This window comes from Bufo gargarizans, chromosome 3 (genome assembly GCF_014858855.1).
Source record: "Bufo gargarizans isolate SCDJY-AF-19 chromosome 3, ASM1485885v1, whole genome shotgun sequence".
In the NCBI taxonomy this organism is placed as follows: Eukaryota; Metazoa; Chordata; class Amphibia; order Anura; family Bufonidae; genus Bufo; species Bufo gargarizans.
The window spans coordinates 547,917,776-548,061,954 of NC_058082.1; the positions used below are offsets into that span (position 1 = coordinate 547,917,776).

The window sequence follows — 144,179 nt, forward strand, 5'->3', positions numbered from 1 at the left end:
TTGAGTGTGCAGTTTAATTGATTGGAACATATTCAATGATGTACCACATTTTATGTATGTTTTAGGGGCGTAATCTTAATTTAAATTTTATTAAACTGTATTATTATCATCCCTCAGAGTGTTGTCATTTGAAGTGTGCCCCCCCACACCTGGTTTTTTCTAGACAATTCTTTAAATCTCGTTTATACAATCTTTCCCAACCTGAGAGGATCGCTATGCGTGCTTATATCTCTGAGAGTCTGAGAAAGGGACACATACGACCCTCGAAGTCACCTGTTGCCGCTGGTTTTTTCTTTGTTAAGAAAAAAGATGGTTCTTTAAGACCTTGTCTGGATTTCAGGGAGCTGAACAATATCACAATTCGTGACCCTTATCCGCTTCCTCTGATCCCGGACCTATTTAACCAGGTTGTTGGGGCTAAAGTCTTTTCCAAATTAGATTTAAGAGGGGCATACAACCTGGTCAGGGTCAGAGAAGGGGACGAATGGAAGACGGCCTTCAATACCCCTGAGGGCCATTTTGAAAATTTGGTTATGCCTTTTCGTTTGATGAATGCCCCAGCCGTTTTTCAGCATTTCGTGAACAGCATTTTTTATCATTTGATGGGAAAATTTGTATTGGTGTATTTGGATGACATTTTGATTTTTTCTCCCGATTTCAAAACTCATAAGGAACATTTACGTCAGCTCTTGCTCATCCTGCGGGAGAATAAATTATATGCGAAACTGGAAAAATGTGTGTTTGCGGTTTCAGAAATTCAATTTCTGGGGTTTCTTCTCTCCGCTTCTGGTTTTCGCATGGACCCCGAGAAGGTCCGCGCTGTGCTTGAGTGGGAGCTTCCTGAGAATCAGAAGGCGCTGATGCGTTTTTTGGGCTTTGCCAATTATTACAGGAAGTTCATTTTGAATTATTCTTCTATTGTTAAACCACTCACTGATATGACCAGAAAGGGGGTAGATTTTTCTTCTTGGTCAGTAGAGGCGCGTAAGGCTTTTTCTGATATCAAGGAGAGTTTTGCTTCCGCTCCCATCTTGGTGCAACCTGATGTTTCTTTACCCTTCATAGTTGAGGTTGATGCTTCTGAGGTCGGTGTGGGGGCGGTCTTGTCTCAGGGTTCCTCTCCTGCCAATTGGCGACCGTGTGCCTTTTTCTCAAGAAAACTCTCCTCTGCAGAGAGAAATTACGATGTGGGAGATAGGGAATTGTTGGCCATCAAGTTGGCTTTTTAGGAATGGCGCCATTGGCTAGAGGGAGCCAGACACCCTATTACCGTATTTACTGACCATAAAAATCTGGCCTACTTGGAGTCAGCCAAGCGTCTGAACCCGAGACAGGCCAGATGGTCGTTGTTCTTTTCTAGGTTTAATTTTGTTGTCACGTTCCGCCCTGGAGTTAAGAATGTGAAGGCAGATGCCCTGTCACGTTGTTTTCCGGGAGTCGGGAATTTTGAAGACCCGGGTCCCATTTTGGCTGAAGGTGTGGTGGTCTCTGCTCTTTTTCCTGAATTGGAGGCAGAGGTGCAGGCAGCCCAGTCAGAGGCTCCTGACCTTTGTCCTCCTGGGAGGTTGTTTGTGCCTCTCGCTTTAAGACACAAGATTTTTAAAGAACACCACGATACGGTCCTTGCTGGGCACCCGGGGGTAAGAGCCACACTGGATCTCATCGCTCAGAGATTCTGGTGGCCTGCGCTTCGTAAGTCGGTTGAGGGTTTTGTGGCAGCCTGCGAGACTTGCGCTCGTGCCAAAGTCCCTCATTCACGGCCATCAGGTCCTCTCCTTCCCTTACCCATTCCTTCCCGTCCTTGGACACATCTGTCCATGGACTTCATAACGGACCTGCCTCGTTCCTCGGGGAAGACTGTGATTCTGGTGGTGGTGGACCGTTTTAGCAAAATGGTGCATTTCATCCCTTTTCCTGGTTTGCCCAATGCTAAGACGCTGGCGCAGGCATTTGTTGATCACATTGTCAAATTGCACGGTATTCCTTCAGACATAGTCTCTGATAGGGGCACGCAGTTTGTTTCCAGATTCTGGAAGGCTTTCTGTTCTCGCTTGGGGGTTCGGTTGTCATTCTCTTCTGCTTTCCACCCGCAGTCGAATGGCCAGACAGAGCGCGTCAATCAGAATCTGGAGACATATCTGCGCTGTTTTGTGGCGGAGAATCAAGAGGATTGGTGTTCTTTTTTTGTCCCTTGCTGAGTTTGCTTTAAATAACCGTCGTCAGGAGTCCTCTGATAAGTCACCATTTTTTGGTGCATATGGGTTTCATCCACAGTTTGGGACTTTCTCGGGAGAGGGGTCTTCTGGTTTACCTGATGAGGACAGATTCTCCTCGTCTTTGTCATCTATTTGGCAAAAGATTCAGGATAATCTAAAGAGCATGAGTGAGAGATATAAGCGTGTGGCAGATAAGAGACGTGTGCTTGGTCCGGACCTGAATGTTGGTTATCTGGTGTGGTTGTCTACCAAGAATATCAAATTGAAGGTTCCCTCCTGGAAGTTGGGTCCTAGGTTTATTGGGCCTTACAAAATCCTGTCTGTCATCAATCCTGTTGCATACCGTCTTGATCTTCCTCAGACTTGGAAGATCCATAATGTTTTTCATAAGTCCTTATTGAAACCTTATGTTCAACCCATTGTACCCTCGCCTTTGCCTCCTCCTCCGATTATGGTTGATGGGAATCTTGAATTTCAGGTCTCTAGGATTGTGGATTCTCGTCTTGTCCGCGGTTCTCTTCAGTACCTTGTTCATTGGGAGGGGTATGGTCCTGAGGAGAGGATGTGGGTCCCAGTGACGGACATTAAGGCCTCTCGTCTCATCAGGGCTTTCCATAGGTCCCATCCTGAGAAGGTGGGTTCTGAGTGTCCGGAGTCCACTCGTAGAGGGAGGGGTACTGTCACAACCAGACAGCTGAGAAGCTCTGACAGAGGCCTTTCAGAACCTCCTCCTTGAGTTTCTGTGTTGTGGTATTCAGCTCCTCCTCTCGTTAGCCTCTCTCAGCTGTCATGTGTTGGACTAATTGCTTCCCTTTAAATTCCTCCCCAGAAGGCTTTTCTGGGCAGATTATACTACTTCCTGGAGTGTGTGTGCATGCTGACTCTGTTCTCCTGTTTGCTTCAAAGCTAAGTGTTGTACCTTTATCTGTTATTTTCTGTTTGCTGGATCCCAGGTGACCCTGACTCCCTCCGTATCTTGCGTAGGGAGCCGGTGGTCGTGTCCCCTCACTATTGTAGGGTGCTCAGGGCTTTATAGTCAAGGTTCGTGGATATGCAAACCTCCACCATTAGGATCTTTGCATAGGCTGAGCAGCCAGGGAAAGTGCCAGGTCTTCTGCAGGGGTCTCCCTTGGTTCCTTAGCTTTTGGATCCAGCGAGTCATTTATACATGTTGCTTTGCCTTGTTTCCTGTACACCGTCCGTGACAAGCAGTATGAGAAGGCCACAGAGTGGCACAATGACAGAGTCTGGAGGTGGTGACAACATCAGGAGGCTACAGAGCGGCTCAATGACAGATTCTGGAGGTGGCGGCAGCATGAGGAGGCCACATAGTGGCACAATGACAGAGTCTGGACAAAAGACTGAGGGAACAGATTGTTGAGAAAGATGCAGATGGAAAGTTATCAGTACAGCTGTACTCTAGTAACCTGCAGATTAATGAAGCCCTCAAAAGTAATTTGGGTTTGTCGGTTCCAAAACCTAAATTTCATCGTGGGGTGGGTGATAGTCCAAGACCTTCAAGCAGCTGTAGCATGATGATAAAAATGAGTGGCAAGGTGACTTAGTGTTGAAATGGCAGCAACAGCAGCAGCATGATACCACAGAGTGGCAAGGTGACATAGTGCTGAGATGACAGCATGAGGAGGTCACAGAGTGGCATGGTGACATAGTGTTGAGATGGCAGCAACAGCAGCAGCATGATACCACAGAGTGGCAAGATGCCATAGTGCTGAGATGGCATCATAAGGAGGCCACAGAGTGGCACAATGACAGAGTCTTGTTAAAAGACTGAGGGCACAGGTTGTTGAGAAAGATGCAGATGGAAAGTTATTTAACACTCTCTGAACTTGCTAGCCCTTACAGAAACCTGGCTTCAACCCTCTGACACTGCTTCCCCTGCTGCCCTATCCTATGGTGGACTTCACTTCTCCAATACCCCCAGACCTGATCACAGGCACGGTGGAGGAGTAGGCATACTACTTTCTCCACAGTGCACATTTCAGGTCATTCTCCCTGTACCCTCTCTCACATTCCCCTCTTTTGAGGTTCACACCATTACGTTTCCATCCATTCCCACTGAGAGTTGCAGTTGTCTATCGTCCCCCAGGCTCCCCCCACCAATTTCTGGATCACTTTGCAGCTTGGCTTCCTCACTTCCTCTCTTCTGAATCACCAACTCTTATTATGGGTGATTTTAATATCCCGATTGATGAACCTATCTCCCCATCAGCTGCTCACTTTATCTCTTTAACCTCCTCTGTTGGCCTATCACAACTTACTTCCTCTGCCACGCATGAACAGGGCAATATACTTGATCTAGTCTTCTTCCGTCACTGCTCAGTCTCAAACTTTAGTAACTTATCCTTCCCACCTTCTGACCACAATCTTCTTTCATTTACCATAAAGACCTCTCATTTTTCTCATGACAATCCTACTTTTCACACTTACAAAAACCTACACATCATTAACTGCCAGCAACTTATTAACACCCTACAACTAGCTCTTACCCCAATCACTTCCCTCCCCTGTTCAGACTTGACTGCCAATCATTACAACCAGACCCTCAAAACCAACCCTCTCGACACAGAACACGGCAACCTTGGCACACAACTGAAACACGTTTTCTCAAGCCCTGCTCCAGATGCGCAGAACGCTTATGGAGAAAATCGCAAATACCAGCAGTCTTCCTCCATTATAAATTTATGCTCAAAACATATAATTCGGCTCTCAACATTGGCAAACAAAAGTACTTCACCTCTCTCATCTGCTCACTCTCAAAAAAAACAAAATGACTTTTTGACACTTTTCACTCCAATCTAAGCTCTAAAGTTCCAGAACCTGTCACTGACCTCTGCACTGATGGCATGGCCACTTACTTCAGAGACAAGATTGGCAGTATCCGGCAGGAAATAATCTCCCAGTCCCCAAATAATTTCAATCCATTTCCCTCCAATTCCTCCACATGCTCTCTCTCCTTTTTTGACCCTATAACAGAGGAAGAAGTTTCCAGGCTACACTCTTCTTCTCGACCTATGACCTTTAGCAGTGATCCTATTGCATCACACCTTCTCCAGTCCCTCTCCCCGGCTGTCATCACTCACCTTTTAACCTCTCTCTCTCTTCTGGTATATTTCCCTCCTCTTTCAAACACTCTATTATAACTAGTGATTAGCGGCAGGGGTCATATTCGAATTTGCGATATTTTGCGAATATTTTGCAGAATATTTGTTGAATATTCGCAAATTTGAATATTCGTTATATTCTAAAAAATTTTTACTCGAAAAATCGGCAAGGTAATGATCGTGTAATATACAAATTTTCCGTAATGCAAATTTTTATTGCAAATTTTTCAACTTACAACTATTAGACTATATTAGCTAAATTGCTCTTTATTAGTTTTTTTTCGAATATTCGCTATATTGCTACAACTTCGTTTTGCGAATATTCAGAATATTCTAAAACAAGAATATATAGCAATATAACAAATATTCGAAAAAAAAAAAAACGAATATAGAGCAATTTAGCTAATATAGTGCTATAATCTTCTTTGTCTAATAGTTGTAATTTTTTTCTCATCTGAAGTTCAGATTGGAAAAAAATGACAACTATAAAAAAAAAGATTATAGCAGTATATTAGCTAAATTGCTCTATATTAGTTTTTTTTTTTCGAATATTCGCTATATTGCTATAACTTCGTTGTTTTTAATATTCGCAATATTCTAAAACAAGAATATATAGCAATATAGCAAATATTCGAAAATAAATGATAGAGCAATTTAGCTAATATAGTGCTATAATCTTTTTTTTTTATAGTTGTAATTTTTTTCCAATCTGAACTTCAGATGAGAAAAAAATTACAACTATTAGACAAAGAAGATCATAGCACTATATTAGCTAAATTTATCTATATTTGTTTTTTTAGAATATTCGCTATATTGCTATATATTCTTGTTTTAGAATATTACGAATATTCGAAAAAACTAAATTATAGCAATATAGCGAATATTTGAAAAAAAAAACGAATATAGAGCAATTTAGCTAATATAGTGCTATAATCTTCTTTGTCTAATAGTTGTTAGTTGAAAAATTCGCAATAAAAGTTTGCATTACAAAAATTTGCATTACGAAAATTCGCAAACAACACTACTCCTAAAGTCAAATATACTGCAGCCTTCTCATTGGCCCACAAGCTAGAAGCAGGGAGGAATCATGTGTACTGATTAAAAAAAAATTGGAATATTCGAAATTACAAATATATATCACTATATTCAAAATATTCGCAAATTGTAAAAGTACCTATATTCGCGATAAAAATTTGGAATTCGAATATTCGTGATCAACACTAATTATAACCCCGCTACTAAAGAAACCATCTCTTGACCTGACCTGTGCTGCTAACTACCGACCTGTTTCTAACCTCCCCTTCATCTCTAAACTCCTTGAACGTCTTGTCTACTCTAGTTTAATAAGATATCTCTCTGCAAACTCTCTTCTTGACCCCTTACAATCTGCCTTCCGCCCTCTTCACTCTACAGAAACTGCCATTGCTAAAGTGTCTAACGATCTCCTAACAGCAAAAAGAAATGGTGACTATTCTCTACTGATTCTGTTGGATCTCTGCAGCGTTCGATACTGTAGACCATAAACGCCTCCTCACCATGCTCCACTCAATTGGCCTTAAGGACACTTTAGTGTATCATTTGCTTGCTATTCTTCTTCTCCTCTTCCTCTTGATGTTGAAGTTCCTTAGGACTCAGCACTAGGTTCTCCACTTTTCTCCCTCTATACAGCCCCCATCGGGGGCAGAGTATCAGTAGATTTGGCTTTCAATACCATCTCTATGCTGACGACACCCAACTATACACTACGTCCCCTGACATCACCCCTGCTTTATTCCAAAACACCAGTAATTGGCTGGCAGCTGTCTCTAACATCATGTCCTCTCTGTATCTAAAACTGAACCTCTCAAAAACTGAACTTCTTGTCTTTCCCCCATCTATTAACTTAAATTTTGGTCTGCAGCACTATCATAACTCCTTTGCAACATGCCCGCTGTCTTGGGGCCACATTTGACTCCAATCTCTCCTTTGTTCCCCATATTCAATCACTTACATGCTCTTGTCGTCTGCACCTCAAGAATATCGCCAGAATATGCCCTTTTCTTACCGTGGAAACGACAAAAACTCTTGTTGTTGCCTTGACTACTGCAACGCATTACTAATCGGTCTCCCTCTCACTAAATTCTCCCCCCCCTTCAGTCTGTTCTAAATGCTGCAGCCAGGCTCATCTATCCATCCAACCGCTACACTGATGCTACTAGCCTGTGCCAGTCACTTCACTAGTTGCCCATCCACCACAGAAAACAGTTCAAACTTCTCACCCTCACCCACAAAGCTCTCCACAGTGCTGCACCTCCATACATATCCTCCCTCATCTCCATCTACCACACTACTTGTGCTCTCCATTCTGTTAGCGACCTAAGATTAATAACCTCCATAATTCGTACCTCTCACTCTCGTTTTCAAGACTTTTCTCGAGCTGCACCTACTCTCTGGAATACTCTGCCCCGGAATACTAGGTCAATCCACAACTTCTCGACCTTCAAACGTGCCTTAAAAACACATCTTTTCAGGCAGGCTTATCATGCTACCTAAACTGACTATTCCCAGACTAAACCTGCCCCCACTAACTCCTCTGGCCTAAACTCGATCCTCTAGTAGTCTCAAACCCGAATCAGATCGTCCGGCACCACTCCTGTCAGTTCAATAATGGCTCAAATCCTACTTATCACAATCAACTACCTTATGTGTCACCCCCAATTCCTCATAGCTTGTAAGCTCTTGCGAGCAGGGCCCTGACTCCTAGTGTTTCAGTTGCATATTATCCAGTTATTTTTGTTTTGTATATGAACCCTATGAACTTGTAAAGCACTGCAGAATATTGTGGCGCTATATAAATAGATTTTATTTTTATTATTATTATTATCTGTAGAGCTGTACGAAGGTAACATGCAGATTAGTGATGATCGAGCACCAAAGTATTCGGGTGTTCGGGTGTTTGGCCCAAACACATAGCTATGTTTGTGTGCTCGACCGAGCACCCGAATATAATGGAAGTCAATGGGAGACAACCAGGCACCCCCTGCTCTGAAGAGGGGAGGGTGCCTGGTCCTTAGGAAAAGGTCAGAAAGTAACACAAACACCACTAAAATGGATTGGGAATAGCATGGGGACGATGTCTGGATGCATCTTGGACTCCAAGGTCGCTGCTGGGAACCATATTGTCCGAGTTGAACGTAACTTTTACAGACTGACAAAAATACTCACAACCCCCCCCCCCCCAAAAAAAAAAATCTATTTCACAGGAAAAATTGTTCGAAAACATTCTATCCTGTATATTCAATTGGATATAAACTGCAAGTGCTGCCAAAAATTACAAGCACTCTGAAACAGCCTGTATTTCACATAAAGGACGGCCTCATTCACATTGTAGTACAATTGTTCAGGTAGTTACACTCATAAAGCCTATGCACTAAGTGAAAGGGCTGCCAAAAATTACAAGGAACCGACACTCAAAAACAACCTTTGTTACACATAAAGTAGGGCATCATACACACCCTTGAAAAATTATGATTGGTGGCCTGCTGGTGACCCTAAAAAACATTTGGAGCAAGGACTTGCTGATCTGACCATCCAAAACATGAGGGGCGAGGGCCAGCTGATGAGCTGACCCTCTAAAACATTAAATGCGAGTGCCAGCTGGAGAGCTGACGCTCTAAAACTTTATATGTGAGTGTATGCTGTTCAAATGATGCTCTAAAACATTATATGCGAGTGCATTCTCTTCAGCTAAAGCTCTAAAACATTATATGCGAGCCTGCAGGTGAGCTGACACTCTAAAACATTATATGATAGTACCTGCAGGTGAGCTGGCGCTCTAAAACATTATATGCGAGTGCCTGCAGATGAGCTGATGCTCTAAAACATTATTTTCAAATGCATGTTGTTTTCCTGATGCTCTAAAACATTATATACGAGTGCATGCTGTCCAGCTGATGCTCTAAAACATTATATGTAAGTGTTTGCCGGTGAGCTGGCGCTCTAAAACATTATATGCGAGTGCCTGCAGATGAGCTGATGCTCTAAAACATTATTTTCAAATGCATGTTGTTTTCCTGATGCTCTAAAACATTATATGCGAGTGCATGCTGTCCAGCTGATGCTCTAAAACATTATATGTAAGTGTTTGCCGGTGAGCTGATTCTCTAAAACATTATATGCGAGTGCAGCTGTTCAGCTGACCCTCTAAAAAATATTAAGGTAAGGGCCTGCAGTTGAGCTGACCCTCTTAAAAAAATTTGAGTGGAGGGAATATATACAATCTGGAAGAGCAGGAGGAGGAGAAAACAAGATTCATCCATACACACTCTTGTTGTGGTGGAAAAGGTGCATGAGAATACACTACAGTAGATTGAGTACATTATAAATGATAGATTGAAATTGCCTTTATGTTCATCTTCAGCTCAGCCTTCCTCTGGTGGAGTTGAGAAGTCAGGGGCAATCCAGGCCTTGTTCATTTTTATCTGAGTCAACCTGTCAGCATTGCCAGTGGACAAGCGGATATGCTTATCTGTTATAATGCCACCAGCAGCACTAAATACACGCTCAGACAAAACGCTGGAGGCGGGGCAGGCCAGCACCTCTAAGGCGTAGAGTGCAAGTGCGTGCCACATGTCCAGCTTGGCCACCCAGTAGTTGTAAGGCACTGAGGGATCATTTTGGACACTGACACGGTCTGCTATGTATTCCTTCACCATCTTTCAAAATGTTTCCCTCCTTGTGCCACTAGGCCGCACTTCAGGGTGATGTTGCTGGCTGGGTGTCATGAAAGTGTCCCATGCATTGGAGAGTGTTGCACTGTCTTTGGTAGAACTGCTGTGTGTTCCCATTGTTTCCCTTCCTCGGTTGCCTATGGAAGTACGGACTCTGCCGGCAGCGTTGTCAGATGGAAAATTTTGGAGCAATCTCTCAACAAGTACCTTCTGGTATTGCACTGTTTTACTCGTCCTCTCCACCACAGAAATGTCAGATAAAAAGTTCTCTTTATAGCGGGGGTCGAGAAGGGTGAACACCCAGTAATCCGTATTATCTAAAATGCGTATAACGCGAGGGTCACGGGAAAGGCAGCCTAACATGAAGTCGGACATGTGTGCCAGAGTACCAACAGGCAAGACGTCGATGTCGACATCAGGATGACTCTCCATGTCCTCATCCTCCTCCTCTTCGCCCACCCACGCTGAACAGATGCAATTAAAGTTCCATGGGTACTACCCTCTGTAGCAGAGGCAACTGTCTCCAGCTCCAATTGTCTCCAATTTGCGCTGAGAAGACGAACTGTGGGTGGTCTGGCTATCACCCTGTGTAATGTCCTCCCCCATTTCCTCGTAGAGTAGAGTAGACACAACAGTGGGATGGTTATGCTGATAATAGCGTTATAGCCATAACCATCTGTGTGGATTAATCAAAGTTTTTGTAAATAGTGGCAGTTAATTCGAAAGGCGATGACCATGTTGCAGCTGATATTCCACAACTGCCCTCTGCTGCTCACAAAGCCGGGCCAACATGTAGAACGTAGTTCCAGCTCACGTCGCGCAACAGTCGGCTAGCTGAAAGCCGCAAGGCTGTGGACTTGGGGAAATGGGCACACACGCGGCACACCTATACTAGTAGCTCTGGCAAATTGGGGTAGGTTTTGATAAACCGCTGAACCACTAAGTTTAAGACGTGGGCTATGCATTGAATGTGTGTCAGGTTGCCGAGCTCCAATGCCGCCACCAAGTTACGGCCATTGTCAGACATAACCATGCCTGGTTGTAGGTTGAGTGGCGATAACCACAGCTCGGTCTGGTCCCTTATACCCTGCCACAGCTCTGCGGTGTTGTGCTGTTTGTCCCCTAAGCATATCAGCTTCAGCACGGCCTGTTGACGCTTCCCCACAGCATTGCTACACTGCTTCCAGCTACCGAATGATGGCAGACTGGTGCTGGATGTGGAAGTGGAGGAGGAGGCGGCAGAGGAGGAGAAGTGGGGGTTGGAGCCAGTAACATAGCTGCTGGCGGAGACCCTGATGGACGTAGGACCTGCAATCTGGGGCGTGGGTAGCACCTGTGCCATCCCAGGGTACGACTCCCTCCCGGCCTCTACAACATTCACCCAGTGTGCGGTCAGGGAAATGTAGTGTCCCTGGCCAAATGCACTTGTCCATGTGTCCGTGGTTAAGTGGACCTTCCCAGTAAGTGCGTTGTTAGGGGCATGGGTGATGTTCTGGGACACATGCTGGTGTAAGGCGGGCACGGCACACACTGTGAAAAATAGTGGCGGCTGGGGACTGCGTACTGAGGGCCGGCCGCCAACATCAGGCTGCGGAAGGCCTCAGTGTCCACTAGCCTAAATGGCAACATTTCAAGGGCCTTTAGTTTTAAAAGTTGCGCATTCAATGCTATGGCCTGTTGGTGGGTGGGTATTTGCATTTGCGTTCAAATGCCTATGTTATGGACATTTGGACGCTGCGCTGGGACAGGGAAGTGGATGTTGTTGCTGATGGTTCATGTAAAGGTCCAGGTGCAGGGCGAGGGGCATCCAGGGCTGCGCCTTCGACAGGGGATTGGCCAGCAGTGCGTAACACAGGGAAGAGGAGGCAGTGGTGTGACCCGCAGACCCAAATTGTGGACCCAGGCGTTCGGCCAACTTATTAGGGTGCTTGGATGCAATGTGGAAGATCATGCTGGTGGTAGTGAGGTTGCTAGTGTTTAAGCCCTTTCTCATTTTGGTATAGCATAGGTTGCAAACTACCACTCTTTTGTCATCTGCAATTTCCTCAATAAAGCGCCCTACTGCGGAAGATCTACCCCTTGGCAAGGTAGATTTATGCATGGAGGTGCTCGGTGTGACGGTTGGGAGCCTGTTTGGTGTGGGCCGACTTCTCCCTTTTGCAACCCCACTGCCTCTTCCAGCCTATTGCGGTGCTGTGGATCCCTCCCCCTCTGTACTGCTGTCCTCACTTGGCTTTTCACCTTCCCATGTTGGGTCAGTGACCCCATCGTCCACCACCTCCTCTTCCACTACCTCACTCTGCTTATCCTCCTGTCTTGACCTAACCACAACCTCAGTGATTGACAACTGTGTCTCATCATCATCCACCTTGTGAGTGAATGATTGCTGTTCACCACCATCATCTTCTTGAGACTGTGAAGGCTCAAGAGGTTGGGAATCAGGGCACAATATCTTCAATCGTGCTGGGCACGAGGGCCAAATGTAATAATGGTGCTGGAAAGAGCTCCTCGGAATATTCGAGTGTGGGATCACTCATTTGGTAAGCCTCTCCATTGTGGGAGGAAGGATGATCTGAGTGAGGATCGGTTGACCAGACTTTTGGCTACAGAAACTGGACTTGATGGAAGAGAGGGTGGTGCTTAACTGACTGGAAGCATTATCTTCTGCAATCCAACCGACCAATTGTTCGCACTGGTCCGATTGGACAGTGTTGCCATGTGCCGCTCATCTAAGTTGGACATGCAGCTGGGTACAGTTTTCTTAATATTTTTTTGTAGTGCATTGGCAGCAGGCACAGTTTCATTACGCCCAGGGCCACGGCCTCTGAGTGAACCATCAGCATCACGCCCTCTTCCCCATCCCTTAGTGCTCGCCTTCATATTTATGGATTTGTTACTTGTTGTGACGCAGTTTTTTTCACTGCCCACAAAAGACACAGTTTTCAGATGCAGTATAGTATATAACAAGATATAGAAGCGAGCACTCAGTTCTATGGCACCACTCAGATTTTATTTGTTAAAAATCACTAGTTAATAATAACATTAATAAAATGACATGCAATCAATAATGGTTAAAACAATTGTATAATATAAAACAATTACAACGGTCGACCGTGTGGACACTGAAACAATAAGAATAAAAAGCTCTTACAGCATAAATTAGGGATTCCAATGGTGATAAGTGAAAAATAATGGTGAATAAATAAATAAATACAATGAATTAATTAAATATTGTTAAAATATAATACATAAGCTTGAACGTGATGAATTCGTGAAAAAATGGTGAATTGAATAGGTGAACACTAGTTGGAGTCCAGCGCGGTATAGCGCAGTATGCTGAGTTAGTTCCTATGGAGAAAATAAGTGGGTCCGAGTCTATGGTGTTGTACACCGCAACACAGAGAGCTTGGCTGTTTAATAGTGCAGTCCCATGGCACGATGGTTATCTCGGCTATAATCTTACCTCTATCTGGAAGGAGCCGTCAGAAGTCTGGTCTCCTATGATAAGGTAAAGTTTCTTTAGGACGCTGAACGATCTGCTCGGAACGCTGCTCCGTCTCCGCGGCTCACAAACTCTGACGATCTCGCCCAAATCTCGTGATACTTCAAGCGGGACTTTCGTCCAGTGACAGCGCTTGCTCAGATCTCCCGGGCAATAGAATCGTCACGAAAAAACAGTTGTTCAATAATTAATCTTTAAAGCATGGCCATGCAATAAGTCCTTGTTACGGAGGTAAGTGCGGAGTATCTGTTACCCAGACGCGTTTCGGGATATTCCAATCCCTTCTTCAGTGGTACCTCCTGCAGTTCTAACCTCCTCTTTTATAGGCGTCCATAGGGTCCTACACAAACTCCGGTTGTCATAGTCCAGAATGGGAGTATCCACAGCCAATTTCCGCCATAATGCGGTTTTGATGCGTTTGTGTTGCGGTTTTTAATGCATAGATGCGTTTTTTTCTGATTTGTGTTCTAAATCATATCTTCAATTAATGGACCCCAGTTTGGATCATAAAAAATGCATACAGATCAGTATACAGCTTAATAAACAAAAATAATATAAAAAAATGCATACAAATCAGTATACAAATTAATATACATAAAATAATTCCAGATAAAATGTTAAAAAGCAGCATAAAATGTAAATGACAAAGGATGAATGTAATAGATGAATAGGTCAGGCAGAAATGTTTGGTTGGCATGGAGATGGTCGGATGTGGCTAGGGTCCCAAACCAGAGGGGGGGTCCCAGCGCCGCTAAACGGCCAAGCATGGGATCCACCGTCGGGGATGGGGCCAAAGCCTTATAAAAATCCGAACAGTTCCATGTCAGAATTCAGTCCAAACGGTAGTAAGGAACCGAATTCGTAGATCTGCCTGGATTCTGCTCTGGACATCTTCTGGATATAGTCTCCACCTCTCCAGTGTTGATTAATCCTCTCCAGTCCTACAAACTTCAGGTTCCCTGGGTTACTATTATGTGTGTCTTTGTAATGTTTTGACAATGAGTGCTTCTCATACCCTTTTTTTATATTCGAGATGTGTTCTCTGATTCTTGTCTTTAAGGGGCGTTTGGTACACCCTATATATTGACGATTGCAGGGGCATTGTATTAAATAAATAACCCCTGTCGTGTTGCAAGAAATACAATCGTCAATCTTCCATTTATAATTATTTTGGGTAGAACAGATCTCGAGGGTCTTGCATGGCAGATTATTAAATTTGCAACCTATGCACCTTCCACATTTGTAGAAACCCTTCATCTTCATGAAAGAACCCAGTGTGTTGTCTTTATGCATTTTATTCGGGACTGATGGGGCTACTTTCAAACCCAAATTTGGGGCTTTGGTGAAAGTGATCTTGGGTGCATGTGGCAGGAGGTGACCTATTGTTTTATCACCCAGTAGGTATGGCCAGTTGGACCTAATCATTTTTTGGATCCTTTTGTAATTACTATTAAAAGGAAGTATCAACCTGATATCCATTATGGATGAGTCATCTAACTGCAGTTTTTGTTTCTCCTTAAAAAATTATTCTCTCTCCAATTGTCTTACAGTATTAAGGGCCTCATCTATTATTCCCACAGGATACTGTTTGTCTTTAAAATAGGATTTCATTTTCGTCGCCTCTTCCTCAAATTTTGCGTCCTCCGTACAATTCCGTCTAATACGTCTGAACTGTCCGGTGGGAACATTAATCAACCACCTTGGAAGATGACAGCTAGAAAATGGAATAAAGCTATTTGTAGCTGTGGGTTTTTGGAACATGCTGCATTTATAATTTCCTTCTGATGCTTCAATTAGTAAGTCTAGATACTCCGTTTTATTTTGAATGTTTGAGGTGAAGATGAGACCTTTATTATTTTCATTTAAACTCCTCAAAAATGCTTGCAACTTAATTTCGTCCTCTTTCCAGATGAAAATGACGTCATCTATATAGCGCCGCCATAGGACCAGGTCCCCCCCCAGCATGGGATCTATGGTACAAATTAATCAGTATACAAATTAATATACATAAAATAATTCCAGATAAAATGTTAAAAAGCAGCATAAAATGTAAATGACAAAGGATGAATGTAATAGATGAATAGGTCAGGCAGAAATGTTTGGTTAGATGTGGCTAGGGTCCTAAAGAAACTTTACCTTATCATAGGAGACCAGACTTCTGACGGCTCCTTCCAGATAGAGGTAAGATTATAGCCGAGATAACCATCGTGCCATGGGACTGCACTATTAAACAGCCAAGCTCTCTGTGTTGCGGTGTATAACACCATAGACTCGGACCCACTTATTTTCTCCATAGGAACTAACTCAGCATACTGCGCTATACCGCGCTGGACTCCAACTAGTGTTCACCTATTCAATTCACCATTTTTTCATGAATTCATCACGTTCAAGCTTATGTATTATATTTTAACAATATTTAATTAATTCATTGTATTTATTTATTTATTCACCATTATTTTTCACTTATCACCATTGGAATCCCTAATTTATGCTGTAGGAGCTTTTTATTCTTATTGTTTCAGTGTCCACACGGTCGACCGTTGTAATTGTTTTATATTATACAATTGTTTTAACCATTATTGATTGCATGTCATTTTATTAATGTTATTATTAACTAGTGATTTTTAACAAATAAAATCTGAGTGGTGCCATAGAACTGAGTGCTCGCTTCTATATCTTGTTAAGTACTCTTCTAATTGAGGTGTGGCGTCCTCAACCTTTAGTTTGTAGCACCATACCATCCATTGTCAGCAGTGAGCCACTTCATCTAATTAACCAATTTGCAGTACAGTATATGACACAAAACAGCACAGATTTTGGACATTATTTAAGCCACAGATTATTGGAATATGCAGTACAGACACTGTTTTATGATGTTGTTTATATTTATACCTATATTATTCCCAATATATGGCCCTAACAACCAATGACGGTGTTCAAATGCAGAGCACTGAGATTAACGGATTAAACCACAGACAGCAAAAATGTTGTTGGATACTGGGAAATATGTATATATTTTTCTTTCACTTTTCCCAATATATGGCCCTGAAAACCACAGATGGTGTTCAAATGCAGAGCACTGAGATTAATGGATTGAACTGCAGACAGCAAAAATGTGGTCAGATTCTGGGAAATAAGTGTATATATTTTTTAAACTTTTTCCCAATATATGGCCCTAACAACCACTGACGGTATTCAAATGCAGAGCACTGAGATTAACGGATTAAACCGCAGACAGCAAAAATATGTTCAGATTCTGGGAAATATGTATTATTTGTTTTTCACTTTTTCCCAATATATGGCCCTGAAAACCACAGGCGGTGTTCAAATGCAGAGCACTGAGATTAACGGATTAAACTGCAGACAGCAAAAATGTGATCAGATTCTAAGAAATATGCACAGGATGGGCCATTTATATAGATACACCTTAATAAAATGGGAATGCTTGGTGATATTAACTTCCTGTTTGTGGCACATTAGTATATGTGAAGGGGGAAACTTTTCAAGACGGGTGGTGACCACCAGTGTTCCCTCTAAGCTGCGCGGGTGGGCGGCCGCGCAGCAATTATTGTGGCCCCGCTCACAATTTTATAATGCCCGCTCACTCAGCCTAGTTCACTAACGCTGCTGGCAAAATGCCAGCTCTTGTCGTCACTCGTCAGACTTATGTGCGTGACGGCGCCGACGTCCTCCTCGTAGTCTTGTGCGGCTCAGCACAGCGGGGCGCCGCCTACATAACGTCAGACGTCACACACACACCGCTGTTCGCGCACTTATTGGCGCTGCAGGATTCGTGGGAGAAGGAAAGGAACTCTGAGGAGCGTGGGCACAGAGTTCGCTGAGGTAGTGGCCGTGTCTGGTCTGAAAGAAATTGAAAGACTGTGCTGGGCTGGCGGCGCTGCTGTTGCTGTGGGCTGTGGCAGGGCCGGGGGTGAAAAGGGGAGAAAAATAAGTTATAAAAAAGTCTGATAAATACCAGTGTGAATGAAGGACTGTTAAAAGGGGTTAATAACTACTGAAGGCCCTTCACAGTAGTTATTAACCCCTTTAAGCAGTCCCCCAGTCACAGTATTTATTAACCACTTCAGCAGTCCCCCATTCACAGTATTTATTAACCACTTCAGCAGTCCCCCATTCACAGTATTTATTAACCCCTTTCACTAGTCCCCTCTTCAGTGAAGGGGGGACTGCTGAAGGGGTTAATAAATACTGTGAATGGGGGACTGCTGAAGTGGTTAATAAATACTGTGAATGGGGGACTGCTGAAGTGGTTAATAAATACTGTGAATGGGGGACTGCTGAAGTGGTTAATAAATACTGTGACTGGGGGACTGCTTAAAGGGGTTAATAACTACTGTGAAGGGCCTTCAGTAGTTATTAACCCCTTTTAACAGTCCTTCATTCACACTGGTATTTATCAGACTTTTTTATAACGTATTTTTCTCCCCTTTTCACCCCCGGCCCTGCCACAGCCCACAGCAACAGCAGCGCCGCCAGCCCAGCACAGTCTTTCTTTTTTCCCCCTTTAGGTGTTTAGGTGTTAGAGCAATCTAATTAAAGTTCTATTTTAACACCTAAAGAGAAAGGAAAAAAATAAAACCTACTGTTTCTCTAGATGACCTTATGTTGATAGTAGTGTTAATAGAGTCTCAATGATTTGTAAAAATAGTGTAGATGCTTTTATAGACCCTTGAGACTCTATTACCACTACTATCAACATAAGGTCATCTAGATCTAGAGAAACAGCAGCTTTTTTAAATTATTTTTTTTCCTTTAGGTGTTTAGGTATTAGAGCAATAAAATGAAAGTTATGTTTTAACATAAGGGTCAGAAACTGGGTTTTGTTTAGCCTCTTGGTTATTAGTTTTTCTATGTAAGTTCTCTGGATCAAAGATTTTTTTTTCCCTGTATGGTTTTTATATGGAGAGCAATGTCCAGTGATCACAGAGAGGACTATATATTGTACGGGATGGTGCAGGGGTTATACTGTATTGTATGGGATGGCGCTAAGGTTTGTATGCTCTTTGAAGTGACAATTATCTTAGGTTTTCCTATCGCCCACCTTTGATGGCGCTGCGCCCAGCTCTGAGCCGACCCCGCTCAGCAGCTGCCAAGGCTTAGAGGGAACACTGGTGACCACTGCGGCCATTTTGAAGTCGGCCATTTTGAATCCAACTTTAGTTTTTTCAATAGGAAGAGGGTCATGTAAAACATCAAACTTATTGGGAATTTCACAAAAAAAACAATGGTGTGCTTGGTTTTAACGTAACTTTATTCTTTCATGAGTTATTTACAAGTTTCTGACCACTAATAAAATATGTTCAATGTGCTGCCCATTGTGTTGGATTGTCAATGCAACCCTCTTCTCCCACTCTTCACACACTGATAGCAACACCGCAGGAGAAATGCTAGCACAGGCTTCCAGTATCCGTAGTTTCAGGTGCTGCACATCTCGTATCTTCACAGAATATGCTGTGAAAAGAGGGTTGCATTGACAATCCAACACAATGGGCAGCACTTGAACACATTTTATAAGTGGTCAGAAACTTGTAAATAACTCATGAAAGAATAAAGTTACGTTAAAACCAAGAAGTTCTTTTATGCGCCTACCATGGTGATCAAGGGTGGCGGGGAATGAGGGTTCCAGGCCAGAGAGTGAGCATGAGAAAGAGAGACCACATCCAAGGGAGGATTCATTTTTTCAAATTGAAAATTATAGAATTGAAATATGGGAGAAATTATTAAAGTGTAAAAGTGTGAAATCTTTTCAAAGTTTAAGCATTGTATGTGGCGCACAATAATTACTGAATAATATATTACATTTTATTCCCTGTCACCTATGCATAGTAGGTGTTTATTCACGTCTAAAATTGCATAATGTCAACCCAAGAATGTAACAGAAAAATTATAGAAATTTATTAAGCTCTCAACTAAGTAGAGGAGGGGTATATTACACCCCAAAATTTGTTAATTTCACCAAAAAATGGAACTGACAATTTTTTTAAATAAAACCTGTCTACTAGGTATAGCAGTGGTTAATCACACTCAAAAATTGGTGAATTTCACTGAAAAATGTAACTGACTACTATTATTATTTTTAACCTGTCTACTAGGTATAACAATGGTACTATACACTCAAAAATCTGTGAATTTTACCAGAAAATGTAACTGACAAATTTATTTATTTTCGGTCAACTAGGTATAGAAGTGGTACATTACACCCAAAAATTGTTCAATTTCACCAGAATATATAACTGACAATTTTTTTGTTTAGCCTGTCTTCTAGGTATAGCAGTGGTAATATACACCCAAAAATTTGTTAATTTCCCCCAAAAATGTTAATAGCAATTTATTAATTTTTTTAACCGGCCTACTAGGTATAGCAGTGGTACTATACACCGAAAAATTGGTGAATTTCAGCCTAAAATTTTAATGACAATTTTTTTTATTTTTAACCAGCCTACTAGGTATAGCAGTGGTACTATACACCCCAAAATTAGTGAATTTCACTCGAAAATGTTAATGAAAATTTATTTAATTTTTTAACCGGCCTACTAGGTATAGCAGTAGGACTATAAACCCAAAAATTGGTGAATTTCACCCTAAAATGTTAATGACAATTTTTTTTTTAACCGGCCTACTAGGTATAGAGTGGTTTTATACACCCAAAAATTGGTGAATTTCACCCGAAAATGTAAATGACAAAGTAGGGAAATGATATAAAATAAAACACGTACAAAAAAAAAAAAATTGATTTATGAGGTGGAGTTCCATATGGAGTAGGAGTTTAAGGAGGAGGTGGACTTGGCGGTGTAGGTGGACACGGCGGTGGAGGAGGAAATGGTAGCCAACACAGGTTTTTGGTTTTAATTTAATTTTTTAAAATTAGGGTACACACCAAAAGAGTGTGAAATATCCAAGACAGCACGGTTACAAAAATACCACACTTATAAAAATTTTCTTCCGTTTTAATACAGAAAAATTAAAAGCCTTGAGGAAAAAAACATTTATAACCATATTCTAACCCCTATAATTTTTTTGTTCTTATGTGTACGGGGATGTGTGAGGGCTCACTTTTTGCTGGACAATCTGTCCATTAAGAGTTACCAATTTTCAGTGTATGCAACTTTTTGATCACTTTTAATAAAAAAATGATTGGGTAGTTGAAGTGACAAAAAATGGCAAATTGCCATTATAGCCTCCATAAATTTCAGGGAGTGCAGGTTCCAATATGCTTTTTACCATTTGTGGTGCCATAATGGCCTCTATTAAATCCAGGGATGCAGGTACCAACATGCATGCTGAGCCCACTTTATGCCTCTCCTGGTGCCAGACCAGTTGCAATGAATGCAATGAGAGCAGGCTATAGCTTTATACTTACACTGATTAAAGTCAGCCTATGGGGCAGACAAGCTGGTCAGGGGTGCAAGAATAACTGGAGTCAGCCGCACCTCCAGCTCAGTACAACTGCAAAAAAGGGGCTCATGTATTTTAATATATCATGCTCAAGATTAGAGCGCCAGCTCCCCAAAAAAAACCTTCTGATTCAGATGAAACCAAAGTCTTTCTGATTTGTTTTGGGCAAAGTGAGGGAGAGGGAGAGAGGGTCAAATTTTGATAAATTTCTGTGCAGACTTTGAACTGTTTTCACTGAAACAAACAAAATTTCTTTTTATGGTTAAAATTCTTGTGACTGTGTTTAAATCAAGTGTGGAACAGTCTAAAGTCCAAGCTAGGGACAAAGCATAGCCCTTTTACCAAGATCCTTATCTGCTCCACAATTAGAACTGTAGATGTTAATACAAGAACACTATCCATCATTTCTTGCAGATCTACTGCTTCTTCTTCTGGGATGGATATCTTCTTTTTCTCCTCTTTCCTCTTGATAATTTCCTTTATGTTCAGTTTCTTGAGAGGACTCAATCAGTCTTATATTGTCAGACAGACTCTATATGATAGATTTTTACAGGTGTCTTAAAATGAAGTGGAAGTATACAAATTTGGTATCTCTGTAACCATGCTCACCTATAGAATAAGGAGAACAGGTTAATTTCACCATATAGTCAAACAGATATTTTTTCCAGCTTCCCACTTTGTGTGAAGTAATAAATGGTACCAAGAGACTGGCACACTAAACATATGGAGAAAGATGGCTACATTCAAAACGGCTGAATTTATTTTACATACAAATAAAATTGAACAGATAAAATCTTACTGCAATAATAAAATATGTTCAGTGTGGTATAGTGAACATTCAATGGATATCTAAAACATCAATAAATTCGCATAATATATCATCGATGATTATAACAAAATTTTTTACATTAAATACACCTTTGGAGATTCATGGAGTGACTAATACGAAAAGTCATTTATATCTATTTGCAGAAAAATTCCTAGGTAATAGGTGATATAAAAGTCACTTCAATAATTTTTGTCCCTTATAGAAGAAAGCGGGAAGATTGTTGTCCACCGCTACACTGGTATCAGTGGTTTTGGAGACATGGAAAATGATCAGTTTTACTTTCCAATATAATCAAATTCTTTTTTTCGATGTTATTGTTCGGTCCTCAAAATATTAGAGCCAGTAATGATAACCCACAGTTTGTGGACTTACCTTCAGGGACGGCTCTCCCCTTCTTCTTCACCACTGAAGAAGGGGAGAGCCGTCCCTGAAACGCGTATGGCATTGGAATATGACCCTTTTCTATGAAGAACGGACTTTATCATATAAACTAACAGTGCACTGTAAGATTTTCATATTACCTTCGTGAGTATGGATTGTTGAACGAAGATACTTACCCAGAAAAATCGAACTCTATTTCGCTGGCTGATCACGTCACTTCCGGAATTTCGAACTATTCTCCGGCTGCAATCTTCGAATACAAGTGGGACGACGACTGTGAGACAGCCGGGACGCCGGCACCCAGTGGATCCCGACAAACCAGACGGACCAGCCAGAAAAAGTGAAGGTAAGCCCACAAACTGTGGGTTATCATTACTGGCTCAAATATTTAGAGGACCGAACAATAACATTGAAAAAATAAAAATAAAAATAAAAATTGATTATATTGAAAAGTAAAACTGATCATTTTCCATTACTCCAATACCACTGATACCAGTGTAGCGGTGGAAAACAATCTTCCCGCTTTTTTCTATAAGGGACAAAAATTATTGAAGTAACTTTTATATCACCTATTACCTAGGAATTTTTATGCAAATAGATATGAATGACTTTTCGCATTAGGCACTCCATGAATCTCCAAAGGTGTATTTAATTTTAAAAAATGTGTTATAATCATCGATGACATATTATGCAAATGTATTGATGTTTTAGATATCTATTGAATGTTCACTATATCACACTGAACATATTTTATTATTGCAGTAAGATTTTATCTGTTCAATTTTATTTGTATGTAAAATAAATTCTGCCATTTTGAACCTACCCATCTTTCTCCATATGTGTAGTGTGCCAGTCTCTTGGTACCAGATATTATATGTATTTTGAAGGGTGAGTCAATTCCGACTTGAGCACCTTTCTGTGGCTGTGAGAGGGTGAGCTATTTCCCATATACCTCGATTCTAAGTAATAAATGGTGCCATTAGAAAGTACAACTTGTCCTGTAGAAAACAAGCCCTCATATGATCATGTGAATGGAAAAATAAAAATATCATGGCTGTGTTAAAGCAGAAAGCAAAAAACAAAAATATAAACATGGAAAATTACCCAGTACTAAAAGAGTTAAAATTACAATGAAAATGATGAGAATAATCTCTTATTACATTGTCTTGTAAACGCCTTACTATTGTTTTACTATAAGTAAATCAGTTAAAGAGAGTTTCCCATAGAGCTCTTTTGAAATGTAGTCATTGGTTTGTATCGCTCTCTGTGGACATCACAGCCAAGGGAAGACTCTCTGAGTGTAAAGAGACATTACTCGGTCAGTATTCACTCATTGTAAAATTTATCATAAAACAAGTTGTCAGAAAAAATTAAGAACACATCATACGGTAGCAAGTACTACAGTGGAGCGCCACACCTTCCACATTTCATACAGTCTAAAAATTACAGTGGCTTCTACCTTGTCAGCTTTTTCATTTGCCACAAGACCTGAGTTAATACTACTGTTTCCTCATACTATACATGGTTACTTCTTCGTGTGAATTTTTAAATGTTTTAAAATGCTTGATTTTCTTCTAAATCCTTTCCCAAATTCTGTACATGTAAATGGCTTCTCTCCTGTGTGAATTCTCTGATGTTCAGCAAGAATTGACTTCTGACTAAAACACTTCTCACATTCAGTACATGAATATGGCTTCTCTTCTGTGTGAGTTTTATGATGTTGAACAAGATTTGATTTCTGACTAAAACATTTCATACATTCAGTACAAGAATATGGCTTCTCTCCTGTGTGAATTCTCTGATGTGTATCAAAATATGATTTTTGACTAAAGCACTGCTCACATTCAGGACAAGAAAATGGCTTCTCTCCTGTGTAAATTCTTTGATGTCCATCAAGTTGTGATTTATGACTAAAGCACTTCTCACATTCAGGACAAGAAAATGACTTCTCTCCTATGTGAATTTTCTGATGTTGAACAAGATGTGATTTCTCACAAAAACACTTATCACATTCTAGGCAAGAAAATGGCTTCTCTCCAGTGTGAATTCTTTGATGTCCATCAAATTGTAATTTATGACTAAAGCACTTCTCACATTCAGGACAAGAAAATGGCTTCTCTCCTGTGTGAATTCTTAGATGTTCAACAAGATTTTCTTTTCTAATAAATTATTTCTCACATTCTGAACATTTAAGCAACCTTTACTTTGATAAATTTTCTTAGATCTCTTTTCAAAAAGTTTACTATATTCAGATCTTGTCGACATTTTACGCAGTCTATGTTCAGTACTATTACTGACAAGTTGTACTTGATTATCTTCTACTTTATAAGAGGAAGAGAAAAGATAAGTCCAGTAGCCTCATATCCTATCCTCACCTGGAGAAAGAAGAACATATTTATAAGATAAAAGGTCCTTATTTTCTTTGCAAATCAAAATATTAATGCTACCAATACATAAATATATGTAACCTGCTTCCCCATACTTATAACTGCTGACATCCCCTGACAAGGCTCCACATTTTATCAGTGATACACATGGATAAGAGCTCCATGCTACACTGGGTTCTTTATGAACTTTACACTTTGGTCCATGTGCTATGTAGCTAAACTATTTTTTACTTATTAAATAAATTAAAAACATGACAATCATGTCTCTCTGTCTATTAGAGAGGTGCTGGTAGTTCATAAACTGGCAACACGATGTTGATAATTGAAACTTCTGCACACTCTAAACTCATGTTTAATACATTTCTATTGTTTTTTTATGATTTGAGAGGCTAATCAGTTTATAGATGGCAAACATTTTCAGTCGACAGTAGTGATGAGAGAAAACAGAAAGAGTGTTGGCTTCTTCCTCCACCTCTTCTGCCTCTTCCACCTATACCACCACATCCACAGCTCCTCAAGTTCCTATTGCACCCCCTGGTTCAAGATTCTAATTTTAAATTGTTATGTTATTTCAAGTCATTTCTCTATCCACATTTGTTTGCAGGACAATTGTACTGCTCTTACACCCATTTTGGATCCTTTTGCAACCCTTTTGCCCTTTCGATTGCTTTTTTACAGCCATTTTTCAGCCCCAAATTTCGAGTCCCCATTAACTTCAATGGAATTTGTTGTTCGGAGTCAAGTTTGGAACCCGTACCAAACTTTGAATCAAATTTCGGTCGAACCATTTGAACTCAAACATCCACCGGTCCGCTCATCACTAGTCAACAGACCTTTTTCATGTCACCTGATAATAAGATTTTAGGAAAGCATGGAGAGTGAATTGTGGTCTACTTAATTTATCTATTGATATTAACTGCATATAGGAAATACATGGATAGCATGGGTACACTAGAGCGGGAGCGGCATTGGCTGCCGCCTCCTGGTATTGATCACTAATGATAAATGTACTGTCCACGAACATATCCAAGTTCATTTCAGTGACAATCTTATAATGTATTTGCTATATAATATATAATATAATAATTTGTTTCCTTGACCCAATTGTTAATCTTTTCATTTATGTGCATAAAACTTTACTTTAAATTTCTAATCCCAAGAGTCCAAATCACCCTGTCATAATAAATTACCCTCCACTGTATTAATTACCTTATAGAGAACAGTATTGTCTGCAAATTTTAAAATTCTTAGAAAATTCTTAAAAGTCAGTACTTATAATGTATAAACAAATATAACTTAAACCTGACCTTTATAGCATCCTACATGTACCTAAGACACAATCAGTCACCATGTGCTTTCAAGATTATGATGATGTGCTGTGGTGTGTTTTGAATTTACATCATATGGACAAGGCAAAAATCCTTTAAAAAAACTGGCAAATGGACCCCAAATCCCATTAAAGTTTTGAATAATCCCTATAAGGAGGCAAACTTTTACCTCCATATTATATAAGTACACATTAGAAGACTGCACACAAGTAGGACATGACATTAAGAAAACATTTATGAAAGTCATGACGGCACAAAATAACATGAAAAGGAACTGTTTTGTGATCCACCATCCTCTACACTATGTACTGTCTACAATATGTGTTATGTGTTAGAGGTGTATATAACAGTATCTATAGAGAAAATTATGTGTGAGTTAATTACAGATTTGTCCTATGAGTAAAACTCTTTCACAAACTCATTGGTACGGTACAGTGATGGCAGTCAGGATCGGTGATTGTCCTTGTTCCCTGCACATTTAGAGGTATGTACTATGACATGTATGAACACTTCGTGTATAATTACATTACAGACAAAGACACATGGTCCTTATACACATCACAGATTACAATATCTTCTAATTCCTTTCACTTACAGTCAGTACTTACCAGACATGGACCCTCTACACACTCAGGACTTGATCTCCAGTAGGTGTCTTCTCCTCAGCAAGTCAGTGATCCAAGTGAATTCCCTTGGTGAATTCTGGCTTTCTTAGCCATGCTTGGGTCTTTTATACCTCTTTGGTGGCTATAGCTATCTGCTCCTCCTCTTCCCCCCAGGAGGCGCCCAGTCCCACCTTCATAATCATGAAACTTTGTTCATCAGATCTGGCTTCCCTCATTACAATATACAATGGAAGAATAATGGCCCCACCTTCTCATCAATAAGTTTAGCATTTTCTGGCCTCCTGAGATGGCTTTTCATTTACACATTGTATTTGTAGGATAGAGACCTATTGTTCACACTCCTATTTAGCATCTGTAAGAGATCCCTGGGATAATCCAAGACCATTTCATATGAGAATCACTGTAAACAATGAGCATTTTACATCCTGATGAGATACATTCCATCCAGACCTACAACCACATGACTCTCCATTTTTAATTCACATATATGAAATACTCCATATTATATTCAGTAGAACAGATTATAAGACTTTCATTATAAACCCTCTATGACAACTTGTTATAGGATTATTTTTTATTTTCAGATATCAGGCCGATACGATTCAGTTATTAATTATGCATTACTTGGTCAGCTTCAATCAACCACACATATTTCATGATCAGATACATCAGTTTTTTATATATATGACGCAATCTCTACATCATCTGCTCTGTAGTTTACTTGTGGCCATCACCATGATACAAGTTCAGACTGTCCTCATTGGGCTCCCAGATATCTGTGTCTTCATTTCCAGTTCTGAGAATGTAGACCTCTTCTGGTCATCTGTTTGGATTTCCCCTGACTATGATTGTTCCTTCATTAGATATCACTTATACCATTGAGTCCATTTCACAATCTTTAGTCCATAGAAGATATGAGGTTTAATAACAAATGATCAGCTAAGAGAAGAATGTTACAGACGTGGACAAAATTGTTGGTACCCTTTGGTCAATGAAAGAAAAAGTCACAATGGTCACAGAAATAACTTTAATCTGACAAAAGTAATAATAAATTAAAATTCTATAAATGTTAACCAATGAAAGTCAGACATTGTTTTTCAACCATGCTTCAACAGAATTATGTAAAAAAATAAACTCATGAAACAGGCATGGACAAAAATGATGGTACCCCTAACTTAATATTTTGTTGCGCAACCTTTTGAGGCAATCACTGCAATCAAACGCTTCCTGTAACTGTCAATGAGACATCTGCACCTCTCAGCAGGTATTTTGGCCCACTCCTCATGAGCAAACTGCTCCAGTTGTGTCCGGTTTGAAGGGTGCCTTTTCCAGACTGCATGTTTCAGCTCCTTCCAAAGATGCTCAATAGGATTGAGGTCAGGGCTCATAGAAGGCCACTTTAGAATAGTCCAATTTTTTCCTCTTAGCCATTCTTGGGTGTTTTTAGCGGTGTGTTTTGGGTCATTGTCCTGTTGCAAGACCCATGACCTGCGACTGAGACCAAGCTTTCTGACACTGGCTAGTACATTTCTCTCTAGAATTCCTTGATAGTCTTGAGATTTCATTGTACCCTGCACAGATTCAAGACACCCTGTGCCAGACGCAGCAAAGCAGCCCCAGAACATAACAGAGCCTCCTCCATGTTTCACAGTAGGGACAGTGTTCTTTTCTTGATATGCTTCATTTTTTCGTCTGTGAACATACAGCTGATGTGCCTTGGCAAAAACTTCGATTTTTGTCTCATCTGTCCACAGGACATTCTCCCAGAAGCTTTGTGGCTTGTCAACATGTAGTTTGGCATATTCCAGTCTTGCTTTTTTATGATTCGTTTTCAACAATGGTGTCCTCCTTGGTCGTCTCCCATGTAGTCCACTTTGGCTCAAACAACGACGGATGGTGCGATCTGACACTGATGTTCCTTGAGCATGAAGTTCACCTTGAATCTCTTTAGAAGTCTTTCTAGGCTCTTTTGTTACCATTCGGATTATCCGTCTCTTAGATTTGTCATCAATTTTCCTCCTGCGGCCACGTCCAGGGAGGTTGGCTACAGTCCCATGGATCTTAAACTTATGAATAATATGTGCAACTGTACTCACAGGAACATCTAGTTGCTTGGAGATGGTCTTATAGCCTTTACCTTTAACATGCTTGTCTATAATTTTCTTTCTGATCTCTTGAGACAGCTCTTTCCTTTGCTTCCTCTGGTCCATGTCGAGTGTGGTACACACCATATCACCAAACAACACAGTGATTACCTGGAGCCATATATATAGGCCCAATGGCTGATTACAAGGTTGTAGACACCTGTGATGCTAATTAGTGGACACACCTTGAATTAACATGTCCCTTTGGTCACATTATGTTCTGTGTTTTCTAGGGGTACCATCATTTTTGTCCATGCCTGTTTCATGAGTTTATTTTTTTACATAATTCTGTTGAAGCATGGTTGAAAAACAATGTCTGACTTTCATTGGTTAACATTTATAGAATTTTAATTTATTATTACTTTTGTCAGATTAAAGTTATTTCTGTGACCATTGTGACTTTTTCTTTCATTGACCAAAGGGTACCAACAATTTTGTCCACGTCTGTAATTGCTGTTTTTTAAACTCTGGATTTATTGAGATTAAATATCGAAGAAGGAAAAAACATGACAATCTAAAATAGAAATCCAAACTGGATGCTGCTTGTTACACCATTACTTCATCAAAGATATTTCTGCTACTTACTATAAGCAATCTGATAAATCAAAAATTAAAGGTGTTATTCAGGTAAATGTAATGATGACTTGTCCTAAAGTCATCATTTAGTCAAAACTACCTTTTTTAAACAGACAGGACAGCACATATTAAACTGATTATCTTGCCTCAATTTGTGGACATTTTGAAAGTCAGTCCAGTATGAATCGATGATAAGCATTTCCATTTTAAGCATTACCTTAATGTTGTTATGTAAATCATTTTCGGGGGGGGGGGGGGATCACTCCCATATTTCAAAGGTTATTTTCACGCATCCTGTCTTTGGACAGTTATGGAGAAGACATCCTGCTTTGGTACAAATGGTAAATAGACCATCGTTTAATAATATATTTTCTTTTTTAGAATCAGAGGATTTGAGGTGAGGTATTTATAGGAATAGAGCCATAAATGTCCTGCTTAGTAGAGTTGAGCGGACACCTGGATGTTCGGGTTCGACTGGTTCGGCTGAACTTCAGAAATTTTTTTGATTTCGGAACCCGAACTTGACCCCGAACCCCATTGAAGTCAATGGGGACCCGAAATTTTGAGCACTAAAATGGCTGTAAAAATGTCATGAAAAGGGCTAGAGGGCTGCAAATGTCGTCAAAATGTGGTTAAGAGCATGGCTAGTGCTCTGCAAACAAATGTGGATAGAGAACTGACTTAAAATAACATGAAATATGTAAAAAAAAAAAATAATCTTGCTCTAGGAGGACCAGGTCCATATGGAGTAGGAGGTTGAGGAGGCGGTGGATGTGGCGGTGTAGTTGGAAGTTGCGGTGGTGGTAGCCTACACTTCTTTTTGGTTTTAAATGTATTTGTATTTTTTTTAATTAGGGTACACCCCAAAATATTGGGAAATATAACCTGTGATAACCCCCTCCAGTCGTGCTAAACACAACTTCAGACAATACACTGGCTGCAGGGCAGGCCAGCACCTCCAAGGGGTAAAGGGCAAGCTCAGGCCATGTGCCCAATTTGGAGACCCAGAAGTTGCAGGGGCTGACCACTGTCAGTCAGTTCGTGTAGGCGTGTGCACACTTACTGCCCCACCATGTCGCACGTCCCCTTGATGTTCACGATCCAATTTGATATCTGCTCTATCAACTTTCGATGTTCTTTTATGCGCCTACCATGGTGATCACGGGTGGCGGGGAATCAGGGTTCCAGGCCAGAGAGTGAGCGTGAGAAAGAGAGACCACATCCAGGGGAGGATACATTTTTTCAAATTTAAAATTATAGAGTTGAAATATGGGAGAAATCATTAAAGCATAAATGTGTGAAATCTTTTCAAAGTTTAAGCATTGAATAAAAGTATGTAGTGAACAATAATTACTGAATAATATATTACATTTTATTCCCAGTCACCTATGCATAGAAGATGATTATTCAAGTCTACAATTGTATAATGTCAACCCAAGAATGTAACAGAAAAATTATTGAAATTTATTAAGCTGTCAACTAGGTAGAGGAGAGGTATATTACACCCTAAAATTTGTGAATTTCACCAAAAATATTTAACTGACAATTAAAAAAAAGAAAACCTGTCTACTAGGTATAGCAGTGATAAATCACACCCAAAAATAGGTGAATTTCACCGAAAAATTTAACTGACTATTATTATTTTTTTTAACCTGTCTACTACGTATAGCAGTGGTACTATACACCCAAAAATTGGTGAATTTCACTCGAAAATGTTAATGACAATTTTTTATTTTATTTTTTTAACCGGCCTACTAGGTATAGCAGTGGTACTATACACCCAAAAATTGGTGAATTTCACCCGAAAATGTAAATTACAAAGTAGTGAAATGATATAAAATAAAACACGTACAAAAAAAATAATTGATTTATGAGGTGGAGTTCCATATGGAGTAGGATTTGAGGAGGCGGTGGACGTAGCGGTGTAGGTGGACGCAGCGGTGGAGAAGGAAATGGTAGAGTGTGAAATATCCAGTGTGAGTCTATTCTGGACAAGGTACGGACAAGTCCTGAGGGATCCATGCCGGGTTCATTTTAATGAACATGAGCTTGTCCATATTGGCTGTGTACAGGCGGCTGCGCTTGTCTGTGATGATGCCCCCTGCCGTGCTAAACACACATTCAGATAATACACTGGCTGCAGGGCAGGCCAGCACCTTCAAGGCGTAAAGGGAAAGCTCAGGCTATGTGCCCAATTTGGAGACCCAGAAGTTAAAGGGGGCAGACCCGTCATTCAGTACGTGTAGGCGTGTGCACACATACTGCTCCACCATGTTGGTGAAATGCTGCCTCCTTCCTACTAAGACGTTCCATATCAGCTGGTGGTGCTGGTTGTTGTTGCGTGCTGACAAAGCTTTTCCACATTTCGGCCATGCTAACCCCGCCTTCTGAGGTGCTGGCGGTGCCCCAGCTGCATTGCTGACCTCTTCCTCGTCCTCTGCCTTCGCCTTGTGCTTCCACTATGCCCCCGCTGTCAGGTGGGAATGCCATCAGCAGCGCATCTACCAGTGTGCGCTGGTACTCGCGCATCTTACGATCACACTCCAGTGAGGGAATTAAGTGTTGTCCTTGTAACGGGGATCCAACATATAGTTGGAAGCGGAAATTTTCTTCCAAATAGTGTCAAATTTGGAAAATAAACAATTGTATTAAAGGCTTTTTTTTTTATTAATTTTTTTACACTGTACACTATGTGGTAAATATGATCTGTTACATTCATTCTCCAGGTCAGTACGGTTACAAAAATACCACACTTATATTATTTTTCTTCCGTTTTAATACAGACAAATTAAAACCTTTGAGGAAAAAAACATTTATAACCATATTCTAACCCCTATAATTTTTTTGTTCTTATGTGTACGGGGATGTGTGAGGGCTCACTTTTTGCTGGACAATCTGTCCTTTTCAGTGTTACCAATTTGCAGTGTATGCGACTTTTTGATCACTTTTAATAAAAAAATGATTGGGTAGTTGAAGTGACAAAAAATGGCAAATTGCCATTATGGCCTCCATAAATTTCAGGGAGTGCAGGTTCCAATATGCTTTTTACCATTTTTGGTGCCATAATGGCCTCTATTAAATCCGGGGATGCAGGTACCAACATGCATGCTGAGCCCACTTTATGCCTCTCCTGGTGCCAGACCTCTTGCAATGAATGCAATGAGAGCAGGCTATAGCTTTATACTTACACTGATTAAAGTCAGCCTATGGGGCAGACAAGCTGGTCAGGGGTGCAAGAATAACTGGAGTCAGCCGCACCTCCAGCTGAGTACAACTGCAAAAAAAGGGGCTCATGTCTTTTAATATATCATGCTCAAGATTAGAGCGCCAGCTCCAAAAAAAGTTCTGATTCAGATGAAACCGAAGTCTTTCTTATTATTTTTGGGCAAAGAGATGGAGAGGGAGAGAGGGTCAAATTGTGATAAATTTCTGTGCAGACTTTAAACTGTTTTCACTGAAACAAACGAAATGTCTCTTTTTATGGTTAAAATTCTTGTGACTGTGTTTAAATCAAGCAATTAAGTGTGGAACAGTCTAAAGTCCAAGCTGGGGACAAAGCATAGCCCTTTTACCAAGATCCTTATCTGCTCCACAATTAGAACTGTAGATGTTAATACAAGAATACTATCCATCATTTCTTGCAGATTTCTACAGCTTTTTCTTCTGGGATGGATATCTTCTTTTCTCCTCTTTCCTCTTGATAATTTCCTTTATGTTCAGTTTCAATATTGTCAACAGCTTATAGCAAATGAAATGAACTTAAGAACATTTTTCCAAATATATTACCAATATTATATCAGGGTGTCATCATACGGAAAATTGTTGAAAAGGGAGTTAAATATGTAGATAGAAAAGAGACGACTTTGGAAGATTTGTTAAAACCAAATTTCTTCAGGCAGCCAAGAACTCAAAAAACCTGGCTAACCATAGAGGTTCAAGTTGCAATGTGAGCACCTATACTCAGACAATGCTTCTTATAATAAAGAAGGTGTATGACATTAAAGAATTTATCCGTTGTGTCAACAATCCAGCAGTTTATAAAATTCATTGTACTGATTGCAATAAATTATATGTAGGGTGTAGAATCAGGAAACTAAAAACTAGAATTTCATAACGTACATCAGATATCAGTAAGAAACACAGAGCTACATCTGGCATAATAAACATTTCATTTAAAAAAATTCAAAAATTCCCTTAAAACTATTTTGCTTCTATGGAATTGAGTACAAAAACCAATGAGAGAAGATTAAATCTATTGAATCAGGAAGCATATTAGATCCATTGTTTGGATACAATTTTTTTTCACTGATTTAAATTACAAAACTGCTTTATTGTATATTATATTTAGTAATCTTACTTATATAAGTAATGGTTTATCTAATTTAGGACCCAAATCATATTATAGTATCACTCACTTCGAATTCCACCAAACTTTTGAATATGTCTCTGATGCAAGATGGGGATGTGGGCAGTAAGGCTGGTATGGTGATAGGTCTAAGTTGGTTTCAAAAGTGAAATGTAATCTCTGCATGATCTTAAAACTCGCAATTGGGAAAGAATGCCTTATATTATTTTTATGAATGTAACTAATAAGTAATTTTCTTTTAACTATTTTTATGGCTGGTCAACAGACTCTATATGATAGATTTTTACAGGTGTCTTAAAATGAAGTGGAAGTATACAAATTTGGTATCTATGTAACCATGTTCACCTATAGAATAAGGAGAACATGTTAATTTCACCATATAGTCAAACATATAGTTTTTCCAGCTTGCCACTTTGTGTGAAGTAATAAATGGTGCCATTAGAAAGAACAACTTGTCCTGTAGAAAACAAGCCCTCATATGATCATGTGAATGGAAAAATAAAAATATCATGGCTGTGTTAAAGCAGAAAGCAAAAAACAAAAATATAAACATGGAAAATTACCCAGTACTAAAAGAGTTAAACTTACAATGAAAATGATGAGAATAATCTCTTATTACATTGTCTTGTAAACGCCTTACTATTGTTTCACTATAAGTAAATCAGTTAAAGGGAGTTTCCCATAGAGCTCTTTTGAAATGTAGTCGTTGGTTTGTATCGCTCTCTGTGGACATCACAGCCAAGGGAAGACTCTCTGAGTGTAAAGAGACATTACTCGGTCAGTATTCACTCATTGTAAAATTTATCATAAAACATCATAAAACAAGTTGGCAGAAAAAATAAAGAACACATTATACGGTAGGTAGCAAGTACTACAGTGGAGATCCACACCTTCCACATTTCATACAGTCTAAAAATTACAGTGGCTTCTAACTTGTCCGCTTATTCATTTGCCTCAAGACCTGATTTTATACTACTGTTTCCTCATACTATACATGGTTACTTCTTCGTGTGAATTTTTAAATGTTTTAAAATATTTGATTTTTTTCTAAATCCTTTCCCACAATCTGTACATGTAAATGGCTTCTCTCCTGTGTGAATTCTGTGATGTTCAGCAAGAACTGACTTCTGACTAAAACACTTTTCACATTCAGTACATGAATATGGCTTCTCTCCTGTGTGAATTCTTTGATGTCCATCAAGTTGTGATTTATGACTAAAGCACTTCTCACATTCAGGACAAGAAAAAGGCTTCTCTCCTGTGTGAATTTTTTGATGTTGAACAAGACCTGATTTATGACTAAAACTCTTCTCGCATTCAGGACATAAAAAAGGCTTCTCTCCAGTGTGAATTTTCTGATGTTGAACAAGATGTGATTTCTGACGAAACAACTTATCACATTCTAGGCATGAAAATGGTTTCTCTCCTGTGTGATTTCTCTGATGATTTACAAGATATGCTTTCAGACTAAAACTCTTCTCACATTCAGGACATGAGTATGGCTTCTCTCCTATGTGAATTCTCTGATGTCGAACAAGATGTGACTTCTTACTAAAACAATTATCACATTCTGTACATATAAATGGCTTCTCTCCTGTGTGAATTCTTTGATGTTTAACAAGATCTGATTTATGACTAAAACACTTGTCACATTCAGGACAAGAAAATGGCTTCTCTCCTGTGTGAATTTTCTGATGTTGAACAAGACCTGTTTTATGACTAAAACACTTCTCACATTCAGGACATGAAAATGGCTTCTCTCCAGTGTGAATTTTCTGATGTCGAACAAGATGTGACTTCTTACTAAAACAATTATCACATTCTGTACATATAAATGGCTTCTCTCCTGTGTGAATTCTTAGATGTTCAACAAGATTTTTTTTTCTAATAAATGATTTCTCACATTCTGGACATTTAAGCAACCTTTCACCTTGATGAATTTTCTTAGATCTCCTTTCAAAAAGTTTACTATATTCAGATCTTGTCGACATTTCACCCAGTCTATGTTCAGTACTATTACTGACAAGTTGTAGTTTATTATCTTCTACTTTATAAGAGGAAGAGAAAAGATAAGTCCAGTAGCCTCATATCCCGTCCTCACCTGGAGAAAGAAGAACATATTTATAAGATAAAAGGTCCTTATTTTCTTTGCAAATAAAAAAATGTATGCTACCAATACATAAATATATGTAATCTGCTTCCCCATACTTATCACTGCTGACATTCCCTGACAAGGCTCCACATTTTATCAGTGATACACATGAATAAGAGCTCCATGCTACACTGGGTTATTACACACTTATGTTTGAATGGTCTTGTATGGAGATTTTCTCTCCTTGGATGTCATATTCAGAGACTTATGTTCCTCTACTTAGTTTTGCATTTTACCTTTTTAGCACTTTAGTTGATTATTAATCCTACAGACTAGTCTATACCAATGTGTTCACATAAAGGTTAGGTTTTTTTTGCACTTTAATATTATTTATTTATGAACTTTACACTTCGGTCCATGTGCTATGTAGCTAAACAATTTTTTACTTATTAAATAAATTAAAAACATGACAATCATGTCTCTCTGTCTATTAGAGAGGTGCTGGTAGTTCATAAACTGGCAACACGATTGATAATTGAAACTTCTGCACACTCTAAACTCATGTTTAATAAATTTCTATTGTTTTTTCATGATTTAAGAGGCTAATCAGTTTATAGATGGCAAACATTTTCAGTCGACAGTAATGATGAGAGAAAACAGAAAGAGTATTGGCTTCTTCCTCCACCTCTTCTGCTTCTTCCACCTATACCACCACATACGCAGCTCCTCAAGTTCCTATTGCACCCCCTGGTTCTAGATTTTAATTTAAAATTTTTATGTTATTTCAAGTCATTTCTCTATCCACATTTGTTTGCAGGACAATTGTACTGCTCTTACACCCATTTTGGATCCTTTTGCAACCCTTTTGCCCTTTCAATGACTTTTTTACAGCCATTTTTCAGCCCCAAATTTCGAGTCCCCATTGACTTCAGAGGAATTTGTTGTTCGGAGTCAAGTTTGGAACCCGTACTAAACTTTGAATCAAAGTTCAGTCGAACCATTTGAACTCAAACATCCACCGGTCCGCTCATCACTAGTCAACAGACCTTTTTCATGTCACCTGATAGTAAGATTTTAGGAAAGCATGGAGAGTGAATTGTGGTCTACTTGATTTATCTATTGATATTAACTGCATATAGGAAATACATGGATAGCATGGGAACACTAGAGCGTGAGCAGCAATGGCAGCCGCCTCTTGGTATTATCAGTAATGATAAATTTACTATCCACAAACATATCCAAGTTCATTTCAGTGACAATCTTATAATGTATTTGCTATATAATATTTAATAGAAGAATTTGTTTCCTTGACCCAATTGTTAATCTTTTCATTTATGTGCATAAAACTTTACGTTAAATTTCTAATCCCAAGAGTCCAAATCACCCTGTCATAATAAATTACCCTCCACTGTATTAATTACCTTATAGAGAACAGTATTGTCTGCAAATTTTAAAATTCTCGGCTATAAGCTCCCTGTAAAGTCAGTACTTATAATGTATAAACAAATATAACTTAAACCTGACCTTTATAGCATCCTACATGTACCTAAGACACAGTCACCATGTGCTTTCAAGATTATTGTGATACGCTGTGGTGTGTTTTGAATTTACATCATATGGACAATCCTTTAAAAAAAACTGGCAAATGGACCCCAAATCCCATTAAAGTTTTAAATAATCCCTATAAGGGGGCAACCTTTTACTTCCATATTATATAAGTACACATTAGAATACTGCACACAAGTAGGAGATGACATTAAGAAAACATTTATGGAAGTCATGACGGCACAAAATAATATGAAAAGGAAATGTTTTGTGATCCACCATCCTCTACACTATGTACTGTCTACAATATGTGTTATGTGTACAGACCTTTATTATATAACTGTAGATACAAAGATATCTCTAGTTAGAGGAGCATATAACGGTATCTGTAGAGAAAATGATGTGTGAGTTAATTACAGATTTGTCCTGTGAGTAAAACTCTTTCAAAAACTTATTGGTACAGTCCAGTGATAGCAGTCAGTATCAGTGATTGTCCGTGTTCCCTGCACATTTAGAGGTATGTACTATGACATGTATGGACACTGCGTGTATAATTACATTACAGACAAAGATACATTGTCCTTATACACATCACAGATTACAATATCTTCTAATTCCTTCCACTGACAGTCAATACTTACCAGACATGGACCCTCTACACACTTAGGACTTGATCTCCAGTCAGTGTCTTCTCCTCAGCAAGTCAGTGATCCAAGTGAATTCCCTTGGTGAATTCTGGCTTTCTTAGCAATGCTTGGGTCTTTTATATCTTTGGTCTTTGCTATCTGCTCCTCCTCTTCCCCCCCAGGTGGCGCTCAGTCCCACCTTCATAATCATGGAACTTTGTTCATCAGATCTGGCTTCCCTCATTACAATATACAATGGAAGAATAATGGCCCCACCTACTCGTCAATAAGTTTAGCATTTTCTGGCCTCCTGAGTTGGCTCTTCATTTACACATTGTATTTGCAGGATAGAGACCTATTGTTCACACTCCTATTTATCATCTATAAGAGATCCCTGGGATACTCCAAGACCTTTCCATATGAGAATCAGTGTAAACAATGAGCATTTTACATCCTGATGAGATACATTCCATCCAGACCTACAACCACATAACTCTCAATTTTTAATTCACATATGTGAAATACTCCATTTTATATTCAGTAGAACAGATTATAAGACTTTCATTATAAACCCTCTATGACAACTTGTTATATGATATTTTTTTTATTTTACAGCTGATACATCAGGCTGATACGATTCAGTTATGAATTATGCATTACTGGGTCAGCTTTAATCAACCACACACATTTCATGATCAGATACATCATTTTTTTTTATATATGTCATAATCTCTACATCATCTGCTCTGTAGTTTACTTGTGGCCATCACCATGATACAAGTTCAGACTGTCCTCACTGGGTTCCCAGATATCTGTGTCTTTATTTCCAGTTCTGAGAATGTAGACCTCTTCTGGTCATCTGTTTGGATTTCTCATGACTATGATTATTCCTTCATTAGATACCACTTATACCATTGAGTCCATTTCACAATCTTTAGTCCATAGAACATATGAGGTTTCATAACAAATGATCAGCTAAGAGAAGAATGTTAATTGCTGTTTTTAAAACTCTGGATTTATTGAGATTAAATATAGAAGAAGGAAAAAACATGACAATCTGAAATAGAAATCCAAACTGGATGCTGCTTGTTACACCATGACTTCATCAGAGATATTTCTGCTACCTATTTGATAAGAAGCAATCTGATAAATCAAAAATTAAAGGGGTTATTTAGGTAAATTTAATCATGACTTCTCTGATCAGATCTGATATTGATGACCTAGCCCGAGGATGGGTCGTCAATACAAATAATCAGATAACTGGATTTCTAGAAGTTTAAATGATTATGATACTCTTAATGTAATGCTTTTAATTTCTAACATTCCAGCTAAAATTATCATTTAGTCAAAACTACCTTTTTTAAAACAGACAGGACAGCACATATTAAACTGATTATCTTGCCTCAATTTGTGGACATTTTGAAAGTCAGTCCAGTATGGATTGATGATAAGCATTTCCATTTTATCGAGAAGCTTATGAACGATCTAATATGGGGCAGAAAAGGGTTAGAATTACCTTGATTTTGTTATGTAAATAGTTTTCTGGGGGGGAGGGTTGTCACTCCCATATTTTAAAGGTTATTTTCACGCATCCTGTCTTTGGACAGGTATGGAGAAGATATCCTGATTTGGTACAAATAGTGAATAGACCATCATTTAATAATATATTTTCTTTTTTAGAATCAGAGGATTTAAGGGGAGGTATTTATAAGAATAGAGCCATGAATGTCCTGCTTAGTAGAGTTGAGCGGACACCTGGATGTTCTGGTTCGACGGGTTCGGCTGAACTTCAGAAAACAGTTCGAGTTCGGGACCCGAACTTGACCCTGAACCCGAACCCCATTAACCCCTTAGGGACCCATGACATACCGGTACGGCATGTTTCCCGAGTCCTTAAGGACCCATGACGTACCGGTACGTCATGAGTTTAAATTGAGATTGTGGCGCCCCAGGGGTTAATCCGCTCAGGATGCCGGCTGAAATCATTCAGCCGGCATCCTGTCACAACGCCTGGGGGGGTCATATGACCCCCCCGTATCGGCGATCGCAGCAAACCGCAGGTCAATTCAGACCTGCGGTTTGTTGCTATTTCTGCTGTTTCTGATCGCCACGGTCCCTGACCGCGGCGATCAGAAACTTTAGTGTGGCACAAATCTATAGTGATCACCCCCCCCCCTGCACCCCTGCATGATTTTAGCCTGGTGGGAGGTGCAGGGGGGGTGTTGCGGGCGGTGTGGGCGGTGCGGGAGGCGGGCAGTGCGGCAGGCGGGATCGCGATCCCCCGCCCGCCTCCCGCTGAATAATCGTTGGCTTCTAGTGGGTATACCAGGGTGCCAGCACATTGCTGGCACCCTGGTATAAACGGCTGACATCTGTGAATGGATGTCAGCCGTTTAACCCTTTCCATACAGCGGTCCGTACGGACCGCTGTATGGAAAGAGTTAACAGTAAGATGCGGCTCCCTCCCTCTCCAATCGGGGGGCTGCTGTGCCTTTGCAGCCCCCCGATGGGAGAGGGAGAGAGCCCCCAGACAGCCCCCCGAAGCCCCAGTCCTTACCCTTCCCCGTCTGTGAAGTTGTGGCAGACGGGGAAGGTTCCCATGGCAACAGGACGCCTGCTCAGGCGTCCTGCTGTCCATGGTGCTGAACAGATCTGTGCTGAAAGCATAGATCTATTCAGTGTAAGTAAAATACAGTGCAGAACCCTATATAGGTTCTGTACTGTATTATGCAGACACCAGACCCACTGGATCTTCAAGAACCAAGTGGGTCTGGGTCAAAAAAAAAGTAAGAAAAAGTGAAAAAAATGTGAAAATCAAAAAACACATTTATCACTAATTAAAAAAAAAAAAAAAAAAAATTCCCTACACATGTTTGGTATCGCCGCGTCCGTAACGACCTGATCTATAAAACGGTCATGTTACTTTCCCCACACGGTGAACGCCATAAAAATAAAAAAATAAAAACTATGAGAAAATTTAAATTTTGCCCACCTTACTTCCCAAAAAAGGTAATAAAAGTGATCAAAAAAGTCGCATGTACTCCAAAATAGTGCCAATCAAACCGGCATCTCATCCCGCAAAAAATGAGACCCTACCCAAGATTATCGCCCAAAAACTGAAAAAACTATGGCTCTTAGACTATGGAAACACTAAAACATCATTTTTTTTGTTTCAAAAATTAAATCATTGTGTAAAACTTACATAAATAAAAAAAAGTATACATATTAGGTATCGCCGTGTCCGTGACAACCTGCTCTATAAAATTACCACATGATCTAACCTTTCAGATGAATGTTGTAAATAACAAAAAAAAACGGTGCCAAAAAAGCTATTTCTTGTTACCTTGCCGCACAAAAAGTGTAATATAGAGCAACCAAAAATCGTATGTACCCTAAACTAGTACCAAGAAAACTGCCACCTTATCCCGTAGTTTCTAAAATGGGGTAACTTTTTTGGAGTTTCTACTCTAGGGGTGCATCAGGGGGGCTTCAAATGGGACATGGTGTAAAAAAAACAGTCCAGCAAAATCTGCCTTCCAAAAACCGTATGGCATTCCTTTCCTTCTGCGCCCTGCCGTGTGCCCGTACAGCAGTTTACGACCACATATGGGGTGTTTCTGTAAACTACAGAATCAGGGCCATAAATAATGAGTTTTGTTTGGCTGTTAACCCTTGCTTTGTTACTTGAAAAAATATATTAAAATGGAAAATCTGCCAAAAAAGTGAAATTTTGAAATTGTATCTCTATTTTCCATTATATCTTGTGCAACACCTAAAGGGTTAACAAAGTTTTTAAAATCAGTTTTGAATACCTTGAGGGGTGTAGTTTCTTAGATGGGGTCACTTTTAGGGAGTTTCTACTCTAGGGGTGCATCAGGGGGCTTCAAATGGGACATGGTGTCAAAAAACCAGTCCAGCAAAATCTGGCTTCCAAAAACCAAACGGCGCACCTTTCACTCTACGCCCCGCTGTGTGGCCGTACAGTAGTTTACGGCCACATATGGGGTGTTTCTGTAAACGGCAGAGTCAGGGCAATAAAGATACAGTCTTGTTTGGCTGTTAACCCTTGCTTTGTTAGTGGAAAAAATGGGTTAAAATGGAAAATTAGGCAAAAAAATGAAATTCTCAAATTTCATCCCCATTTGCCAATAACTCTTGTGCAACACCTAAAGGGTTAACAAAGTTTGTAAAATCAGTTTTGAATACCTTGAGGGGTGTAGTTTATAGAATGGGGTCATTTTTGGGTGGTTTCTATTATGTAAGCCTCGCAAAGTGACTTCAGAGCTGTAGTGGTCCCTAAAAATTGGGTTTTTGTAAATTTCTGAAAAATTTCAATATTTGCTTCTAAAGTTCTAAACCTTGTAACATCCCCAAAAAATAAAATATCATTCCCAAAATAATTCCAACCTGAAGTAGACATATGGGGAATGTAAAGTCATCACAATTTTTGGGGGTATTACTATGTATTACAGAAGTAGAGAAACTGAAACTTTGAAATTTGCTAATTTTTCCAAATTTTTTGTAAATTAGGTATTTTTTTATGCAAAAAAAATATTTTTTTTGACTTCATTTTACCAGTGTCATGAAGTACAATATGTGACGAAAAAACAATCTCAGAATGGCCTGGATAAGTCAAAGTGTTTTAAAGTTATGAGCACTTAAAGGGACACTGGTCAGATTTGCAAAAAATGGCCAAGTCCTTAAGGTGAAATAGGGCTGAGTCCTTAAGGGGTTAAAGTCAATGGGGACCTGAACTTTTGAGCACTAAAATGGCTGCAAAAATGTCATGGAAAGGGCTAGAGGGCTACAAATGTCGTCAAAATGTGGTTAAGAGCATCACAACAAATGGGGATAGAGAAATGACTCAAAATAACATAAAATACGTAAAAATAAAACATAATAATCTTGCTCAAGGAGGACCAGGTCCATATAGAGTCGGAGGTTAAGGAGAAGGTGGATGTGGCGGTGTAGGTGGAAGTTGCAGTGGAGGAGGAGGTAGCCTACACTTCTTTTTTGGTTTTAAATGTATTTGTATTTTTTTAATTAGGGTACACCCCAAAACATTGGGAAATATAACCTGTGATAACTCCCTCCAGTCATGCTAAACACACGTTCAGACAATACACTGGCTGCAGGGCAGGCCAGCACCTCCAAGGGGTAAGGGGCAAGCTCAGGCCATGTGCCCAATTTGGGGAACCAGAAGTTGCAGGGGCAGACCCATCAGTCAGTTCGTGTAGGCGTGTGCACACATACTGCCCCACCATGTCGCATGTCCACGTAGTGTTCAGGATCCAATTTGATATCTGCTCTATCAACTTTCGATGTTCTTTTATGCACCTACCATGGTGATCACGGGTGGCGGGGAATCAGGGTTCCAGGCCAGAGAGTAAGAGTGAGAAAGAAAGACCACATCCAAGGGAGGATTCATTTTTTCAAATTAAAATTTATAGAGTTGATATATGGGAGAAATTATTAAAGCGTAAAAGTGTGAAAACTTTTTAAAGTTTAAGCATTGATTGAAAGTATGTGGCGCAGATTAATTACTGAATAATATATTACATTTTATTCCCTGTCACCTATGCACAGTAGATGTTTATTCACATCTAAAATTGTATAATGTCAACTGAAGAATGTAACAGAAATTTTTTTGAAATTTATTAAGCTGTCAACTAGGTAGAGGAGGGGTATATTACACGCAAAAATGGGTAAATTTAACCGAAAAATGTAACTGACTATTATTATTATTTTTTTACCTGTCTACTAGGTATAGCAGTAGTACTATACACCAAAAAATTGTTGAATTTCACCACAATATATAACTGACAATTTTATTTTTGTTTAACCTGTCTACTAGGTGTAGCAGTGGTACTATACACCCAAAAATTTGTTAATTTCACCCGAAAATGTTAATGACAATTTTTTTTTTAAACCGGCCTACTAGGTATAGCAGTGGTACAATACACCCAAAAATTTGTGAATTTCACCCGAAAATGTTAATGACAATTTATTTTATTTTTTAACCTGCCAATTAGGTATTGCAGTGGTACTATACACCCAAAAATTGGTTAATTTCACCCGAAAATGTAAATGACAAAGTAGTGAAATGATATAAAATAAAACACGTACAAATAAAAAAAATAATGGTAGCCAACACAGGTTTTTGGTTTTAATTTAATTTTTTAAAATTGGGGTACACTCCAAAAGAGTGTGAAATATCCAAAATACAAACATGAGCAATTGCGCTGCAGTATAACAATGGCTGCTTAGTGCCGGTATACATTTCTATTCTGCACAAGGTACAGACAAGTCCTGAGGGATCCATGCCTGGTTCATTTTAATGAATATGAGGTTGTCCACATTGGCTGTGGACAGTCGGCTGTGCTTTTCTGTGATGACGCCCCCTGCCGTGCTAAACACACAATCAGATAATACACTGGCTGCAGGGCAGGCCAGCACCTTCAAGGCGTAAAGGGCAAGCTCAGGCCATGTGCCCAATTTGGAGACCCAGAAGTTGAAGGGGGCAGACCCGTCATTCAGTACGTGTAGGCGTGTGTACACATACTGCTCCACCATGTTGGTGAAATGCTGTCCCCTGCTAAGACGTTCCATATCAGCTGGTGGTGCTGGTTGTTGTGGCGTGCTGGCAAAGCTTTTCCACATTTCGGCCATGCTAACCCTGCCTTCTGAGGTGCTGGCGGTGCCCCAGCTGCGCTGCTGACCTCTTCCTTGTCCTCTGCCTTTGCCTTGTGCTTCCATTGTGCCCCCGCTGTCAGGTGGGAATGCCACCAGCAGCGCGTCTACCAGCTTGTGCTTGTACTCGCGCATCTTACGATTACGCTCTAGTGAGGGAATTAAGAACGGTATGTTGTCCTTGTAACGGGGTTCCAGCAGTGTGGCCACCCAGTAATCAGCACAAGTTAGAATGTGGGTAACTCATCGGTCGTGGCGGAGACACTGCAGCATGTAATCGCTCATGTGTGTTAGGCTGCCCAGAGGCAATGAAAAGCTATCCTCTGAGGGATGTGAATCGTCTGTGTCCTCTTTATCCCCCCATCCATGCACCAGTGAAGGCCATGAGCTGGTCTGGGTGCCACCCTGCTGTGAACATGGTTTCTCCTCCTCCATCTCCTCATCCTCCACCTCCTCATCCTCCAGAACTGTGCCCTGGCTGGACAATTGTGTACCTTTGGTTTGTGGGTGCAGGAACCCACCCTCGGAGCCACTTGGGAATGACTGGCCGGAAATTGTACGAAATGATCCCTCTTTCTCCTCCTCCTGTGCCAAATCCTCTTCCATCATCGCCAGGAGCATTTTTTCAAGGAGGCATAGTAGTGGGATAGTAACGCTGAGAACAGCGTTATCGGAACTGGCCATGTTGGTGGAGAACTCAAAACAACGCAGCAAGGAACACATGTCTCGCATGGAGACCCAGTTCTTAGTGGTGAAGTGGTGCGACTCACTCATGCGTGCTGCAGCTGAAACTCCACTATCGCCTGCTGCTGCTCGCACAGTCTGGCCAGCATGTGCAAGGTGGATTTACTCCTTGTGGGCACGTCGCATATGAGGCAGTGAGCGGGAAGGCCGAAGTTACGCTGCAGCGCTGACAGGCAAGCAGCAGCAGGGTGAGAATGCCGAAAGCGCGCAGAGGCGGCCAGCACTTTATGCAGAAGCTCTGACATATCAGGGTAATTTTTATAGAATCTGCACCACCAAATTCAGCACATGCATCAAACCGGCTAGTTCCAGAGCTGCTACGAGATTTCGCCCATTATCGCACACCACCAGGCCGGGCTTGAGGCTGACTGGCACAAACCACTCATCGGTCTGTTGTTCAATGCCTGTTCATAGCTCCTGCGCGGTGTGGGGTTTGTCCCCCAAACAGATACGTTTTAAAACTGCCTGCTGTAGTTTACCCCTGGCTGTGATGAAGTTGGTGGTGAAGGTGTAACGCTGACTGCATGAGGAGCTGGTAGAGGATGAGGAAGCAGAGTTGGAGGAGAAAGCAACAGGAGGCAAACTGAAGAGCCCTGCAATCCTCGGTGGTGGAAAAACATGCGCCAAACTGCTATCCGCCTCAGGCCCAGCCACCACTGCATTTACCCAGTGTGCTGTTATGGAGATATAACGTCCCTGATCGTGCTTACTGGTCCACGTATCCGTAGTCAGGTGCACCTTGCCACCGATAGCGTTGCGCAGTGCACACCTGATTTTGTCCCCTACTTGTTTGTGCAGGGAAGGGATGGCTCGCCTTGAAAATTAGTGGCGGCTGGGCACGACGTACTGTGGGACAGCCACCGCCATAAAGCTTTTAAAACTATACGTCTCCACCAGACTGAATGACAGCATTTCAAAGGCAAGTAATTTAGAAATGCTTGCATCCAGGGCTAGGGATCGCGGGTGGGTAGGGGGGTACTTCCTCTTCCTCTCCAGCGTTTGGGAGATGGAGAGCTGAACGCTTCCGTGAGACATTGTGGAGCTGCTTGGTGACCCAGGTGTTTGTGTTGCTGGCAGATCCTCTGTTTGCCGGGTGGCAGGTGGCATTGTCACTCCAGAGGTGGATGAAGAGGCTGAGACTGCAGCAGAAGAAGCAGGAAGAGCCAGAGACCTTTCTTAGCTTTTGAGGTATATAATCCACTGCAGCTTGTGCTTTGCACTTAAATGCCTGGTCATGCAGGTTGTGCTCAGGTTGAGACTGTTTATGCCTCGCTTCAGGCTCTGATTGCACAGCATGCAAACCACTCGTGTCTTGTTATCAGTACATTGTCTGAAGAACTGCCACGCCAGGGAACTCCTTGGAGCTGGCTTTGGTGTGCTCGGTCCCTTGCTGCAGTAGGCAGTAGCAGGCATACTGTCTAGAGGACGGCCGCTCCACTGTTGCACGCTGCTCACTCTTCTGCTGTGCTGGTGGCTCTGTGCGACCACCGCCTCATTCTCCGAACTACATAGGGCACTCGCATGACCTTGCTTCCATGTGGGGTCGAGGACCTCATCGTCCTCCACATCATCTTCCACCCAGTCTTCACCCCTGCCTTCCTTGTCGGTCTGCACACTTTCGAAAGCCCCAGCAGTTGGCACCTGTGTTTCGTCATCATCCGAGACGTGCTGCGATGGTCCTCCCATGTATTCCTCTTGAAAAATAAGTGGTTGGGCATCGGTGCACTCAATCTCTTCCAATTATGAGGCAGGGCTAGGTGGATGACCCTGGGAAACCCTGCTAACAGAGTCATCAAAAAGCAGAAGAGACTGCTGGGGGTGAGGTGAAAGACTGATGGACATCGGCTGCAGGTACCAACTGTGGTCTTTCAGCAGGAGACCGGGTGGGAGACAATGTGAAGGAACTGGATCCACTGTCAGCAACCTAATCTACTATCGCCTGTACTTGTTCAGGCCTCACCATTCGTAGAGCAGCATTAGGCCCGACCAAATACCTCTGCAGGTTTTGTCGCCTACTCGCACCTGAGGAAGGGGTTTCACTTGTGCCTGTAGCTGGCACAGATTGACCACGTCCTCTCCCTGCAACAGGAGCTGCACCAGCAGCACCACGGCCTGGGCAACGTCCCTTATTTTATGCTCTTCTCATATTTCTTGAATTTAGGATCTCGCCCTAAATGGGTGTTTAATTAATAGTTGAATAGAACAACAGTATGTAAAGGGTGTATCTCACACGGCCTGAACCAGACTAGGCTACAATTAAAGATTTTTTGGCCCAAAATGGCTGTATTTCAAATGCCTGAATCAAACCCCTGTATGTAGAGGGTGTATCTCACACGGTCTGAACCAGTGTAGGCCTGAATTAAATATTTCTTTGCCCAAAATAGCTGTATTTCAAATGGCAGTATTTCAAATGCCTGAATCAAACCCCTGTATGTAGAGGGTGTATCCCACAGGGCCTGAACCAGTGTAGGCCTAAATTAAATATTTCTTTGCCCAAAATGGCTGCATTTTATATGGCTGTATTTCAAATGCCTGAATCAAATCCCTGTATGTAGAGGGTGTATCTCACACTGTCTGGTGGCCTGAATTAAATATTTATTTGCCCAAAATAGCTGTATTTCAAATGGCAGTATTTCAAATGCCTGAATCAAACCCCTGTATGTAGAGGGTGTATCCCACAGGGCCTGAACCAGTGTAGGCCTGAATTAAATATTTATTTGCCCAAAATGACTGTATTTCACGTGCCTGAATAAAACTCCTGTATGTAGAGGGTGTATCTCACATGGTCAGAACCAGTGTAGGCCTGAATTCAATATTGGTGCGCCAAATGGCGGTATTTCAAATCCCTGAATGAAACAGGGCCTGAACCAGTGTAGGCCTAAATTAAATATTTATTTGCCCAAAATGGCTGTATTTCTTTATTTTTTTATTTAACATCTTTATTGCTATGCAAAACAAATACACAAAGTAAGTTCAATCTCAATATATTGTGATGCATCCCCCTACCCCCCCCCCCAACCCTCCTAGCCCCCCTTAGAGAAAGAAGAGAGAGGAGGGGAGAAAGGAAGAGGAGAGGGGAAAGAGAAGAAAAAAAAAATATATTATTTGTTATTATCTTCCAAATACAATCAGATCAGGACTTCCAGTCATCCCATATCTTAATCCATTTCTTTAATACCTCTCTCTGCTTATAAAGAATCCGTTCATAGTTTTTAACCTTATTAACCAGATTTATCTAGTTATTTACCTCAGGAGTATGGCGTGCAAACCAGCACTGACTAATCAGAAGTCTGGCCAGTAATAGTATTCTCCCTTTTGATATTTATGACTACTTAATGACGAAAGATCGTTCAGTAGAAATAATTGTGGGTCAAGAGGAATCTGTATTTTTAATTTGTCAGTGAGGAAACTAACAATACCATTCCAGTATTCTCCAAGTTCTGGGCATGCCCAAATCGTGTGCAGATAATCCGCACCTACAGTATCACATCTAGGGCACTTAGAGGTATCTCTTAATCCACACTTGTTTAACCAGATGGGGGTAACATTTAGTCTATGATAAATATTGAATTGTATTAAACATAATTAAAGTTGTGAGATAGTACATTTGGATTAGTAAAATTGCTTCCCCACCCTACCAGTTGTATTTTTTGGGCAATCCTTCTCCCAAGCCCTTTGTCCCGGCGATTGTGTCTCCCCGAGACGTGACTTAAGTAATAATTTATATCCATTCGAAATCTTCATTCTTAGTGATATCTTCCCTAACCACTCATTTAACGGAGAAGAATTATCTATTTCTAACAGTGATTTATCATCCAAACTAAAAAGTGCCGACCGAAGCTGAAAGTACCTAAACCAAGAAAGGTTCTCTACATTATATGATAATTCTACGAATGACTTAATCTCTCTATTCTTAACAACCTGTGTGATATAAAGAATCCCATTCTTTTGCCAGAATTGATCCATTGCTATACCCTCTAGGGTATGTAAGTGAATATTATGCCAAAGAGGCGTTAATATAAGTGATCCCTTTACCCCCAACCATCCTCTAGTGGTAGCCCACATTTTTAATAATGATTTTGTGGTCTCTTTGTGGCCCTGGTCTCTATTAATCAATAGCCCTGATTCCAGGAGCATGAATATGTTATTATGTAAGGAGCTTCTTACCAAACTGCTTAAAAAGGTACTATTTTGCCATTCAATACACGTCCATAGCTGAGCAGCAATGAAATAACCTTTGAAGCATGGGAGATTTAAACCCCTCTGCTCCAGAGGTTTATATAGATATTCAAATTTGAGTCTCACACGTTTTCTTCCCCAGACTAGGTCATTAATTATTCTTTCCATAAGTTTAAAATATTTATCCTCTATCCAAATAGGTATATTCCTAAGAACATAAAGAAAATGGGGTAGAATCACCATCTTGACCAGTGAAACTCGGTCAGCTCTAGATAAAGGGAGTCTCAACCAAATCCCTATTTTTGCCCTAGTTTTCATTATCAATGGGATCAGATTGAGTTGTACAGAGTTTTCAACCTTGGGAGATATCATCATACCCAAGTATTGAAAAGTGTCGACAACATCTAGCTGGGTTATCGAGGATTCCTTTTGGGACACTGGATCTAATGGCATCAGAATTGTCTTCGACCAGTTTATAGCTAGGCCTGATACCTCACCAAATAGTTTAACCATGCGGATAATTCTTGGGACAGTTATTTCTGTATTATCTATAAAAAAAAAAAGAACATCATCCGCGTATAAAGAAATACGATCCTCGACGCCTAGTATTCCAAATCCTTTAATTTGTATGTCCTGCCTAATAGCCAGAGCCAAAGGCTCAATATAAATATCAAATAGGAGTGGTGATAGTGGGCAGCCATGGCGAGTACCTCTGTTTAAATCAAAACTGGTATTGAGACTCCCGCTGATACTCAACTTAGCCGTGGGGGATCTATAGAGCAATTAATCATATTTATAAATCCCTGTATGTAGAGGGTGTATCTCACACGGTCTGAACCAGTGTAGGCCTGAATTCAGTATTGGCGCACCAAATGGCTGTATTTCAAATGTCTGAATCAAACCTCTGTATGTAGAGGGTGTATCTCACAGGGCCTGAAACCGTGTAGGCCTAAATTAAATATTTTTTTGCCCAAAATGACTGTATTTCAAATGGCTGTATTTCAAATCCCGTATGTAGAGGGTGTATCTCACAATGTCTGAACCAGTGTAGGTCTGAATTAAATATTTATTTGCCCAAAATAGCTGTATTTCAAATTGCTGTATTTCAAATGCCTGATTCAAACCCCTGTATGTATAGGGTGTATCTCACACGGCCTGAACCAGTGTAGGCCTGAATTTAATATTGGTGCACCACATGGCAGTATTTCAAATGCCTGAATCAAACCCCCTGTATGTAGAGAGTGTATCTTACACGGCCTAAACCAGTGTAGACCTGAATTCAATATTGGTGCACCAAATGGCTATATTTCAAATGCCTGAATCAAACCCCTGTATGTAGAGGGTGTATCTCACAACTATTTGAACCAGTGTAGGCCTGAATTAAATATTTCTTTGCACCAAATGGCTGTATTTCAAATTGCTATATTTCAAATGCCTGAATCAAACCCCTGTATCTCAAACGGTCTAAACCAGTGTAGGCCTGAATTCCATATTGGTGCACCAAATGGCTGTATTTCAAATGCCTGAATAAAACCCCTGTATGTAGAGGGTGTATCTCACACGGCCTGAACCAGTGTAGGCCTGAATTAAATATTTATTTGCCCAAAATGGCTGTATTTCAAATGGCTGTATTTCAAATGCCTGAATCAAACCCCTGTATGTAGAGGGTGTATCTCACATGGTTTGAACCAGTGTAGGCCTAAATTAAAGATTTCTTTAACCAAAATGGCTGTATTTCAAATGGCTGTATTTCAAATCCCGTATGTAGAGGGTGTATCTCACACTGTCTGAACCAGTGTAGGTCTGAATTAAATATTTCTTTGCCCAAAATAGCTGTATTTCAAATTGCTGTATTTCAAATGCCTGAATCAAACCCCTGTATGTATAGGGTGTATCTCACACGGCCTGAACCAGTGTAGGCCTGAATTTAATATTGGTGCACCACATGGCAGTATTTCAAATGCCTGAATCAAACCCCCTGTATGTAGAGAGTGTATCTCACACGGCCTAAACCAGTGTAGACCTGAATTCAATATTGGTGCACCAAATGGCTATATTTCAAATGCCTGAATCAAACCCCTGTATGTAGAGGGTGTATCTCACAACTTTTTGAACCAGTGTAGGCCTGAATTAAATATTTCTTTGCACCAAATGGCTGTATTTCAAATTGCTATATTTCAAATGCCTGAATCAAACCCCTGTATCTCAAACGGTCTAAACCAGTGTAGGCCTGAATTTAATATTGGTGCACCAAATGGCTGTATTTCAAATGCCTGAATTAAACCCATGTTTGTAGAGGGAGTATCTCACACGGCCTGAACCAGTGTAGTCCTGAATTCAATATTGGTGCACCAAATGGCTATATTTCAAATGCCTGAATCAAACCCCTGTATGTAGAGGGTGTATCTCACAACTATTTGAACCAGTGTAGGCCTGAATTAAATATTTCTTTGCACCAAATGGCTGTATTTCAAATTGCTATATTTCAAATGCCTGAATCAAACCCCTGTATCTCAAACGGTCTAAACCAGTGTAGGCCTGAATTCCATATTGGTGCACCAAATGGCTGTATTTCAAATGCCTGAATAAAACCCCTGTATGTAGAGGGTGTATCTCACACGGCCTGAACCAGTGTAGGCCTGAATTAAATATTTATTTGCCCAAAATGGCTGTATTTCAAATGGCTGTATTTCAAATGCCTGAATCAAACCCCTGTATGTAGAGGGTGTATCTCACATGGTTTGAACCAGTGTAGGCCTAAATTAAAGATTTCTTTAACCAAAATGGCTGTATTTCAAATGGCTGTATTTCAAATCCCGTATGTAGAGGGTGTATCTCACACTGTCTGAACCAGTGTAGGTCTGAATTAAATATTTCTTTGCCCAAAATAGCTGTATTTCAAATTGCTGTATTTCAAATGCCTGAATCAAACCCCTGTATGTATAGGGTGTATCTCACACGGCCTGAACCAGTGTAGGCCTGAATTTAATATTGGTGCACCACATGGCAGTATTTCAAATGCCTGAATCAAACCCCCTGTATGTAGAGAGTGTATCTCACACGGCCTAAACCAGTGTAGACCTGAATTCAATATTGGTGCACCAAATGGCTATATTTCAAATGCCTGAATCAAACCCCTGTATGTAGAGGGTGTATCTCACAACTTTTTGAACCAGTGTAGGCCTGAATTAAATATTTCTTTGCACCAAATGGCTGTATTTCAAATTGCTATATTTCAAATGCCTGAATCAAACCCCTGTATCTCAAACGGTCTAAACCAGTGTAGGCCTGAATTTAATATTGGTGCACCAAATGGCTGTATTTCAAATGCCTGAATTAAACCCATGTTTGTAGAGGGAGTATCTCACACGGCCTGAACCAGTGTAGTCCTGAATTCAATATTGGTGCACCAAATGGCGATATTTCAAATCTCTGAATCTAACCCAAATGTATTAAGGGTGGATCTAGGGTTGCCACCTTTTCTTAAAGCCAAACCCGAACAGAAAGGAGGGAGGGTGGGCGTGTCTGAAGTCAGCGCCACCCTGGGAAAGCATTGCATCACTCCCAGCTGATCGCTGTGCCCAGGTCTGAGAAAGGCTTGTACCCGGGCACAGGATTACAAACTCGGACTGTCCGGGTAATTCCCGTATGGGTGGCAACCCTAGTTGTATCTCACAATGACATCTGCATCAAAGGCTGCCAACTAAATTATTTTTACCCAAACTAGTATTTGTTTAACAACTGAATTTGACAGCAGTATATAAGCCTGTAATTTCACACGTGCTGATGCTGCAAGGCCTGAAAATAGTGTTTTTTGTCAAAAAAGTGTCTTTTTAAAACCCCAGAAAATGATGGGTGTATTTCTAGCTTAAATTGCACGCTGACTAATCCAGATGTTGTAGATTGCCAAAAAAGTGTTGTTTTTTTTTAAAGCTGTATATATTAAACTTGAGTTTAACACTTGCAGATCAATCCTGTAATCTGTGAATTGCGTGATCTGCGCTGCAATAACTTGTGTGGTTGCCAGGGCCAGATATAGGGAAAAAATTAAAATACAGAAAACACTTTTTTCCCCCATAATAAATCCACATTTTTCCTGTCAATGGTGTAATCTGTGAATTGTGTGATCTGTGCTTCAACACCTTGTGTGGTTGTCAGGGCCAGATATAGGGAAAAAATGCAAATATAAATATAAACTACATCAGAAAACAGTGTCTGTACTGCAGTTTCCAATAATCTGGTGTGGTGCTCTGGCTCAGACATGTCCTTCAAGCAGGATATTTTGGATGCATGGTTACATTCTGGAGATTTCTGGGAGATTGCTTTGAGTCGAACCTTGCGCTCCTGTAATTCGCCCACGGGCTTCTGGTATTGCCCATACAGCCCAGGTAGGTTTAGTGTTAGGTCCCGAGCTACTTGAGAAACCTTGGTGCGGTGCTCAGGCTCAGACATGTCCTCCAAGCAGGATATGTTGGCTAATTCTCAATTTTACACCAGTACGAGGGTTAGTAAGACCGAAGAGTGCACCTGTCTTTGTTTTTGTTATATTATTTTTACTGTTTATCACATTCCCACATTTGCTATTCTCTGTAGGATGTCCATTATGGTACTTTTGGTCCGCTGCAGGCATCCTCCATTGTATGCATTTTTGCTTAGGACTGCCATTAGCAGCGGACCACAAGTGCAGGATCTGCCCCCGGTATAGATGCACCACTGCATATGAGGTTGAGCACTTCCTGCTTTTTAATACCACGCCAATTAGAAGTTTGTACTTCGAATTTTTGGGAGGTGTAGAAACTCCTAGTCTAAATGTGCCTTTATTTCCATCCACAGGCAGCATTCTGGTGCACATGTGAGGCCTGGGCTATATCAGCCAGTCTTGGGTGGGGCTCAGAGCTCTCTGCCTCCTCACATTGTATGCAAGGTCATATGCTGGAGATTACTGGTAAATTGCTTTGAGTCAGACCTTGCGCTCCTGTAATTTGCCTACGGGCTCCTGGTATTGCCCATACGGCCCAGGTAGGTTTAGCGTTAGGTCCCGAGCTACTTGAGAAACCTTGGCGCGGTGCTCGGGCTCAGACATGTCCTCCAAGCAGGATATGTTGGCTAATTTTCAATTTTACACCAGTACGAGGGTTAGTGAGACCGGAGAGTGCACCTGTCTTCGTTTTTGTTATATTATTTTTCCAATAATCTGGGCCTAATCTAGTGTCCATATTATGTCTTGTTCTGTCATATACTGTCCTGCATCCGAAAACGGTGTATTTAGCGGACAGTCAAAAACTCTGCGCCACATCTAGTGACAATACCATTATTATGAAGAAGGCGAGCACTAAGGGACAGGGAAGTGGGCGCGATGCTGATGGTGAATGCAAAGGCCGTGGCCCTGGGCGCAATGAAACTGTGGCTGCTGCCAGTCTCAAGAAGATGACGGTGGTGAACGGCAATCACTCGTTCACGAGGTGGATGATGATGAGACACAGTAGTGAATCACTGAGGTTGTGGTTAGGTCAAGACAGGAGGATGAGCAGAGTGAGGAAGTGGAAGAGGAGGTAGTGGATGATGAGGTCACTGACCCAACATGGGAAGGTGAAAAGGTGAGTGAGGACAGCAGTACAGAGGGGGAATGATCCACAGTACGGCAACAGGCTGGAAGAAGCAGAGGGGTTGCAAAAGGGAGAAGTCGGCCCACACTAAACAGGCCCGCAACCGTTACACACGAGCACCCTCATGCGTAAATCTACCTTGCCAAGGGGTAGGTGTTCCGCAGTATGGCGCTTTTTTCAGGAAAGTGCAGACGACAAAAGAGTGGTAGTTTGCAACCTGTGCCGTACCAAAATGAGCCAGGGCGTGAACACTTGCAACCTCACCACCACCAGCATGATTTGGCACATGGCATCAAAGCACCTTAATAAGTGGGTCAAACGCCTGGGTTCACAATCTGGGTCTGCGGGTCACACCACTGCCTCCTCTTCCCCTGTGTTACGCACTGCTCGCCAATCCCGTCTCAAAGGCGCTGGCCCGGATGCCCCTCGTCCTGCACCAACAACATCCACTTCGCTGTCCCAGTGCAGCGTCCATAATACAGTCATTTGGACCCAAGCACAAATACCCACCCACAGGTCATAGCACTACATTGCCAAATTTCAAAATTACTAGCCCTTGAAATGTTGCCATTTAGGCTTGTGGACACTGAGAACTTCCGCAGCCTGATGTCGGCGGACGTCCCTCAGTACGCAGTCCCCAGCCGCCACTATTTTTCACGGTATGCCGTGCCCTTCTTACACCAGCATGTGTCCCACAACATCACCTGTACTCTGACCAATGCAGTTTCTGGGAAGATCCACTTAACCACCCACGGACACATGGACAAGTGCTGGTGGCCAGGGATGCTACATTGGGTGAATGTTGTTGAGGCCGGGAGTAAGTCGTACCCTGGGATGGCACAGGTGCTACCCACGCACAGAATTGCGGGCCCTACGTCCATCATGGTCTCCGCCAGCAGCTATGTTACTGGCTACAACCACCACTTCTCCTCCTCCACCTTATCCGCCTCTATTTCTGTGATTTTATCAGTCATACACATGGATATGAGCTCCATGCTACACCGGTTCATTATACACCTCTTCTTGAATGGTCTTGTATGGAGATTTTCTCTCCTTGGATGTCACATTTAGTGACTTATGTTCCTGTGTTTATTTTTGCACTTTACCTCTTCAGCACTTGATTATTGATTATTAATCCTGCAGATCAGTCTATACCATTGTGTTCACATAAAGGTTTTTTGCACTGTAATATTTTTTCTATATGAACTTGTACCATGACACAGACATGACACCTTGATTAGATTTTATCAGTGCCTTGTGAGTTTTTTTTTTTTTAGGAGACTACTTATTTAATCAATCTAAAACCGGACAATCCTTGCTCTCTGTCTATCAGGGAGGTGCTGGTCTTTCATAAACTGCCAACACTATTGATCATTGAAACCTCTGCACTCTCTAAACTCACGTTCAATACATTTATATTGGTTTTTCACGTTTTAATGAACAAATCAGATAATAGATGGCTAATATTTTTAGTCACCAGACTTTTTCATGTCATCTGATTGCCCGGATAGTAAGATTTAAGGAAAGCATTGAGAATGAAATGTGGTCTTCTTGATTATCTATTGAAATTAACTGGCATATAGGTAATACATGGATAGCATTGGTATGGTAGAGCGGGAGCAGTACTGGCAGCCGCCTCACTAATTATAAATTTACTGTCCACCAACATATCCAAGTCTATTTTGGTGACAATCTTATAATGTATTTGCTATATAATATATAATGGGAGAATTGGTTTTCTTGACTCAAGTGGTTATCCTTTCATTTATTTGGATGAAACTTTACTTTAAATTTCTCCGCCCAAGAGTCCAAATGCCCCTGTAATATTATATTACCATACACTGTATTAATAACCTTACAGAGAACAGTATTGTCTGCAGATTTTAAAATTCTTCTCTCTAAGCTCCCTATAAATGTAATACTTACTGTATTAACAAATATAACCTAAACCTGACCTTTATAGCATCCTTCATGTATCTAAGACACAACCAGTCACCATGTGCTTTCAAGGCTATGATGATGCGCTGTGGTGTGTTGTGCATTCACAAGATTTAGACATTGCAAATATCCAGGAAAAAATGTCATATGGACTCCACATCCCATTAAAGTTTTGAATAATCCCTAACTGGTACATACACTCCAATAACCCCTGGGGAACATGGACATACATACACTTTGTACTGTCTACAATATGTGTTATGTGTACAGACCTGTATTATATAACTGTAGATACACAGATATCTCTAGTTAGGGGAGCAGATAACGGTATCTATAGAGAAAATGATGTGAAGGAGTTAATTACAGATTATTAGCCCTTTCAGTAAAAATCTTTCACAAAATGATTTTATTTTCGTCCATTGATGGCAGTCAGGATCGGTGATTGTCCGTGTTCCCGCCACAGTTACAGGTATGTACTATCACATGTATGGACACTGCGTGTACAATCACTTACACATTACTGTGCGGACAATCACCAGTCACTGCTGCCATCACTGAACCTCCAGGAAAGAGTTATTCCCATTGTAGGAATTCCCTCCCTCTTACTGGGTCTGATTCTAAGGTTCAGGGCAAGAAAAGAAATACAAGAAGAAGTGTAGAAAATGTGTATTGTAAACGGTGGGAAATCAGTGTCCAGTTATGATGGGAGTTATATGGAGATCTACATGGAGACATACACAAGAGACATTACAGACAGAGACACATTGTCCTTATACACAGCACAGATTACAATATCTTATAATTCCTTCCACTTACAGTCAGTTCAGTGACACTTACCAGACATGGAGCCTCCACACATTCAGGACTTGATCTCTAGTCAGTGTCTTCTCCTCAGCAAGTCAGTGATCCAAGTAAATTCCCTTGGTGAATTCTGGCTTTCTGAGACATGCTTGGATCTTTTATACCCCTTTGGTGGCTATAGCTATCTGCTCCTCCTCCTCCCCCGGGAGACGTCCAGTCCCACCTTCATAATCATGAAACTTTGTTCATAAGATCTGGATTCCCTCATTGCAACATAGAATGAAAAAATACTGGCCCCACCTTCTAATCAACCAGTTTAGCATTTTCTGGCCTCCTGAGATGATTCTTCATTTACACATTGTATTTCCAGGGTAGAGACCTATTGTTCACACTCCTATTAACATCTGTAAGAGATTCCTGGAATACTCCGAGAATCAGTGTAAACAATGAGCATTTTACATCCTGATGAGATTCATTCCATCCAGACCTACAATCTATAATTCACTCCCGATGTATAATTCACATATATGAAATACTCCATATTATATTCAGCAGTACAGATTATACGACTTTCATTATAAACCCTCTATGACAACTTGTTATAGGATTATTTATTATTTCTAGATATCAGGCCGATACGATTCAGTTATAAATTATGTATTACTGGGTCAGCTTTAATCAACCACACACATTTCATGATCAGATACATCCGCTTTTTTGTTATATATGACCCAATCTCTACATCATCTGCTCTGTAGTTCACTTTTAGCTATCACCATTATACAAGTTCAGACTGTCCTCACTGGGCTCCCAGATATCTGTGTCTTCATTTCCAGTTCTGAGAATGTAGACCTCTTCTGGTCATCTGCTTAAATTTCTCCTGACTGTGAGTATTCCTTCATTAGATGCCAGTTACACCACTGAGTCCATTTCACAACTTTTAGTCCATAGAACATATGAGGCTTCATAACAATTGATCGGCTAAGAGAAGAATGTCAGTTGCTCTTTTGTGAACTCTGGATTTATTGAGATTGAATGTAGAAAAAGGAAAAAACATGACAACCTGAAATAGAAATCCAAACTGGATGCTGCTTGTTACACCATTGCTTCATTAGAGATATTTCTGCTGCTGAGTAAGAAACAATCCGATTAAATTAAAAATTAAAGGGGTTATTCAGGTAAATGTAATGGTGACCTATCCTCAGCTGTTATAGGGAGACACCGCACTGACCGGAGCTCTGGTGAGCGCAGCGTTCAAGGAGCACCAGACTCTTTTAAAAGCTGATCGGTGGAGGTCACGGGTCTCAGACTTTCTCTGATCTGATATTGATGACCTAGCCTGAGGATGGGTCGTCAATACAAATTATCAGATAACTGAAATTCTAGAAGCGTAAATGATTATAATACTCTTAATTTAATGCTTTTAATTTCTAACATTCCAACTAAAATTATCATTTAGTCCAAACTACCTTTTTTTACACAGACAGGACATCACATATTAAACAGACAAATCTCAATTTGTGGATGTTTTAAAAGTCAGTCCAGTACGGATCGATGATAAGCATTTCCATTTTATCGAGAAGCTTATGAACGATCTAATATGAGGCAGAAAAGAGATTACAACTGCAAAAAAGGGGCTCATGTCTTTTAATATATCATGCTCAAGATTAGAGCGCCAGCCCCCCCCCCACCCCCCCAAAAAAAAGTTCTTATTCAGATGAAACCAAAGTCTTTCTTATTTGTTTTGGGCAAAGAGATGGAGAGGGAGAGAGGGTCAAATTTTGATAAATTTCTGTGCAGACTTTGAACTGTTTTCAATGAAACAAACGAAATGTCTCTTTTTATGGTTAAAATTCTTGTGACTGTGTTTAAATCAAGCAATTAAGTGTGGAACAGTCTAAAGTCCAAGCTGGGGACAAAGCATAGCCCTTTTACCAAGATCCTTATCTGCTCCACAATTAGAACTGTAGATGTTAATACAAGAATACTATCCATCATTTCTTGCAGATTTCTACAGCTTTTTCTTCTGGGATGGATATCTTCTTTTCTCCTCTTTCCTCTTGATAATTTCCTTTATGTTCAGTTTCTTGAGAGGACTCAATCAGTCTTATATTGTCAACAGCTTATAGCAAATGAAATGAACTTAAGAACATTTTTCCAAATATATTACCAATATTATATCATAATAATGATTAGGACCTAACCTGGGTAAGGTTTATTAACAAATAATTTTACAAATGCCTAGGAAGGCAATATGACCTATCTTGACCCAGGTGAAAATTAATACTTCACTTTTATTATTATATATGTTAAAATCTGAATTACTAAGTGAGTGCTCATTTTATTTACCTTTATTAACTATTTTACAAACCAGAAAATACTATATTAAAAATACAGTCAGTATGGGCAGCAATGGTGTGTACTATAGCTTGTAGGGCTACCTGTGGTCTGGCATTTAGATGGCCTTACGTGTATAAGGGGGTCATTAGCATCCCTCTGACAGTGGGTTAATGTCACCTGTTCCCCACTGCTTTACACTGCCATACTGACAACAACATTCAGTTGGCAACAGCCCTGCACTAAGTAATACGGCATTGCCCTGCATTACAAGTAATAGGGTGGGAGGTAGTGCACCCCTCCACGCCCCGTCATTGCCGTTTAACATCTTAATTCTTTAGTGGAGTGCTGACTGTATTTTTAATATAGTATTTTTTGGTTTGTAAAATAGGTAATAAAGGTAAATAAAATGAGCACTCATTTAGTAATTCAGATTTTAACATATATAATAATAAAAGTGAAGTATTAATTTTCACCTGGGTCAAGATAGGTCATATTGCCTTCCTAGGCATTTGTAAAACCAATATTATATCAGGGTGTCATCTTACGGAAAATTGTTAAAAAGGGAGTTAAATATGTAGATAGAAAAGAGACGACTTTGGAAGATTTGTTAAAACCAAATTTCTTCAGGAAGCCAAGAACTCAAAAAACCTGGCTAACCATAGAGGTTCAAGTTGCAATGTGAGCACCTATGCTCAGACAAGAGGAACTTTAATGCTTCTTATAATAATAAAGAAGGTGTATGACATTAAAGAATTTATCCGTTGTGTCAACAATCCAGCCGTTTTTAATATTTATTGTACTGATTGCAATAATTTATCTGTATGATGTAGAACCAGGAAACTAAACTAGAATTTCAGAACGTACAGCAGATATCAGTAAGAAACACAGAGCTACATCTGGCACAATCAACATTTCGTTTAAAAAAAAGCAAAAATTCCCTAACACTATTTTGCTTCTATGGCATGGAGTACAAAAACCAATGAGAGAAGATTATACAAAAACGTATTTAATCAGGAAGCATATTAGATCCATTGTTTAGATACACAGTTTTTTTACTGATTTAAATTACAAATCTGCTTTATTGTATATTATATTTGGGATCTTACTTATAAGTAATGGATTATCTGATTTATGGCCAAAATCACATTATAGTATCACTCACTTCAAATTCCACCAAACTTTTGAATTTGTCTCTGATGCAAGATGGGGATGTGGGCAGTAAGGCTGGTATGGTGATAGGTCTAAGTTGGTTTCAAAAGTGAAAAGTAAGCTCTGCATGATCTTAAAACTCGCAATCGGGAAAAAATGCCTTATATTATTTTTATGAATGTAACTAATAAGTAATTTTATTAAGCGTTGGAGAATCTGTTTCTTTTAACTATTTTTATGGCTGGTCAACAGACTCTATATGATCGATTTTTACAGGTGTCTTAAAATGAAGTGGAAGTATACAAATTTGGTATCTCTGTAACAATGCTCACCTATAGAATAAGGAGAACAGGTTAATTTCACCATATAGTCAAACATATAGTTTTTCCAGCTTCCCACTTTGTGTGAAGTAATAAATGGTGCCATTAGAAAGTACAACTTATCCTGTAGAAAACAAGCCCTCATATGATCATGTCAATGGAGAAATAAAAATATCATGCCTGTGGTAAAACAAAAAACAAAAAAAAAAAAATTTAAAATTACCTGGCTCTGAAGGGGTTACACTCAGGCTCGGGCTGGCCCACAGGGGTACAAGGGAATCCCCTGGTGGGCCCCTGAGCAAGGTGGGCCCCTAGTCTCCCACCCCCTGCACAAGTGGAACATAACACAGTAAACTTACTGCACTACATACATATATTCAATGTACAGCACCTCAACCAGCCTATTTTCATATAACAAACTTGCTAAATTATTTATTATATTTTAATGTATCCATATGGTGGGCCTCCAAAATAAATTTTACTGGTGGGCCCTAGGCATATCAGTCCGACACTGGTTACACTTACAATGAAAATGATGAGTATAATCTCATATTACATTGTCTTGTAAATGCCTTACTATTGTTTTACTATAATTAAATCAGTTAAAGGGAGTTTCCCACAGAGCTCTTTTAAAATTCAGTTGTTGTTAAGATCTTTGGACATCACAGCCAAGGGTGGACTCTCTGAGTGTAAAGAGACATTACTCTGTCAGAATTCACTCATTGTAAAATTTATTATAAAACAAGTTTGGCAGAAAAAGGAAAGAACACATCATAAGGTAGCAAGTCCTACAGTGGAGCTCCATACCTTCCACATTTCATATAATCTAAAAATTACAGTGGCTTCTGACCTGTCAGCTCTTTCATTTGCCGCAAGACCTGATTCTATACTACTGTTTCCTCATACTATACATACACATGGTTACTTCCTCGTGTAAATTTTTAAATGTTTTAAAAGATTTGATTTGTTATTAAATCCTTTTCCACAATCAGTACATGTAAATGGCTTCTCTCCTGTGTGAATTCTCTGATGTTGAGCAAGAATTGACTTCTCACTAAAACACTTCTCACATTCAGTACATGAATATGGCTTCTCTCCTGTGTGAATTCTCTGATGTCGTATAAGTATCGATTTCCGACTAAAACAATTATCACATTCTGAGCATGAAAATGGCTTTTCTCCTGTGTGAATTTTCTGATGTTCATCAAGATGTGATTTCTGACTAAAACACTTATCACATTCTGAGCATGAAAATGGCTTCTCTCCTGTGTGAGATCTCTGATGTTTAAAAATACCTGATTTATCAAAAAAACACTTCTCACATTCAGGACATGAAAACAGATTATCTCCTGTGTGAATTTTCCGATGTTGAGAAAGATGGGATTTCTGACGAAAACACTTATCACATTCTAGGCATGAAAATGGTTTCTCTCCTGTGTGAATTTTCTGATGATCTACAAGATATGCTTTTAGACTAAAACTCTTCTCACATTCAGGACATGAATAAGGCTTCTCTCCTGTGTGAATTCTCTGATGTCCAACAAGAAGTGATTTCAGACTAAAACACTTTTCACATTCTAGACAAGAATATGGCTTCTCTCCTGTGTGAATTCTCTGGTGTCTCACTACTGCTATTTTTGAAGTAAAATATTTCTCACATTCTGAGCATGAATATGGCTTTTCTCCTGTGTGAATTCTTAGATGTCGAACAAAATGTTCTTTTCTAATAAATGATTTCTCACATTCTGGACATTTAAACAACCTTTCACCTCGGTGAATTTTCTTAGATCTCTTTTCAAAAAGTTTACTATATTCAGATCTTGTCGACATTTCACACAGTCTATGTTCAGTACTATTACTGACAAGTTAAAATTGATTATCTTTTACTTTATAATAAGAAGAGAAAAGATAAGTCCAGTAGCCTCATATCCCGTCCTCACCTGGAGAAAGAAGAACATATTTATAAGATAAAAGGTCCTTATTTTCTTTGCAAATAAAATAATGAATGCTACCAATACATAAATATATGTAACCTGCTTCCGCACACTCATCACTGCTGACATCCCCTGACAAGGCTCCACATGTTATCTGTCATACATATGCATAAGAGCTCCATGCTACACCGGGTCATTACACACTTATGATTGAATGGTCTTGTATGGAGATTTTCTCTCCTTGGATATATTCAGAGACTTATGTCCCTCTATTTATTTTTGCACTTTAACTTTTTAGCACTTTGTTTGATCATTAACACTGCAGATCAGTCTATACCATTTGCTGGTTTAGCCCATGTGCTATGTAGCATTAACCCTGGGCTAAACCATTTTTTATTAGATTACTTATTAAATTAATTAATTAATAAAAAATTAATAGTGTATCTCTGTCTATTAGGGAGGTGCTGGTAGTTCATAAACTGGCAAAAATATTGATAATTGAAACTTCTGAACACTATTATTACATTTCTATTGGTTTTTCATGATTTACGAGGCAAATCTATTTATAGACAGCAAACATTTTCAGTCAACAGTAGTGATGAGAGAAAACAGTAAGAGTGTTGGCTTATTTTTCCACCTCTTCCACCTAGACCACCACATCCACAGCCTCCTCAACGTCCTATTGCACCCCCTGATTTTAATTTTTTATATATTTTATGCTATTTCAAGTCATTTCTCTACCCACATTTGTTTGCAGGACAATTGTACTACTCTTACCCCCATTTTGGATTGTTTTGCAGCCCTCTAGCCCTTTCAAAGACTTTTTTACAGCCATTTTTCAGCCCCAAATTTCGAGTCCCCATTGACTTCAATGGAATTTGTTGTTCGGGGTCAAGTTCAAAACCCGTACCAAACTTTGAATCAAAGTTCGGTTAAATCCTTTGAACTCGCTAGTCACTAGTCAACAGACCTTTTTTATGTCACCAGATTTTAGGAAAGCATGGAGAGTGAATTTTGGTCTACTTGCTTTATCTATTGATATTAACTGCATGGTTGCATATAGGAAAAACATAAATAGCATGGGTACACTAGAGCGGGAACAGCACTGGCAGCCACCTCCTGGTATTGATCAGACTGTCCACCAACTTATCCAAGTTCATTTCAGTGACAATCTTATAATGTATTTGCTATATAATATATAATGGAAGAATTTGTTGACCCAAGTGTTAATCTATTTATGTGCATAAAACTTTACTTGAAATTTATCCTTCCAAGAGTCCAAATCCCCCTGAAATAATATATTACCCTCCACTGTCTTAATTACCTTATAGAGTATTGTCTGCAAATTTTAAAATTCTTTGCTATAAGCTCCCTGTAAAGTCCATACTTATAATGTATAAACAAATATAATTTAAAATTTACCTTTATAGCATCCTACATATATCTACAATCAGTCACCATGTGCTTTCAAGATTATGATGATACGCTGTGGTGTGTTTTGAATTTATATCCTATGGACAATTCAAAAATCCATTAAAAAAACTGCCACATGGACCCCAAACTCCATTAAAGTTTTGAATAATCCCTATAAGGAGGCAACTATTTACCTCCATATTATATAATTACACATCAGAAGACTGCACACAAGTAGGACATGACTTTAATAAATCATTTATAGAAGTAATGACGGCACAAAATAACATGAAAAGGCAATGTTTTGTGATCCACCATCCTCTACACTATGTACTGTCTACAATATGTGTTATGTGTACAGACCTGTATTATATAACTGTAGATACACAGATATCTCTAGTTAGAGGAGCATATAACGGTATCTATAGAGAAAATCATGTTTGAGTTAATTACAGATTTGTCCTGTGAGTAAAACTCTTTCACAAACTTATTGGTACAGTCCAGTGATGGCAGTCAGGATCGGTAATTGTCCGTGTTCCCTGCACAGTTACAGGTATGTACTATCCCATGTATGGACACTGCGTGTATAATTACATTACAGACAAAGACACATTGTCCTTATACACAGCACAGATAACAATATCTTCTAATTCCTTCCACTTACAGTCAGTACTTACCAGACATGGACCCTCTAAACACTCAGCACTTGATCTCCAGTCAGTGTCTTCTCCTCAGCAAGTCAGTGATCCAAGTGAATTCCCTTGGTGATTTCTGGCTTTCTGAGCCATGCTTGGGTCTTTTATACCACTTTGGTGGCTATAGCTATCTGCTCCTCCTCTTCCCCCCAGGAGACACCCAGTCCCACCTTAATAATCATAAAACTTTGTTCATCAGATCTGGCTTCCCTCATAACAATGGAATAATAATAGCCCCACCCTCTCATCAACCAGTTTAGCATTTCCTGGCCTCCTGAGATGGTCCTTCATTTACACACTGTATTTGCCGGGTAGAGTCCTATTGTTTACACTCCTATTCAGCATCTGTAAGAGATTCCTGGGATATTCCAAAACCTTTTCATGTGAGAATCAGTGTAAACAATGAGCATCTTACATACTGATGAGATACATTCCATCCAGACCTACAACCACATGACTCTCCATTTATAATTCACATATGTGAAATACTCCATATTATATTCAGTAGAACAGATTATAAGACTATCATTATAAACCCTCTATGACAACTTGTTATAGGATTATTTATTATTTTCATATATCAGGCTGATACGATTCAGTTATAAATTATGCATTACTGGGTCAGCTTTAATCAACCACACACATTTCATGATCAGATACATCAGTTTTTTTTATATATGACACAATCTCTACATCATCTGCTCTGTAGTTCACTTGTGGCCTTCACCAAGATACAAGTTCAGACTGTCCTCATTGGGCTTCCAGATATCTGTGTCTTCATTTCCAGTTATGAGAATGTAGACCTCTTCTGGTCATCTGCTTGGATTTCACCCGACTATGTTTATTCCTTCATTAGACACCACTTATACCATTGAGTCCATTTCACAATCTTTAGTCCATAGAACATATGTGGCTTCATAACAATTGATCAGCTAAGAGAAGAATTTTAATTGCTGTTTTTTTAACTCTGGATTTATTAAAATTAAATATAGAAGAAGGAAAAAACATGACAATCGAAATAGAAATCCAAACTGGATGCTGCTTGTTACACCATTACTTCATCAGAGATATTTCTGCTACTTAGTAAGAAGCAATCTGATAAATAAAAATTAAAGGGGTTAGGGTGGGTTCACATTAGTGTTAGGGATTCCGTTATGGTTTTATGTTATAGCATGGTTACAACGGAAAACAACAGAATCCAAACTGCGGAAAGATTAATCCGTTCTTCTGCCCATAGACTTTTTACGGAATGCAAAACGGAAGCTTTTTAAAGTCACTCCGTTTGTTTTCCGTCCTAATAGAAGTCTATGGGAATCAAAACGGATCTGTCTGGGTCCCGTTATGCAAGACGGAAAAAATGTCCTATCGACAGGACTTTGTTTTCCGTCTTGCATAACGGGACCTAGATGGATCCGTTATGCTTTGCCATACACTTCTATCAGGACAGAAAGCAAATGGTATGCCTTTTAAAGACTTCCGTTTCGCATTCTGTCTGGGCATTCCGTTATTTTCTGTTATAACCATGTTATAACGGAAATCCCTAACGGAATCCCTAACGCTAGTATGAACCCACCCATATTCAGGTAAATTTAATGATGGCTTGTCCTCAGCTGTTATAGGGAGACACCGTGCTGACCGGAGCTCTGGTGAGCGCAGAGTTCAAGGAGCACCAGACTCTTTTAAGAGCTGATTAGTGGAGGTCACGGGTCTCAGACTTTCTCTGATCTGATCTGATATTGATGACCTAGGCAGAGGATAGGTCGTCAACACAAATTATCAGATAACTGGATTTCTAGAAGCGTAAATGATTATAATACTCTTAATTTAATGCTTTTAATTTCTAACATTCCAGCTAAATTTATCATTTACTCAAAACTACCTTTTTTTAAACAGACAGGACAGCACATATTAAACTGATTATCTTGCCTCGATTTGTGGACGTTTTAAAAGTCAGTCCAGTATGGATCGATGATAAGCATTTCCATTTTATCGAGAAGCTTATGAACGATCTAATATGGGGCAGAAAAGGGTTCGAATTACCTTGATTATGTTGTGTAAATCATTTTCTGGGGGGGGGAGGTTGTCATTCCCATATGTCCAAGGTTATTTTCTCGCATCCTGTCTTTGGACAGTTATGGAGAAGACATCCTGCTTTGGTACAAATAGTGAATAGACCATCGTTTAATAAAAAAAATCTCTTTTAGAATCAGAGGATTTGAGGCGCAATATTTGTAAGAATAGAGCCACAAATGTTAGTAAATATTGCACAATTTTGAGAACTATGCCGGGTATTTTATATTTTAACCCCTTGAGGACCCTGAGATTTTCATTTTTTTTCTTTTTCGTTATTCACTCCCACCATTCCCATAGTCTTAACTTATTTATTTTTCCATTCACATAGACTTATGAGTAGGGATGAGCGAACTCGAACTGTATAGTTCGGGTTCGTACCGAATTTTGGGGTGTCCGTGACACGGACCCGAACCCGGACATTTTCGTAAAAGTCCGGGTTCGGGTTCGGTGTTCGTCGCTTTCTTCGCGCTTTTGTGACGCTTTCTTGGCGCTTTTTGAAAGGCTGCAAAGCAGCCAATCAACAAGCGTCATACTACTTGCCCCAAGAGGCCATCACAGCCATGCCTACTATTGGCATGGCTGTGATTGGCCAGAGCACCATGTGACCCAGCCTCTATTTAAGCTGGAGTCACATAGCGCCGCCCGTCACTCTGCTCTGATTAGCGTAGGGAGAGGTTGCGGCTGCGACAGTAGGGCGAGATTAGGCAGATTAACTCCTCCAAAGGACTTGATTAACTGATCGATCTGCAGCTGTGGATCATTGAGCTGCTGATCCTCAATTGCTCACTGTTTTTAGGCTGCACAGACCGTTTGTCAGTCACATTTTTCTGGGGTGATCGGCGGCCATTTTGTGTCTTGTGGTGCGCCAGCACAAGCTGCGACCAAGTGCATTTAACCCTCAATGGTGTGGTTGTTTTTTGGCTAAAGCCTACATCAGGGTGAAGCTGTCACACCAAGTGCATTTAACCAGCAATAGTCTGTTCATTTTTTGGCCATATACTAAATCAGGGGCAAGCTGCGCCTGTCACCAAGTGCATTTAACCCTCAATGGTGTGGTTGTTTTTTGGCTAAAGCCTACATCAGGGTGAAGCTGTCACACCAAGTGCATTTAACCAGCAATAGTCTGTTTATTTTTTGGCCATATCCCAGTCTAATTCTGTCACTAAATCCATACCGGTCACCCAGCGCCTAAATACTAGGCCTCAAATTTATATCCAGCTAAATCTGTCCCTAGTGCTGTAGCTGGGCGAGTTATTTAGTGTCCGTTCAAGCACATTTCTTGTTCTGGGTTGAAATACAATTCCCAATTTAGCAATTTCATAATTTAGTGGTTTCTGCTATATCAGAGCTATTTGAAATCTATCCCTAAAAGGGTATATAATATTCAAGGTGCACATTGGGTCATTCAGAATAACTTCACACACACCCGCTACTGTGTATTTCCAAGTCTAATTCTGTCACTAAACCCATACCTGTCACGCAGCGCCTAAATACTAGGCCTCAAATTTATATCCAGCTAAATCTGTCCCTAGTGCTGTAGCTGGGCGAGTTATTTAGTGTCCGTTCAAGCACATTTCTTGTTCTGGGTTGAAATACAATTCCCAATTTAGCAATTTCATAATTTAGTGGTTTCTGCTATATCAGAGCTATTTGAAATCTATCCCTAAAAGGGTATATAATATTCAAGGTGCACATTGGGTCATTCAGAATAACTTCACACACACCCGCTACTGTGTATTTCCAAGTCTAATTCTGGCACTAAACCCATACCTGTCACCCAGCGCCTAAATACTAGGCCTCAAATTTATATCCCGCTAAATCTGTCCTTAGTGCTGTAGCTGGGCGAGTTATTTAGTGTCCGTTCAAGCACATTTCTTGTTCTGGGTTGAAATACAATTCCCAATTTAGCAATTTCATAATTTAGTGGTTTCTGCTATATCAGAGCTATTTGAAATCTATCCCTAAAAGGGTATATAATATTCAAGGTGCACATTGGGTCATTCAGAATAACTTCACACACACCCGCTACTGTGTATTTCCAAGTCTAATTCTGTCACTAAACCCATACCTGTCACCCAGCGCCTAAATACTAGGCCTCAAATTTATATCCCGCTAAATCTGTCCCTAGTGCTGTAGCTGGGCGAGTTATTTAGTGTCCGTTCAAGCACATTTCTTGTTCTGGGTTGAAATACAATTCCCAATTTAGCAATTTCATAATTTAGTGGTTTCTGCTATATCAGAGCTATTTGAAATCTATCCCTAAAAGGGTATATAATATTCAAGGTGCACATTGGGTCATTCAGAATAACTTCACACACACCCGCTACTGTGTATTTCCAAGTCTAATTCTGTCACTAAACCCATACCTGTCACCCAGCGCCTAAATACTAGGCCTCAAATTTATATCCCGCTAAATCTGTCCCTAGTGCTGTAGCTGGGCGAGTTATTTAGTGTCCGTTCAAGCACATTTCTTGTTCTGGGTTGAAATACAATTCCCAATTTAGCAATTTCATAATTTAGTGGTTTCTGCTATATCAGAGCTATTTGAAATCTATCCCTAAAAGGGTATATAATATTCAAGGTGCACATTGGGTCATTCAGAATAACTTCACACACACCCGCTACTGTGTATTTCCAAGTCTAATTCTGGCACTAAACCCATACCTGTCACCCAGCGCCTAAATACTAGGCCTCAAATTTATATCCCGCTAAATCTGTCCCTAGTGCTGTAGCTGGGCGAGTTATTTAGTGTCCGTTCAAGCACATTTCTTGTTCTGGGTTGAAATACAATTCCCAATTTAGCAATTTCATAATTTAGTGGTTTCTGCTATATCAGAGCTATTTGAAATCTATCCCTAAAAGGGTATATAATATTCAAGGTGCACATTGGGTCATTCAGAATAACTTCACACACACCCGCTACTGTGTATTTCCAAGTCTAATTCTGGCACTAAACCCATACCTGTCACCCAGCGCCTAAATACTAGGCCTCAAATTTATATCCCGCTAAATCTGTCCCTAGTGCTGTAGCTGGGCGAGTTATTTAGTGTCCGTTCAAGCACATTTCTTGTTCTGGGTTGAAATACAATTCCCAATTTAGCAATTTCATAATTTAGTGGTTTCTGCTATATCAGAGCTATTTGAAATCTATCCCTAAAAGGGTATATAATATTCAAGGTGCACATTGGGTCATTCAGAATAACTTCACACACACCCGCTACTGTGTATTTCCAAGTCTAATTCTGGCACTAAACCCATACCTGTCACCCAGCGCCTAAATACTAGGCCTCAAATTTATATCCCGCTAAATCTGTCCCTAGTGCTGTAGCTGGGCGAGTTATTTAGTGTCCGTTCAAGCACATTTCTTGTTCTGGGTTGAAATACAATTCCCAATTTAGCAATTTCATAATTTAGTGGTTTCTGCTATATCAGAGCTATTTGAAATCTATCCCTAAAAGGGTATATAATATTCAAGGTGCACATAGGGTCATTCAGAATAACTTCACACACCCGCTACTGTGCATTTCCAAATCTAATTCTGTCACTAAACCCATACCTGTCACCCAGCGCCTAAATACTAGGCCTCAAATTTATATCCCGCTAAATCTCTCGTTACCGCTGTCCTGTTGTGGCTGGGAAAGTTATTTAGTGTCCGTCAAAGCACATTTTTTGTTCTGGGTTGAAATACAATTCCCAATTTAGCAATTTCATAATTTAGTCGTTTCTGCTATATCAGAGCTATTTGAAATCTATCCCTAAAAGGGTAGATCATATTGAAGGTGCACATAGGGTCATTCAGAATAACTTCACACACACGCTTCTGTGCATTTCCAAGTCTAATTCTGTCACTAAATCCATACCGGTCACCCAGCGCCTAAATACTAGGCCTCAAATTTATATCCCGCTGAATTTGAATACAATACATTGGGCCAAATAATATATTTGTTGTTGTGGTGAACCATAACAATGAGAAAAACATCTAGTAAGGGACGCGGACGTGGACATGGTCGTGGTGGTGTTAGTGGACCCTCTGGTGCTGGGAGAGGACGTGGCCGTTCTGCCACATCCACACGTCCTAGTGTACCAACTACCTCAGGTCCCAGTAGCCGCCAGAATTTACAGCGATATATGGTGGGGCCCAATGCCGTTCTAAGGATGGTAAGGCCTGAGCAGGTACAGGCATTAGTCAATTGGGTGGCCGACAGTGGATCCAGCACGTTCACATTATCTCCCACCCAGTCTTCTGCAGAAAGCGCACAGATGGCGCCTGAAAACCAACCCCATCAGTCTGTCACATCACCCCCATGCATACCAGGGAAACTGTCTCAGCCTCAAGTTATGCAGCAGTCTCTTATGCTGTTTGAAGACTCCGCTGGCAGGGTTTCCCAAGGGCATCCACCTAGCCCTTCCCCAGCGGTGAAAGACATAGAATGCACTGACGCACAACCACTTATGTTTCCTGATGATGAGGACATGGGAATACCACCTCAGCATGTCTCTGATGATGACGAAACACAGGTGCCAACTGCTGCGTCTTTCTGCAGTGTGCAGACTGAACAGGAGGTCAGGGATCAAGACTGGGTGGAAGACGATGCAGGGGACGATGAGGTCCTAGACCCCACATGGAATGAAGGTCGTGCCACTGACTTTCACAGTTCGGAGGAAGAGGCAGTGGTGAGACCGAGCCAACAGCGTAGCAAAAGAGGGAGCAGTGGGCAAAAGCAGAACACCCGCCGCCAAGAGACTCCGCCTGCTACTGACCGCCGCCATCTGGGACCGAGCACCCCAAAGGCAGCTTCAAGGAGTTCCCTGGCATGGCACTTCTTCAAACAATGTGCTGACGACAAGACCCGAGTGGTTTGCACGCTGTGCCATCAGAGCCTGAAGCGAGGCATTAACGTTCTGAACCTGAGCACAACCTGCATGACCAGGCACCTGCATGCAAAGCATGAACTGCAGTGGAGTAAACACCTTAAAACCAAGGAAGTCACTCAGGCTCCCCCTGCTACCTCTTCTGCTGCTGCCGCCTCGGCCTATTCTGCTGCTGCCGCCTCGGCCTCTTCCTCCGCCTCTGGAGGAACGTTGGCACCTGCCGCCCAGCAAACAGGGGATGTACCACCAACACCACCACCACCACCTCCGTCACCAAGCGTCTCAACCATGTCACACGCCAGCGTTCAGCTCTCCATCTCACAAACATTTGATAGAAAGCGTAAATTCCCACCTAGCCACCCTCGATCCCTGGCCCTGAATGCCAGCATTTCTAAACTACTGGCCTATGAAATGCTGTCATTTAGGCTGGTGGACACAGACAGCTTCAAACAGCTCATGTCGCTTGCTGTCCCACAGTATGTTGTTCCCAGCCGGCACTACTTCTCCAAGAGAGCCGTGCCTTCCCTGCACAACCAAGTATCCGATAAAATCAAGTGTGCACTGCGCAACGCCATCTGTGGCAAGGTCCACCTAACCACAGATACGTGGACCAGTAAGCACGGCCAGGGACGCTATATCTCCCTAACTGCACACTGGGTAAATGTAGTGGCAGCTGGGCCCCAGGCGGAGAGCTGTTTGGCGCACGTCCTTCCGCCGCCAAGGATCGCAGGGCAACATTCTTTGCCTCCAGTTGCCACCTCCTCCTTCTCGGCTTCCTCCTCCTCTTCTTCCACCTGCTCATCCAGTCAGCCACACACCTTCACCACCAACTTCAGCACAGCCCGGGGTAAACGTCAGCAGGCCATTCTGAAACTCATATGTTTGGGGGACAGGCCCCACACCGCACAGGAGTTGTGGCGGGGTATAGAACAACAGACCGACGAGTGGTTGCTGCCGGTGAGCCTCAAGCCCGGCCTGGTGGTGTGTGATAATGGGCGAAATCTCGTTGCAGCTCTGGGACTAGCCAATTTGACGCACATCCCTTGCTTGGCGCATGTGCTGAATTTGGTGGTGCAGAAGTTCATTCACAACTACCCCGACATGTCAGAGCTGCTGCATAAAGTGCGGGCCGTCTGTTCGCGCTTCCGGCGTTCACATCCTGCTGCTGCTCGCCTGTCTGCGCTACAGCGTAACTTCGGCCTTCCCGCTCACCGCCTCATATGCGACGTGCCCACCAGGTGGAACTCCACCTTGCACATGCTGGACAGACTGTGCGAGCAGCAGCAGGCCATAGTGGAGTTTCAGCTGCAGCACGCACGGGTCAGTCGCACTACAGAACAGCACCACTTCACCACCAATGACTGGGCCTCCATGCGAGACCTGTGTGCCCTGTTGCGCTGTTTCGAGTACTCCACCAACATGGCCAGTGGCGATGACACCGTTATCAGCGTTACAATACCACTTCTATGTCTCCTTGAGAAAACACTTAGGGCGATGATGGAAGAGGAGGTGGCCCAGGAGGAGGAGGAGGAGGAAGAGGGGTCATTTTTAGCACTTTCAGGCCAGTCTCTTCGAAGTGACTCAGAGGGAGGTTTTTGGCAACAGCAGAGGCCAGGTACAAATGTGGCCAGCCAGGGCCCACTACTGGAGGACGAGGAGGACGAGGATGAGGAGGAGGTGGAGGAGGATGAGGATGAAGCATGGTCACAGCGGGGTGGCACCCAACGCAGCTCGGGTCCATCACTGGTGCGTGGCTGGGGGGAAAGGCAGGACGATGACGATACGCCTCCCACAGAGGACAGCTTGTCCTTATCCCTGGGCAGCCTGGCACACATGAGCGACTACATGCTGCAGTGCCTGCGCAACGACAGCAGAGTTGCCCACATTTTAACCTGTGCGGACTACTGGGTTGCCACCCTGCTGGATCCACGCTACAAAGACAATGTGCCCACCTTACTTCCTGCACTGGAGCGTGATAGGAAGATGCGCGAGTACAAGCGCACGTTGGTAGACGCGCTACTGAGAGCATTCCCAAATGTCACAGGGGAACAAGTGGAAGCCCAAGGCCAAGGCAGAGGAGGAGCAAGAGGTCGCCAAGGCAGCTGTGTCACGGCCAGCTCCTCTGAGGGCAGGGTTAGCATGGCAGAGATGTGGAAAACTTTTGTCAACACGCCACAGCTAACTGCACCACCACCTGATACGCAACGTGTTAGCAGGAGGCAACATTTCACTAACATGGTGGAACAGTACGTGTGCACACCCCTCCACGTACTGACTGATGGTTCGGCCCCATTCAACTTCTGGGTCTCTAAATTGTCCACGTGGCCAGAGCTAGCCTTTTATGCCTTGGAGGTGCTGGCCTGCCCGGCAGCCAGCGTTTTGTCTGAACGTGTATTCAGCACGGCAGGGGGCGTCATTACAGACAAACGCAGCCGCCTGTCTACAGCCAATGTGGACAAGCTGACGTTCATAAAAATGAACCAGGCATGGATCCCACAGGACCTGTCCGTCCCTTGTCCAGATTAGACATTAACTACCTCCCCATAACCATATATTATTGGACTCCAGGGCACTTCCTCATTCAATCCTATTTTTATTTTCATTTTACCATTATATTGCGATGCTACCCAAAGTTGAATGAACCTCTCCTCTGCCTGTGTGCTAGGCCTAAATATATGCCAATGGACTGTTGCAGTGGTGGCTGTCATGAAGCCTGATTCTCTGCTATGACATGCAGACTAATTCTCTGCTGACATGAAGCCAGATTGTCTGTTACGGGACCTCTCTCCTCTGCCTGGGTGCTGGGCCTAAATTTATGACAATGGACTGTTGCAGTGGTGGCTGACGTGAAGCCTGATTCTCTGCTATGACATGCAGACTGATTCTCTGCTGACATGAAGCCAGATCCTCTGTTACGGGACCTCTCTCCTCTGCCTGTGTGTGTGCTGGGCCTAAATATATGCCAATGGACTGTTGCAGTGGTGGCTGACGTGAAGCCTCATTCTCTGCTATGACATGCAGACTGATTCTCTGCTGACATGAAGCCAGATTCTCTGTTACGGGACCTCTCTCCTCTGCCTGTGTGTGTGCTGGGCCTAAATATATGCCAATGGACTGTTGCAGTGGTGGCTGACGTGAAGCCTCATTCTCTGCTATGACATGCAGACTAATTCTCTGCTGACATGAAGACAGATTCTCTGTTACGGGACCTCTCTCCTCTGCCTGTGTGTGTGCTGGGCCTAAATATATGCCAATGGACTGTTGCAGTGGTGGCTGACGTGAAGCCTCATTCTCTGCTATGACATGCAGACTAATTCTCTGCTGACATGAAGACAGATTCTCTGTTACGGGACCTCCCTCCTCTGCCTGGGTGCTGGGCCTAAATATATGCCAATGGACTGTTGCAGTGGTGGCTGACGTGAAGCCTCATTCTCTGCTATGACATGCAGACTAATTCTCTGCTGACATGAAGACAGATTCTCTGTTACGGGACCTCTCTCCTCTGCCTGGGTGCCGGGGCCTAAATATCTGAGAATGGACTGTTCCAGTGGTGGGTGACGGGAAGCCAGATTCTCTGCTATGGAACCTCTCTCCAATTGATTTTGGTTAATTTTTATTTATTTAATTTTTATTTTAATTCATTTCCCTATCCACATTTGTTTGCAGGGGATTTACCTACATGTTGCTGCCTTTTGCAGCCCTCTAGCTCTTTCCTGGGCTGTTTTACAGCCTTTTTAGTGCCGAAAAGTTCGGGTCCCCATTGACTTCAATGGGGTTCGGGTTCGGGACGAAGTTCGGATCGGGTTCGGATCCCGAACCCGAACATTTCCGGGATGTTCGGCCGAACTTCTCGAACCCGAACATCCAGGTGTTCGCTCAACTCTACTTATGAGGGCTTATTTCTGGCGGGACAAGTTGTACTTTCTAATGGCACCATTTAAGTTTGCATAACATGTAGTAAGTAGGAAGCGGGAAAAAATGTCCAAATAGTGTAGAATTGAGAAAATACATAATTCTGATGAAGTTTTTTATTTTTATTATTTATACACTGCACACTATGCAGTAAAATTGACCTGTTATCTTCATTCTCCAGGTCAGTACGGTTACCACACTTATATAATTTTTCTTGCGTTTTAATACTGAAAAAAAAATATTAAACCCTTGAGGAAATTTATAACCATATTCTGACCCCTATAACTTTTTTGCAGTTATGTGTACGGGCTGTGTGAGGGCTCATTTTTTGCGGGACGAACTGTTCTTTTCAGTTATATCAATTTGCAGTGTATGAGAATTTTTGATAACTTAAAAAAAAAATGCGTAGTTGAAGTGACAAAAAATGGCAAATTACCCGTTTTTATTTTTTTCCCATTACGCCATATGCCATAGGCCATTAATATTGTTATATTTTAATTGTATGGGCATTTTTGCATGCGGCGATGTCCATGATGTATAACAATGGGGAACCTGTGCACTTACAAGATAATCAGACCATAAAGAATTTATAACTACACAAATAGATTAAAATACAAATTAGTGAAATACAAATTCGTGGAATATCCGCTACCCATACACGTCCTATAAATGCTCTTAAAAGACAGGAATATTAATACCAACAAGAAAAACCCTAAAATGACCTTAAAATATGGGGATAAATGTAAAATCAAAATCAAATAGCCACAAGTAACAAAATATAGGTATAAATAAATATAAATAAAACAATACTGTCAATAAGGTAAGTAGGTTACACTTGATATATAGTCCCAAACGTGATTGATACTTTCAAAAATATCCTGGAAAAAAATCAATAAATGTTCCTGGTATAATGTCACAAATAGTATCCTGTATGCCAAATGAAAACTGTGTGTACATACACACAGAGGTAGTGGCGTCCCGCTATATGATATCACCAGCGGCGTCCCACTGGGGAAAACTTTCTTGTGCTCCTTGTGACAGCCTGCCGGAAGAATAAGGACGATCTTACCGTGTAAGGAAATATCCCACAATGCTCGGCTAGGTGGTCCTGTGTTTGTAAGCCAGTACTCACGAGCGTCTCTCGTCCCCGTTCTCCCGCGATGGTGGTTTGTTTGCCACGTGAAGCTGGACTCCGGCTTATATGGTTAGTCTTGCGCTGTCTAATTCAACCTCCCATTTGCGCGGCAGACGGTATTACAATCTTCGGTCACGATAACTGGGATCCTGGCTAAACGCTAGCTGCTGAGGAAGAAGGGACCAGATACCCCAAAACGCGTTTAGCCAGGACCCCAGTTATCGCGACCAGCCTGCCGTAGATTAGAATACCGTCTGCCGCGCGACTGGGAGGTTGAATTAGACAGCGCAAGACTAACCATATAAGCCGGAGTCCAGTTGCACGTGGCAAACAAACCACCATCGCAGGAGAACGGGGACGAGAGACGCTCGTGAGTACTGGCCTGACAGTATCAATCACGTTTGGGACTATATATCAAGTGTAACCCACTTAACTCATTGACAGTATTGTTTTATTTATAGCTATATTTTGTTACTTGTGGCTATTTTATTTTGATTTTACATGTATCCCCATATTTTAAGGATATTTTTCTTGTTGGTATTAATATTCCTGTCTTTTAGGAGCATTTATAGGACGTGTAAGGGTAGCGGATATTCCACGAATTTGTATTTTACTCCTCTACCTCTGTGTGTATGTACACACTGTTTTCATTTGGCTTACAGGATACCATTTGTGACATTATTCCACAAATTTGTATTTTACGCCGCTACCTCTGTGTGTATGTATACACCAACCAACAAGAATAAACTGAGATTAAACGGGTATATCATCAAAACTAAATCCTTTATTGAATTAATGACACATAAAAACGAGACATGAGACAACAGATAAAAAATGGCTACATCTGAGGAGGCATGTTAACACAAATGAGACATGGGGGGGGGTTTGGAGTATGCAATGTACAAAAGGCGGTAGAAAAAAGGAGTACAATACCTCACTGATTTCTGTATGTATAACTGCAACCACAGATATAAAAATGCAAAAGTGCAAATACTGAGTGGCAAAACACCATATCAAAAAAGTGGTTGCAGATAACACCGCGACATATGAATGTCTGATGGTTCCAAATTGTGGGACCATATAACAGCCAACAGAAGGTTAAAGTGCAAGTGCATAGGAAGTCACTATATCAATGGTCAAATACCACAATTGTAGCTATGGTGACAGCTTAAACCTCCAAATACATGCAAAACTGGCTCAGGTGCACAGTGAACATCCACCTGTGGATGACCCAAGTGGGTATAGCTGAGCACCTAGAGCCAATGAGCACATCCCTCAAAGTCCACAACAATATAGAATGTCTACATACCCATAGATGTGGGGATACACACCTCAGGAGAGCCACGTAACCCCGAAGCGCGTTTCGGCGGATGCCTTCCTCTGGGGGTGAGGCTCTCCTTGTGAATGCGCTTCTTATATACACACCTGTATCACATATCAAATTGATCTAGGAACGCTGTACACACTGTTTTCATTTGGCTTACAGGATACTATTTGTGACATTATACCAGGAACATTTATTGATTTTTTCCAGGATATTTTTGAAAGTATCAATCACGTTTGGGACTATATATCAAGTGTAACCCACTTACCTCATTGACAATATTGTTTTATTTATAGCTATATTTTGTTACTTGTGGCTATTTGATTTTGATTTCACATTTATCCCCATATTTGAAGGATATTTAAGTTTTTTTTTGTTGATATTAATATTCCTGTCTTTTAGGAGCATTTATAGGACGTGTAAGGGTAGCGGATATTCCACGAATTTGTATTTTACTAATTTGTATTTTAAACTATTTGTGTAGTAATAAATTCTTTATGGTCTGATTATCTTGAGTGCCCAGGTTCCCCTTTGTTAAAGGTATCTGACCTCTTCAGGACAGGGTGAGTCCTCTTCTCTGAGAGCACCTCATTTTGGTCTTAGTGAATACTGTGTACCACATCCATTACTGCTTCTCAGATGTCCATGATGTATTTTTATTTTAAGAAAAAGGGAGTGATTTGAACATTCAGGTTTTTTTTATTTTCTTATTATATTTGTAAAAAAATAAATGTTTCTTTTTTTTTTTACTTTTTTAAAGTCACCTTGGGAGACAATAACTGGCAATCATTAGATTGCCGATTGTGTTCATTGATGGCTATATAGCCATCATTGAAAACTTTATTTGGTGTATAACAATACAATGCTGCCACCTAGTGGCCTGTATTAGTATATTCCTGAAATAGACTCAGAAGCCAAGAGACTTATAGAACATGTACATGCTGAACATGAGGTTAGAAGTGATGTCTTGAGATGTGCGGGGATAGAGATAGTTTATATGTCGGAACGAGGAGGAGATAGGAAATGCATTATTTTGCAACGGGAAGCCGCATGGATAATTAAAACCAAAGCCATGGGTCCTTTAGGATTAAATGACAAAATTGACTTGGCTGTCTTTGTATGATATATATGTTTTTAGATAATGTTGATGTATATGTGTTTTTGTATTTCTGATGGTATTTGGATGTAGGTGATGGACTCACCTGTGCGATGGTGACGTGGGAGTGATGTATATAGTACACCTCGCCACCACGTCACAGGATGCTTGACAAAGTGCGACTTAGTGTGAAACGGCTGTTGCCTGATAACCTGTGTAGTGCCCTGCATCTACCGTTATTTAACTTCAATAAAGCTGCAAAAGAAGGTCGGTGGTGAGTGACGCTGTTTCATTTTCTCCTGATATGCATGCTTGGACGTCTTTATGGCAGAGCACCACCGAGTAAACGCGAGAGTACACTGTGGGTGTGAACCCTGTTGAACGTTATACACACTGGACTAAGCCGGCTGTGTTTTTCTTTGCATTTATACATAGGCTAAGTAGCCTTCTTGAGGCTTCAGACTATTTCAGCAATGTAAATGGTTCCCCGATCTCAGTCGAGGAACGATGTTACAGGAGCGGAAGCTTCCAGACTAATCAGATGCCGTGGTCACATTTGCAAACGGTATCTGAAGGGTAAAATGCATGCAATCAGCCTTATGACTGATCGCATGCATGTGCCGCGGGTCTCTGCTATTTAAAATAGCAGAAACCTGGTGGCTATGGCGCCCACTGCACGTGCGAGCGGGCACCATGTTTAGGGACTGGACTTCCGCTGTACATATACGACGGAGATCCTTAAATGGGTAATTAAATCACTTTTTCCATTTTCTTGTTCCGTCAATTAAAGCATAAATAAAATAATTTTTACAAAATTGCCAGAAAACCTCTTTAAACCTGTTGTCACTGAGACAAATGCAAATAAAAATGTCATGTGTCAACATCACTCCCCTGTAATGTAGATGAGGCCGCGCCTTGCGTTTCGTCTACCACATTCACAGAGACATTTGATTGTCCACACAACAATAGAGAAAGATCCTCACCTGGACATTAGCCTCACAATGACTACTACTCCAGTCATTCCGATGAGAATTGTTCTCCCCCACATAACAGTGCAAGGGTTTAGGGGGGAAATATTGAAAAAAATAAAATAAATATAATGTGCACTATTGCATTTTAGAAATTGTCCATATATCCGTGGTTAAGTGGATCTTCCCAGTAAGTGCATTGGTCAGGGCACGGGTGATGTTCTAGGACACATGCTGGTGTAAGGCGGGCACGGCACACACTGTGAAAAATAGTGGTGGCTGGGGACTGCGTACCGAGAGCCGGCCGCCGACATCAGGCTGCGGAAGGCCTCAGTGTCCAATAGCATAAATGGAAACATTTAAAGGGCCAGTAACTTTGAAAGTTGTGCATTCAGTGCTGTGGCCTGTAGGTTGGTGGGTGGGTATTTCTGTTTGCGTTCAAATGACTGTGTTATAGACATTTGAACTCTGCGCTGGGACAGGGAAGTGGATGTTGTTGCTGATGGTTCATGCAAAGGTGTAGGTGCAGGGCAAGGGGCATTCGGGATTGCGCCTTCGACAGGGGATTGGCCAGCAGTGCATAACACAGAGGAAGAGGAGGCAGTGATGTGACCCGCAGACCCAGATTGTGAACCCAGGCGTTTTGCCCATTTTTGGCCATATACTACATCAGGGGCAAGCTGCGCCTGTCACCAAGTGCATTTAACCCTCAGTAGTGTGGTTGGTCAAGCTGTCACACCAAGTGCATTTAACCATCAATAGTGTGGTTATTTTTTGGCCATATCCCAGTCTAATTCTGTCAGTAAACCTATACCTGTCACCCAGCGCCTAAATACTAGGCCTCAAATTTATATCCAGCTAAATCTGTCGTTACTGCTGTACTGTTGTGGCTGGGCAAGTTATTTAGTGTCCGTCAAAGCACAGTTTTTGTTCTGGGTTGAAATACAATTCCCAATTTAGCAATTTCCTAATTTAGTGGTTTCTGCTGTATCAGATCTATTTGAAATCTATTCCTAAAAGGGTATATAATATTCAAGGTGCACATAGGGTCATTCTGAATAACTTCACACACACGCTACTGTGCATATCCCAGTCTAATTCTGTCCGTAAAACGTATACCTGTCACCCAGCGCCAAAATACTAGGCCTCAAATTTATATCCTGCTAAATCTGTCGTTACTGCTGTACTGTTGTGGCTGGGCAAGTTATTTAGTGTCCGTCAAAGCACATTTTTTGTTCAGTAAACCTATACCTGTCACCCAGCGCCTAAATACTAGGCCTCAAATTTATAATCAGCTAAATCTGTGGTTACTGCTGTGCCTGTATTAGTGTAATACGGTACCTAAATAGATAGCCAGATAGTGTTAGGTGTCTGTAAAAAAAGTCCTGAATTTGAATTCAATACATTGGGCCAAATAATATTTTTGTTGTTGTGGTGAACGATAACAATGAGGAAAACATCTAGTAAAGGACGCGGACGCGGACATGGTCGTGGTGGTGTTAGTGGACACTCTGGTGCTGGGAGAGGATGTGGCCGTTCTGCCACAGCCACACGTCCTAGTGTACCAACTACCTCAGGTCCCAGTAGCCGCCATAATTTACAGTGATATTTGGTGGGGCCCAATGCCGTTCTAAGGATGGTAAGGCCTGAGCAGGTACAGGCATTAGTCAATTGGGTGGCCTACAGTGGATCCAGCACGTTCACATTATCTCCTACACAGTCTTCTGCAGAAAGCGCACAGATGGCGCCTGAAAACCAAGCCCATCAGTCTGTCACATCACCCCCATGCATACCAGGGAAACTGTCTGAGCCTCAAGTTATGCAGCAGTCTCTTATGCTGTTTGAAGACTCCGCTGGCAGGGTTTCCCAAGGGCATCCACCCAGCCCTTCCCCAGCGGTGGAAGACATAGAATGCACTGACGCACAACCACTTATGTTTCCTGATGATGAGGACATGGGAATTCCACCTCAACATGTCTCTGATGATGACGAAACACAGGTGCCAACTGCTGCGTCTTTCTGCAGTGTGCAGACTGAACAGGAGGTCAGGGATCAAGACTGGGTGGAAGACGATGCAGGGGACGATGAGGTCCTAGACCCCACATGGAATGAAGGTCGTGCCACTGACTTTCACAGTTCGGAGGAAGAGGCAGTGGTGAGACCGAGCCAACAGCGTAGCAAAAGAGGGAGCAGTGGGCAAAAGCAGAACACCCGCCGCCAAGAGACTCCGCCTGCTACTGACCGCCGCCATCTGGGACCGAGCACCCCAAAGGCAGCTTCAAGGAGTTCCCTGGCATGGCACTTCTTCAAACAATGTGCTGACGACAAGACCCGAGTGGTTTGCATGCTATGCCATCAGAGCCTGAAGCGAGGCATTAACGTTCTGAACCTTAGCACAACCTGCATGACCAGGCACCTGCATGCAAAGCATGAACTGCAGTGGAGTAAACACCTTAAAACCAAGGAAGTCACTCAGGTTCCCCCTGCTACCTCTTCTGCTGCTGCCGTCTCGGCCTCTTCTGCTGCTGCCGCCTCGGCCTCTTCCTCCGCCTCTGGAGGAACGTTGGCACCTGCCGCCCAGCAAACAGGGGATGTACCACCAACACCACCACCACCTCCGTCACCAAGCATCTCAACCATGTCACACGGCAGCGTTCAGCTCTCCGTCTCACAAACATTTGAGAGAAAGCGTAAATTCCCACCTAGCCACCCTCGATCCCTGGCCCTGAATGCCAGCATTTCTAAACTACTGGCCTATGAAATGCTGTCATTTAGGCTGGTGGACACAGACAGCTTCAAACAGCTCATGTCGCTTGCTGTCCCACAGTATGTTGTTCCCAGCTGCCACTACTTCTCCAAGAGAGCCGTGCCTTCCCTGCACCACCAAGTATCCGATAAAATCAAGTGTGCACTGCGCAACGCCATCTGTGGCAAGGTCCACCTAACCACAGATACGTGGACCAGTAAGCACGGCCAGGGACGCTATATCTCCCTAACTGCACACTGGGTAAATGTAGTGGCAGCTGGGCCCCAGGCAGAGAGCTGTTTGGCGCACGTCCTTCCACCGCCAAGGATCACAGGGCAACATCTTTGCCTCCTGTTGCCACCTTCTCCTACTCGGCTTCCTCCTCCTCTTCTTCCACCTGCTCATCCAGTCAGCCACACACCTTCACCACCAACTTCAGCACAGCCTGGGGTAAACGTCAGCAGGCCATTCTGAAACTCATATGTTTGGGGGACAGGCCCCACACCGCACAGGAGTTGTGGCGGGGTATAGAACACAGACCAACGAGTGGTTGCTGCCGGTGAGCCTCAAGCCCGGCCTGGTGGTGTGCGATAATGGGCGAAATCTCGTTGCAGCTCTGGGACTAGCCGGTTTGATGCACATCCCTTGCTTGGTGCATGTGCTGAATTTGGTGGTGCAGAAGTTCATTCACAACTACCCAGACATGTCAGAGCTGCTGCATAAAGTGCGGGCCGTCTGTTCGCGCTTCCGGCGTTCACATCCTGCTGCTGCTCGCCTGTCTGCGCTACAGCGTAACTTCGGCCTTCCCGCTCACCGCCTCATATGCGACGTGCTCACCAGGTGGAACTCCACCTTGCACATGCTGGACAGACTGTGCGAGCAGCAGCAGGCCATCGTGGATTTTCAGCTGCAGCACGCACAGGTCAGTCGCACTACAGAACAGCACCACTTCACCACCAATGACTGGGCCTCCATGCGAGACCTGTGTGCCCTGTTGCGCTGTTTAGAGTACTCCACCAACATGGCCAGTGGCGATGACGCCGTTATCAGCGTTACAATACCACTTCTATGTCTCCTTAATAAAACACTTAGGGCGATGATGGAAGAGGAGGTGGCCCAGGAAGAGGAGGAAGAGGGGTCATTTTTAGCACTTTCAGGCCAGTCTCTTCGAAGTGACTCAGAGGGAGTTTTTTTGCAACAGCAGAGGCCAGGTACAAATGTGGCCAGCCAGGGCCCACTACTGGAGGACGAGGAGGATGAGGAAGAGGTGGAGGAGGATGAGGATGAAGCATGGTCACAGCGGGGTGGCACCCAACGCAGCTCGGGCCCATCACTGGTGCGTGGCTGGGGTGAAAGGCAGGACGATGACGATACGCCTCCCACAGAGGACAGCTTGTCCTTACCCCTGGGCAGCCTGGCACACATGAGCGACTACATGCTGCAGTGCCTGCGCAACGACAGCAGAGTTGCCCACATTTTAACGTGTGCGGACTACTGGGTTGCCACCCTGCTGGATCCACGGTACAAAGACAATGTGCCCACCTTACTTCCTGCACTGGAGCGTGATAGGAAGATGCGCAAGTTCAAGCGCACGTTGGTAGACGCGCTACTGAGAGCATTCCCAAATTTCACAGGGGAACAAGTGGAAGCCCAGGGCCAAGGCAGAGGAGGAGCAAGAGGTCGCCAAGGCAGCTGTGTCACGGCCAGCTCCTCTGAGGGCAGGGTTAGCATGGCAGAGATGTGGAAAAGTTTTGTCAACACGCCACAGCTAACTGCACCACCACCTGATACGCAACGTGTTAGCAGGAGGCAACATTTCACTAACATGGTGGAACAGTACGTGTGCACACCCCTCCACGTACTGACTGATGGTTCGACCCCATTCAACTTCTGGGTCTCCAAATTGTCCACGTGGGCAGAGCTAGCCTTTTATGCCTTGGAGGTGCTGGCCTGCCCGGCGGCCAGCGTTTTGTCTGAACGTGTATTCAGCACGGCAGGGGGCGTCATTACAGACAAACGCAGCCGCCTTTCTACAGCCAATGTGGACAAGCTGACGTTCATAAAAATGAACCAGGCATGGATCCCACAGGACCTGTCCATCCCTTGTGCAGATTAGACATTAACTACCTCCCCTTAACCATATATTATTGTACTCCAGGGCACTTCCTCATTCAATCCTATTTTTATTTTCATTTTACCATTATATTGCGAGGCTGCCCAAAGTTGAATGAACCTCTCCTCTGTCTTGGTGCCAGGGCCTAAATATATGCCAATGGACTGTTCCAATGTTGGGTGACGTGAAGCCTGATTCTCTGCTATGACATGCAGACTGATTCTCTGCTGACATGAAGACAGATTCTCTGTTACGGGACCTCTCTGCTCTGCCTGGGTGCCTGGGCCTAAATATATGCCAATGGACTGTTCCAATGTTGGGTGACGTGAAGCCTGATTCTCTGCTATGACATGCAGACTGATTCTCTGCTGACATGAAGACAGATTCTCTGTTACGGGACCTCTCTCCTCTGCCTGGGTGCTGGGCCTAAATATCTGACAATGGACTGTTGCAGTGGTGGCTGACGTGAAGCCTGATTCTCTGCTATGACATGCAGACTAATTCTCTGCTGACATGAAGACAGATTCTCTGTTACGGGACCTCTCTCCTCTGCCTGTGTGCTGGGCCTAAATATATGACAATGGACTGTTGCATTGGTGGCTGACATGAAGCCTGATTCTCTGCTATGACATGCAGACTGATTCTCTGCTGACATGAAGACAGATTCTCTGTTACGGGACCTCTCTCCTCTGCCTGGGTGCTGGGCCTAAATATATGCCAATGGACTGTTCCAATGTTGGGTGACGTGAAGCCTGATTCTCTGCTATGACATGCAGACTGATTCTCTGCTGACATGAAGACAGATTCTCTGTTACGGGACCTCTCTCCTCTGCCTGTGTGCTGGGTCTAAATATATGACAATGGACTGTTGCAGTGGTGGCTGACGTGAAGCCTGATTCTCTGATATGACATGCAGACTGATTCTCTGCTGACATGAAGCCAGATTCTCTGTTACGGGACCTCTCTCCTCTGCCTGGGTGCTGGGCCTAAATATCTGACAATGGACTGTTGCAGTGGTGGCTGACGTGAAGCCTGATTCTCTGCTATGACATGCAGACTAATTATCTGCTGACATGAAGACAGATTCTCTGTTACGGGACCTCTCTCCTCTGCCTGTGTGCTGGGCCTAAATATATGCCAATGGACTGTTGCAGTGGTGGCTGACGTGAAGCCTGATTCTCTGCTATGACATGCAGACTGATTCTCTGCTGACATGAAGCCAGATTCTCTGTTACGGGACCTCTCTCCTCTGCCTGGGTGCCGGGACCTAAATATCTGAGAATGGACTGTTCCAGTGGTGGGTGACATGAAGCCAGATTCTCTGCTATGGGACCTCTCTCCAATTGATATTGGTTAATTTTTATTTATTTAATTTTTATTTTAATTCATTTCCCTATCCACATTTGTTTGCAGGGGATTTACCTACATGTTGCTGCCTTTTGCAGCCCTCTAGCTCTTTCCTGGGCTGTTTTACAGCCTTTTTAGTGCCGAAAAGTTCGGGTCCCCATGGACTTCAATGGGGTTCGGGTTCGGGACGAAGTTCGGATCGGGTTCGGATCCCGAACCCGAACATTTCCGGGATGTTCGGCCGAACTTCTCGAACCCGAACATCCAGGTGTCCGCTCAACTCTAGTTAGGAGAGCAGATAACGGTATCTATAGAGAAAATGATGTGAGAGTTATTTAAAGATGTGTCCTATCAGTAATCTTTGTTCCTCCAATATTTGGTGTTTTAACCGCCTTCGGACTGCATAACGCACGGATGCGTCTGGGAGACGGTCGATTCATTCCTCCTGGACGCATCCGTGCGTCATCTCGCGAGACGCGAGATTTCGGACTGAGCCGGCCCGCGCATGCGCATCGCGGGCCGGCAAAAGTACAAGCACCATTTCGTCACCACCCTGCCAGCCAATGATCGTGGCTGGCAGGGTGGCAAATTTTTAAATCACAAATCAGAAGCCAGTTTACACATTATATTAGTAAATATGATGTGTTAATAACTTAAATGACTTCCCTGCTCCTCTGCTGGTCCTTTTGCTCGGTTGGTTCCAGCAGAGAAGCAGGCATCACAGTGAGTAGCACCAAACACCACACATAGCCCCAGATCACCCCCCTGCACCCCAATTAACCCCTTGATCACCCCTTTTTTACCCCTGTCAATCACTAGTGAAAGGGAAAAAGGTGATCAGTGTAAACTGTCACTTTTTTTTTTCACTGGTATTGACTGTTAGGCTTTAGGGATAGTTTAGGCCCCTTGGTTAGGTAGTTAGCGATCGTTTAGCGCCCAGCCCACCGCACCGCAGTCACTTATTCGCTGATTAATTTGTACTTTTATAGTATCTGTAAGTGATCAAAACTGATCACAGTCAGATCTATAATAGTATTAGTGTCACCTTAGCCTCCCATTTGTAAGACAGGCTTGCTTTTTTTCTTGGGTAGTCTCAGGGAATACCCCTAAATTTAGTAGCCCAAATGTCAAACAGGGGGTATTCTTCTGAAGAGGCCTACAGGCTTCTGACCCAGTCGGATGAGGAATGGAAACCCTCATCTGATGAATCTAGCGGGTCATAATATGAACCTGTAGAAAGCAGTGGCAGTCTGACTCAAAGTTCGGACGAGGAGGTTGAGGTCGCTGATAGCACCAGGCGTACCCGACACCGTGTCGCTAGACCACAGGTTGCGCAGGATCCGCTTCAAGGGCAGCAGAGTGGGGCTGGCGCTGTCGGATTACGTGGTGAGGCATACACCAGCAGCGCAGCCCATCCTGGACCTTGTACCAGCACTGCCGTACAACATGGTGAAGTGGCGAGCACCAGAAGGGCAGTTGAAGCTGGTACGGTGGCACGTGCAGTAGTTACCTCGTCGCAGCCACCACACAGACAGGCCCGTAGAGCCCCTAGAATCCCTGAGGTGCTGGCAAACCCTGATTGGCAGTCCCCAACTTCAGCTGCACCTGTAGTTCCCCATTTCACCGCCCAGTCTGGAGTTCGGGTTGAGACAGCTAAGATCGGTTCGGCCCTGGGATTTTTTTAGCTGTTCTTGACTGCGGAGCTCTTGGACTTAGTTGTGGCAGAAACAAATCGGTATGCCATACAATTTATATCCGCCAACCCGGGAAGCTTTTATGCCCAGCCTTTCCGGTGGAAACCAGTCCAAGTTTCCGAAATTTCAATTTTTCTGGGCCTTCTCCTCAACATGGGTCTCACCAAAAAGCATGAGCTGGGTCCCAGAGGCCACCCAGCTTTTGACCGGCTCCACAAAATTCGGCCCCTCATAGACCACTTCAACCAGAAATTTGCAGATTTGTATACCCCTGAGCAAAACATCTGCGTAGACGAGTCCCTAATACATTTTACCGGGCGCCTTGGCTTCAAACAATACATCCCAAGCAAATTGTATAAGCTCTGTGAAAGGGCCACAGGCTATACCCACAAATTTCGGATCTATGAGGGAAAAGATCAGACCCTGGAGCCGGTCGGTTGCCTGGGGAGCAGTGGGAAGACAGCCTGGGACTTGATGTCACCCTTTTTACCATCTTTATTTGGACAATTTCTACACAAGTGTGGCCCTCTTCAGGCATTTGTTTCTAGAACAGATTGGCTGCTGTGGCACCGCGCGAGCTAGTCGCGCAGGCTTCCCCCAACGGCTCGTTACCACCCGTCTTGCAAGGGGGGAGAGGGCTGCCTTGTGTAACCAAGAACTGCTCGCTGTGAAATGGAGAGACAAGCATGACGTTTACATGCTCTCCTCTATTCACGCAGACACAACAATCCAAATTGAGCGAGCAACCAGTGTCATTGAAAAGCCCCTCTCAGTCTACGACTATAACCTTCCCATGGGAGGGGTGGACTTCAATGACCAGATGTTGGCTCCGTATTTAGTTTCCCGACGCACCAGACGCTGGTATAAGAAGGTGTCTGTATATTTAATTCAATTGGCTCTGTATAATAGTTTTGTTCTCTACAGTAAGGCTGGGAAAACAGGATCCTTCCTCAAATTTCAGGAAGAGATCATTGAAAATCTGTACCCAGGAGGTTCCGTGGCCCCATCCACCAGTGTAGTTAGCCATCTACACGAGCGACATTTCCCCAATGTCGTTGCTGGTACCTCAACCCAACCGTCCCCCCGAAAAAGATGTTGTGTCTGTAGCAGGAGTGGAATAAGGCGTGACACCCGCTATTTCTGTCCTGACTGCCCTGACCACCCTGCCCTATGCTTAGGGGAGTGTTTCCGGAAGTACCACACACAGGTACATCTAGCATAGGGATCACAGCTCACCAGGACAGGCACACAGGGCTATTAGGGCCCATTCACACACAGAGCTGCTTCAAACCTCTCCTTTCATCTGGGACAAAGTGCATAATGCCCTTTGCCACATCTTTGGGCGATTTGCGCTTTGCACATTGTCCCATGGGGAAGGAAAGGTTTGTCCTATAAAGGTAAAAGAAAACAATCAAGCAAAAAAAAAAAAAAAAACCCCAGTAAGCAAAAAAGTTAACGTTCAGTTCCAAAAGTTAAATAAAGTTTATATGTTCTGTTCAAAGGTTATTATAAAGTTAATAAAAATTATTGCGTTTCGGCCTGTTTTTTTCTTTTTTGTTTTTTTTACCTTCCAGGTGGACCAACCGATCGACTAGCTGCAGCACTGATGTGCATTCTGACAGAAGCATTGCGCTGCTGTCAGATTACACAAAAGTCGGTGTATAAAAAAATGGGAAAAGTTGTCTTTTGCCGAGATATTCTCTCACCCAGCATGGGTATATGTAAAATGACACCCCAAAAAGGGGTCACTTGTGGGGTAGTTATACTGCCCTGGCATTTTAGGGGCCCATATGCGTGCAAAGTAGTTTGCAATCAAAATCTGTAAAAAATGGCCTGTGATATCCGAAAGGTGCTCTTTGGAATGTGGGCCCCTTTGCCCACCTAGGCGGCAAAAAAGTGTCACTCATGTGGTATCGCAGGGCAGTATAACTACCCCACAAGTGACCCCATTTTGGAAAGAAGACACCCCAAGGTATTTCATGATGGGCATAGTGAGTTCATGGTATTTTTTATTTTTTGTCACAAGTTAGTGGAATATGAGACTTTGCAAGGGAAAAAAATATATATAAAAATCATAATTTTCCACTAACTTGTGACAAAAAATAAAAAGTTCTATGAACTCACTATGCCCATCAGGGGCAGGGTGTCTACTTTCCAAAATGGGGTCATTTGTGGGGGTTTTCCACTGTCTGGGCATTGTAGAACCTCAGGAAACGTGACAGGTCCTCAGAAAGTCAGAGCTGCTTTAAAAAGCGGAAATTCACATTTTTGTACCATAGTTTGTAAATGACATAACTTTTACCCAAACCATTTTTTTTTACCCCAATTTTTTTTAATCAAAGACATGTAGAACAATAAATTTAGCGAAAAATGTATATATATATTTATATATTTAAAAAAAAAAAAAATTACAACTGAAAGTGAAAAATGTCATTTTTTTGCAAAAATTTGGTTAAATTTCGATTAATAACAAGAAAGTAAAAATGTCAGCAGCAATGAAATACCACCAAATGAAAGCTCTATTAGTGAGAAGAAAAGGAGGTAAAATTCATTTGGGTGGTAAGTTGCATGACCGAGCAATAAACGGTGAAAGTAGTGTAGTGCAGAAGTGTAAAAAGTGACCTGGTCATTAAGGGTGTTTCAGCTAGGGGGGCTGAGGTGTTTAATGTAGTCCAGTGATGGCAGTCAGGAGTGGTGATTGTCCGTGTTACCGGCACAGTTACAGGTATGTACTATCACATGTATGAACACTACGTGTACAATCACTTACACACTACTGTGCGGACAATCACCAGTCACTGCTGCCATCACTAAACCTCTGGGAAAGAGTTATTCCCATTGTAAGAATTCCCTCCCTCTTACTGGGTCTGATTCTAAGGTTCAGAGCACGAAATGAAATACAAGAAGTGTAGAAAATGTGTATTGTAAACGGTGGAAAATCAGGGTCCAGTTATGATGGGAGATATATGGAGATCTACATGGAGACATACACAAGAGACATTACAGACAGAGAGACATTGTCCTTATACACAGCACAGGTTACAATATTTTATAATTCCTTCCATTATCAGTCAGTTCAGTGACACTTACCAGACATGGACCCTCTACACACTCAGGGCTTGATCTCCTGTCAGTGTCTTCTCCTCAGCAAGTCAGTGATCCAAGTAAATTCCATTAGTGAATTCTAGCCTTCTGAGACATGCTTGGGTCTTTTATACCCCTTTGGTGGCTATAGCTATCTGCTCCTCCTCTTCCCCCAGGAGACGCCAGTCCCACCTACATAATCAATTAAACCTTTCATCATCAGATCTGGCATTCCTCATTACCATATAAAATGGAAGAATAATGACCCCACCTTCTAATAAACCAGTTTACCATTTTCTGGCCTCCTGAGATGGTCCTTCATTTGCACATTGTATTTGCAGGGTAGAGACCTATTGTTCACACTTCTATTTAACATCTGTAAGAGATTCCTGGGATACTCCGAGACGTTTCCATCTGAAAATCAGTGTAAACAATGAGCATTTTACATCCTGAGATACATTCCATCCAGACCTACAGCCACATGACTCTTCATCTATAATTCACATATATGACATACCCCTTATTATATCCACTATAACAGCTGTAAAGGAAGGACTGGCACTCGCGTTTGATTTTTTGGATGCAGAATTTAATTTCAGTTAGATTAATTCATAGTGACGCGTTTCAGTACTTAAATGTGCTTTCATCAGACTATGCACAAGTATCCTCATAACATGTCTTAAATAGCAAAAAATATCTTGTCAGTCCTCCCGCCTGACAAGATACAGGATAAGGAAGCTCCGTGTGTCTCCATTTGTTGCAATGAAAAAGTCCAATAGTTAGTTCCACTGAAAAGAAAAAAAGAAAAAAGGGGGATTTTAATTATCAGATCAGACTGCTTATATTGTATTCGCGGTTCAAACCTCTTGGTTCCATTGTTTGCAAACGATGAATCCAATAAGCTTTTTTTTTCAAAAGCAATTTGTTTTGATCGCCACCACGGCGGGGTAATGGAACACTTTCAATCACCTGGTAGCGTAATTCTGCTATTGTATGCTTTTTCTCATGAAAATGATATGGTACGGGGAGCAAAAAATTACTCTTTCTGATGGTGGCCTAATGACAGAGTCTGGAGTTGGCAGCAGTATGAGGAGGCCACTGAGTGGCATAATGACCGAGTGTGAAGGTGGCAGCAGCATGAGGAAGCCACAGAGTGGCACAATGACAGCGTCTGGAGGCTACAGAGTTAAGGAGGACATGAATGACGTGCAGACAGTAATCGATGATGATGATGTAGCTGATCGCACGTGGGAGCCGGGTGACGAAGGGGCATCACTGTTTTTCTTTTTCTTTATATAATAATGAAATTTTATAAAATCTGCTGTCTCCATGATAAATTTGCAGTGTAGGGGCCCCATGTGGCTTCTACACACTTTCAAAATAATCCTTTAGCGGGGCGAATAGATGACAGATGACTGGGACGCTCCATGACCTTCCCAGGAGCTGCTGTCGGGAGCAGCAGTTCATTTCTGAGATGTCCGTATAGTGCAGGGGAAATCCGAATACCCTCTTCATCTCTGTGCACCAATGTCCTCCATCCCATCCATGATGACTGGGAACTCGTGATGTTTTCCCTGACGAAGAGACCGGGGCCTGGTAGTTCTGGTTTGAATATTGATTAACTTTGCGACTCTTCTGGCCTCCAAGTAATCTTGAAGCTTTGTCTTCTCATTGTCTGTAGCTGTTAGAGGCCTGTTCGTGTCAGGCAGCTTCCCCCAGAAGTATCTGGCTCGATGAGCAGCCGATACTACACTTGCATCAATCTTGACAGGATTCGTCTCTAGGTGGAGAGAAATAGTTGTTTTTTTAATGCTTTCTCCATCGCAACCATGTTGTCGAATAAAAAGAAGACTGGATGATTCTCTCCTGTCTTAGGCAACACTTAATTTTTATTATTAAATTTATTAAATATTTAATATAAAATTAAATCAAAACTTGATTAAAATTATAAGAAAGTAAACTTAAATTCGCCAATATATTATCCCAATCTTCGAGGGAAATTTGCGGACAATCTATTTGCCAAGCCTTTTGTGTCGTTGAATGTGTATTATTAAATCTTAATGTATATAGAGAGGCTGAGCACTCTCCCAATGGACCACACAGAGACTATTCAAAAATTCCTCACTGAGAAATGGGCTAGGAAAAGACCCCGAAACGCATCTGGTTTCAAGAGACCCGCACATCAGCTGATGGACGTCCTGAATTTAACAACTTAAATCGACCTTATTACCCTGATGAACTTTTCTGGCACATAGCGAAGATTCTGACCCTTGAAAATACGTCCCTATACGCTTTCTTCAGAAATTACTGGAACAGTGCAGTGGGTATATATTTTTCTTGTATTACTGAAATACGTCCCTATACGCTTTAGTATATAGGTAGGGGCATGGTCGGACCAAGTTATGATACAAAATTATATTTTGTACTAGTCTTTTATCAACTAATACCATATCTATGGGCGAGTATGTGTTATGGGGGCTTGAGAAAAAAGTTAAGTCTTTTTCAGACGCATGGAATATGCACCATGGGTCAAAAATCTCGACTTTGTGCAATTACTCTCTTCATGAGAAGTCTCTCTCCTTACTGTCTTGTTAATCGTAAGGCCAATAACTTTATTATAGTCGCCGCAGAGTATTACAAACCCCTGTCTAATTGGTGTCGAGTTTGTTGAAGAAGCGGTGAATATTTCCAAAATGGGGTCACTTGTGGGGTAGTTATACTGCCCTGTTGCTGGAGTTCATTGGTGTCTGTGCAGCCTCCTTCATGTGCCGGGGGCCATCTTGGATCAGTACTGCTATGGAGAAAGAGGTAAGTTTTGTGGTTTTCTTTATCCTCGTCATTCTGGGGGTGAGTGGGTGAACAGAGGTCTGCTCCAGCACAGTTTGAGTGCCTCTGGGGCGCTTTATAATGCTGTACTTGGCTGTGGCTGCTGGAGCTCAGCTATGCTGCTTCTGCTTAGCTCTGCATCCGGCTCTGTCCCGAATTTCTCTATATTTTTGAGTAACTGAAAATCGTATGATTTCCAGTTGAAAAGTATCAGCTTGACACCCCTATAAACAAGAAATTTTAAATCAAATATGGTTTGTTATTTTAAACCTTATTCACATAGCTGTTGCCCGGCCATGGCCGTATTGTGACCAGCAAAAAGTGGGTCCACAATATGCGGGAACCGGCCATGAGCTCCCCATATAACAAATGCAGACCTATTAACTTGAATGGGTCTGCAATCCAGAGCTGCGGTGCGGAACAGATGCACGGAACCCCACAAAAGCACTTCGGGGTGCTATCGTGGTGTTTCTGTCCGACGGATGATGGACCAATTCAAGTTGAGCAGTATAGCAGTATATTTAGTATATTTATAAGCCGTATATTTAGTGTTAGGGACCCATCTGCGGAAGTCACTTTGACGCCTGGTAGATGGGCCCGACACATGTTTTAGCAAATATTGCGCTAAAAGCTTCCATTAACTCATTTATAGTCGGTATTGTACCACTTTTATCTGGAATGACCCCCATTTCTCAGCTCTATTGTTTTATGTATAATGGTGTGCAGCCATCTTGTTTTTGTAATTATGTTTGCTTCATGGATATGCACCTGTGATTCTGAAGGTTCTAGTCTCAATTTTCTTTTCATCAGGATGTAAAATGCTCATTGTTTACACTGATTCTCACATAAAAAGGTCTCGGAGTATCCCAGGAATCTCTTACAGATGCTAAATAGGAGTGTGAACAATAGGTCTCTATCCTGCAAATACAATGTGTAAATGAAGAACCATCTCAGGAGGCCAGAAAATGCTAAACTGGTTGATGAAAAGGTGGAGCCAGTATTGTTCCTTTGCATATGGTAATGATGGAAGCCAGGTCTGATGATGAAAAGTTTAATTGATTATGAAGGTGGGACTGGGCGTCTGAGGGGGAAGAGGAGGAGCAGATAGCTATAGCCACCAAAGGGGTATAAAAGACTCAAGCATGTCTCAGAAAGCATAGTATTCACTTGGATCACTGACGTGCTGAGGAGAAGACACTGACTGAAGATCAAGTCCTGAGTGTGTGGAGGGTCCATGTCTAATAAGTGTCACGGAACTGACTGTAAGTAGAAGAAATTATAAGATATATTAATCTGTGCAGTGTATAAGGACAATGTGTCTCTGTAATGTCTCTTGTGTATGTCTCCATGTAGCTCTCCACATAACTCCCATTACAACTGGACAATGATTTTCCACCGTTTACAATACACATTTTCTACACTTCTTGTATTTCATTTCTTGCTCTGAACCTTAGAATCAGACCCAGTAAGAGGGAGGAAATTCTTACAATGGGAATAACTCTTTCCTGGAGGTCCAGTGATGGCAGCAGTGACTGGTGATTGTCCGCACAGTAGTGTGTAAGTGATTGTACACGCAGTGTCCATACATGTGATAGTACATAGGGCTGTTTCACACAAGCGGATGCCGTGCGTGACATCTGCTCCGTGAATGAAAGCCAAGACCCGATGCGGACAGCAGAAGCACGGAGCATTAACATGATTGATAATTCTCCGTGCCTCTCTTTACTACAAAATCACAGTGAGATAAAGTTGTCACTGTGATTTCGTAGTAAAGAGGTTACAGAGAGGCACGGAGCATTATCATAAGCAAACATAAACAGTCCTAGTATTGATGGACAAATAGCATGTAGATTACATATAAAATCCTAGTATGCTAGGCAAAATGTATATCGAGACCTGCAACATGTGCAATCCTAGACATCCAAAACAGTCAGTGAGGACCAATCTTAGTGAATGCTAACACAATGTCTCTAATCATAGAGTTCGGCAGTAGTATAATCTGGCCCAATGTCTCTGGTAACATGTGCAAGGCTAAACGGCCTCAAAGGAATTCCTTCTGGATGAAATCCCGTATGGATACAATAGCCAGCCTATATGTAGGTAGATATAAGAGGGAGTATAACAACTTACGTACCGATATCTTCCTGTGCGGCGTACTGCATTAACGTTACAGTGGACTCACCTCTATGTCCGTATATTAGTTATTGGAAGCTGCCCTCCTCTCTGCCGAAAGTCCAGCAGTTTCACTTGTCAGTGGTGGCGGGGGAGCAGACTGCAATCACTGTTCAGCTGGTCGGTTTGCATGCACCAGTCTCACGATAGTTTGCAGCATTGATTTCGGCTGTATTGCCGCTCCAGCTGGAAAATTTCCTCAAACAAATTCCATTGACTGTATACAACTTGGTAACTCCTACAGCATATATTTCCACGCCAAATGCGTTTTGAAACGACTAGTTTCTTCCTCAGTGGCTAAAATATGCTGTTTCTCATGATACTTTTATAGAGCACCATCTTGGGATATTGGTAAATTCTGGGTTGGAATTCTTCATTGCATCATCCGACAATTTTATTCACAGTAGCATATGGAACTCAAATTCTTTTTTTTCTTTTTTTCTTTGTGTTTTATTTTATCATTTCACTACTTTGTTATTTACATTTTCTGGTGATATTAACCAATTTTTGGGTGTATAGTACCACTGCTGTACCTAGTAGGCAGATAAAAAAAATAATAACAATTGTCAGTTACATTTTATGATCGAATTAAAAAAAAATTGGGTGTAATATACTCCTCTTCTACCTAGTTGACAGCTTAATAATTTTTCTTTACATTTTCGGGTGACAATAAACAATTGTTTTCTGTCTAACCAAGTAGACAGGTTAATTAATTTCAGGAATTTTTCTGTTACATTCTTGGGTTGACATTATTCAATTTTAGATATGAATAAACCCCTGCTCTGCATAGGTGACAGGGAATAACATTTCAGAAATGCTTCTTTAATTGAGGCGCGCCACCTCCATTTTATTAAATGCTTAAACTTAAACAAGTTGTACCACATTTAAGCTTCAATACTTTGTCCCACATTTCGGCTATACTCTTTTGGCCAACATTTCCGCCTCAATAGCTTTTCTCACAATTCCACTTGACTCTTTTGGCCCATATTTGGGCTTCTGTAATTTATCGCACATTTGCGCCTCAATAGCTTTTCTCACAATTCCACTTGACTCTTTTGGCCCATATTTGGGCTTCTGTAATTTGTCGCACATTTGCGCCTCAATAGCTTTTCACACATTTATGCTCTATCCCCAATTTTTTTTATACATTTTATCTCCCTTAAATTTGGTCTCTTTTTCTCACACTCCCTCTCTGGCCTGGAACCCTGATTACCCGCCACCCGTGATCACCATGGTAGGTGCATAAAAGAACATTGAAAGTTGATAGAGCAGATATCAAATTGGATCGTGAACATCACGGGGACGTGCGACATGGTGGGGCAGCCCCTGCAACTTCTGGGTCTCCAAATTGGGCACATGGCCTGAGCTTGCCCTTTACCCTTTGGAGGTGCTGGCCTGCCCTGCAGGCAGTGTATTGTCTCAACGTGTGTTTAGCATGACTGGAGGTAGTTATCACAGGTTAAATTTCCCAATGTTTTGGGGTGTACCCTAATTTTAAAAATAAAATTTAAAACCAAAAAGCAGTGTAGTCTACCTCCTTCTCTTCCACCTACACCGCCACATCCACATCCACAACCTCCTACTCCATATGGACCTCGTCCTCCTAGATCCAGATTATTATTTTTACCTATTTTATGTTATTTAAAGTAATTTCCCTATCCACATTTGTTTGCAGAGCACTTGTCATGCTCTTAACCACATTTTGACACCATTTGCAACCCTCCAGCCCTTTCCATGACATTTTTACAGCCATTTTAGTGCTCAAAAGTTCAGGTCCCCATTGACTTCAATGAGGTTCGGGTCCCAAACTCAAACTTTTTTCCAAAGTTCGGCCGAACCAGAACATCCAGGTGTCCGCTCAACTCTACAGGGCAGCTGTAACCAACACCTCCAATCTCTTCTCATTGATTGGACTTCAGTTGGCTTACCCCTCACTCAAATTAGGAGATGTCATTAGTCTAGGGGTTCACATACTTTTTCCACCTGCACTGTGAATCTTTAAATGGTGTGTTCAATAAAAACATGGTAACATTTAATTCTTTGTTATTAGTTTAAGCAGACTGTGATTGTCTATTATTGTGACTTAGATAAAGATCAGATCACATTTTATGACAAATTTGTGCAGAAATCCATATCGTTCCAAAGGGTTTACATTCTTTTTCTTGTAACTGTGCCGGGAACACGGACAATCACCGATCCTGACTGCCATCACTGGATCACACCAAATTACAAATAATAGATGAAAATAGGGATAATCTATAATATATTGTCTGGCTTGTTCACATGTTTTACAGTAGATCTTTTATTTCCAGCACCACTATGGGTATCTGTATATAGTTTTATAATGAAGGTCTCCATTCAGAAAGCACCCATAACGGTGTATATACTGTATTCCCAAAATCAACAATTGGACATTTTATTTAAAAATTACCAGAAAGCAGCCCAAAATGTTGCCTTTTTATTTAAATGAATTATTAAGAACAGGAGCTACTGAAGGATAATCTCCCAATTTGGAATTATATAAAACTAAGTTAAAAAGTAAATGACGAAATGGGCTTCATGGTGATTATTATTACTAATTGATTTAGATTCAATCCTGGCACTAGACCAATCTGATATAAAATGGCGTAAATAACCAAATATAGAAAACAGGTTGTACTGATTTTCTAGTGCACCATTATATTTCAAAGCCTCATTTCTCCACCTATAGTAGTTGTCCCCATTGGGTGTCACACCGGTTATCTGCACATTAGTGATCTGACAGCCTCTTTTGGTTTCATTTTGTGTGTTGCTGGTATGTTCACACCTCCTGTTCAGGTGTGGATCATGTGACCTTTACCTCCCCCTATTTAGTCTGACTTTACCCATCACTCCTTGCTCTGGATAGCTTCATTTGGTTTTTTGGTAGAGCTAGAGGCTGGTTCTTGGTGAATTCCTGTTCGTCCATCATCCATCAGCCTCAGAAGTTAAGTGTTCCGATTGTTGTGTTTTGTATTCCCCCCCCCACCTTTTGTTGTTTACTAGGCCTCATTGAGATGCTGGTTCTTTTACCAGGGAAGGAGCGGGTTGTCTCTGCCCTTTCATTACCATTAGGGCATCTGAGGGCCACCAGGGTTTTCTAGGTTCCTGTGTATGGGCATCTCTACCATCGAGAGGTGCCCATACTGATAGGAGTTAGGGAAAGGAGCAGGGTTTTATAGGTAGTGACCCTTTTCCTTCCCTAGCGGTGAGGCCTAGTATCTTTTCCCTGCCTTGTTGTCTTTTGGTGTTCTCCCCTACAACATCCGTGACATTGGGTCCATGTACCAGTCTCTAGGGGCTGTTGGGATCCATGCACCAATCTGTAACTCCTCATCATCCAAAATTAATAAAAATAAAATTATTGCGAATACTTAAATATTACTTTATTATAATCCATTACCAGATCCCTCACATTATTTAGAATGGCAGTCTGTGAGCCGCCATCCACTGCACACTTCTTCGATTTCTTTATGAGCTCCGTTCCTAGCTAAGATTTCACCAGTTGTATGGAGGATGAGGATCACTAATAGGTAGAGCAGAGAGAAGGCTGAGGCAGGTCTGTTTAATCTTTTTTTTATTTTTATTAAAGCCAGAGATGTGCTTTCTACACCCGTGCATCAAAATTGTGCTGCATGCCACACAAAAATGTGCACATGGTCATGTTCCATCGCATGTCCTCTCCATAAGAGAAGGGGCCCCCAATTAACCAATCCCAGTCTCTCTTGGCCAGAATGCTCCTGCTAGGGTCTGGGACTAGTGGCCATCCCTCAACTAAAGCTGGAGAAGCACTAATATTACTCTAGCTTCCACCTGACTGTCACCACCTGTGTTGTCCAAGAGCAAAAATAGGCCAAGGGATTTTGCAGGGGGTGAGGAACCAGATTCCCTCCCATCAGACCTCAGGGAGGAATACCCATAAGCAACCCTGAAAAGTCCTAGTGAAAAACAAAACGTGGAAAGTAAACATAAAAAATAAATAAGCAAATGTGCCAGTTACAGTCTGGACATTCCACCAGAATAATAAATTCCTCTTACGCCAAGCCATACAGTTGGTAAAGATAGATGTGAGCATTCTCAAAATGGGGGAAAAAGTGAAGCATGTGCCATCACTCAGTGGGCTCCCATCCCCAGTTATTTCAGGCATCCCAGGGTCACCACTCCTGGGGCACTTCTGCACCTCGAGCTTTCAAACATCTAGGCCCATGGCTTCTATCTGGAGGCCTTTGGTTACCTATCATTGGCACTAATGGCCAAAGGTGTACTCCCTAGGGTCCTCCATGTGGTTCTCTGCTCCACCCATTATAGTGTACCAGATCACCGGGATTGATATGAACAAATACTACACTTGATCTTAGCCAAAAGGCAGAGAAGTGGAAGACTGTCATATTTGAATTCAGTTTTCCTTGAGTCGGCGTTGGAGTACTTTGCACCAAGCATTTCAAATGTCATACATTGTTTGATAAATTTAGCTCATCTTTAAACATAACGCTCTTGTCTAAAACATTTTCAATGACCCTTGGGCCATTTTTCCTCTGCTTCATTTGCCAAAAGTTGTTCCTTCATCACCAGTAGAAGAGGAGATAATCCCAACTAAGACTGGGACCCCTCTTACTCTGAGCCCCATAGCAGTCACATGGTCTGCCGCTATGGTAGTTGCTTTCCATTTATTTTTCAAAAAGAGCAAAAAGTCACATTTTCTAACAACTAACTGCAAACTGCTTCAAATCTCAATTTGGATTTTTTTCTTAAAAAAAAAAAAACAAGTGCAGGGCTTGATAAATTTCTCCCAACATCTGCAACCACTGAGGTGCACAATATTGTTCTTCTGCTGGAGTTTGGGTGTTAGACAGTTGGGGCGCAGGAGCCTTAGGCCAAGAAATTGTATATGAAGTTTACAGACAAATGTAAAGTTGTGAACCTAGTACAAGAGAATAATTTCTACAGTATGTAATAACTAATCAATAAAACTTCCATAAAAAAGATATTGGATATTGGTGCAGAGTAAGCATAACTTTAGCGATCAATGCCAGATGGCTGCTGCCAATTATGCTTCTGCATGTGTTAAACCGAGTTTGCGGACAGATTTCTCTTAATCAATGCATTTAATTTCTTATTAGCAATTAGTATTTTTAACTTTAATAATTTTTTTTATCTGTGTTACTGTTATATTTTAAATTTTTGTGTGCAATTAGGAAAAATAACCTTTTATCTTATATATATATATTTTTTTTCCAGTTGAAGTCTGGATGAAAGGCTCCCAAGGTCATCTAATTGTAACTCAAAACATAGAATCATATAATCAATCACAGCCTGGCAATAACCCAACTGGACATAATCTGGGTGAGATGTCTGCTAGTTCTGAATATGGGATAGATTTGAAAAATAAATTAAATCTTTCTGTGCACAAAGAAATTCGGAGAGATGAACGACCAGTTTCATGTTCAGAAAGAGAGAAAATATTGAATGTGTTATCAAGTTTTCCTCAACATAAGAGAAATTCCACAGGAGAGAAGCCTTATTCATGTTCAGAATCTGAGAAAACTTTTTCGGTGAAATCAAGTCTTCTTCAACATCTCAGTATTCACACAGGAGAGAAGCCATTTTCATGTCAGGAATGTGGGAAGTTGTTTAAGCGTAAATGTCATCTAGAACGACATATGAGAACTCATACTGGAGAGAAGCCATATTCCTGTTCAGAATGCAAAAAATATTTTATTGACAAAGCTTGTCTTGTTAAACATCTCCGAATTCACACAGGGGAGAAACCATTTTCATGTTCTGAATGTGGGAAGTGTTTTAGTAGAAAATCAAGTCTTGAGGAGCATCAGAGAATTCACACGGGAGTGAAGCTATTTCCATGTTCAGAATGTGATAAATATTTTAATGTAAAATCAAGTCTTGTGAAACATCAGATAATTCACACAGGACAGAAGCGATTTTCATGTTCTGAATGTGGGAAGTGCTTCAGTCAAAAAACATATTTTGACATACATCAGAGAATTCACAAAGGAGAGAAGCCATGTTTATGTACTGAATGTGGAAAATGTTTTACTCAGAAATCAGGTCTTGTGAGACATCTGAGAACTCACACAGGGGAGAAGCCATTTTCATGTCTTGAATGTGGGAAGTGTTTTAGTAGAAAATCAAGTCTTGAGGAGCATCAGAGAATTCACACGGGAGTGAAGCTATTTCCATGTTCAGAATGTGATAAATATTTTAATGTAAAATCAAATCTTGTGAAACATCAGAGAATTCACACAGGAAAGAAGCCATTTCAATGTCCTGAATGTGGGAAGTGTTTCAGTCAAAAAACATATTTTGACATACATCAGAGAATTCACAAAGGAGAGAAGCCATGTTTATGTACTGAATGTGGAAAATGTTTTACTCAGAAATCAGGTCTTGTGAGACATCTGAGAATTCACACAGGGGAGAATTCATGTACTGAATGTGGAAAGTGTTTTACTGAGAAAAAAAAATCTTGTGAGACACATGGGAAGTCACACAGGAGAAAAGCCATTTTAATATACAGAATGTAGGAAACGTTTTAGCTATAGATCAAGTATAGTGAGATATCTGAAAACTCTTATGAGGGAGTACCCCATTTCCTTAACAGTGATGTCTACAATACCCCACTCCCTGAACAATGACCTCCAGAGTATCCCGCTGCCTTAACAGTGACCTCCACAGTGGCTCACCCCCTTAACCACTTCCATACCGGGCCATTTACCCCCTTCCTGACCAGGCCTAATTTTGAAAATCTGACGTGTCACTTTATATGGCAATAACTTTGGAACGCTTTTACTTATTCAAGTCATTCTGAGATTGTTTTCTCGTGACACATTTATTTATTAAAAAAAATCCAAAAGTTACCGAAACTTTGAAAAAATTCACTGTTTTCTAAATTTGAAGCTCTCTGCTTTTAAGACAGATAGTGATGCCTCATAAAATATTCATTAATTAACATCCCCCCTATATCTACTTTATGTAGGCATCATTTTGGTACTGTCATTTTATTTTTTAGGGTGTTAGAAGGTTGGAAATTTTCTTAACATTTTCAAAAATTCTAAAAGTAAAATTTTTTAAGGACCAGTTCTGTTCTGAAGTCACTGTGTGGGGCTTACATAGTGGAAACCCACCATGAATGACCCCATTGTAGAAGCTACACCCCTCAATTTGCTAAAAACTGACTTTATAAACGTTGTTAACATTTTAGGTGTTCCACAATAATTAAAGGAAAATGAAGATTTGGCAGATTTTCCATTTTAATCTATTTTTTATTTAACATACCGAGGGTTAACAGCCAAACAAAACGTAATATTTATTACCCTGGTTCTGTGGTTTACATAAATACCATGTGGTTGTAAACTGATGTAAGGGCATATGGCAGGGTGCAGTAGAATAGGAGAGTCATATGGTTTTTGGAAAACAGATTTTGCCCCCCCGATGCACCCTTACAGTAGAAACTCCCAAAAAGTGTCCCATTCAACATTCATCTGACAGGGTAGATCATGTGTTATTTTTATACAGCAGGTTGATATGGATGCAATTACATCAAATATGTTAACTTTTTTTTGTTTGTTTCAGTTTTACATAATAATAAAGCATTTTTGAAAAAAAAGAATTTGTTTCCATTTTCTAAACGCCATATTTTTTCTTTTTCTGTCGCTTGTCTTGTGCAGGGGCTCATTTTTTGCAGGAAGAGTTGACCGTTTTATTGGTTCCATTTTTGGGTACATATGATTATTTTTTTTTAAACATTCATTGGGGCAAGGTGACCAAAAAATTGCTTGTTTTTAGTTACTTATTTTTACAGTGTTCATCTGAGAGGTTAGATCATGAGAAATTATAGTGCAGATCCATACTGACGTTGCAATACCTAATATGTATACTTTTTCTTAAGTTTTACACAATAATATAATTTTTTTTTTAAATAATGTTTTAATGTCTTTATGTTCTGAGAGCTATAGTTTTTATATTTTTTTGAGCGATTTTCTTAGGTAAGATCTAATTTTTTGCAGGATGAGGTGACGGTTTGATTGGTACCATGCTGTTGGCTAGGAACCTGGAGGCGCACATATGCTGGTGCTTTTTTCTATAGTGTGCACGCATGACCCCCGCTGATGGATTGCAGGGTGTTCGTAACCATGGAAACAATCAGTATATAATGTAATGAAAAAATGAATACAGTCAGCAAAGGAAGCAATATCGATAACAGCAATCTATTAGGTGTCTTGTATTAACTGTCTCTACATGCTAAATTCTCTTTGCTGAAGTAAGACAACCCCTTTAAAAGTAACCTCCACAGTTGCCTCCCCTTTATTAGTGATCATCCTGTAATGCCATATAAAATGTACAGTGCTACATAGAACCATGGAGTGCAAAGATGCGTCATTACATCAGAAGCAAGTAATGACATGTCACCTTAATAAAACAGAATAAACAACAAGGAAGGTAAAACTTTTAAGAAACCATACGTTCTCTATTAGATCGCCAAACCCACTCACAATTGCCATGTGTAGGTGGGAGATACAGTTTGCAAAGTAAAAACAACTACATCAGCTGAGAAAAAGAACAAAAAACGAATGTCAGGAGGGTACTATCTCTCCTTAGGGAGAGAGCGCCTTTAATCAGCGTGAGGAGACTTAAGGGCCATATATGCTCCTCTGGGAGAAAAGGGATGCAAATGAGCTCTAAAGAAGCTCTGACCCTAATGCTACCAGATGTAAGGCAGCTATCCTAGAAGTCAATGTTAAGTTCTTTAAATAATCCTTGACACATGACTTGGATATTAAATAAGCCAGCACCTCATCTGCAGACAGATTTTTTTATTGAAAGCCCAAAGTATGTGCTTTCTCACGTCATGCACAAAATCGTGCAACACAAAAAAACGTGCACTAGGTTGTGGTCTATCGCAGTCCCTCTCCATAAGAGAAGGGCCCCCCCAAAAACTATTCCCTATCTCTCCAGGCCATAAGGCTCCTGCAAGGGACTGGGACAAGTGGCAACCCTCAGCCGAGGCCAAGAGTACGCCCATCTATGCTCCCGTCTTTCGCTTCGGCTGCCACCCAGGGCATCAGCCAGGAGCTTCAACAAAGGTCTGGACTCTCCCTGGTGGGAGAGCCCAAGGGGTTTGTCCGGGGGGGTGAGGAAGCAATAAATAAAGCGAATGTGTGCCAGTTAAGGCTGGGGCATTCGACTGGAATCATAAAAGATTCCTCATGTTTTCAAGGCCGAAACCGAGCAAATAGAGGTGAGTGTGCAAATTATGAGAAAGAAAGTGCTGTGCAAAATGTGCCATCACCATGTGGGCCCAGTCACCTTCGGTAATCCCCTCAGTTTAGGCACCCCAGGATCACCACTCCTGGGGCACTATGCACTTCAAGCTTTAAACACAGCATAGTCTCATGGCTTTGATCCTGCAGAGCTCAGAGGTCACATCATATAGGCGCCCAGTACTTCACCCATACTCTGTAACCCAGGGTTTTTGTGTGGTTCTCCATTCTGCTCGACAACCATGTTGTTACCACCACGGTCGGAGTACAGTCCAGGAGCATAGCTCGACCAAAAATGAACAGATTTTTTTTTTTAGTTGAAGCGTCAGAAGACGTGACATAATTATATTCTCCAATCATGTCTTGCGCCTCATCATCCGATCATATGGTAAAAGATGACGGGCTAAGAGTTCCGTCAAGCCAGCTGTCAGACGCCGGGCAAGGGGGTGACTCTGTGACATTGGCTTCTTACGCTCAAACATTTCCTTTACAGACACCTGACTGTGGGCAGATGAGATGGAACTGCTGAAGGTGAGAGGCGGAGTGGCGGGTGGTTGAGAGGGGGAAAGGAGCACAGCAGTGGTTGACGTGGCTGAAGATGCTGGACCAGGAGGAGGATGGTGGCTTTGAGCTTGTGTGCTGCTTCTACTCGTCATCATGTGTTAATCCCATAGGCGTTTGTGATGTGCCTTCGCAAAGCAGTTGTACCTAGGTGGGTGTTGGATTTCCCACGACTCTTTTGGCACAGGTTGCAAATGGCATCGCTGTTGTCAGAGGCAGACACACCAAAAAAATGCTACACTGCTGAGCTTTGCAATGACGGCATTCTGGTGGTGGCAACAGCATGCGTTGATTGGCATGCTGTCTGGCTGACCCTGGATGCCGATACATTCTGTCTGACTTTGCCACTAGCTCCTTGCGACGACCTCCCCCTGCTTCCAACTCGTCTCCTCCTTCTCTCTGTCTCTCCTTCTGAACTTTCTCCCTCTTCTTCTTCTCTTTGAGCAGGCACCCACGTGGCATCCATGCCCACATCGTCATAATCAACCACTTCACTTGTATCTGACACCTCAGCAAAGGAAGCAGCAGAGGGTACAACATCATCATCATCATCACACTATACGTCCATGTGTTATAATGCTGCCTGACTGAGACATATCCCTGTTATCTACATCCTCTGGCAACAATGGTTGCGCATCACTAATTTCATCCAACTGATGTGTAAATAACTCCTCTGAGGGATCAAGTGAAGCGGCTGTGGTGTCTGTGGTGGTAGTGGTGGTGGTGGCGGCGGGCGGGAGAGTGGTGACCAAAGCTGAGCTGGAGGAGGATGGTTCTTCAAAGTTCTTAGCAGAAGCTGTTGAAGATTGGGTGTCCTGTGTAAGCCAGTCAACTATTTTCTCCGAATTTTTTGGGTTCATAGTACGTGGCCTCTGAACACTGGGCATTATTCTAGGACCAGTGGAAATCACAGCACCACGACCACGATGGCCCCTTCGGGGTGGCCTGCCTCTGCCTATCATTTTTTTTAGATAAGTGGTACTATGCGTGCAAGGTACTTTGCCACCCTATATAAGTGGTGGGCAGTGGGCACAGTACAGTTTGTCTGGGCCTGACACACACGGGCTTGCAACTGTGATTATATCACAGAAACATTTTAAATATAATTTTTTTTATCGGCAAGGTATTTGAGTGAGTGACACCCTGTAACGGTATGAGTGGAGGTCTAGCCACTAGCCAGAGTACAGTCTGTGTGGGCCTGACACACACGGGCTTGAAATGTGATTATATCACAGAAAAATTGTAAATATATTTTTTTTATCTGCAAGGTATTTGAGTGAATGACACCCTGTAACGGTATGAGTGGAGGCCTAGCCACTAGCCAGTGGCCACAATACAGTCTGTGTGGGCCTGACACACACGGGCTTGCAAATGTGATTATATCACAGAAAAATATTAAATACATTTTTTTTTATCTGCAAGGTATTTTCTGTCACACCCTGTATGAATGGTGCGCACGTGCTGTCTGTGACTGAGCCTGCAGCCTCTCACACACGGGCAGCCAGGCAACTGCAATATATATATATATATATATATATATATATGAAAAAACACACTGATGTACCAGCACCCCAAAGGGCTTTTTGGGGTGCTGTCAGGAAGCTGTCCTTACAGCAGATGAGTCTGTGGACACAGAACAATTCCCTAGCTAACGCTTTCCCTATTGAATCAGCAGCAGCAGCACTGTCCCTCCTCTCACTGAGAATGCAGCTTCCGAATGAATCTAAAATGGATGCTGTCCAGGAGGTGGGAGGGTCTGGGAGGGAGGGTCTGCTGCTAATTGGCTGGAATGTGTCTGCTGACTGTGGGGTAGAGGGTCAAAGTTTGCTCAATGATGATGTATAGGGGGGGGGACCGAACATCGCATATGTTCGCCCACCGCAGTGAATGCGTACAAGCTATGTTCGCCGGGAACTGTTCGCCGGCGAATAGTTTGGGACATCACTATTCTTCATACATGGCTTCATTATCCTTCTGAAAGTCTACAGGAAGCTGTAGCTTTTGCAATATTCCTTCATCTGGCACATTTTCCATTTCTCCTTCTGAAGTAGAGATGTCTAACCCAACATCCTTCTCCAATATTTTCTTACTTGGTTCCTTTACATTTCCATTATCTCTACCTCTTTTTCTCTGTTTCTTTACATTAACATTTCTCTTTTTAGGACAAGCAGCATATACATGATTATCTTCTCCACATAGATTACATTTCTTACCTTTTTTACAGGTTACTGCCAAATGTCCCTCCTCCTCACATTTGAAGCACCACTGGTAGGTGCATGTGTCTTTCTGGTGCACATATTTCTTACAGTTTCTGCAAAACTCAGGCATACCATTAAAGTATAAATCACCGTTAACATTCTCAAGTTTGAACCTACTTGGGGGAAGAATTGCTTCTCCTCCAGTGTTTTCTTTGATCTTCACCACAAACTTCCATTTATTAGACCAAATCCCATACTGATTATAATTTTTTCCACACAGAAAATAACCTCTTCACAAAAACGTAATAGAAAAGAAAAAATGTAATCTTCAGGAACATATGGACTATACATTCTTACAGTGATAATCCTCTCTCTCCTTGGAAAGTGAGGTATCACTTTGACACTATTTAGCACAGTAGTAAGAAGAGGTTCTCATCAGGCACAAATTCACAGGTTCCAATAAGTCTCTGTAGGTGAATCTTCTTTATTTTCATAAAAGGTAAAACGCGTTTCGGGGCTCAAATTGTCCCCTTCATCAGGTTAACAGTAGTCACAATAGCTAATAGCAGATACAGGTATACAGTACAGACCAAAAGTTTGGACACACCTTCTCATTCAAAGAGTTTTCTTTATTTTTATGACTATGAAGGCGTCAAATAGCCCTTACTTTCAAAGTTTTCCCAATTTTTCGGCTGACTGACCTTCATTTCTTAAAGTAATGATGGCCACTCGTTTTTCTTTACTTAGCTGCTTTTTTCTTGCCATAATACAAATTCTAACAGTCTATTCCAGGGCTGGCCAACCTGTGGCTCTCCAGCTGTTGTAAAACTACAACTCCCACCATGCTTTGCTGTAGGCTGATACTTGTAGGCAGTCTGGGCATGCTGGGAGTTGTAGTTTTGCAACAGCTGGAGAGCCTCAGGTTGGCCAGCCCTGGTCTATTCAGTAGGACTATCAGCTGTGTATCCACCTGACTTCTCCTCAACGCCACTGATGGTCCCAACCCCATCTATAAGGCAAGAAATCCCACTTAATAAACCTGACAGGGCACACCTGTGAAGTGAAAACCATTTCAGGAGACTACCTCTTGAAGCTCATCAAGAGAATGCCAAGAGTGTGCAAAGCAGTAATCAAAGCAAAAGGTGGCTACTTTGAAGAACCTAGAATATGACATATTTTCAGTTGTTTCACACTTGTTTGTTATGTATATAATTCCACATGTGTTAATTCATAGTTTTGATGCCTTCAGTGTGAATCTACAATGTTCATAGTCATGAAAATAAAGAAAACTCTTTGAATGAGAAGGTGTGTCCAAACTTTTGGTCTGTACTGTATATAGGTGAATAAACCGCCAAAAAACGGGGTTACCTGAGGGCTGCCCATAGATGGGAGGGGCTAGCACCAGGTGAAATGTCACAAACTAAAATACAGCATTTTAGCTAATCGACTTCATCAAATGTGTAATTAGTAAATGCTGGTAGTGCATAGCTGGAGTGGTGTAAGACATAAATAGGCAATTCTTTATTAAATATCTGTATGGTATGATCGGTGAACTAGAATCACATGACCGCTACACTGCGGTCATGTGATAAAGGCAGGGCGGCTGCTGTGTTCAATGAGCGCTCGGCGCATGCGCTCTGCTCCCCCTGTCTCCTCTCTGGACGGCCGGTCATGTGATCGCTAGGCTCGCGATCACATGGCCGGTATCCATGGCTACAAAGACGCTGCCAGGTAGTTTAACACAGCGCAGTGTCCCTGGGGCGAACGTACTCAGCTCTGTGTGATATTGATGTTAACAGTACCGGCAGCAATTATCAGGGGGTCAATATATTCATTGGATAAGTATAGGGTGAGGGCTAAATAGATGGCTGAGTATGCTTATTTATACTAAAACACTCAAGGGCTCATGAAAATGATATGCACCTATAAAAAAGTTACCTGCACCTATAATGTGTGCATAAAATTACATGCACCTATAATGGATAGATAGATAGATAAATAAATAAATATATATAAAGGCATATAGATATATATATAGATATATATATATATATATATATATATATATATATATATAAAATGGTGTACACCCAACTATATAAATATGTAGATGTACATGTATCCACATAAAAAATATATATATATTAATGAAAATTATTAAAAATTATATGAAACATATATCTAAGAGAATAATAATGATAAATTGATCATAATTGTTATTAATAATATCATAGAAGTATGAAAAAATATAAAAAATATTTTAATATTATTAAATTGATATGTACTCACTAATGGTGGATAAATTGATGAATGAAATTGGAATTTGTTCTATTGGGGTTACTTTGAATCCAACTGAACTACCCTCATGATGTTCCGCAGCGTGTCTGGATACACTATGTTTCCAGTATTTTTTTCTTGATGTTTGATCTATGTTTATTCACTCTGTTCCGCAATGTTTGGATCGTGCTGTAGATGGCACGGACACTCCAAGAGATATATGACGTGGCTGGATTCACAGTTTAGGGAGTTCACAATGGGGAATGACTCCCCACCCACTCGATTTAAAAAAATAGATGTTTGGTGTATACTGGAGCAGCATAGACACCTTTTGTGTCCGCACTTACATTTTTCAAAAAGGTCGATAGCAATAGTTATCTAGACCTCTTTTTGCGCTTCTTCTTTTTTAGATCTCCCTCCTCTCATCCATCCCACAACGGTCCATTCTATTCCAAAAAATCTGAAAACTACCAAAATAGCCAATATTTTTCGCCCACTAGGCCACAAATCTGCAAAAAGAAAAAACCAAGGCGAGGCTGCAGAGCAGGTCAGCGCAAAAAGAAGAATCCCTACCCCTCGCAGCCAACATTGACTCCCAAATCAGATATCACCCCTCTCCTATGGCATTTTTAACCTGTCCAGTCACGTACTGACACCAAATGAAGTTGCGGTACTATCCAATGGACTCACTAGTAAAATCAAAGAATTTGATCTCTTTCTCGACTTAAATCGATATATTAAGAAACTCACCCTAAAAAGGCACTTCAAGATTAAGGAAAATTCTAACACTGGGCCGAGACTTGAGCCAAACGCTATATCCCCTGATATAAAACAGATTGTAGCTGTACCCTCCGATTTAAAACCACCATCTACCTTTTATCCCATCCACCACAAGGGGAATTTCCTTGACACCTTTTATTCTGTGGTTTCAAATGATTTCAGGGATATCAATCATAAACCAGATATAAGGCCAAACATGAAATCATCAGAGAAACTAGCCCTGAGAAAGCTACAATCTGATAGTGATCTAATCATTAGAAATGCTGACAAGGGGGGGGGCATCGTTATTCAGAACCGTGAAGATTATGTGAAGGAAGGTCTAAATATTTTATCCAACTGATAAATATTATTCACCCCTTGATTGTGACCCCTCCAAAACAGAGAAGAATTTCAGGCCCTAATAAAATCCGGAGATCTCTGTCTAAATAAGAAAGAGATGGAATATATTATGGTGAAAGAGTCCACACCAGCTATTTTTTACCACCTTCCGAAGATCCACAAGGACATCCAAAACCCGCCGGGCCGACCCATAATATCAGGGGTCTCTTCTCTCACCCGGAACCTGTCACACTATATTGACATCTACCTGCAGAAATATGTCCTTCATTTGAAATCCCATCTGAGAGATTCTGCATCCCTCATTATCCTACTGAAAGACCTCAAGTGGTCAGATGGCTATCATTGGGTTACTCTAGATGTTTCAGCACTTTATTTGAATATCTCCCAGGATCTGGGCATGAAGTGTACATCCAGTATTTTAGCTAATGATCCAGAAATGCCTGCTATATAAAATACATTTATCATGAGGGGTATTGAATTTATACTTACACATAATGTGTTTACATTTCAAAATGATATTTATAAACAAATACGTGGGACCGCTATGGGGACGCCCTTTGCGCCCAGCTTTGCGAATCTTTTTATGGGGGCTTTTGAGGAGGAATTCATATACCACTCAAGCTTCTGGGCCAACAACAACATTGTATTCTTTCGCAGATATATCGACGATCTGATTTTTATTTGGAATGGGTATTCAGCATCTATTGATAAGTTTATTTCTTATCTTAACACTAACGACTGGGGGATCACCTTCACAGGTACATATGACAATAAAAGAAGTGAGTTTCTTGATTTAGAAATTTTTATTCAGGACAATAAAATAAATACACGTACATTTTTAAAAAAGGTCGATAGCAATAGTTATCTAGACTTCAAGAGTGCACATTATAGGAAATGGAAAGCGAACATCCCCTTCAGTCAATTCAAACGACTTAGACGAAATTGTACCCGTGAGGACGATTTCAACCAACAGTGTGATACTCTGGTCTCCAGGTTTATTCAAAAAGGCTATCCCCCTAATATTATTTCTGGCGCGAGAAAAAAGGCCACAGAACTTGCTCAAGATGAATGTCTAATCCCAGCGTCTAAAAATAAGAAAGATAATAGCTATGAGAAATACAGTTGCAATTTTATTACGACCTATAACCAAAATCATATGTCGATAAAAGCGGTTTTAGAAAAACATTGGCATATTTTAAAAAGAGACCCCATTTTAAATCAAATTATTCCAGAATCCCCAAAACTTACGTACAAGAGAGAACGTACCCTCAAAAACATTCTTGCACCCAGCAAACTGAATCCTGTTTCATATCATACTGAAAATCATGATACTACTGTCCGCAAAGGCAGCTCTAAGATGTCTATGCTGCTCCAGTATACACCAAGCATCTTTAAGTTGAAAAGTCTGAATCCATATGGCCTTAATGAAGCTTTTGGGATTTAATTTATAGAAAGCCCAGTACCAGCGTTTTTACACATTCATTATTTATTCATATACAGTACAGACCAAAAGTTTGGACACACCCTCTCATTCAAAGAGTTTTCTTTATTTTCATGACTATGAAAATTGTAGATTCACCCTGAAGGCATCAAAACTATGAAATAACACATGTGGAATTATATACATAACAAAAAAGTGTGAAACAACTGAGTCATATTCTAGGTTCTTCAAAGTAGCCACCTTTTGCTTTGATTACTGCTTTGCACACTCTTGGCATTCTCTTGATGAGCTTCAAGAGGTAGTCACCTGAAATGGTTTTCACTTCACAGGTGTACCCTGCCAGGTTTAATAAGTGGGATTTCTTGCCTTATAAATGGGGTTGGGACCATTAGTTGCGTTGTGGAGAAGTCAGGTGGATACACAGCTGATAGTCCTACTGAATAGACTGTTAGAATGTGTATTATGGCAAGAAAAAAGCAGCTAAGTAAAGAAAGTCAGTCCGAAAAATTGGGAAACCACTGCTAAGGACAGGCAACAAGCAGAAGAGACTTGTTTGGGCTAAAGAATAGTGATGAGCGGGAGGTGCCATATTCGATTTCGCAATATTTCGCAAATATTCGATTGAATATTCGTGTTATATTCGTCGAAATCGAATATTCGTAATTATTCCAATTATCGCGAATAATATGCGATTTAATTAATCGTGTATTGCGATTTTTCTTTTAATAGTATAAGGCAACATCCTTATGACTAATTGACTATGGCTAGGCTAATATGTGTATTTTACGAAATGTCTTTTTATTGCTCTAACTTCGTCTTTTAGAATATTACGAATATTCTAAAAGACGAAGTTAGAGCAATATTTTAAAATTTCGTAAAATACACATATAGATTGTAATTTAGCTAATATAGTGCTATAATCCTTTTTTTTCTCAATTTTTTTTTGCCTCTTCTGAACTTAAGTTTTGGTAAATATATACACTATTTAAAAACTTACTATAGCAGTATATTAGCTAAATTGCAGTCTATGTGTATTTTACGAAATTTTGTAATATTGCTCTAACTTCGTCTTTTAGACTATTCGTAATATTGCTCTAACGTCGTCTTTTAGAATATTCGTTATATTGCTATAACTTTTTTACGAATATTCTAAAGGACAAAGTTAGAGCAATATTAAGAATATACGTAAAAAGTTGAAATCGCAATTCGATTATTATAACTTGAATTAATCGAATTGCGATTTCAACTTGGACCTGGTTTACTATGGTTGCTGCTATATTCCATATTCGTTAATTCTAGCCTAATATGGAATATAGCAGTGCTAAGTTTTATAAATAGAATAATTATAATAATTATCAGGTATTATAATTATTCTATTTATTTAAAAAAAAAAAGCTAAGTAATATAATCGCATAGCGAATTAAACTTAGCTGTCTCTATAGTAAACTTTCCTATATGATTGCTAGAATTTGCGAAGTTGATGAAGAGGGAGCTAAAACGAAGATGGAGAATACTTCTTTATCTTCGTTTAGTGGAATATGACGAATACATTCGTTATCTTCGTTTTGTGGAATATGACGAATACATTCGAATATCGAGAAAAAAATTCGCAATTCGAATATTCGCGCTCTACACTAATAAAGAACACAAGGAATGGACATTAGACCAGTGGAAATCTGTGCTTTGGTCTGATGAGTCCAAATTTGAGATCTTTGGTTCCATCCACCGTGTCTTTGTGCAACGCAGAAAAGGTGAACGGATGGACTCTACATGCCTGGTTCCCACCGTGAAGCATGGAGGAGGAGGTGTGATGGTGTGGGGGTGCTTTGCTGGTGACACTGTTGGGGATTTATTCAAAGTTGAAGGCATACTGAACCAGCATGGCTACCACAGCATCTTGCAGCGGCATGCTATTCCATGCGGTTTGCATTTAGTTGGACCATCATTTATTTTTCAACAGGACAATGACCCCAAACACACCTCCAGGCTGTGTAAGGGCTATTTGACCATGAAGGAGAGTGATGGGGTGCTGCGCCAGATGACCTTGCCTCCACAGTCACCGGACCTGAACCCAATCGAGATGGTTTGGGGTGAGCTGGACCGCAGAGTGAAGGCAAAAGGGCCAACAAGTGCTAAGCATCTCTGGGAACTCCTTCAAGACTGTTGGAAGACCATTTCAGGTGACCACCTCTTGAAGCTCATCAAGAGAATGCCAAGAGTGTGCAAAGCAGTAATCAAAGCAAAAGGTGGCTACTTTGAAGAACCTAGAATATGACATATTTTCAGTTGTTTCACACTTTTTGGTTATGTATATAATTCCACGTGTTAATTCATAGTTTTGATGCCTTCAGTGTGAATCTACAATTGTCATAGTCATGAAAATAAAGAAAACTCTTTGAATGAGAAGGTGTGTCCAAACTTTTGGTCTGTACTGTATATCCGGCACATATCCCCTCCCTCTCACCATGTCTTTTATATAATAATTTTTAACCTATTTCATTCATCAATTTATCCACTATTAGTGAGTACATATCAATTTAATAATATTAAAATAATTTTTTATATTTTTTTATACTTTTATGATATTATTAATAACAATTATGATCAATTTATCATTTATTATTATTCTCTTAGATATATGTTTCATATAATTTTTAATAATTTTCATTAATATATATATTTTGTTTATGTGGATACATGTACATCTACATATTTATATAGTTGGGTGTACACCATTTTATATATCTATATGCCTTTATATATATTTATTTATTTATTTATCTATCTATCGATACATTATAGGTGCATGTAATTTTATGCACACATTATAGGTGCATGTAACTTTTCTATAGGTGCATATAATTTTCATGAGCCCTTGAGTGTTTTAGTATAAATACGCATACTCAGCCATCTTTTTAGCCCTCACCCTATACTTATCCAATGAATATATTGACCCCCTGATAATTGCTGCCGGTTCTGCTAACATCAATATCACACAGAGCGGAGTACCCAGGGACACTGCGCTCTGTTAAACTACCTGGCAGCGTCTTTGTAGCCATGGATACCGGCCATGTGATCGCGAGCCTAGCGATCACATGACCGGCCGTCCAGAGAGGAGACAAGGTAGTATTTAGTGTTAGGACCCGTCTTACAGAGATCGCCTTGACGTCCGGCAGACGGGCTCAGATGGTTTTGTACAAAATGCATTTGCCAAGCATCTCACTTTATAAATAAGCGTAGCATTAGCACTATAATATTTTTTGTGACTATGGCATTATTGTACTTTATCTGATTTGCAGGGTGCTGTTGCATTGTCTTTTTTTTCTGGAGGGCTTTCCCACCCCCTCTCCAGCAATTGATTGGCCAGGTCTCTCCAGGTAATGCTCTCGAGATGGTCGACCTGGTGGAGCACTATGAGGCTACCCGGAATCTACAGAGGGGTTCTTTTGGGATGGGGTAGTCAAATCCCGTAACTCTCCACCCCAGACCCGGCGGTTTGTGCCCACCAAACCCACCCAGGATGTACTCCCTGTGGACCCAGCTCTGATAGTCTGATGGCGGTGTCGGAAGCCTGGCCATGTACGACCTGACTGTCCACATCAGGTGGAACCCATGGACACGAACTATGGCTTCCGTCAGTCATTATATGCTATGAAGCTGTGTGCACCGGGTGCCCCAGAGACTCTGAATCACCTGTGCCAGGTGGAGGTGGGAGACACTCCAGCGGAGGCTCTGTTGGACTCAGGGAGTCTGGTGACCCTGGTAAGGGCTCCCCTGGTACGGTCCACTGAGTATACTGGCTGTAAAGTCGGGGTCATGTGTATTCATGGAGACTTAAAAGACTACCCCACTGCTATGGTGTCTCTATCCACGGTTGCTCGCAGGTGGACCCACAAGGTGGCTGTCGCCACTAATCTACACTACGAACTTATAATAGGGAGAGACTTCCCGAGTTTTGCTACGAGAGTGACTGATACCCATGAGACTGGGGTAACCCTAGCAGAGTGGCCCGGCTCAGGGGGGAGACCAGAACCCTGGGAACCTGATTCCAAAAGGCCAGCAGTAGGGGGTTACCACACTTCGGTTGAAGAGGGGGGAGACAACCCCGCTAAGTGTGATGGTGGGAGAAATGGAGGACTTGCCGTCGGGTCCTGAGCTGGCAGACCTCAATGTCTCCAGTGATTTTTTTGGTCCCACCCAAAATCGGGACCCAACCCTATCCTGAGCCTGGGGAAATGTATTAATAGTAGATGATGAACCACAAGAACCAGGGGCAGAGTTGATGTTCCACCGTTGTGCGGTTCATCAGGATATGTTGTAATTGGTAAACCAGCTGCGAGGTAAATCCATTGAACAGTTGGTGGTGCCCCAGGCTTATTGCAAACTCGTGTTAGAGTTAGTCCACCAACATGTTCTCGGGGGTCATCTGGGAATGCAGAACACAGGACCGGATACTACAACGGTTTTACTGGCCCAGTGTGTTTAAGAAGGTGGAATAATTTTGTAAGTCTTGACCAACCTGCCAGGCAACTAGCCCCCAGCACCTTTTTCGCATGCCCTTGGTACCTCTTCCAATCATTGAGGTGCCGTTTGAGTGAATCGCTATGGACCTCGTAGGCCCAGTACCGAAGTCTGCTAGAGGACGCCAACACATCTTGGTCATCCTGGACAACGCCACTCTGTACCCGGAGGTGGTGCCACTGCGACATACATCGGCGAAGCCTATAGCTAAGGAGCTAATTAAGATGTTCTCTCGAGTGGGGCTACCTAAAGAGGTTCTGACTGACCAGGAAACGCTTTTATGTCCAAGGTCATAAGGGAACTCTGTAAGTTGCTGCATATCAGATAGTTATGGACGTCCGTGTACCATCCGCAAACGGATGGTCTGGTTGAAAGGTTTAACAAAACTCTTAAAACTATGTTAAAAAGGGTGGTGTCTAAAGATGGGAAGGATTGGGACATTCTTCTGCCCTATCTCATGTTCGCTGTGCGAGAGGTACCCCCGGCTTCTACTGGATTCTCGCCCTTCAAATTGCTTTATGGCAGACATCCTCGTGGGCTGTTGGACATGGCCAAAGAGGTGTGGGAACAGCAACCAACTCCGCATAAAATTGTCCTGGAGTATGTTATCAAGATGCAACAGTGGATAGAGACCGTTTTGCCTCTTGTCAGGGAGCAAATGGAGGCAGCCCAGCTAGCCTAGAGTCAGATCTATAAACGGCAGGCTAGGGTCTGGATCTTTTACCCGGGTGATTAGGTTTTGGTTCTGGTACCGACCATGGACAGTAAGTTCCTGGCTAGGTGGCACTAGGTATGGGATTCGTAGGAGAGGTAAATTATAAGTTACACCATCCAGGGCGGCGGAAGCCGGAGCAGGTTTACCATGTTAATTTACTTAAACCTTGGAAAGATAGGAGAACTGTACTGAAGACAGCCCGTGGCCAGGTTTTCTAGGGAAAGAGGTTCCGGTTCCTATGTCTGATGCAAGGAGAGCGGTTGCCACAGTAAAAATTGCTGACAGCTTCTTCTCTAAACAGGCTCAGAAGACCAGGGAGTTCGCTAGTCGGAACACAGATGTGTTCTCGGACCTCCCTGAACGCACTTCCGCAATGCAGCATGACATTGTCACTGAGCCTCAGGCAAAAGTCTGGTTAAAGCCATACCGGGTACCCAAGGCTCGGGTACAAGCCATCTCGGAGAAGGTGCAGCTCATGCTGCGACTAGACGTCATCGAGGAGTCTAAAAGTGAGTGGGTCAGTCCTGTAGTCTTAATAGCCAAGCAGGACGGGACGTTACAGTTTTGTAGCGATTTTTGTAAGCTGAACAAAATATCTAAATTCGATGCACATCCCATGCCTCGGATGGATGAGCTTATTGAAAGGTTAGGCCAAGCGTCGTATTTTTCTCTTTTGGACCTCACCAAAGGGTCCTGGCAGGTACCCTTGATGGAGGCTGCCAAAGAGAAAACTGCCTTCATTACACCAGAGGGGTTGTACCAATATAAGGTGTTACCCTTCGATCTGCATGGCGCCCCTGCCACTTTTCAACATCTAATGGACATTGTGCTTCATCCACATCGGCGGTACGCCTCGGCTTACCTGGATGATATTGTCATTCACAGTACCGACTGGGAAAGTCACCTGCCCAAAGTACAGGCCATAGTGGACTCCCTTCGAAAGTCTGGTCTAACAGCTAACCCCAAAAAATGTGTGATAGGGTTATAGGAGACAAAACACCTAGGGTATGTCATTGGGCGCGGAGTCATTAAACCCCAAGTAAACAAAATAGAGGCGATAAGGAACTGGCCCCGACCTGTCACCTCTAGGCAAGTAAAGTCATTCCTGAGAATGGTGGGCTATTATATGCGGTTCGTTACCCATATTGCCACTTAAGCAGCTCCATTGACAGAGCTCTTGAAGGGACGAAAGTCCGTGATGGTCCGCTGGAATGAGGCTTTCTCCGCTTAGAAGTCTGCCCTGTATGGTCCCCGATTTTGTTGACGCCCAACTTCAAAAGGGAGTTTATAGTACAGACCGATGCCTCTGAAGTAGGCCTCGGTGCTGTACTGTCTCAGGAAGTCAACGGGGAGGAGCATCCCGCTGTCTTCCTCAGCTGTAAGCTCACTCCAGCCAAGACCCGGTACAGTATAGTGGAGAGAGAGTGCCTGGCCATCAAGTGGGCACTCAAGTCTCTCCGCTATTATCTGTTAGGGAGAAAGTTCCGTCTGGTGACCGACCACTCCCCTCTCAAGTGGATGAGCCAGGCCAAAGAAAGGAATGCTTGGTTCACCAGATGGTTTTTGTCTTTGCAAAACTTTAAGTTTACAGTAGAACACAGGGCAGGCCGGTTACAGGGAAATGCGGGGTACATTGTCTGGCTTGTGTTCACCCGCTTAGGGTTAAACAAAGGGGGGGTATGTGACATAGCAAGGGGTTTTGTTTGGGAAGACAGGTATTTTCCTCCCAACATGGGCGGCTGGGCTGATTTCCAGCCAAATGAGATTAAATACCGGACTGGTATTTGCCTGTTAAAGGCATAAATCAAGATATGATTTATGACTAAAACACTTCTTACATTCAGGACATGAAAATGGCTTCTCTCTTGTGTGAATTCTCTGATGTTGAACAAGCGTTGATTTATGACTAAAACACTTATTACATTCAGGACATAAATATGTCTTCTCTTCTGTGTGCGTTTTCAGATGTGACATCTCTGATGTTGAACAAGAAGTGATTTCTAAATAAAACACTTCTCCCATTCTGGACATGAATATGGCTTCTCTCCTGTATGAGTTCTCAGATGTTGAACAAGAATTGACTTCTGACTAAAACACTTATAATATTCTGTACTAGTGATGAGCGGCAGGTGCAATATTCAAATTCGCGATATTTCGCAAATATTTGGGTGAATATTCGCCATATATTTGAGAATGCGCGAATTCGTGATCTCCAGGCATTATTTTCTTGATTGCGAAAATTCGCATAAAAATTCCCATAAACTGTTATTTAGAAAAAAAAGAATATTCGCGATTACGAATATATTTTGCGATATTTTAAATATTTGCAAATTCTCGAAATGCCGATATTCGCTATTAAAATTCGCAATTCGAATATTCGTGATCAACACTATTCTGTACATGAAAACTGCTTCTCTCCAGTGTGACTTTTCTGATGTTGAACAAGAAGTGATTTCTGAACAAAACACTTCTTACATTCAGGACATGAATACAGCTTCTCCACTATGTAAATTCTCTGATTTCCAACAAGATGTGTTTTCATAGTAAAAGATTTCACACCTTCTTCATATATTTTCTTAGATTTCTTTTCAGATCTTCCAGACATTTCACCAAGTCTATGTCCAGTTCTATTACTGACAAGCTGTACTTGAATATCTTCTTCTTTAATGGAGGAAAATATATCTCTTGTGGACTCTTATCCATTCCTTACCTAGAGACAGAACAATTGTATAAGATAAAAGGTCCTTATTTTCTTTGCTACTAATTGATTAATGCTACAAATATAGAAATATATGTAACCTGCACACTTATCACTGCTGACATTCCCTGACAAGGCTACACATTTTATCACTCATATACATGGATAAGAGCTACACTGGGTCATCACCCATCCAGTGATGGTGAGAGCAGCCAATAGCAGACCGCAACGGTGAACAGCCTCACTAGCATCACCCTAGCGTCACCCAACTATCGTCTATAGGTGAAGCCCCGGCATTGTGGGCGGTTGGGGGGGTATTTCTACTATTAGATAACCCCTTTAATCCTGCAGATCAGTCTATACCATTGTGTTCACATAAAGGTTTTTTTGCACTGTAATATTATTCCTTTATAAACTTAACACTTTGGCCCATGTGCTATGTAGCATTATCCAGGGCCAGTACCATGATACAGACCTTGATTAGACTGTCTATCAGGGAGGTGCTAGTAGTTTATAAACAGTCAAAACAATTAATAGTTGAAACTTCTGCACACTGAAAACTCACGGGCAATGCATTTCTATTGTTTTCTTATGTTTCAAGGGTCAAATCAGATTATAGACGGCAAACGCTTTCAGTCAGCAAAACTTCATCACGTCATCTGATTTCCCAGATAGTAAGACTTGAAGAAAAATTAATACAAACAGGTTTATCTTTATTTTTCTATTAACTGGCATGTATGTAAAACATGGACAGCATGGGTATAGTAGAGCAGGAGCAGCACTGGCAGCTGCCTCCTGACATTGGTCACTATTGGAAAATGTACTGTCCATGACCATACCCAAGTCTATTTTATAATGTACAGGTCCTTCTCAAAAAATTAGCATATTGTGATAAAGTTCATTATTTTCTGTAATGTACTGATAAATATTAGACTTTCATATATTTTAGATTCATTACACATCAACTAAAGTAGTTCAAGCCTTTTATTGTTTTAATATTGATGATTTTGGCATACAGCTCATGAAAACCCAAAATTCCTATCTCAAAAAATTAGCATATCATGAAAAGGTTCTCTAAACGAGCTATTAACCTAATCATCTGAATCAACTAATTAACTCTAAACACCTGCAAAAGATTCCTGAAGCTTTTAAAAACTCCCAGCCTGGTTCATTACTCAAAACCGCAATCATGGGTAAGACTGCCGACCTGACTGCTGTCCAGAAGGCCATCATTAACACCGTCAAGCAAGAGGGTAAGACACAGAAAGAAATTTCTGAACGAATAGGCTGTTCCCAGAGTGCTGTATCAAGGCACCTCAGTGGGAAGTCTGTGGGAAGGAAAAAGTGTGGCAGAAAATGCTGCACAACGAGAAGAGGTGACCGGACCCTGAGGAAGATTGTGGAGAAGAACCGATTCCAGACCTTGGGGGACCTGCGGAAGCAGTGCACTGAGTCTGGAGTAGAAACATCCAGAGCCACCGTGTACAGTCGTGTGAAGGAAATGGGCTACAGGTGCCGCATTCCCCAGGTCAAGCCACTTTTGAACCAGAAACAGCGGCAGAAGCGCCTGACTTGGGCTACAGAGAAGCAGCACTGGACTGTTGCATGTCATTCGGAAATCAAGGTGCCGGAGTCTGGAGGAAGACTGGGGAGAGGGAAATGCCAAAATGCCTGAAGTCCAGTGTCAAGTACCCACAGTCAGTGATGGTCTGGGGTGCCATGTCAGCTGCTGGTGTTGGTCCACTGTGTTTTATCAAGGGCAGGGTCAATGCAGCTAGCTATCAGGAGATTTTGGAGCACTTCATGCTTCTATCTGCTGAAAAGCTTTATGGAGATGAAGATTTCATTTTTCAGCACGACCTGGCACCTGCTCACAGTGCCAAAACCACCGGTAAATGGTTTACTGACCATGGTATTACTGTGCTCAATTGGCATGCCAACTCTCCTGGCCTGAACCCCATAGAGAATCTGTGGGATATTGGGAAGAGAAAGGTGAGAGACGCAAGACCCAACACTCTGGATGAGCTTAAGGCCGCTATCGAAGCCTCCTGGGCCTCCATAACACCTCAGCAGTGCCACAGGCTGATTGCCTCCATGCCACGCCGCATTAAATCAGTCATTTCTGCAAAAGGATTCCCGACCAAGTATTGAGTGCAGAACTGAACATAATTATTTGAAGGTTGACTTTTTTTGTATTAAAAACACTTTTCTTTTATTGGTCGGATGAAATATGCTAATTTTTTTAGATAGGAAATTTGGGTTTTTATGAGCTGTATGCCAAAATCATCAATATTAAAACAATAAAAGGCTTGAACTAATTCAGTTGGTGTGTAATGAATCTAAAATATATGAAAGTCTAATGTTTATCAGTACATTACAGAAAATAATGAACTTTATCACAATATGCTAATTTTTTGAGAAGGACCTGTATATATGAAAAATAATAAATGTAACACTGCGCGCTACCGGTAAATGTATTAGATATATTGAAATATATTAAAATATATTAAAATGAGCAGCCGACAAACTGCAGAGCCATCTACCGCTCAAACATGCAATGCCACAGATGCGCTACAAAGTATCCAAGTCCTACCTTAACGCACGTGTGTTTATGGCGATGCAACGTTCTGCAGCGGTCCTCCTCTTGTATTCTCTGTATTCAGCAGGGGAAGCGGATCCAAGGGGAGGGGATGGCCAGCAAAGGCTAGTATTATATTTATATTACGATAAGTATTGGGAATATAGCCCCGGCCGGTGGCAAAATATTCCCGTTACCTGTGGGTTAGTGCTCACGTCTGAGCGAGTGACGTCACTGCAACTGAGCTACGGGTTGTAGTGGGAGTCAAACTTCCTACGCGTTTCGAGTAACGTTCCCTGATGAAGAGTACCGCCGTTACTCGAAACGCGTAGGAAGTTTGACTCCCACTACAACCCGTAGCTCAGTTGCAGTGACGTCACTCGCTCAGACGTGAGCACTAACCCACAGGTACTTATCGTAATATAAATATAATACTAGCCTTTGCTGGCCATCCCCTCCCCTTGGATCCGCTTTCCCTGCTGGATACAGAGAATACAAGAGGAGGACCGCTGCAGAACGTTGCATCGCCATAAACACACGTGCGTTAAGGTAGGACTTGGATACTTTGTAGCGCATCTGTGGCATTGCATGTTTGAGCGGTAGATGGCTCTGCAGTTTGTCGGCTGCTCATTTTAATATATTTTAATATATTTCAATATATCTAATACATTTACCGGTAGCGCGCAGTGTTACATTTATTATTTTTCATATATACATTTGTGATCTGTACAGCTAGCCTGCACAGCCTCTTCCATAGCAAGTACGGGACTGCTATAACACCGCTGCGATCCTATATATGGTGTAGCGCCAGTTGATCATTTATCTTATATTTTATAATGTATTTGCCATTGGAGAATGTATTTTCTTGACCCAAGTGTACAGGTCCTTCTAAAAAAAATTAGCATATTGGGATAAAGTTCATTATTTTCTGTAATGTACTGATAAACATTAGACTTTCATATATTTTAGATTCATTACACACAACTGAAGTAGTTCAAGCCTTTTATTGTTTTAATATTGATGATTTTGGCATACAGGTCATGAAAACCCAAAATTCCTATCTAAAAAAATTAGCATATCATGAAAAGGTTCTCTAAACGAGCTATTAACCTAATCATCTGAATCAACTAATTAACTCTAAACACCTGCAAAAGATTCCTGAAGCTTTTAAAAACTCCCAGCCTGGTTCATTACTCAAAACCGCAATCATGGGTAAGACTGCCGACCTGACTGCTGTCCAGAAGGCCATCATTGACACCCTCAGCTACTGCAAGGTCAGGACGTCATTGATGACGCCTCTAGCATGCGACCCGGAAGATGGCGGCGCGCCTGTGATGACGGAGTAGTCCGATGGAGTGGATTGGTGATTCACTCTCTCTTAGGGGGTGTGGTCTTAGACGCAGGTAAACGAGCTATTAACGTAATCATCTGAATCAACTAATTTACTCTAAACACCTGCAAAAGATTCCTGAGGCTTTTAAAAACTCCCAGCCTGGTTCATTACTCAAAACCGCAATCATGGGTAAGACTGCCGACCTGACTGCTGTCCAGAAGGCCATCATTGACACCCTCAGCTACTGCAAGGTCAGGACGTCATTGATGACGCCTCTAGCATGCGACCCGGAAGACGGCGGCGCGCCTGTGATGACAGAGTAGGCCGATGGAGTGGATTGGTGATTCACTCTCTATTAGGGGGTGTGGTCTTAGACGCAGGTAGATGACAGGTATCCAGTCATTCTTGTTATAGGTTGTAGAGCTTGTCAATCACAGCACGATATTTAAACCTCCAGTTTGATAGGGTACTCATTGCTGCCCAATTCCCCTGAAGAAGCCAGTTATCTGGTGAAACATGTCGGGGGGCAGACTTAGTTTTTAAGTCAGCGATTTACTCCACTGTTAGTTAGTCAGTAGTAGTCCGGCCGGCCTATTTATCAAAGCTAGACTAGTTTAGCAGTTTGATACGGTATTAAAACCGTGAATGTTCCGACTATAGTGTTCACCATCAAAGGGACAGACACAGACCTGTTTGCACATGGTATTACCTATGTGCTGTGTTCGCAGTGGGATGAGTGCTTTTGGATCCCACAATCCAGCCTAGTTGATGATGTCACTGCAAGCGGCATGAAGGCAGCAAACAGCCCCTAAGTGACAGGGGTGAGAGATAGTGCGCGTGCGCTCCCTCTTGATCTATTGATAATTTTTTGACTGTACAGTAGAGTGGTTACTGTATTTTTAATCGTTTTCTTTTCTTTGGTTCATTAAGTTAAATAAAATAAAGGTATTTAGCACGCTTTTTAACTCAATTAATAATAAAAGTAAAGTATTAAGTTTAACCTGGGGCAAGATAGGTTCAACGCCTGCATAGGCATCTGTAAATAAGGTATGTACTATCACATGTATGGACACTGCATGTACAATTACTTACACACTACTGTGCGGACAATCACCAGTCACTGCTGCCATCACTGAACCTCCAGGAAAGAGTTATTCCCATTGTAGGAATTCCCTTCCTCTTACTGGGTCTAATTCTAAGGTTCAGAGCAAGAAATGAAATACAAGAAGAAGTGTAGAAAATGTGTATTGTAAACGGTGGAAAATCAGTGTCCAGTTATGATGGGAGTTATATGGAGATCTACATGGAGACACACACAAGAGACATTACAGACAGAGACACATTGTCCTTATACACAGCACAGATTACAATATCTTATAATTCCATCCACTTACAGTCAGTTCAGTGACACCTACCAGACATAGACCCTCCACACACTCAGGACTTGATCTCCAGTCAGTGTCTTCTCCTCAGCAAGTCAGTGATCCAAGTAAATTCCCTTCTAATCAAACAGTTTAGCATTTTCTCCTGAGATGGTCCTTCATTTACACATTGTATTTGCAGGGTAGAGACCTATTGTTCACACTCCTATTTAGCATCTGTAAGAGATTCCTGGGATACTCCGAGACCTTTTCATATGAGAATCAGTGTAAACAATAAGCATTTTACATCCTGATGAGATACATTCCACCCAGACCTACAACCACATGACTCTCCATCCATAATTCACATATATGACATACTCCTTATTATATCCACTATAACAGATGATAAGACTTTCATTGTTCAAAGGTTCTTATGTCTTATAGATTTCACTAGAGGGTTAATGACAAATAATGAACCCTCTTTGACAACTTTAACATTTTTCATTTTAAGGGTGTCAGGTAGAGATGAAAAAAAAATTGTTTCGATCTGAATTTATTTGAGGCGAATCGCAATAAAACAACTGCTATTTCCGGGCTGCAGAGAGCCTTTATAGGGGTATAGAACACTGTGCCTTGCAGTAACACACATAGGGCGTCTGCTGTGGTGGTGAAATAATACTGTGAGTCAGTATGACATGCAGATGACAGGCGTCGCTCTTAGGCCGAATGCACACGGACGTTTTTCACGGCCGTGAGCGGTCCGTGGAACCACGGGCTGGATTCTATGACGCCGTGCGCTCCCTGCTGCCGCCGTAATACAGTGATACACTGGTATGATCTATATCAGTGTATTACTGTATTGCGGCGGCAGCAGGGAGCGCACGGCATCATAGCAACCAATGACGCCGTGCGCTCCTGCTCTCAGCAGGAATCCAGCTTGTGGTTCCACGGACCGCCCACGGCCGTGAAAAACGGCCGTGTGCATTCGGCCTTAGAATTACTGGGCCAAAACTGACCAAATAACTGAAGTGTCGAGGCCAAAACTGACCAAATAACTATAGTATCAACTCAGCCTTAAAGGTCGATGTTAGCGTGAAGAAGAAGCGCACTCCTTTTACACCGTCGTCAGCTGATTCCACATTGATGTCTACAGAACCTGTTCTATTAAACGCTTATATAAGTAGAGCCCCCCCACCGACAGACTGGAGAGGGGGTCAGCAGTAAGTTTGTGTTGACGTCACTGATTAATTTGCCCTTTCTCTCATCCGTCAGAACAATAACCCCCCCCCCCCGGATCCTGTCTGTGGAGCATCCGCCTTCACTCCGTCAGCATTTGCAGAATAATCAGTATTGCTAATGCCCAAAAAGACAGGAGTGGATCTAAAACAGAGATGACATGTGAATGGAATATTTTCATGTCTTCTGTGTTTTGTACCGACTCCTGCTTTTAGCTACCAAATCATAAGTCAATTCTGATGGGACCATACAGGCCTTACAGCCAGGGCCGGCTCCAGGTTCATGTGGGCCCTTGGGCGATAAAGCCTCAGTGGGCCCCTTGTGGCATTTTTCACAACACACGAGGCAATAAAACTGCATGCATTAGGCTACTTTTACACTAGCGTATTTGCTGGATCCGGCATGGTTCGGCAAAAATGCTTCCGTTACTGATAATACAACCGTCTGCATCTGTTATGTACGATTGTATTATCTTTAACATTGCCAAGACAGATCTGTCATGAACTACATTGAAAGTCAATCTATTGTATCAGAGAAAACGGATCCATCCCCATTGACTTGCATTGTGCGTCTTGCTCCACATCCCATGATGGAAAGCAATAGCATGTCACTGCAACTAAGGCTCAGCAAAGGGAGAACTAATAACAAATAATAATAATAATAATAATAATAACTATTGTCTGTTACTGAAACCAGTTACTCACCACTTCCTTCCCTCACGGGCCAGCTCCATGCCACACACTGCCAAGCCCCGCCCCCTCATGTAACTGGTCACCAGATCATAATAAAACTCATGGTTTCTTTGGCTCCTATGCTCCGCCCCCGCACCTGCTGTGATCCGCTCTCCTCCTCAGTATGTAATCTGTACTCACGCACAGACTCTCCGCGGCCCGGAGATCCTGTGCAGTGACATCATGTGCAGGCAGCACAGCAGCACTATGTCTCTTCCCGGTGATGTTTAAATGGACTGTGGCCACCACTATTTTGAAGTGAGGATACAAGTAGGCCCCCTAAGGAGCAGTGGGCCCCGGCACTTGCCCTGGGGTGCCGGGTGCTGATGCCGGCCCTGCTTACAGCCGCTACACAGACAGGATCTGTTGTGCGGCTCATTTTTCCTTCCTTTTGACAGATCAGAAGAAAGGTCAAATAAATGATGATGTCAGCCATGCTGAAAGGCAAAATAGTGGCTCAGTGGGGAGGGTAGGAACAACATGAGAGCACAGAGTGGCCCTATGACATAATGGTGAGGTGGAAGCAGCATGAGGAGCCCACAGAGTGGCCTAATGACAGAGTCTGGAGTTGGCAGCATTATGAGGAGGCCACCGAGTGGCACAATGACAGAGTCTGGAGTTGGCCAATCTTTTTATGTCTTATTGGGAACAATTTTTCATTACCCCACATATACAAAAAGAAGGAGCAGGATGGATGGGTGATGAGCCCTCTCTCATGTGTTTTATAAGGCATATTAACAGTAACCATTGGAATATTAAGTTCACTGAGGATAATAGCAAGGTCAATGTTAATTTCCTTGTTGAGGAAGTGTGTTCAGCGGCACTCCTTGTTGAAGGTTGGGAGGTGCTCAGTGGTAAGGGTACGTACAAATTTCATCAAAAGACCACGGCACTCTGTTGTCACAACCAGACAGCTGAGAAGCTCTGACAGAAGCCTTTCAGAACCTCCTCCTTGAGTTTTCTTTGTTTTTGGTTTTCAGTTCCTCATCTCGTTAGCCTCTCTCAGCTGTCATGTAGTTGGACTGATTGCATCCCTTTAAATTCCTCCCCATAATGCATTAGTGTGCGGTTTATACAGCTTCCTGGAGTGTGTGTGCATGCTGATCCTATTTCCCCGTCTTCTACAAGTTAAGTGTTGTACATTCATTTGTGATTTTCTGTTTGCTGGATCCCAGGTGACCCTGACTCCCTCCGTGTCTAGTGTAGGGAGCCGGTGGTCGTGTCCCTTCACTATTGTAGGGTGTTCAGGTGTTATATAGTCGAGGCACCATTGGGATTATCGCATAGGCTGAGCAGTAAGGGAGAGAGCCAGGTCTGATGCAGGGGTCTCCCTTTTTGTTCCTTAGTTTTGGATCCAGTGAGTCATATATTCATTTTGCATTGTCTTGTTTCCTGTACACCTTCCGTGACATCTGTAATTCTTTTAGTTGCTTATTTTATTTCATATCTTTTTTTATATATATATTTTTTTTCTTTTGTATATCCATCCAAAAAAGTAGCCACTGGCCAACTTTTCAGTCTAGTCTTAGACCTTGTTCACGGCCTATTATATAAATAAGTACATATTTACATTAATATATATATTGATAGAACAAAAAAGGTTGTCACATAAATGTCATGTTATCTAATAGACAATGCATTACGAGATATGACATTGCTTGGGGAGAAAAAGACATGTGACATATACGAGAATACATAATGGACCAGACGCATATTCGGATATTCGGCTTCTATAATATAAATGGATAAGCAGCCTAGTATGAAAAGTGACAGCAGCATCAACTAGAACGTTCAGACAATTGGATAGTGATTGCCAGGTAGAGATGCCAGGGTATAGATGCAATATCTGTGAAATCCAAATAGTATACTATTAGATAGAGGGTAATATGGATAATCGTTACATAGGTATAATTGATCAAATATAGCCATGCTAAAGGGGGCATGGTTAGGAACTATAGTGGCACCAGTACAGTTAGCATAGGAAATGTATAAATTCTCCACTTAGCATTAATATTAGTATTAGTATAATTGTGGGTAGGCTACCCCGATTGCTTTGTGTGGACGTTGCCTTGGCATAACAGACCTAACAGACCTAACATGGCTAGCATTATCGCGGCTCAATTGGTCTCAGTGGCTATACATACCTTAGTCTGTGGAGTAGGGAGAATGGTGGATGGCGTGGGTGTGCTGCGCGCCTGTTTACTTTAAAAGGGTGGTGGGGATGACGAGGAGCGTCACGACTCGTGCCGGAATGATGGCGTCATACGTATGCGCGTGCGCAAAGCAAGTAGTCAGTGTTGGAAGCGAGGTCATCGGTGGGCGCATGCGCAGAATCTGGGGTCTAGAAAGAGAACTGGCAAGCTGTAATTATGTATAGGGGAACGGACGCTTGCGCAATGGCAATGGGGTGTCTGGTAGAGGTACTAGCATATAGTTAGAGATGTCGATCATATACATCTTGGGAGGAAAGTAGTGTATACTATAAATTTTATATTTATCATTTACCAGAACCAGGTAACATCGATATAGAGCAGGGGTCGGCGAACCCCCGGCACGCGTGCCCGGCATGGCACGCGAGTCTGTCTCTGCTGGCACGTGTGAGCGGCTGTCAATTACGTGATTCGCCCACCCACCTCTGACATTGCCGCATTTCATTGGCTTGCAAAGGCGCGCTGAGGAGGCTCTCAGCGGTCTGCCCGATCTCCCGCCTGCAGTGCCTGGCGGTTCCCTCGTACAGCAGCAGAAATTGTTCCCTGCCCAGTTTCATCAGGAGCCAGAGTGCAGTGGAGAGAGCTGAAGGATCACCCTGCAGGTTTACAGTATGTGCCCCATGCTTTCTGCATGCTGTCTGTATGCTGCCCAATTTTACTTTATGTGTTCCATGCTGTATGCAGGGCCGGCGCTTCCATAGAGGCAAGGGGGGCAATTGCCCCCGAGTCCTTAGGGGCCCCCAGCGCTGGCCCGCAATACTATTCTAGAATTCTTTCTGACCTGGCGGCGCTGCTAAGTTTCCTAGCTGAGCATGGAGTCCCGGGCGGCGCGCGGTCCGGACTAATGGAGAGGAGGGGGCCCCCTGATGGCGGCCGCTCTGAGCCCCGCTCTGCCTGCCTCTTTAAATATATATGTATCACCCCCCTGCACCTCTGAATGATTTTAGCCCGGTGGGAGTTGCAGGGGGTGTTGCGGGCGATGCGGGAGGCGGGCGGTGCGGCAGGCGGGATCGCGATCCCCCGCCCGCCTCCCGCCGAATAATCGTTGGCTTCTAGTGGGTATACCAGGGTGTCAGCACATTGCTGACACCCTGGTATAAACGGCTGACATCTGTGAATGGATGTCAGCCGTTTAACCCTTTCCATACAGCGGTCCGTACGGACCGCTGTATGGAAAGAGTTAACAGTAAGATGCGGCTCCCTCCCTCTCCCATCGGGGGGCTGCTGTGCCTTTGCAGCCCCCCGATGGGAGAGGGAGAGAGCTCCCAGACAGCCCCCCGACAGCCCCGTCCTTACCCTTCCCCGTCTGCGCAGTTCTGACCACTACTGAGCAGACGGGGAAGGTTCCCATGACAACAGGACGCCGTCTCATGCATCCTGCTCTCCATGGTGCTGAACAGATCTGTGCTGAAGGCAGAGATCTGTTCAGACAAAGTGTAAGTAAAATATAGTACAGTGCAATATATATTGTACAGTACTGTATTATACAGACATCAGACCCACTGGATCATCAAGAACCAAGTGGGTCTGGGTAAAAAAAAAAGTCAAAAAAGTGAAAAAGAAGTAAAAATGAAAAAACACATTTATCACTGATTAAAAATGAAAAAAATAAAATTCCCTACACATGTTTGGTATCGCCGCGTCCGTAACGACCTGATCTATAAAACGGTCATGTTACTTTCTCTGCACGGTGAACGCCATAAAAAAAAAAAAAAAACTATGAGAAAATTGAAATTTTTCCCACCTTACTTCCCAAAAAAGGTAATAAAAGTGATCAAAAAAGTCGCATGTACGCCAAAATAGTGCCAATCAAACCGTCATCTCATCCCGCAAAAAATGAGACCCTACCCAAGATAATCGCCCAAAAACTGAAAAATTTATGGCTCTCAGACTATGGAAACACTAAAACATGATTTTTTTTCAACACTAAAACATGATCATTTCAAAATTGGGGCTGTTGCAGCCTGAAGTATGTGGATTGGTGTTGGTCTGCCACTCATTGCTGCTAATCTGAGGTCTGCTGTGCATTGGTGGTGTTCTGAGGTCTCCTGTGTATTGCTGCTGGTCTGAGGTCTGGTAAAAGGTTTGAGGCTGACGTGAGGTCTTTTGGTGATGCTGTAGGCCTGTTAGAAATTATTTTCTGTAAGTAATAATTATTTTGTATTTCTTCCAGTCTACCAGAAGGAAATACCTGCCAGTAACCTACAGTCAGAAGTCTACAGGTTGAACGCCTACAGCCCACACGCCTCCGGTCTTGTGTCTCAGCTCTCCATTAGGTAAGTAAAAACCCTGTGTTTTATGGAGGTGCAGTGTTTAGGGCTGATCTGAGGTCTGGTAAAAGGTTTGAGGCTGACATGAGGTCTTTTGGTGATGCTGTAGGCCTGTTAGAAATTATTTTCTGTAAGTAATAATTATTTTGTATTTCTTCCAGTCTACCAGAAGGAAATACCTGCCAGTAACCTACAGTCAGAAGTCTACAGCTTGAACGCCTACAGCCCACACGCCTCCGGTCTTGTGTCTCAGCTCTCCATCAGGTAAGTAAAAACCCTGTGTTTTATGAAGGTGCAGTGTTTAGGGCTGATCTGAGGTCTGGTAAAAGGCTTGAGGCTGACGTGAGGTCTTTTGGTGATGCTGTAGGCCTGTTAGAAATTATTTTCTGTAAGTAATAATTATTTTGTATTTCTTCCAGTCTACCAGAAGGAAATACCTGCCAGTAACCTACAGTCAGAAGTCTACAGCTTGAACGCCTACAGCCCACACGCCTCCGGTCTTGTGTCTCAGCTCTCCATCAGGTAAGTAAAAACCCTGTGTTTTATGAAGGTGCAGTGTTTAGGGCTGATCTGAGGTCTGGTAAAAGGCTTGAGGCTGACGTGAGGTCTTTTGGTGATGCTGTAGGCCTGTTAGAAATTATTTTCTGTAAGTAATAATTATTTTGTATTTCTTCCAGTCTACCAGAAGGAAATACCTGCCAGTAACCTACAGTCAGAAGTCTACAGCTTGAACGCCTACAGCCCACACGCCTCCGGTCTTGTGTCTCAGCTCTCCATCAGGTAAGTAAAAACCCTGTGTTTTATGAAGGTGCAGTGTTTAGGGCTGATCTGAGGTCTGGTAAAAGGCTTGAGGCTGACGTGAGGTCTTTTGGTGATGCTGTAGGCCTGTTCGAAATTATTTTCTGTAAGTAATAATTATTTTGTATTTCTTCCAGTCTACCAGAAGAAAATACCTGCCAGTAACCTACAGTCAGAAGTCTAAAGCTTGAACGCCTACAGCCCACACGCCTCCGGTCTTGTGTCTCAGCTCTCCATCAGGTAAGTAAAAACCCTGTGTTTTATGAAGGTGCAGTGTTTAGGGCTGATCTGAGGTCTTTTTGTAATGTGGAATAGAATTTCTCACTGCCTTCAAGGAGAACTATGAGGTGAGTGCTTTTCACTCACCTCATAGTTCTAGCCGACCTGTGACAATGAGACTGTCACAGGTCGGCTCAGTAGATCGGGAGGTGAGCTAACCATTGCACATAGCTGTAGCTCGCGTTATACTGAGCTTAGGGTGACGGGAGGAAGTCTCCCCTGGCATGCAGACTCATACAAGTGCACAGCTGTATCAGCCACAAATAGAATTGATTTTATTCCGGTCCTATATATTAGGACAGGAATAAAATCAAAGCTATTTGTGGATCAAGATACTGCAGTGCATTTGTGGGGATCTGCGTGTGTGCAGGTTTGAGGACCAACATTGGCTGTATACAGAGAGCATGGGCCACATAAAGCAATTCCTAATCTTTTCCTAACTCTTCCAGGCTCCGGAAGTCCTGACATAACCAGCTAGCCAGAACCTTAATACAGTACAAAAATGGCAGCCAAGTGCAGCAGTCGTTCTTTTCAAACTGCGTGGACAAATGACTTTGGTTTTGTTAAGAGAGGAGATCGAGCCATATGTTCTCTATGTTGTGAACATGTTGTGTGCCGAACATCGAGTGTGCGGCGTCACTTTGAAACAAAGCATGAGAAAAAGTTCAAAGATGAAGCAGACAGAGCAGAAAGTATCAGGAGAGCTGTGGCAAAATATGAAAAGCAAAGTGTTGTGTTTAAAGGCCTAAGCAACACTAGAACTCTGGCTACACAAGCCAGCTTTAAACTTTCTGAATGTATTGCCAAACATGGAAAACCATTTACAGATGGAGAGTACTTGAAAGATACCTTCCTAAGCAGTGCAGACATTTTATTTGATGGGTTACCAAACAAAGAGACAATTATTTCAAGAATTAAAGATTTGCCAGCTTCAGCAAGAACTGTAGAACAAAGGATTTCACTAATGGCAGAAAATATCTGTTCCCAGCAATCTGATGGACTGACAGATGCACCGGTGTTCAGTGTGGCTGTGGATGAAAGTGTTGACATCAATGACATCCCACGGTTAGCTGTTGTTGCACGATACTGTGGTGGAAACAGAATGCGAGAGGAACTCTTCTGCCTTAGGCCCATGTATGACACTACAAGAGGAGAAGATGTGGCAAGAGCATTTACTGACCATTTTAACAAAAAAAATATAGACATGAAGAAAATCTTTGCCATCACAACAGATGGTGCCCCTTCTATGGTGGGGAAGCAAAAGTGGTTTGTGAGTTTAATTGAAAGTCAGATCGGTCACCCAGTCATGAAATTTCATTGCATTATTCACCAAGAAAATTTATGTGCCAAAATATCTCATTCTGACTTGAGTGCTGTTATGAACACAGTAGTTAAAATTGTTAACTATCTTATTGCTCGCTCATCATTAATACACCGACAGTTTCGAACACTACTGGAGGAAATGGAGAGTGTTTATAAAGATTTGCCTCTACATTGCCCTGTAAGATGGCTCAGTGGCGGGAAGGTTTTGGAGCGGTTTGTGGAGTGTTTTGATGCGATCCACACATTTTTAAAAGAGAAGGGTTTGCACTACCCAGAGCTAGAGGATGAGCAATGGCTAGTAAAACTTATGTTTTTGACAGATATTACAGGACATCTCAACACACTCAATCGGCAATTACAAGGCGCAGGACAAACTGTGTTAGCTTTGTTTGATGCATGGAAGGCATTTCTGGTGAAAATTAAAGTATTCTCTCGTGATATTCAAACTGGAAGCTTTCGTTATTTCAGGCACTTAAAGAGTTTATCGTCACGACAAGCTGTCAATCCTGATGCCATCATTCAGTACGTTGAAGGACTTGAGCTTGAATTCTCCACCAGGTTTAGGGACTTTGAGCAAAATGGCCCATTGTTTTCATTTTTGATTCATCCAGAACATTTTGAAGAGAAAGACCTGTCTTTACCTCATTTTGAATGGATGGAGATTGATGAGTTTGAAATGCAGCATATTGAGTTTAAAACCTCTTTGCTGTGGACATGTAAATTCACAGAGCTCCGCAAAAAACTTGAAAACCCTGACACTGACCAAGCAGCATCCATTGTGGCTTGTTGGGAGAGTTTACCAGAAAAATTTGTATGTTTAAAAAAGGTGGCCTTTGCATTAATCTCTGCATTTGGATCCACATATATGTGCGAACAGATTTTTTCTCACATGAAGACAGTGTTAAGTCCATCTTGAAGCCGACTCACAACTGATAATTCGGAGGTGTGTGTGCAGCTGAAAGTAACATCCTACAGGCCAGACATAGCACAACTGAGCCGTGAAATACAAGCACAGGGATCACACTAAAACTGTAAGTCCTGTTTACTTTTCAGCACATGTAAAAATGAACATGTTTTGTGTGTGCACCAGTTATTCAATTTTTTCACTTATAGCTGTGCTGCTAATTAGTGAGTTTAACTTACTATTAGCAGTACAACTATGTACTTGTACTGTATAAAAAGTATAAAAATGAAAATCTAACTAACACTATGGAGCGCTGTTGTTCACTGGCACCCGGTTGTCTGATGGTTTCAAAAATGGCACTCGGTGTGTAAAAGGTTGCTGACCCCTGATATAGAGTATAGTAGAATAGTAACTAAGATGATTAGTAAGATGATTAATAGGATGATTAGTGAATATATCTCAGCATCTATTTATATATCTATACTTCTATCAATATATCATTATATTAAATTCTAGCAATGGCAGCATGGTATATCACCAGTGGCATACTACTACCTGTCTGACAGTGGTCATTTCACCTGTGGAGAATAAAGAGGGGGGGGAAGCTAATTAATATTTGGAAATCCATAATTATCACATATTCAACATAATGGACAATATGAGCATATAGGGTAATATGAGTATAGAGTTGTCGTAGTTGAAATAAATCGGTAGAAAGAACATAATAGGTTATTGAGATGAGAACATTGTAAACCAGGAGTATAGAGTCATTTACAAGATAAAAGAGTACAAGAAATCAAGAAATGCAAAAATCAAAGTCTCTATTTAATCCACGGGGTGTCAAAGTATTGAGTTCATAGATCCAATACACCTCACGTTGTTTTAGGCGCGCTATCCTGTTTCCTCCACGTCTAGCCGATGCTACTTGTTCTAAAATTTGAAACTTTAATTGGTTGATCTGTTGATTTGCCTAAATGAAGTGATGTGGTACTGGTAATTCGGTTTTGTGACAGCGAATGTCCGATTTGTGCTTGGAAATGCGGTCCCGTACACATTGGGTAGTTTCACCCACATATGCAAGGCCGCATGGACAACTGATCAGATATAAGACAAATGAAGATGAGCATGTATAAAAGCCTTTTGGGTGGTATATTTTGCCTGAGTGAGGGTGAATTATCCTGTTACCTCTAATGACATTGTTGCATTGGGTGCAGTTGAGACATGGGTAGGTACCTATTTTTGAGGGTGCCAGTGTAGTTTGTTTTATAGAAGGTTTTAATGGTCCAATATCTGCCTTCACTAGTCTATCTCTTAAGTTTTGTGGTCTTTCGTAACATATGCGGACCGGCGACTGAAATTCAGGAATATATGGATATGAATCTTTCAGAATCGACCAGTGTTTTTTTATTATTGTTTGAATTTTAGGCATGATAGGGTGGTATGTCACTACTAACAGAAGACGGGGTGGTAATGGAGTAGTGTTAGAAGGGGAGTCTTGGCGTACGGGAAGAGTCTGTTCTCGTTTGAGTAAAGGAAGTGGATACCCTCTATCCTGAAATTTTTGGGATACTTCTTGTAGTCTTTATTTCTGAAGTATAGAGTCTTTGACAATTCTAGATACCCTTTGGAACTGCGAACGGGGTAAGGATTGTTTAGTAGTGAGAGGATGACAACTGGAGTAATGTAGAAGAGTGTTCCGGTCAGTAGGTTTGCAATATAGATTGGTGGTCAGTGTGCCAGTGGGGGTCTTGATGACGACCGTATCCAGGAAACTAATAGATTGTGGGTCCGTATGTGCAGTGAATTGTAGATTGGGGTCAACACTGTTGATGTATAGCAGAAATGTAGTGAATGTATTCTGGTCACCTTGCCGTATGCAGAATATATCATCGATATATCTGTGCCATGTTAGTGCATGGGTCTGGAATAAGGCATTGGAATAGATCCAGTCCTCTTCGAATTGTGCCATAAAGGCATTAGCGTAGGGCGGCGCCACGTGCGCGCCCATGGCGGTCCCTTTCTTCTGAATATAGAAGTTGTCACCAAACATAAAAAAATTGTGTTGGAGCACAAATTCTAATAGACGTATACAGAAAGTCTGTGCTATTGGGAGGAGTTCAGAAGTTCTTAGCAGTATTGTGACTGCTTAGATTCATTTGTCATGCGAAATGGGGGTATATAAGCTATTGACATCTAGTGTCACTAGCAGACTATCTGGAGGTAGATCCTGTAGATCTGAGATGATGGATAGGAATTGTGAAGTATCTAGTAAGAAGGAACGTGTTTGTTTGATGAGTGGAGTTAGTATTTTTTCGAGAAACTTTGATAGTGGTGAAAGTAGAGAATTAGTGGAAGCTACAATAGGCCTCCCTGGTGGGTTAGTAAGGTTTTTGTGAATTTTGGGCAGAATGTAAAACACCGGAAGAATGGGATTGTTGTTGAGAATAAAGGTATATGTAGATTTATCAATGGTGTTAAGTTGAAGCTGATGGTCTAGGAATGTGGCAATATCCTTAGTTAGTTGGAAGGTGGGATTATGTTGGACCTGCTCATAGGTAGTAGTGTCGGTTAGTTGTCTCTGTATTTCTTGAATGTAGAATGTGGTGTTCATTACGACTATCACTCCCCTTTGTCAGCTGGTTTGATAGTGATTGTTTTGTCTGCCTGTAGTGTATATTTAAAGCCATGTGTTCCTCACTCCTTAAATTAGATGGAACATGGAGTTCTCCATTTTTAAGGGCATTAGTATTAGTTTTGATTTCACGATTTATGAGGTCAATGAATGCTTCCACACCGTGGTACGTTTTGGAGGGCATGTAGTTACTTTTATTTCTCAGTCCCATTGTTTTGATAGATAGGGGAGTGGGTGATATAACCGTAGGTGGTGTCGTGATTTGTTGTGAAAAATGGGCTTTGAGTCTCAGTGTTCTGTAAAATCTGTTGAGTTCCTGTTCAAAAGGGAAAGGTCTTAGATTGCCGTATGGGCAAAATGAGAGTCCCTTTGATAATACGTTCAGTTCAGCAGGTGAAAGAGTTTGTGAGGAAATGTTAACTATAAGGTTCCTACCTGTGAGCAGGTCTGGATGCCTGTCAGTTTTGGGTCGGTGGGTGCCTCTTCCTCGGCGTATGTGCTTCTTCGTCGTTGTCGGTAGCCGCGCTTGGGAAAAAAATGCTGGGAACGGTATGTTGTAGATATCTCGCTGCCCGAGGAGGAGGATGCGTAGCCTGTATATGGGGTGTATCCATATCCTGATCTTGAGTCTTGCCATTGCCATCTGTAGACCTTGTTGAGTTGAATTTGGTGCGTTTAGTATTCTCTAGGTATTTGACATTTATGTAACAACCTTTTTTGTTCTATCACTATATATATTAATGTAAATATGTACTTATTCCTTTGTCATGCGAAATGGGGGTATATAAGCTATTGACATCTAGTGTCACTAGCAGACTATCTGGAGGTAGATCCTGTAGATCTGAGATGATGGATAGGAATTGTGAAGTATCTAGTAAGAAGGAACGTGTTTGTTTGATGAGTGCAGTTAGTATTTTTTCGAGAAATCGGTAGCCGCGCTTGGGAAAATAACGCTGGGAACGTTATGTTGTAGATATCTCGCTGCCAGAGGAGGAGGATGCGTAGCCTGTATTTGGGGTGTATCCATATCCTGATCTTGAGTCTTGCCATTGCCATCTGTAGACCTTGTTGAGTTGAATTTGGTGCGTTTAGTATTCTCTAGGTATTTGACATTTATTTAACAACCTTTTTTGTTCTATCACTATATATATTAATGTAAATATATTTATATAATAGGCCGTGAACAAGGTCTAAGACTAGACCGAAACATTAGACAGTGGCTACTTTTTTGGATGGACATACAAAAGAAAAAAAATATATACATATATAAAAAAGATATGAAATAAAATAAGCAACTAAAAGAATTACAGAGTGCCGTGGTCTTTTGATGAAAAGGGTAAATTTCCTTGACCTGGAAATATCGATAACAAATCAGTGTATAACACCCAAAACTGTTTTTTAAACCCACGGATAGGAATGGTTATATTGACGAAACTAGCAGTCACTATAACCCATGGTTACAAAAGGTCCCTAGGGGTCAGTTCCAGCGCATAAAAAGGAATTGTTCCCGTCAGGAAGATTATGAGGTAAAGAGTACTATCATTTTAAATAGGTTCAGAGAAAAGGGGTATAATGAGGAGTTGCTAGAAGAACAGAGAAATGCAATTGGCGAGAACAATATTGCTAAAAAGGATAATAGAAATAAAAATACTGACTAATACAAATGGGCGTTTAAAACCACGTATTCAGCCCTATGTCCCAGGATTAAACAAATAATACAGAGGAATTTGAGAGTCCGGAAAAATGATGCGGTCATTGGCACAATAATTCTGGAGAAACCACCGTTTATCTTCAGAAAGGCCGCAACGGTACGCACAAAAATAGTACAGGGGCGTTTGAAGAAAAAGACTAAAGCTACCACCAAGAATAATTTTGTGTGGTGTAGTTTTTGTTCCGGCTGCAAAAATAGATCGATGGCAGATAAGAAATGCAGGACACAAAATGTAATATTTTTGTGTTCCAGCCAAAAAGAAATGAAAGTGAGAGGACACCTATCTTGTGAGTCTGCAGGGGTAATTTATGTGCTAGAGTGCCTCTGCAGGGTACAATGTGTGGGCAGAACCCTAAGGAAACTTAAAATTAGAATTAGTGAACATATTTGAAACATAAGAAGAGGTCTTGAAACCCATAGTGTATCGGCACATTTTAAAAAAGTTCACCCACAAAATCCTGCAGGACTGATATTTGTGGGGGTTGAACACATACACAAGAACTGGGGAGGTGGGGATGCGGTGAAACAAATAAGAGGGAAGCACAGTGGATTTATGAATTAAATACGCTACATCCCAAAGGCTTCAATGTTGAAATTACATAAAAGCTGTCAGTATGGATTAATATAACAACATTCCATTAGGTTACCAGTATACAGGGAGTGCAGAATTATTAGGCAAGTTGAATTTTTGAGGATTAATTTTATTATTGAACAACAACCAGGTTCTCAATGAACCCAAAAAACTCATTAATATCAAAGCTGAATATTTTTGGAAGTAGTTTTTAGTTTGTTTTTAGTTTTAGCTATTTTAGGGAGATATCTGTGTGTGCAGGTGACTATTACTGTGCATAATTATTAGGCAACTTAACAAAAAACAAATATATACCCATTTCAATTATTTATTTTTACCAGTGAAACCAATATAACATCTCAACATTCACAAATATACATTTCTGACATTCAAAAACAAAACAAAAACAAATCGGTGACCAATATAGCCACCTTTCTTTGCAAGGACACTCAAAAGCCTGCCATCCATGGATTCTGTCAGTGTTTTGATCTGTTCACCATCAACATTGCATGCAGCAGCAACCACAGCCTCTCAGACACTGTTCAGAGAGGTGTACTGTTTTCCCTCCTTGTAAATCTCACATTTGATGATGGACCACAGGTTCTCAATGGGGTTCAGATCAGGTGAACAAGGAGGCCATGTCATTAGTTTTTCTTCTTTTATACCCTTTCTTGCCAGCCACGCTGTGGAGTACTTGGACGCGTGTGATGGAGCATTGTCCTGCATGAAAATCATGTTTTTCTTGAAGGATGCAGACTTCTTCCTGTACCACTGCTTGAAGAAGGTGTCTTCCAGAAACTGGCAGTAGGACTGGGAGTTGAGCTTGACTCCATCCTCAACCCAAAAAGGCCCCACAAGCTCATCTTTGATGATACCAGCCCAAACCAGTACTCCACCTCCAACTTTCTGGCGTCTGAGTCGGACTGGAGCTCTCTGCCCTTTACCAATCCAGCCACGGGCTCATCCATCTGGCCCATCAAGACTCACTCTCATTTCATCAGTCCATAAAACCTAAGAAAAATCAGTCTTGAGATATTTCTTGGCCCAGTCTTGACGTTTCAGCTTGTGTGTCTTGTTCAGTGGTGGTTGTCTTTCAGCCTTTCTTACCTTGGCCATGTCTCTGAGTATTGCACACCTTGTGCTTTTGGGCACTCCAGTGATGTTGCAGCTCTGAAATATGGCCAAACTGGTGGCAAGTGGCATCTTGGCAGCTGCACGCTTGACTTTTCTCAGTTCATGGGCAGTTATTTTGCGCCTTGGTTTTTCCACACGCTTCTTGCGACCCTGTTGACTATTTTGAATGAAACGCTTGATTGTTCGATGATCACGCTTCAGAAGCTTTGCAATTTTAAGAGTGCTGCATCCCTCTGCAAGATATCTTACTATTTTTGACTTTTCTGAGCCTGTCAAGTCCTTCTTTTGACCCATTTTGCCAAAGGAAAGGAAGTTGCCTAATAATTATGCACACCTGATATAGGGTGTTGATGTCATTAGACCACACCCCTTCTCATTACAGAGATGCACATCACCTAATATGCTTAATTGGTAGTAGGCTTTCGAGCCTATACAGCTTGGAGTAAGACAACATGCATAAAGAGGATGATGTGGTCAAAATACTCTTTTGCCTAATAATTCTGCACTCCCTGTATATATATATATATATATATATATATATATTTCATTGTACTGCCCACCTCCCGAACCTGAAGATTAGTATGCACTTTAGGTACAGGGAAACCAACTGGCGGATCTACGATCATGCTGTCGCCTTAGGGCATGTGTATATGCCACGCGATGCCAGTGTGTTTTCTGCTAGTGACAGAGTGATTTCTGCTTTTATCGCTGTAAGTGTTTGAATATATGCCGCAAATTTTTTTTTTATATATGACAACATTATGAGATTTTGTACTAACTTTTTTATTCTGGAAACCGGAAATGACACAGTACCCTAAGCTCATGAGATCAGAGTTCGGGTGGATTTAAGTGTGACGCCCCAGACGAAGCAAAGGCAAAACCCGGGTTGGGCAAGTTTACACGCTATATGCAAGTTGTTTTATTGAAGTCGCTTTGCTGGTTGGTATTGAGACCATATACTGGGGATGCTTCTGAGAGGCTGCAAAATCTCAGTGAAGCCTTCTTGTTTGTGAAACACTCCTCATTCAAGTTTAGAACGGACCCATATGTATGTACTCTTTTGGATTTTATTGGAAAAGGGACTCACTCCGACTTTTTGGGACTGCTGCTCATTTATTCCTGGTATCACACAGAACATTTATTTGTGTCTTTAAGCAGTATGAGGAGGCCTCTGAGTGGCATAATTACCGAGTGTGGAGTTAGCAGCAGCATAAGGAAGCCACAGCACAATGACAGCGTCTGG

The 144,179-nt window shown here is 41.8% G+C and overlaps 3 protein-coding genes and 1 pseudogene across 3 annotated transcripts; 1 reads left to right on the plus strand and 3 right to left on the minus strand.

Moving 5' to 3' along the window:
* Positions 1-23,700: 23,700 nt before the first annotated feature.
* LOC122931791 (zinc finger protein 271-like) lies at positions 23,701-59,818 on the minus strand. Its single transcript, XM_044285851.1, has 6 exons — positions 59,759-59,818; positions 35,651-35,703; positions 34,605-35,405; positions 32,809-32,944; positions 24,498-24,550; positions 23,701-24,334 (listed from the first exon to the last, which is right to left on the minus strand). Exons 1-6 carry the CDS (start codon positions 59,816-59,818, stop codon positions 23,701-23,703), a joined length of 1,737 nt encoding a protein of 578 aa, XP_044141786.1.
* LOC122931792 (gastrula zinc finger protein XlCGF71.1-like) lies at positions 59,818-63,462 on the minus strand. Its single transcript, XM_044285852.1, has 3 exons — positions 63,375-63,462; positions 62,787-63,263; positions 59,818-59,945 (listed from the first exon to the last, which is right to left on the minus strand). The coding sequence occupies exons 1-3, from the start codon at positions 63,460-63,462 to the stop codon at positions 59,818-59,820; spliced, it is 693 nt and encodes a 230-aa protein (XP_044141787.1).
* Positions 63,463-101,334: 37,872 nt separating this feature from the next.
* Positions 101,335-101,432, minus strand: LOC122933591 (annotated as a pseudogene).
* Positions 101,433-102,303: 871 nt separating this feature from the next.
* On the plus strand, positions 102,304-103,491 carry LOC122931794 (zinc finger protein OZF-like; the record flags this gene model as incomplete). Its single annotated transcript, XM_044285853.1, has 1 exon — positions 102,304-103,491. A coding segment is annotated over exon 1 (1,188 nt), but the record flags the coding sequence as incomplete, so codon positions are not given.
* Positions 103,492-144,179: the final 40,688 nt, after the last annotated feature.

Coding starts and splice junctions, on each gene's coding strand:
- LOC122931792 (XM_044285852.1), bottom strand. CDS start 63,462: ATGTCGACAAGATCTGAATATAGTAAACTTTTTGAAAAGAGATCTAAG. Junction 63,264..63,374: donor GTTGTTTAAATGTCCAGAAT/GTGAGAAATCAT, acceptor CTTCAAAAATAG/CAGTAGTGAGACACCAGAGA. Junction 59,946..62,786: donor GCCATTTTCATGCTCAGAAT/GTGATAATTGTT, acceptor ATTTGCTATAAG/CTGTTGACAATATAAGACTG.
- LOC122931791 (XM_044285851.1), bottom strand. CDS start 59,818: ATGGATAGTATTCTTGTATTAACATCTACAGTTCTAATTGTGGAGCAG. Junction 24,551..32,808: donor TGGAGCAGATAAGGATCTTG/GTAAAAGGGCTA, acceptor TTCTTTCTCCAG/GTGAGGATAGGATATGAGGC. Junction 24,335..24,497: donor TTTTCTCTTCCTCTTATAAA/GTAGAAGATAAT, acceptor ATAATTTATTAG/AAAAGAAAATCTTGTTGAAC.